General features: G+C 39.2%; 2 protein-coding genes across 2 annotated transcripts; one reads left to right on the top strand and one right to left on the bottom strand.

The window, feature by feature from the left end:
* The first annotated feature begins 9,288 nt into the window (after nucleotides 1-9,288).
* PGM5 (phosphoglucomutase 5) lies at nucleotides 9,289-80,279 on the top strand. The gene is made up of 11 exons (XM_081941098.1): nucleotides 9,289-10,025; nucleotides 26,574-26,736; nucleotides 27,835-27,981; nucleotides 29,420-29,545; nucleotides 32,263-32,453; nucleotides 33,780-33,934; nucleotides 48,525-48,640; nucleotides 54,268-54,403; nucleotides 56,170-56,353; nucleotides 56,847-56,981; nucleotides 78,581-80,279. The coding sequence occupies exons 1-11, from the start codon at nucleotides 9,765-9,767 to the stop codon at nucleotides 78,668-78,670; spliced, it is 1,704 nt and encodes a 567-aa protein (XP_081797224.1). The 5' UTR covers nucleotides 9,289-9,764; the 3' UTR covers nucleotides 78,671-80,279.
* An 8,954-nt stretch (nucleotides 80,280-89,233) lies between these two features.
* Nucleotides 89,234-93,008, bottom strand: TMEM252 (transmembrane protein 252; the record flags this gene model as incomplete). The annotated part of the gene is made up of 2 exons (XM_081943834.1): nucleotides 89,234-89,492; nucleotides 92,710-93,008. 2 exons carry the CDS (start codon nucleotides 93,006-93,008, stop codon nucleotides 89,234-89,236), a joined length of 558 nt encoding a protein of 185 aa, XP_081799960.1.
* Between the last annotated feature and the right edge of the window lie 21,887 nt (nucleotides 93,009-114,895).

Here is a 114,895-nt window from a genome sequence, read left to right as displayed (position 1 = left end):
CAAGGTAATTATTATTCTGTCAATGGAAGTGGCTGGTTGACCTTGAGTGATCTTTAAAATCAGACATGTTCTTAAAGTGAAATTCTAAACATTTAGTAAAGAGTAAGATCCACTGATATATCGGTATTTGCAATAAGATGGCATAAGATCAAGTGCCCAGTTCTTCTAATCCAGGGATTTGAAATAGTTCAAAACAAGGATATTATTTTCTATTTTTTAACATGATAGGAAAATAATGAATTTTGGTGAATTTGATAAGTAGATTATTTCTTCAGTTTGACTATTTTTTAAAAAAATATTGGATAACTGCTTTAACATGTTCTGATATTTTAGAAAGCTTTAAATAATCTTGGTGAATTTTGTAATTCAATTATAGATGAACAAGATATGGTTTGAAATTAATCATTTAACAGTATATCTCAATAAGCAATAGCTCAACATCAGAAAGATTATTCTGAAATTTAAATATATCCGACCAGAAATATGTGAGTCTACTCTAAGTGGATGTTACAAGACAGTACATGTCTTATTGCCTGATTTACTAATGGGGTAAAAAGCACTAAAAAGAATTCATTACTTTTATAGTGTAGTGCAGTGATGTCTTATAAATAAACTTGTTTCATTTAGTTTAAGGCTGATTAATGTGCACATAAAAATATAAAATAAGAATTTTGTAAATGTTACCATCCACTTCAGGCTTTGTAGTCAATGCATTGTAATCAATGCAGAGTAACTTAATTCTAAATAGGATAGGATGAATGTTCTCATTTATTTTTTAAACACGAATATATTAGAAACACATGGCAGAATTTACAAGGGTTGGGTTGGATCAGTTCCGGAGTACTGTTAGAAGATTAGCTGAGCAAGCGACTCTTGAATTTTCTGCACCAAGTTTTCTCTTTCTCACCCTTTTATTATTTTGTACTCTGGGAAGGAAACATGGATAATTACTATGTTTTTCCTGGTACAAATAAATTGTGCTTTCCTGGATTTCTCTGTATCATACCACATACCTATTATAGCATTTTAATATATTTCTATGTCTTCATTTACTGCATAGGCAATTTGACAAGAATTTTAATTTTTGTGCTTTTTTTTGCCTACGGAAAAGGTTTTTTTCCCTCTATTAAAAAAAAATTAAAAAGATTCTTTATCTGTATTTGTAAAGTACTGTCCCATGATTTGAAAAGAAAGAAACAAACCTCTACTACTGTAAACATAGCATGTTTGTTTCTTCATCTATCGTTTTGTCTCAACCTCCACTCCACACCTTGTATATAACCTAGAATACCTCTCCAGTTCATTTTTCCCATTTCAAGAATAAACCGTGCCTTCTTTCTATGAGTGTCCACTTTGCCTTGCTTTCCAAATAATCCCATTGCCTAGAGGCTCTTTTCCAGAAGCTCTCTGATTTCTGGACTGTAAGCCATCAGAAAGTAGGATAGGCTTTCAAGAAGACATGCATCGTTTAACCAACATTAATTTACCAAAAAATGAAACAAAACACTTATCAGAATTTTGAGCCCAATAATTAGTTTTAACAGTTCCTACTTCTTCCATATAAATATTCCAGTTCCCTTTATTTCAGCCCTCTAGGAGGCTGATTGGACCATCACCTGTCACTATTAGCCATGATATCAACGGTTGATGGACTACAACTTATCATTTGGCAAGCCATGCCATGCCCCCCTTTAAAACCCCATTCACACGGGACACCTGGATAGGATTTCTGAGTTCACCTTCCTATGTGACACTCCTGTCAGTCAGAGGGAAAGGGAGGGGGGTCCCCTCCGATGCGCTCCCCCCTTCCCTAGGGAGTAGAGCATGCCAATGGAAAAGGAGACCCTCCTCTTCAGATGACAGGGAGGGTAGAAACGGGGCAATAAAAGACCCCACAGCTTCGAAGCTGGGTCATTCGGTCGCCCCGCTTGAAGGTCTTCGTGGCCGCGTGGATCTTCCCTTCCTATGAGCCCATCCGGCGAGGAAGCCTTTGAGGACCATCTCCGAGGAGGTCGGAGTTCAGATGGGGAAGAAAGTCCCGGCGTCTTGGGCGAAAGGCCCCGTCCCAAGCAGACCCGGAGCGGCGGTGGCGGGAATAACCAGCCCGCCAGAGCAACGGTGGCTGCGGCGGCGGCGGCGACGCCCGAGGGGATGGCCAAGCCCCCTTACTCCTACATCGCGCTGATCACCATGGCTATCCTGCAGAGCCCGCAGCAGCAGCTGCCTCTGAGCGACATCTGCGCCTTCATCCGCGGGCGCTTCGCCTACTACGGCCGGCGCTTCCCCGCCTGGCAGAACTCCATCCGCCACAACCTCTCGCTCAACGACTGCTTCGTCAAAGTGCCCCGGCAGCCCGGCAGCCCCGGCAAAGGCCACTTGTGGCGCCTCCACCCGGCCTCGCAGGGAATGTTTCACAACGGCAGCTTCCTCAGGCGCCGGCAGCGTTTCAAGCGGCCTCCGGGACCCGCCGCCGCCGCCGGGATCCTGCTCTTCCCGCCTCCCCCTGGGCCTTTGCTGCCTCCGGCGGCCGGGCTTCTGCCCGCCTGCGCCTCGCCGCCGTCGACGGAAAGAAGAGCGGGAGAGGTCCGAGGCTCCGTTCAAGCGGGGAAGGGGCGCCGGGGACCCGGGAAGGAAGAAAAGAGACCCCCGGAGGGAATCGGCCTGCAGGGCGGCGATAGCAGCAGCAGGTGCTCCTTCAGCATCGAGAGCATCATGAAGACGGCGCCCGCCCTGGTGCAGCTGAGCGCTTGGATCCCCTCCTCTCCCGCCGCCACCTGCAACCGCAGCCCGGCTCTGCTCTCCCGCCCGGAGCGCCTCGTGGCCTCGTGGAGGACCTTGTTGGCTCCCGGCACCGGTCAGGGTCCCGCAGCGCTGTTCGCGGGTCACTCAGAGTTGACCATCAGTCCGTCTCCTGCCTTTTAGACCCGCGCTCCCTTTCTTTTACCGGACTTTGCAAATTGCTTGCAAGCGGCAGTTTCAAGGACGCGTCGAGTCTTTAATCTGACTTCCGATCACTCTGCTTTAGCACGCCCCCCCCCCCCCAAAAAAAACCCTGAAGAAGTGGCTCCTTAAATTGTGAAAGTCACTTCCCCGGTTTCCCCCTTTCGCACCACGCCGATGAGGGTGTCCGACTCCCTTCCTGGGGTGAAGCACAGCATCCTACATAAGGAAAACTCATCCTTCTTCAGGCAGCGACTGATCAAAGTTTACATGTGCCCCACATCTAAAGATCCACTTTAAAACAGTGAAGTGTGACTGAACCAAAAAGAAGAAGAAAGAAAGCAACTTGACAGACTCCTTGTTTTCTAATCAGAATTGGATTGAGCTGCTTAATTGGTTGTCAACATTTCAAATAAATAAAAAAACAGAAATAGATGACTTTCATGAAAGGGCTAAATTGATAAAAGATGTTCCATTTTATGAACAGCATGAGGCACTTTGAATCCCACGTTTTGCATTTATCTCCTTATAGCAACTTGTGTTTGTGTTTCCTTCCAGTTCAGAATATTCGATCTTTTTTCTTCCCCAAATATTGTGGGTTATTCTGGATTATTAGTATTAGTCTGGTCCTTTTCATCTGTCCTCCCATGCCTACCTATATAATGCTGTATTCATCATTAATGATTGTAATCACTCACATTAAAGCTATATATATATCCTAAAATCCAAGAAATTAACCAAGTTTGAAACTGATCCAAAGAGAGACTGACTCCATGCAGAGATCAGATGTCCAAGAATCTTTCATTAGATTTGTTTGGCAAACATCAACAGGTTGTTTAGAGCAACTAAAAATTATAACTCTTTGTTATTCCTTATTTTCTACTTTCCACTACTTGGTTCAACATATCTCCTAATTAATTCCCTGCCACTATAATTAGTTTTGAACTGAAAAGATCTATGTTTGCATTTCTACTTTATACACATATCCCATTCCTTAGTTTATTCTTTTCATAAAGCATCAAAACGTATTTTGAACTACGGGCAAATTATTATAGTAGTTTGAGTTAGAGTGTCTTTGACACCAAAGTCAAATATAGGTATTTCTCATGTGAACAGATTGCCCTTCTTGGAGAATAGATCAGTATGTATTATGCTATTTGTTCTAGGCCTCAAAAAGTATCCTATTTAGTTCAGTAATATGTCCCACAGCAAAATTTCAAGGGTCAGCTATAAATGCAATCAACTTCTATTCCTGGAACGGAGGGAACCTCATTTTATTATTTGCTTCAGACAACAAAATAGTTTTGGATGAATTTTTTTTCAATTCAATAAAAAAAGTTCACGGAGAGCAGACTGCAGGGAAGTTAAGATAAAGATTGCCTGTAACCCAGCTTATCTGGATGGAGAATTAAGCATCCTATTCATCTTGCTTTTTAATATCTAATTTATTTCCATTCTATGTTTTGTACATGATCCTGGGAGATCTGGATTTTATCAAAACACATTGTTATCACCTCTGTGAGACTTATGTAAAGGCAAATGTATTAGACAAAATCAAACAATAAATTAAGATAGTAAAAAACATTTTTGTGAAATTTAGGAGGTTATCTTTTTAATGTTCTACACATATAAAAATTCTGTTTGCAATAAAGTAGATCAGAGAAGGAGCCATGCTAATTTTTTGTGGTTCTTTGTGTGTGTGCTATATATAGGATTTTTTTCCCCAATGCGGAAATGATTTTTAAAAATAGTATAGTACTACATCAGTGAGTAAAATTTGCTCTCACTTTTAGTTGTGTGTGTGTTTAGGCTAAACATAATCTCATAGCCCCAGATTGGGGAATCAAAAAACATCTATCTAATAGCCCACACTGGACCAGTAAGTCAAAATACAGTCCAAAACCTTCAATGAAGATGCTTTCACTCTGCAGTGGAATGATTTCAATTGATAAACAAGCACATCTTTTCCTGTCAGATTGCATTATATTAAGCATTTGTAGGTCCATGCTTCTTTATGCAACTTTCAATTTCTGCATGGCTTTTGCATTCAACATCAGGCTTATAACCATACATCAACACAGGTTGTTACTTATACAATGTGTTAACTATAAATGGGAAAACATGTCAAAGCAATTGGAAAGTAGCTGAAGATGGCATTTCATCCTGCAGTGGATTGACTTGGGCTAATAATGAAATATATGCATCTGTCTGTCTACCGACACCCATCTAAACATATACACATGCATACACACATATACCTATGATTTTACTTTATTTGGAAATTTGTCTTGATGGCATACATAGATATTACAAATGCAACCAATTAAAGGATATAAGATATGTTTTATTAACAAGAAAGAAAACTGCTCCTGAATTTATGTTAATAGTGGTTAACAAACACCTTTTTTTCAAGGTTACCAAAACTTGTATTTTTATACAGCTGAACTCGATTGTTCTGATTAAGGTTATGTGTATCTTGAAAAAAAAAAAGTATACAATGTAGATTTTTCACTCCAGGTGGCGCTATTTAACCACTTTCTCCGGTATTTGAAAAAGTTTAAAATACAGGCACCAAGCTGCTATTTTGGATTTCTATTGTGGGAATAAATACTTTTCTTGCTTGCTTTTCAAATTATTAAATCTTATTTTGGTTTTTTTAGTACTATATTATAGGATTGGTGGCATTATTGTGGATGCTTTATTTAAGGTTTTCTCCAAGAAGAAAAGCAGCACTGAATAAATTTCTGAACCTGCTACCCAGTTGCTGGTAATCAGTATAGTGTTTCCAGGGAGGAAGAGAAAGAAAGTATGCAATATAAGTGAGATTAACATTATGCGTTTTATCTGGAATATTTGCTACAATTTTTGCAGATTTTGCCAGAAAGACATCTTGGGCTGAAAAGCTTTGCATTTCTACAGTACCCTTAATTAATCACCGTCCCTTTCAAATCTATTAACTCTAAAACAATAATACTTACCCTGAATATTAAGACAAGCTTAGAATTATACATATTTAATAATGTCTAATTAATGCAATCTCATATCAATATCGTGAGATTAATATATATATATATATATATATATATATATATATATATATATATATATATATATATATATATATATATATATATATATATATGCATGTCTAAGCATTTGTGAATGTTTTTAAAGTAATTACAAGCATCGAGCTGCATAAAAATAGTATTTTTCTGATAATTCACAAAAATTATTTTACTTTTTCCATAACTTTAATTCCCAGAGTGTTTATGGTTACATTTCACAAAGATTATTGGCAGTTATTCAACACTTAGCCTTTCTAAGTACCCAATATAGCAGTGAAATAAACAGAAAATAACAGTGAAGTATATTGTATACCAGGAAAGTATAATGTAACAGAGAAGTATATTGCAATTGTTTTATTTTTCATTATGTGTACATATTAAACATTTTTAATACAGCTCAGGACAAGAGATAAGTGTTCATATTAAAAATATAGTAATAGAATTAGTAGAGCTTTTCACTGAAAAATGGAGGATGGATGAAGTACGAAAATCCAGCAGATGCTAAATAAGTTTATCTATTAATACTTTTTTCGTCCACAGGAATAGTGCTATTTACCTTTGGTTTAAATAGAAAACTGGAAGCAGGTAAATGTGCATTCTGAATTTACAAACAAGTCTTTTCTTCTTACATAGCAAAATGGGGGGGGGGGGGAGAGAAGCATTATTCCAGACTTTTTTTGCCACTTTGTAAATCCCAAATAGTTTTCCAAAGCTTGCTTCAGAATAATTAGGTTTGGCAACAACCTTGTAAAGGAACAAAATGCACAGCAATCTTTTGCTGTGTATCCCCACTTGCATAAATATAGTGGAAAGTAAGCTTAAACTAAAAGCATTTGGTAATCCTGCCAAGAGTATAAATTGAGCAATCTGATACCTTAGTTTTCAAACATGATTTATGCATTGTGGCTGTTCCAATGCTCCATATGAACTGACTAAACATCCTAGAATTTGTTTCAGTGTTTTTCAATGTGCAAGACTTATATTACAAACATGGTACCATGGTACAATTTAGTGTTGGTGCTTAAAGCATTTCATCATTTATCTGAAAGTGATGAATTGCTGGTTTCCAGAAGACAATGTATTTTTTCATATTTCGTCCTCACACTTATAGCATATACTTACTTGTAATTTCCATTCGGTGTTTTTCTCTAAATATTGGTGGTCCTCATTAACTGAACTGCCTCGTTTAGTGACTGTTTGCAGTTACAACTGTGATGAAAAAGTAATGTTACTATCATTTACTACTTTGACAGATCTGTAAAGCAAAGGAAAGCTGAAATAACATCATAAGCACAGTTGCAGTTTCACTTAGTGGCTGCTTCACTTAACTCTGACTTACTGATCTAATTGTGGTCACTTAATGAGGATTTCCTAAGCATAGTCTTGTAGATAAGTTTAAGATCAAGTATTTCAACTAAACAAAGCTGTTAAGAAAGCTGAAATCAAAATTTCCTATTTCTTGACTAACAATTAAAAATTTCAAACTGGTCTTTATACACAGATTTTTAAGGTCCTTTATCCCTTCCCCTTCCTGTAATCAATGCTAACAATTGAGTCCAGAGAGGTTACATCAGTGATTGAATGTATATCACAAGGTACATAAAGTTCATTTACATAGTTGCATACAAAACATGAGATACATACAAAAGGAGTAGTTTGTGTAGGGAGATTACAACATTTCCATTATTTTCTTCCTTTGGGTACACCCATGTCCTAGTAGACACCTTCCCAATGACATACTTCATAATGACAGTGTCCATCCTACTCCCTGTTCCATAAACTAGCATGTAATGTGAAACTGGCGTAGACTAAACTATGGGTAAGCATGGTGTGCAAATATCACCCAGCCTGTGACTTTGTATGGAGTAAGCCTGGTGAATTCCTTCTTCAGCTACAATCAATAGCTGCCTAACCAAAACTTGTTGGTTGGAATTCCTGAGATATAAGTTTATCCCATTTAAACATTCAGGAGATATACAGTATTTAGGAACATATATAGAATATGCTTATCTTCCCTTAACATGATGAGAAACTGAATTGTTTTATGTCAGTCAATGTGTTCTTATTGTGACATATTTTTTCTTCCATAGTCTCTTCCAGCCAGTCTTGTACCAAACTATCTCTGGCATCATCAGAGTAATGGATCCAAAATAGCACAGTGAGGAAACAGTATATTATTTATTGGGTAACTTTAGATTCTGGACTTAATGGTCTTTGGATGGTAAATTGTATTAAGATTAAAATATGTTCTAGTTTAGCTAGGGCTATCCCAATTTGGGGCTATAGACTGCTGGCATAAAATAAAAAGTCCTTATTAAAAGGCTTGAAAATATGATAATAATGTAGTACAATCCTGTTAATCTGGTGGATGGAGACCTAGGATTTAATCTCAAAGGAGAAAGAGGAAAAAGTGATTCCTTTTTCTGAAATAAGCCATTATGGAATGGTTTCCATTTAACCACCAATTGTGTTTCTTTCTTTTTTTTTTTCGGGCTGGATTTCCGACCCAGGGGAGAAAGAAGAAATTCATTTTTTAAAAAAGCAAAAAGGACAGAAAGAACAATAAGAATGGGGACGCGTGGGGGACAGAACAGGAAAAACATAAAAACAAGAGATGCAGCACAACCCTGAATAAAATTATGTGAAAATTAAGTATATTTTGCATCACCGCTATCAATCTTTTTTTTCCCCTTCCAACATCCTCTCCTTTCCTTGTGTCTTACAGTGAAAATCTGAGGGTGGGGCCTGTAAAATTACTGATTTTAAAGTTGTAGCAACCTTATTTAGCTGAAGAACTAAGCAGATAATGTTTAATTAATTGCCATTTGAAGGAGACTTTTTTGTTTTCTAACGCATACCAGCTGCTTCCAGTATGAGAAAACCTTGTTTTTATAGCATTTTCAAAAATGCTGACTTGAAAACTCACCTGATACCAAGGCCCAAAGTAACAGAAGGGGAGGGGGAAGGTTACTAAACCAAATCTAAGTTATAAAAGGAACCCAACTGTACTGTCAATGCTGGTGTGTCATGCAGATTGCTTGGAAATACATAACCTTTCATCCTGGTTGATCCCATTGTCCTAACAGAACATTACCCTAATGCTGTTAGCATTGTGGGTTTTACACCCTTATGGGCTGCGATTCCAGCCCAGAGCTCTCTTTTTAGCGGATCCAAAAGAGCATTCTCAACCAGCAAGTCGAGCCAGGCTGATCTATAAAGGGGCTGGGCGGCTTTGTGCAAAATAGAAAGCTGGAGGACTGACAGGATGTGATCCTCTGGAACAAATGTCTTTCCCAGAGAGAGAGAGACGCCCCAGCTTCTAGTTATATCTCTGGCACCGGACAACAATCCTCAGCTTCGCTTACCAGGGTTATTACTGGCCGAGGCTGCCGCCTGCAAAAGAGGCTTTGGCAGCCCCCTCGTGTCCTTCTTCGAAAAGGGCAGCTGGCTCGTCCCGGAGGACATTGCAGAGAGGGAGAGCGCGGGCAAAGCGGCTGCGAGCGCCCCGGGCGGGAAGAAACCACTTGCTCTTTGCTTTCCTGAAGCGAACTTGCCTTCGGCATCATGCATAGCCAAGGGACGCCGAGGCAGAACGAGGATTAAGGCGGGAAAAGAGGCGCGGTGGAGTGGCTGGGCAGGGCGGGGCGGCGCTGGGAGCTCATCCTTCTCCTAACGGGAGCGCCCCAGGCAAGAGGCATCGCCGCGCCGACCGAAAGAAGCTCCTCGCCGGGATCCCGTGCAGGCTAGAAGCCGAGCGCCATGGAGGGGAGCCCGATCCCGGTGCTGACCGTGCAAACGGTCCCGTACGAGGACCAGAAGCCGACGGGCGGCGGAGGGCTGAGGAGGCCCACCGCGGTCTTCGAGGGCCAGCGCAATTACTTGCCCAACTTCATCCAGAGCCTGCTCTCCTCCATCGACCTGCGCGACCGCCAGGGCTGCACCATGGTGGTGGGCAGCGATGGCAGGTACTTCAGCAGGACGGCCACCGAGGTGGTGGTGCAGATGGCGGCAGCTAACGGGGTAAGGGCGGCGCCTCCTCCCTTGGCTCCGCCGGAGCTTCGTTGAAGGCGGACGTTCTCCAGCGGGATATTAGGGGATTTCCCTCACCCCCCCCCCCCAGCACTTCTAACCAAGAATGTGGATGAGGCTATTAGGGCAATTTGTCCTTATCCATTTTGGGGGATTCTGGATTCCAAAAAAGTTTGGATCCAGTTGATCTTGTAAAACCAATTTATAAGGTCAATTGGATCCGTTCTCCTTTTGAATCTTCAAGTTGTCATTATTCTAGTGGATAATGGATTGGATCCATAGGGTAATGGATCTGCAGCCCATGATTTATTTATCACATCTTATTACAAATGTGTAGGATATATATTCTGTCATGCACCATCTGTCTTTCTGTTATCTATGGCTTCCATCCAATTCATTTATATCTATAACGGCTCATGCTTTCCTTTGTAGATCTGCCCTTCATTGCCCCATCTGTGTAAGTTCCTAACTGTTGTAATGATCAAAGTGTGCTACAGGACTTGGTGTACTGATAGGTTTGTTGTGAGTGTTAGAGAACAGCTATTGATAGTTTACAGTTTACTGGGGTCTATTTCGGAAGCTCCCTAAATTTCTCTGTGTTTGACATACTGAGTTTGAGTTTGACATATTTACTCCAATAGTGTATGGAAAAAAATGAAGTGGTTTTGCACCGTGTTGTCTTGTCTTCCACCATATCTATCAAATTGTTCCAAAGTCTTTGTCTAATTCCGCCCCCCTTCAGTATAGTGTCCCGTTCTTTTTGTTAATCACTCAATCTGCCTGATCATATAGTTTGCATATGGCATGCTTTCAGCTGTTCCTGCCTTTTCATGACCTAATAGAACTACAATATAAGACCATCAAAAATGTAGCCTAGCATATAATGCAAACTCAGTCTGTATGGTTAGTTCAGGGTGCTGTATGAAACCAGGAAGTTGTGTTAACTAAGCAGAGTTTATGGTGAAATGCGTGTAAGTGTATTGTGTGAATTCAGTCGGTAATCAGTCTTGTAATCTATTTATATTTCTATAATTTCATAGAATAAGATAGATTTGAAATCTGTGAGGTGAAAGGTTACAGTTTCTCAAGCATGGTTATCTATATTAATTTAGTTTAAAAGTAGTTCCATCACGCCAGTAAATCTATTTAGGAAGAAAAATGTGCACTTAGACATAATTTAGGCTGATTTACAAATTTAAAACCCATAATAGTTTCAATATAACAAGGATATGTTTAATACCCAAGCTATACGTATCACATTTTTGTACTTTTGAATGCCTGACCTTTTTCTTGGCTTGCAGAGAATAAGGAATCTCCCTCTGAAGAGACAATAGTAGATTTGCTGTAGGAAAGTATTGGAGACAAATCTGCCTTGGAAGGAAATTCAAACATTCAGCCAAATCCTCTGCAAATGTCTTTCATACTTTTACTGAAGAATTTTGACATGATCCTTGTTATGATCTTAACAAAGAGAGAGATAATCTAAAAAGGAGTGCCCACCATTTTTTTCTACTAATATTAAGAAACTGGATTTGATGGCGCACCTCTTGCCACCTCGGTGGATTGTTCACTTCCAAAATTACACACAAAAAAGTTTATGAATAGCCTATATAAACCAGATATAAACTTGAATAGACGTAATCTGAAGCTAGGATTGTAAAGTGCAAAGCACAAATTGGAGATAAAGGAGATTAAAAGCTAGAATAAGAAAGACCAAACAGGCTGCTAATTAGCATGATTTCCAAGGTTAAATTGATCTTCCCTGTAGGATTTTATCAGATGAGTTGGAAATGTCTCTTCCTCTTTTGCTCCTGATTAAGGCATAAACATGACCCAGTAATGTTTTTTTCTATCATGTTAGTTTTTCACCACCAGCCTCCTTCCCAGCTCCAGTCTCTAACAGGGATCCTTTCCTTTTTCAGGTCTAAATTTTATATTTTGATTTTTGTTCTGATATAATTTGTTTTGTTGTTCAAATTTTTATTGGTTTTTAAAAAAAATTCAAGAAAAAGGGGTTATAGGGTTATAAAACATTTTGACAGCTACATCGTGCGGAGGGGGGAAGCCCCCCCAGGTCTTGCAACTTTTACAAACCATGATAGAAAAATAACAACATTTACCTAAGCAGTTTTAAATTTAACACAAAATCATCAGTATGTTTCAATCATTTGTTTTGTGTCACTTCCATGAAAGTACATTGTAGCAACAATTGCAATAGTGTTCCAAGTCACTTTTGTGATCTGAGTCTTCTAGCTGTTGCATCCCCTCTCCCATCCACCAGCTGAGCCTCAGCCCCTCCCTCCTTTGTTTCTTGTGTAACATCCCCCATTTCACCTAAAAGAGCACTGTGTTTTTTAGCGAAAGCCTCTGCTTCCACTGGTGTGTGAATTCTAATTCTGCTGCCCTCCCAAAAAATCAGCATGCCTTCTGGAAATAGCATCTAAACCAGACCCCATTATTATATAATTTTTTTGCTAAGAAGGAATATTTCCTTCTATTATCTCTTACTTTCTTTGGGATCTGTTTAAGAATGGTTATTTCTTTATCTTTATATTTTAGTGGTCCTCCCCTTTGAGCTCCTAGAACCTCATCTCTTGTAGTTTTTCTAAGAAATTTAACATGAACTTCCCTTGGAACATTGTGTGTTCTTGCATAGGCTGAATTAACCCTATAAATCAAATCAATGTCCCACCAGAGCTGTTGTTTATCTCTATTAATATACTCTGCTAGTATTGTGGTCATAATCTCCTTGAGATCTTCATTCTCAACTTCTGGCAAATTTTGGAACCTAAGAAAAAAAGACATCCTTTCAAATTCCATTTTTAACATCTGATTCCCAAATTCTACATTCCCCCTCTGAATTGTCTTCACCTCGTCTCTAATCCCAACCACCCCCTCCTCCAGCACACCAATCCTCTGTTCATTTTGTGTGGTTTGCTGGTTCGTCTCTCTGAGCTGTTCATTTAAGTCCTGCAGTTGTTTTTTAATTTCGTCCTGTTCCTTTAAGATGTTTTGAAGCGTCTGCTGAGTAGACAGGTCTTTTGCACTCTCTTCAGAGGCTTTAGGTTGTAGAAAAGATCCCATTTGTGACTGGTGTGCAGGGCTGGATGTGGAAGATGTTGGGGACGACGAGGCCTTACCAGGTGACAATTTCTTTGGACCCATCATGAGGCTCAGAGATAATTGTTATTCTGTACAAAGAGATGGCATCTGTGGGAGAGCACAGCTGGCAGGGATCACCAGACAAGCAGGTCCAAAGGAGAACAAGTCCTCTAGCAGAAAAATTAAAGCAGATAGGCGGGTCAAAATATTCCAAATCCAGGGAATAACGTGTTTGAAGAGGCTCCTGGAAGTCTCTGGGGTGGAAGTTAGTTGAAAGCCATAAAGTTTTCCAAGGGAAAACTTTATGGCTCATTCATAAAGACAAAGAAGAAAGTTTAAGCTTACTTTCCACTATGGCAGGGCGCCCCTCCTAGGCACCCTGTGCTCCCCCTAGACTTCAGGGGAGCCCACCGGAGCAGCGAGAAGGCAGACGCGGACATCCGTCTCCTTCGGCTGCTGGAAGTCGTCCGTTCTGATATAATTTTAATGGCTAAAGTTTGTTACACTTCACTGACATTTGGTTGCTGGTGTGGTCAAGGTTTAGGATTTCCCCAGTTATTATTTTGCCACTTTAGATTGCTGTAGTTATGTTCCTTTCTGGCTGGTTGCTGGGTTTGGTCCAATTTGGCATGGACTTGAGAGACATCTGCTTGATAATGCCTGATTGGTGCTTTGCATAGGACTTTTCAGGTCTTGCATGGATCCCTCAGGCAGTAAATGGAGAACAAATCCTTGTTGCACAGAAGAGTTAAAGCCCATTGGTCTAAGTTACTGTCTATACTCACTTTGCCCACTTAGAGTGATTGATGGCCCACAGGTAACACCTGGAGCAGTGGTGGGTTCCTAACCGGTTTGCTACTGGTTTGCTGAGAGGGTGTTTTGCACATGCACGCAGCACATTGCTGCACATGCGCAGTTGACTGAAAACGGTGACGGCAGAAGAGATCAGGGAACTGGTTCGGCGGTGTGGCAGGCCTGGGTCGCTGCTGGTTCCAGCGATCTAGGTCGCCATACCACTACCGGTTCAGCCGAACTGGTAGGAACCCACCACCGACCTAGAGGAAGGAGAAATCATCAGTCCCTTGCCTTAACCTGGTACACAATAAGTAAGGATAATGCAATCCGGTGACATTGTTTTATGGTAGAATGGGGATCTGAATGGGGCCAGTCAACATTGTGCTGACATATTGTTTTGCTGACTAAGTAGCTGCTGGAGAGCATATTAAATCAGCAGTGAGGAAGAGCCCTGTGAGTTCTGATTGGAATAGTTCCTGGAAAACATTTTAGCTAGCGTGGATATAATTGATCACCCACACAGTATATACTTGTTCCAGTAGATTCTTTCTTTATCCCCTCCCATTACTTGGATATTTTGTTCATACTGTACAGTATCAGCACTTTATTTCCCCCCCTCCTATGCTGTGCATTTGGGAGCCCCCTGATTAAATATTCCAAATTGTTGACATTAAAAAAAAACATCTAACCCTTTTCTCTATTATATCACATCAGACTTGACCTTCCCCACAAGATATGTCAGGAGGACAGATCAGACGACTATATTACAATAATAATTTCTTTCTGATTATTTTCTCATAACTGCAGGCGATAGTGCTGCTATTTTGATATTTAGTGACTTGGCTTCGCAACCATTTCCTTCTCAAATGCCATCATAATTTAGAATTAGTTTAGCATTAGTTAAATGTTCATTATATTCTTGAAAAATCTGTCTTGTCATGAACGCTAAGACTTTCTTCTTTTAATCTAATCTTGTTAAATTTGTTGAGGAAAAAATATGAGGGAAACAATCTGTTCTTCGGTATGGAATGTGGGAAAGAGCCGAAGAACATGCTTTGTATGGGGAAAAAATTCCATGTTTGATCCAGAATCTTAAAAACATGCCTCTTATTTGACTGTTTGCCAGCAATGACAGTTATGAGCCAGAAGCATTAAAAAGCAGTATTACTTTCTATAAGACAGCTTACTTTCAGTTTCAGTGCACTACAACGTCTGATTAAAATGGGAAAACATTAACTGGTTCATACAGTGCATTAAGCAGTGTTTTTATTAATTATGGTTTATTGACTAAATTACAGTCGGCCAGTATCACACAGTAAGTTAAGCCATGAAAACTGGTTGAGAAACCAAAATGGACAGTATGGAGATTCTCAGTCATCCAGATCATGGTGGTCCTAAATGGCTTTTCTGAAAGGCAACTGGACTTTCTTGGGGTTTTTTTCCTCTGAAAACATTTTGCTTCTCATCCAGGAAGCTTCTTCAAACAAGTTACTTTAAGTGATGTGAACTTGGCCGTTATAAAGAACATATAAAGAATACAAAAACAAAAACTTGGCAGCATCTGAGATATAATCCTTGTCTATGCATATTTCAAAGTTAATTTATTGCTTTAAATGTATGACAATTATGAAAGAGTTTGGTCGAAGTAGCAATTCTTATGACTTTTCCTTAACAAGTCACTCAAATAGAATTTTATGTGACCAAGTGTTCTATATTTTTCAAACTATATATGGGACATTAGAATTCTGATAATAGTGCCTTGACTGAATACTGATAGACAAATAGTTTTACATGCCACTGAAATGTATTAAAAGTCCAGGCATTTTAAGAGTTAGCTTTTTTAAATAGACTATGTCATTTTAATTTTAAGGCAAGGCGCAGATAATTTAGAACAATCCATTATTTGAATGTATAGGATTTGTGGGCTCAAACATTCTAGACTAGTGATGGCGAACCTATGGCACGCGTGCCACAGGTGGCACGCAGAGCCATTTGTCAGGGCATGTGAGGCACTGCCCTGTCAGCTGGCCAGCGCACATGTGCGTGCTGGCCAGCTGTGTTCACCCTTTTTTAAAGCCATTTTTCACCCTCCCCAGGCTCCAGAGGCTCTATAGGAGCCTGGGGAGGGTGAAAAAAGCCTCCCCCGCCCCCTCCGGAGGCTTCATGAACTTCCCTGAAGCCCCCGGAGAGCAAAAAACCGGCCCTACGGGCAAACCGGAACTTTGGGAATGGACTTCCTGTTTGCTCGGAGGGTTGTTTGGACTGCCCTGGGGGCTTCAGGGGAGCCTCTTGAAGGTCCGTGAAGCCTTCGGAGCACTTAAGATGACCCTCCGAGCTCCGGTTTGCTCGGAGGGTCATTTTGACTTCTTCGGAGGTTTCAGGGAAGCCTCTGGAGGGCTTCCAGGGGGGCAGGGGAGGCTGTTTTCACCCACCCCATGCTCTTATAAAGCCTCTGGAGCCTGGGGAGGGCGATTAAAGCATGCAAAAATGGGGTCGTGCCTGTAGTGCGTGCATGCGCACTGGGGGGGTGTCACACATTGCATTATGGGTGCGGCACGCCTGCACACGACCCCCCTGCGCTCCCCCCCACTTATGGCACACGAGCCAAAAAAGGTTCGCCATCGCTGTTCTAGACACTCTGGTCAAGTATGCTTTAAACAATTTCACCCATGTGTCCCAGTTTCTTCAGCTCGTTTTATTTTTGTTAAAAGAAAAAAAACATAGCCTTTTGAGAAATATTCTTCTACTGTTTACTAAAAGGAGTTGCATGATTAAGAGCTCCTTCGCACACAATGCCTCCCCCCACAACTAGACTGTAAATGTCTGTTCACCAGTATGTTTCAAACAGTGGTGGGATTCAAATTTTTCTATTACCTGTTCTGTGTGCGTGGCTTGGTGGGCATGGCGGGGGAAGGATACTGTATATTCTTCATTCCCTCTACACTCCAGGGGAAGGATACTGTAAAATCTCCATTCCCACCCCACTCCAGGGGAAGGTTACTGCAAAATCCCCATTCTCTCCTGATCAGCTGGGACTCGGAGGCAGAGAATAGATGGGGGCAGGTCCAGTCAGAGGTGGTATTTACCTGTTCTCCAAGCTACTCAAAATTTATGCTACCGGTTCTCAAGAACTGTTCAGAACCTGCTGAATACCACCTCTGATTTCAAATCTATACATTTTTGTTTTAAGAATTTTTCAAATTTTGAAACTAGTAGAACAACATCTAAGAAGAGGTTGTGCTTCATGATATTCTACAGAATTGTCCAAGCCAAATGTATACACTTCTCAGGTCTTTCAACAGATGGCTAGTCTGTCTATATCGATTCTGTCTATGTTCAAAGCCCATAAACCAGCAATTTTTTTAAAATTGAGAATACCGTCCAGATCATACAGTACATAAAGTAAGGCATAGTTATTTTAATAGCCAAAGGGATCCATGCGAAGAAAAATGGAACACGTTCATGGCTGCCACTTAAATGCTTCTAATACTTGGAAGTACGAAACATTTGAGTAGTCACATTCTCAAGGGATAAACTCTTACAGTTTTTTTTAGAATAAAACAACTGATTATATAGCAGTTGTAAAGTTAACAGTACAGTATGATAGAACAGTTAATTAACTTCTACTGCATGCTAAGCAGAGATGGTATTCTATTTTCTTCACTACTGGTTTGGTAGCGGGAGTGAACACGTCCGGGCATGCGCAGAAGGTCCTTGATGACATCTGGGTGGGTGGGCACAGCCTTGCGCCGCCGCCACTACCAGTTCATCTGAACCGGTAGCATACCACCTCTGATGTTATGCCGTCAAGGTTTGGCCAATTTTTTTCCTGCATCTATTAGTATACGGATAGTTAATTGTCTTTTGGATGCAATGCTGTATTCTTAGAAGCTCTTAGTGTGGATAGAAATGATCAGCAATCTGATTGTGGAATTGTCTCCCTTTGGTTTTAAATTATGTTTTCATTTTGTGACTTCAGTCAGTGCCTCCACTCTTACCTCGGTTTGCCAGGTGGCAAGGCATAGTTTGAAAATTCTCATTCTATATATTAATACATATCCGAAATACATACATGAAATACAAGAACTTTCTTGATTCTAGCCAAAAGTCAGAGTTCTCCATTCATTCTTTAAGTGTCTGACCTATTTGATTTTCCCGTAGTCTCCTTACCTCCAAACATTCTTCCCACACATGTATGCATGGCTGTGCTCTCCACTGCATTTCTTCCTTCCTTCCTTCCAGCGCTTAATTCACTTCTGCTGCATTTCCCACATCCTTTGCTTCTCCTACCTGCCAACCTCTCTACTCCTCATTGCCTTTCCAGGCTTGTGCTTAAGTCTACTATGTTTTGGGCTGTGATGTTGCAAAAAGAGTCTTCTATTTGCATTTATTAAATTTATTTGCCACCCATCTCACGTTCAAGGTAACTCAAGTCTTGGTCTCATAATATTCTATTAGCTAAAATTTTAGTAGTGTAGTGTTGGTATTCCAAACTCACCACTACAAAAACGAAACAAAAACAAAATTATTAGCTTAATTTAAAATAAAAGTATTAACTATGGCTCCATGCACGTTGGATGTTGACTCTATTCTCTTTTGGATTATAACTTTTGATTTGCTGCACAAGGCTTGAAACAGCACTAATATTCTGTTGATACATTCTTATATTCAAGGATACATTTTCTATGGTTTTGTCATTCTCACCCAGGCATTTTATATATTTATTTATTACACACACACACACACACACGCACACGCTGGGTTCTGCATCCCGTTGCAACCGGTACAGTGCAAAGGGCCGGCGACCACCACATGAATGTGCGTACACACGAGCAGTGCACGCATGCGTCCTTACCTCCTGCAATGCTCTGTGACGCCTCTGCAGGTGCCGTACGCTCTGTGCATGTGCACAGAAACCCGAAGAGCTCAAATACAGGTAAGGACGAAGGTGGGCCTTCCAGAGCACCGTACCAGAACAGTACCCGGTGCTCCCGGCAGGCATCGGTACACCCATACCGGAGCGTACCTCCTGAAACCCACCACTGACACACACACACACACACACACACTTACAGATACAGTATATACTGCCTTTATTATTTTAACAGATAACTCAATATCCAACATACCTTTCTCCTCCTATTTTGCCCACAATTCTGTGACAGGTGCTGAGATAAAGTGATTGTGCAAAGAATATCCAGATGGCTTTCATGGCTAAGGCAGGACTAGAATTCACGTTTGCCCATTTTGTACCTAGTGCCTTAACCTTAGACAAAACTGGCTGATTGTTACTCATTTGTTATGCATAGATTATCAGTAGTGTATTTGAAAAGTGGTATAAGAACAAACCACATAAAATCTGTACAAAATGCTGATGTATTTGAGGTGCATACAGTCTTGTGAAGGTAAGTGTAGTCCATTACATGATTTCTGTCCCTGTCATTTGGCAACATCTCTACAGTGTGAATTTTAACAATCTGCATTGCTTCCTAGTTACTTAGGTCTGAGCTGGATTGTTGACGGTGATTATGTGTAGATTAGAACATGTCACACAATGCCATGTTATGATTTTCTGTGCTTTGTATAAATGCCAAAAGCTATGCCACAGTGTATTTTAAATAACAAATCTAACTTACAAATGCATTTGCAATTCTCAGTAAAAAATATGTGATAGCGACTGATTCGAATGGTTATTCAATATTTATTTTATATTTTTATTCCACCCTTCCTTAACAAAATTGAAGCCAAGATGATTGACTTTCTCTGATTCTCTATTCTTTTCAAGTCTTACTTTTTTATTAACTTAACAAAAATATATGACCTGTCGTTTTAGGAATTGCTTGAATGTTTTTAAGCAGATTGGATCAAAAGTTGACTTTGTAAACATGTGCAATGTAAATATGCATTGTTTTACAAGACATGTATATAAACAAAAAACTGGAAAGATTACCCCAGAGTTTGCAATAATCTGTTCCCATTTTTTTAGAGCTGAGGTGGTGCAGTGGTTAGAGTGCAGCACTGCAGGCTACTTCAGCTGACTGCTAGCTGCAGTTCGACAGTTCAAATCCCATCAGGCTCAAGATGGGTAAAATGAGGACCCAGATTGTTGGGAGCAATATGCTGACTCTGTAAATCACTTAGAGAAGGCTGTAAAAGTACTATGAAGTGGTATATAAGTCTAAATGCTATTGCTATTTTTCTAGCATTGGTACCTCCCCTTGACAGCTGAGTGAAGACAAGTCTACAGTATGATATAGAAATAAGGGGCACGCTTTCAAAACCAGCTTCACAAACAGAAATAAGTCTTTAAAAGGATGAAAAATACTCCAAAATGATTCTGGATATTATTTTATTCTAGGTCAAATATGAAAAGACTTAGAATTGCCTGAAAAGTTTTACTTTTAAAAGTTCTACTAATCTGGCCTTCTCGTGCAGACTTCTAGAGATTTGAAAAAGTTTGCAACTGAGAAAGAGTTTTTTCCCTGTTCTCTGATTAGTGTTAGAATCTCGGCCAAAGTAGAAGAATGTTCTGTTAATCATCCCAATCCATTTCCTTATCCATTTCAATTCCATTTAAACAGTAGCAGAGGTGATGGCAGCCTCATTAAGACAAGAAATACAATTTCCTTCCTTCCTTGAATTGCTAGTAATGGAAGCCCCAATGGAATTTTGCCTCTCGGTTCCATCAAATTGGAATAGTTCCACATTGTCTACTAAGTAAATTCTAAAAAGGGGGAATTTGGAAGAACAAGGTAACTTAAAGGGAATTTGGAAAACCTCAACTGTTTCCAATGAGGTAGAAATAACAAATCTTATTTGCGAAGCTCGCTGCTAAGTCATAAGGGGCTTATCCCTCACTAAAACCTATAAATATTTACTGTTACATTAATACCATCTTTTAAAAAAGAAATATGGTGGTTTTTAGTTTAGCTCTTTCACAAGGAGATGAATGGTTTTCATTTTATGCATGACCATTTAAGCAAGGGTGGTGGTGGGAATGAACACACTTTACAGAGAAAAGAATCTGGAGCCGTGCTTGCTTTGTATTTTATTTCAAAATATTCATACGGTTTATTATGGTTTCGCAGCACTTCCTTAACCCATTTCAGCTTGATTATGGCAGTCTTCCTCAATCTGGTGTCCCCACCGTAGTCCTATATATACTACAGATGATACTCAACTTACGACCACTAGTAGAATCAGAGTTTCCATTGCTAATCAAGGTTAAAGGGGAGTTGTATACAATTTTGCAACGTTTGTGCACAGCTGTTAAGTGAATCACGGTAATTAAGTGAATCCAGATTTTTCCATTGACTGCTTGTCAGAAGCCAGCTGGGAAGGCCACAAATGGTGATCACATGACCTCATGGCGCTGCAGCAGTCGCAAATACATGCTGTCAAGTACCAAATTCTGATCACATGACCATGAGGATGCTAGGATGGTCATAAGCAAGTGTGAAATTCAGCAGGTTCTGACAGGTTCTGGAGAACCAGTAGCAGAAATTTTGAGTAATTCGGAGAACCGGCAAATACCACCTCTGGCTGTCCCCAGAGTGGGGAGGGATTGGAGATTTTGCAGTATCCTTCCACCAAGCCACGCCCACAGAACCAATAGTAAAAAATATTGAATTTCACCACTGGCCATAAGTGCAAGGACTGGTCATAACTCATGTTTTCCAGTGTTGTTGTAACTTTGAACGTTTGCTAAACAAATGTTTGAAAGTCAAAGACTAACTGTGAAAATCTAAAAAAACAAATATATATAAACACACACACACACACACACACATATATTGTATTTGTGTTTTCTGCCTGGATGGTTTTCTGTAATGAGCCGAAGGACAGAAAGAGGGAGGAGTGAGCTCCCTCCCATATTTGGGCATACCAGGGGTTGTAACACAAATACATACCTATTTACCTGGCTTAGCTGATAAAGGAGGAGAGCCTGTGGTGTAGTGGCTAACAAATCTGCCTAATATGTAACACATCCCAGGTTCAAATCCCAGTAAGGGTATGGCTAGCTGATGAGAGCTAAATAGCTTGAAATGGATCCATACTAGTCTCCCTTTATTTATTTATCAGCACAAATACAACATATATATGTATGTATGTATGTATGTATGTATATATACGCACGCGCGCGTGCGCGCCCCCCCCCCCCACACTATTCGTATCCTCAACCATCCCTCCTTGTATTTGAAACTGTGCTTCAACACATTTGAGAGGATCGGGCTTTGAGGAACAATCTACCCAATAAGTGATACATTTATTATCAATTAAATATAAATGTTTCTACCTAATTATTTTTCCTTCTTTTATATTTATGTTTCTTATCACTTGAAAACCTCCTGTTCTTATCCAGTGTATTAAGACTGTTTGACTGGTCCTTTTTTCTGAGTGAGCTTAGAAAATAATCTATTTACGTTGCATTCTGGTAATTTTTTAAAAGAAGGAAAGAGAGAGGGAGTGCGGGAAAAATTGCCCTTTTGCTTTTGGAGTTTCTGCCGTTGGTGATGACCTTACTTTCCTTAATATTTTTGGCCTAATATTTTCCAAAGAATTTTGAAGCCCTTTTTCATCTAACAATTTTGTGAGGTACAGTAGATTAATATTCATGCAAAATCACTCAATGAGTTTAACGTCTAAATGAAAGTTTTTATAGCCTGGATTTATGGATGAATTTTAGGTGATCGTAGTTCAGTGTTTTGTCATGCTACATCAAGGAAATGCACCACAATTTCTCTCATAAACCTCTTTTGAATTTCTAATTGATGAGAGGCTCCTTTCTATATTTTTTTGGTGGATAAAATATTACACGAGCACAGAGATGAGCATCACCTATCTTCCTTCAACAAAAACGTATTCAGTTTGTGCCCAACTAACGTCAATTTAAAATTAATTATAGGCGCCCCATCCTCATACACATTTGGATATGCAGAGGGAATAAAGTTCACTCTTCTTTTTCAGCTGTGGCCCTGGGAGGAAGCCTCAGGCTCACGTCACTCATCAAAATCTGCTAAGTTCTCACTATGTTAAGGGCACTAAGCCACATTCTTGAATTCCATATACGGCAATGCTGTTGTTTTGCATACCATACGAAGACTGGTATCATGACAAAATTATTATCTCTGAAGACTTGATTACATACCAACTAGGGGCAAAAAGAATCCAGGAGCTGGCTTTGGAAATCAGGGAAAGTTGTAAGCCGAATTTCTTAGCTGGTTTGATATTCAATACAGTAGATTACTTGGATTTTAGTAATTGAAAAAGAAAAACCATGGTGGTCTCTTCAATATGAAAACATGCTCTATTCTTCAATAATCTCCCAATAATATGCTTTCCTCTTTCAAAAAATAAATGATTTAAATTTAAGTTTCTCCATTTTCAGACTGGTAGGCAGTTCTGTTTTAAAGTTGATCCTTGGAATGGATCAAATCAGAAAATATTTTGGTTGAAGAACAAACAGGCTTTACAGGTGGACGTTCAGTAGTAGATCACTTTCTTATTTTGCAACATCTACAATAAATGAAAATATACTTTTAAGTCCAGATCCACACAATATGCAATTTCATCAATTTCAGAATCACTTTTGTACTTATTGCTTACACTTAGTGCAAACTTAAAAAATAAAGGATGCCTGACTTTTCTTGTAAAACACTTTATGAGAACTCTAGTTTAAAAATTAGGTGGATGATGTGCTATTATCTTAAATTCCAGTTGGTCTAAAGCAAACTTTATATACTTTAGCTGCATATTGCAAGATAGACGCACGCAACATTAATTATGAAAACCTAAGATAGTGGTGTGTGCATATACAGAATATAATATAATAGTAATAAAAAATAACAATTATGTTTTATATAGTTACACACACATATATTTGCTAAGCGCCCTAAAATTCATGCTTACCCAATTTAAGAAGTTTAGATCTTCACATATATGGAATAATATTTCATGCATGGCACACTTCAAGTATATTGTCTCTAGCAATAAAAATCAGCAATAATTCTGCAATCCTTGTATTACTCCAGCAGTGCATTATTCACCCCTATTTTCAGGTAGTATGCAACACTACCACTTTTGTTCTGAGCCCAATTGGGACCATATAGGTCCTTCACTCCCTTTAGAGAGGTTGAAAAATAAAACTTCAAATATATTACAGATCCTTTGATGGGTTTGTGTTCCCAACATGGACTTAAATCAGGAGGCTGTTGTGAGCAAAATTGAAACTAATATTTGGCCATGTATCTTTTTTACTGGTTGAAATTACATTTTTTTCACATTTTACATCAGGGAATTGATGCCTCTGATTTTCGACTTTGACTTTAAGTTATTGCTTGGTTTCATCTACGAAAGTGCACATGAAACTAAAGTGCTGTGGTTTCTCCCTTAAAGCAATCCTGAGATATGGAGTGACGGCCTTTAAACAGTGTGCCAAGGAACTGGCTCTCAAAGATGTTTTCCGTTTTCAAGCCAACTAAATACTTAAGTCAAATATGGTTCCTAAAGTCAGAAGAGCTGACAAGACTTATTGCTCTTCCAACAGTTGTTGTCCAGCGGAAAATTTGGAGTAACCTATTTGAACAAAAACTTTGTCCCTATGATGAAAGAGACCTTGACCTATTAACCCACATTTTATTATATTTATAATTATTATTGCTCTTATGGTAAAGATGCCTAGCTGAAGCTAATAATACCACATTCAAACAGACTTCCAATTCACCTAGCTCTATTTTATTTACAATTGTTATTATCTCGTCACTGTAATTTTATTTCTTTTAACAAGGTTTTACTATTTATTAAGTTAGCACACTTCAACCAATTTCAATATAATTATTGGGTTTTACTGCATTTTTATTTCCTGTCTCACAATTCTTTTTTCTTCTGCTTTTGAGCTGGTCTTTAATTGTAATAAAGTACTTCTACTAACCTCTGCTCTTATCAATTTATATTATAGTTCCAAATGGGAAATAGGTTATTTGCCTCTGAAGTTACTCCTATATTAAACTCAAATAATATTAGAATAACACTATGGAAGTACAGAAAGCCAGTTTCATGTATTCAATAAGGCATCAGGCTAAAAATAGGGAGACTGTGAGTTCTAGTCCTACCTTAGGCATAAAGCTGGCTGGATGACTACGGGCCAGTCAGCCTCTGTCAGCTCTAGGAAGGAGGCAATGGGAAACCATTTCTGAAAAATCTTGCCAAGAAAGCTGCAGTGTCTTGTCCAGGGGGTCTCTGAAAATTGGACACAATTGAAAGGGGAAAAAATATAGTTCAATTAATGGCTGCTTGCTATGTTAAAGAGAGTGAACAAATTATTAGTAACTGCATATCCAAAATTATGTCATTGTGTAAGAATGGAATGGGCTTACTGTACTTCTTGATTCACACTAATTTTGGCAAGTACGACACGGCAAGCCAAAGTGTTCGGAAATGCACTGTATTCTTGGCCTTTATTTTTAACACAGAAATCTGACTCTGGGGAAAGCTACAGGTCCTAACTATCAATCATTCTTTGATCCTGCTAAAGGCTCCCATGAATGACAGTTGCTGTCTTTTCTCATGCCTATTAAAGGTCTAAGCCTACAGTTGAACCCACATGTTTCAGATTCCTGCATATTGATGAAGCCTAGTTGATTTCTAATGACTTCCATTGATAAAATTACAGCTTTGATTCTCAAGTGAGACTGATTCTTTTCCCCCCAAACTTTCGTGAAGTTATACCACTGTCTTTATTAAGATAACTTCTTTTTAGTAGAGACAAATTCTTAGACGTCAATCTAGATTTTATAATATTTCTGTATTCTGTGTGACATATCAATGAATATGCATTATGGATATAGGTTATAATGAAAGGTTTCTCATATTGCTATGTTAATTTTATTTATTAGATTTTCATTTATGGCACCATTTGATGGCATGTAGAGTTTTCGCCACTGGCTGTAATCTTGCTGTAGACTAAGATATAATGGTGCAAGAAGGCAGGTGAACACTATGAAATAGAAGCAGATGTACACAAGAGTGGGCTTCAAAAATTTCAGCAACGGGTTCCCTGCCAGTTGCTGGGTGGGAGTGGCCATGTTTGGCCTAGTTGGCCTCCTGCACCATGGCGGAAGGTGTGTTTTCATCTTCCCCAGGCTCTAGAGGCTTTCCTCAAGCCTCTGGGAGGGTGAAAACTGCCTCCCCGGGCTCCGGAGGCCAGAAGCGGGGCCAATTTCCCCTCCTCCCTGAGCCTCCGGCAGGCCCTGCACTTAGCTTGCATCCAAAAAGGGCCACGTGGAGACTCCTGGGAGGGGAGGAGTGGGTGGGGCCAGCCAGGGGTGGGATTTGGAGGTTCTCTGAACCAGCCATAACATTAGCTACTGGTGAACCTGTAGCAACCCACCCTGGATGTACATCAGGAATTCATGGATAAAACCTACTTATATGTCTTCTTTATTCATCAGTACAATCAGAGTTGAAAATCCTTGCTATTTTATTGTGATCAATGGCTCAAAATATTGGCTGGGCAGCTTGGATGTCAACCAGTATGATTATGTTTGGAACTAAGCTCTCCCTTTTTAATAATAGAGATCATCTTAAAATCAATGCATCACGTACCATCAACCATATCTGACATTGTTTTTTTCTGGCATTTAGATTGGAAGATTGATTATTGGGCAGAATGGCATTTTATCCACCCCTGCTGTGTCCTGCATTATCAGAAAGGTCAAAGCTGCTGGCGGGATTATTCTCACAGCTAGTCACTGTCCTGGAGGACCTGGAGGAGAATTTGGAGTAAAGTTTAACATTGCCAATGGAGGTAAGAGTTGTTGTGATGCAACTTATTACAAACTCTGATTTGTTTTTGTTTTTAGAGAAAACCTAAGGTCCGAAAAGAAATTTGCCTATTACATTCACCATCTATAATCATATAAAAAATTAAAAATAACTATATCTGTCTAGCCAGCCAACCAGCCAGCTATCTATCTTAAGACGTCTTAGATTTAAATACATCATATTTAAATATTGAAAAGGCTTGTAGACTTGTTTTTATATATAAAAACTATTTGTTTTTTTGGGGAACTGAAATCTTTGAATAAACATGTTTTCATCTCTCTTGGTTCCTGGCATAAGATCAGTGACAAGAAGTCTGATGTAGTAGCCACAGACACCTCTGCTGACATCGCCACATCATCCTGTCCAATTAGATTTCTGAAATATTATTTAGAATATCTAAAATATTATTTTAATTATAAATAAATAGGAATCTGATATATTACTGCAGCCCCATTTGGAAATGTACCCATCTTCTCTAAAAGTTAATAGAAGATAACTGGCAGAATGCATCCTGTATGGGGAAAAAACAGAGTGACAAGGAATATTCTCACCAGTTTTTCCTATGGTAAACTAAATATGCTATTCTCCACATAGAACCGTGTAGCAATTTTGTGAGAACATTGCAAGCTCTCAAAATTCTAATATCCCATTGGTTACAAAATTGTGTACATAATGCCAATAGAACTTAGACTTATACATCGTTTCACAGTGCTTTAGAGACCTTTCTAAGCAGTTTACAAAGTTACCCCCAACAATTTGGATCCAATAAATAAAAATAAATAATTGAACTAGATTGAAAAAAAAATCCTACTAATTAATATTTGCTGAGACATTAAACCAAATAAGTTTAATTTGATTTTTCAGACGATTCAACCTCAGACATGCAGCTCAGTTTTAATCTGAAGATTTCAGAGACCATAAAAGTTCTAATAAAAATGCATGCACTGCTAAAATACTATGTTAAACTATTGTGTATCTCGTAATAATAATAAAAAAATATTTTGTATTTAAGAGCATTTAATCTCTTTTTTGTGGTGATATTCAAGAATTGATACAGCTTATGTTTGTCTTATATTTTCAGGTCCAGCTCCAGATGTTGTTTCTGATAAAATTTATCAGATCAGCAAAACCCTTGAAGAATATGCCATTTGCCCTGATTTGAGAATTGATTTGTCTCGGTTGGGAAGACAGGAGTTTGATCTGGAGAATAAATTCAAGCCTTTCCGGGGTATTGAATTCTTTTCCATAGTGTGGAAATTTGCAATTAAAACTAAAAAGTTAGTCCTTTAAAAAGCTATTGGCATGGTAGTATCTTAGAACTGAAATAGGAAATCCACAATGGGAATGTAGTTTTTCCCTTGTCCCCACTGTTTAAGTTTCACATAAATTTTAGTACTATAAAGGCAATATCATATTGATAATAATCTTATTCTGGCTGTGACTGAAATTCAAACCAATATCTAATTTTCTGTTCCCCTGATTCTTGTTAGCTTAGCATTCCCATTCTAGATATTTTTCTTCAGGCATTTTACTTCTAAACTTAAAGCACAAGTTGAAATTTCAGTTTCTCATTCTACAGCCTTTGTTTTACATTACTAAATTGATTATGGATTTTTGTGGTCATTGTGTTACTAAGCCACATAGTCATTTTATAGACTTTTTTTAATACAGGGTTTTATTCTAGACTTTTTGATAACTTGTTGATATTCTGTTTTATTCCATTGCATGCCAACAATTCTGGAAGCAATATAGTAAGTTTTAGAACTTACAACCCTATCTTTGCTTCTGCCTTTATCAGTCTGACATGATTAGAGCCCATGTCTGAGGGAGCCCATTTCTGAGAGGGCCCATGTCTGAGGGAGATAGGCAGTTAAGAAATAAGAAATATAAATAAATAAAGTAAGCATGTCTTAAGTTATTCTCTTGCTTATTCATAGAATATCCAAAAAACTAACAGTAGTAGAATATTCAGAGTTGACAGAATCAGGTAGAAATTATTGCTGAGCAAAAACATTCAGTGGATATTTTGTGAAGTAGCCCTTTAAGTTAAAAAAAAAGGTAACCATCTGAGGTACAGTAAAGCATTGAGGGCAGAGATGGTATTCAGCCGGTTCTCTCCGGTTCGTGCGAACCGGTAGCGGTGGCTGCGGGAGGCTCCGCCCACCCACCCCGATGTAATGCACGAGCACTGTGCATGCACAGAAGGTGGTGTGCGTGCACAGAAGCAGCATGTGTGAGTGAAGCAAGCATGCACATGCGCTCACATTTACGAAGCAGTAGGGAAGGTAAGTGAATCCCACCGCTGATTGAGGGACTGTATTCTTGAAAGTGAAACACTCCAAGGATCTTCCTAGATTGTCTGAACATGCATGTACATGTACATGAACAGAATATGCTTCTGCCAATTCTGCTGCTGAAATGTTAAGCAACTTGCCCTTACAAATGGTTCAGGCAACCTGACAAGAATTCTACTATGGACTTTGAATTGCCAAATTGAGAGGTGATCTTTGATAAAGGTGGTGGCTTAATTCCCAAAGCATTTAGGGTGTAGATTTTCACTTAACTCGGTGATAAAAGTTTTTGTAGTAATAATTTTCATTTGGTGTGTACTTACAACTTAGCACGCTGTCCTGACTTAGATCCTTTGTTTGATCTTTTGTGCACAGTTGAGATAATCGACTCTGTGGAGGTTTACCTTAATCTTCTGAGGACCATCTTTGATTTCAGTTCTATTAGAGGCTTGCTAACAGGGCCAAATCAACTTAAGATCAGAATTGATGCCATGAATGGAGGTAAAGAGCACCATTTTTAATGCAGTATGTAAACTACTGATTTTTTAAAATGCTGAAAATAAGATTTAAAACTCATACAATAATTATTATCGCTTGATACCAGGCTATCATTCTAAATACATTTGCTAGCGAGTCATCCTTAATGAATGCAGAGAAATGCACATGATTTTGCTGTTAAGTATAATATTATATATATATATATATATATATATATATATATATATATATATATATATATATATATATATATATATATATATATATATATATATATGTGTGTGTGTGTGTGTGTGTGTGTGTGTGTGTGTGTGTGTGTGTGTTGTATTTGTACTGATAAATAAATAAAGGGAGACTAGGATGCATGGTCTTCTGTGATGAAGCCGAAGGACAGAAAGAGGGAGTGTGACCTTCCTCCCATATTTAGGCATACCAGGGGTTGTAACACAAATATATATATATATATATATATATATATATATATATATATATATATATATATATATATATGTGTGTGTGTGTGTGTGTGTGTGTGTGTGTGTGTGTGTGTGTGTGTGTGTGTGTGTGTGTGTGTGTGTGTGTGTTATATTTGTACTTATAAATAAATAAAGGGCCCTTTATAATATATATATTGTATTTGTACTGATAAATAATCATACCAGGTCATACCAAATAGTCATACCAGGGGTTGTAACACAAATACATACATACATACATACATACATACATACATACATACATACATACATATGGATTATATGTTGAAGAATTCGTACAAACCGAAGTTCTTCAAATGTGGCAAAAATAACTGGGACAAAGGTGACAGATTAAAAAAATACATGATTATATTTTTGTAAGTGTATACATTTTTGCCCACAAACGGGTTTCTTCAGTTTATTAAAACATTCAATAATAGGTTTTAAAATAATTAATTACTATCATCTTTAGAAAAGTTAAATATGACAAGCGTGTTTATACTACAAATAAATGGTTGAAATGCATCTTTCTATGACATTCCTATACGCAAAGTGATATCGCATTTCAACCACTGCCTGTTTTCCATTTGTATTCTTTTAAAAATGCTATTCAATTTTTCTTCTCCCACAAAAACGCAGATACTATAATTGAGTTTAGATATATGACCTCATACCAGCTATTTCCCTCAACAATTGGCTAAGCAGATATTTTCAAAGAGCCACAAAATTCTTTGCAGAACTGAAGAAAATCTGTCTCTTCCTTTAATTATGTCTGATGTTGATGTTTAAGTAGAACAGCATTCTTTTTTAAAAATCAGTTTCCTGTCATTTCCTGAGGCCATTCTTTCTACTGCTCATATATAAAACTCTTTCAGTGTCCAAAATGTCCACTAATAGAATATTTAACTTGTATCTGGTATTATACAGCTATTTCTTAAGCACTCTCATGGGTCGTCCCCCCCAAATAAAGTTTGTTATTTATTAATATATACCAGGTGATATATGTCGCTGCCCTGTGTTCTCACTCCTTTTATAAAATAGCTGGACTTTCACTTGGGAATTTCCAGAGTACAAATTAATCCAGAATCAAACTGCCTTTAAATTAATCACCACACTAATATGTTTGGTTTTCATACCAGCTTTTTATTGTACAAATGACATAAGCAGCTGAACTGCCAATTTAGATATTCTACAGGTAGTCCTCAACTTATACAACCGAGTCCAAAAATTTTTGCTAAGCAAGGCAATTGTTAAGTGACTTTTGCCCCATTTTACAACTTTTTTGTCAGGATTGTGAAGCAGTTGCACAATGAATCTTGATGTCGTTAAATGAAACTGGCTTTCTCCATTGACTCAGCTGAGAAAGTTACAAATGATGATCACATGAATTCCAGGACAGTGTAACTGTCATAAATAAATACTTGCCAAGTGCCCAAATTTTGATCATGTGCAACAGTTGTAAATGTGACAACTGGTCCTAAGTCACTTTTTTCAGTACCATTGTAACTGTGAACAGTCACTAAATGAACGATTGTACGTTGACGACTACCTGTACTTCTATAGCAGCATAAAGAACAAAATAAGTGCAATAAATGACTGAAACATCATACATTTGTTTCACGTTCCCAAAGTGCCCTAAAACTGAACCAGACACTCGGTGAAATCTCTGCATTCCTTCTGCAGTAGTTGTAGAACAAAAAAAACAAATAAAGAGGTGCTTATTCCATGTGCTTAATGCTGAACCTCTTCTATTTTAATTTATTTATTGATTATAGTTTGGATTTACTATTGTTTTTACTGTCATTTGTTCCCTAAATTATTTGGTAATAAACAGATCTTTCATAGCCTTCATCTTTTTAAAGGAGATTACTTTGGTCACATGTAGATGACCCAACATGCATATAAACACAGAGGCAATTTTTGTAGAGAATTGCAGGCTACCTTGTTTAACAGCGAGTGATGTAATACCCTGTTTAATGTCTACGGAGATTCTCAGTCATCCAGGTTATAGTTGTCCCAAAGGTGCTTTTTCCAAGAGGCAACTGGACTTTCTGGTTTCTTGCATGAGAAGCGAAATATCTTCCACCCCCCCCCCCCCAAGAAAGTCCAGTTGCCTCTAGAAAAAGCACCTCTGGGACCCTCTTTAATGCAAATCGATTCCATTTTTTTAAAATGCATGAAGGTGTTCATTCTGAATATTTATTTGAAAATGGTCTTTAAATTGATGGCAAATCCCTTTTGCAGTGATGGGTCCCTATGTCCGGAGAATCCTGTGTGAGGAATTGGGAGCTCCTGCTAATTCTGCAGTTGATTGTGTCCCTCTGGAAGATTTTGGTGGCCAGTACCCTGATCCAAACTTAACATATGCCACTTCCTTGTTGGAAGCAATGAAAGGAGGAGAATATGGATTTGGAGCTGCATTTGATGCTGATGGGGTAGGTTTGGGGAAACTAACTTCATAGCTGAAAGTGGCCTAACAACAAAGTGAACCAACAACAAAAAGATTTCTATCTTTCACATAGTTATTAGGCTTTCACTTAAGCACAGAAGAAATTAACAATTTAGTTCATCAGTTATGCACTTCCCTCACTATTATGAACAATTCGGTAGCTCAACATTGTTCAGTGCTAAAATATTTAAAGTTCCAAAATATATCGTTTAGTTTCTTACATGGGATCAATTGTAGGTTTTTCAAGTTCATAACATGTATTGGAATATATATTTCAAGTTCATAATGTATCTCATGGATTTTCCAGACAAATGCATGCATCTTTTTGATAGTGTAAGAAATGCTTGGCAGTTAGAATTGGAAAACTTTGAAGTGTCAGGTAAACAAATTGTGAATACAGTTGAACCTAGCCATGGGACCTCCATCCCACCTCACATCTGTTCTTTTTTTTTCATTTTGCATTATTCATAGTTACTACCAAAATAATCTCCAGTTCTTGGTAAAACAATGAAAGGGTTTTTTTCTGATTTAATCAGTAGGCCACAGATGAAGAAACCAGTGTAAATGATACTTTGAAGTCACATTTTTAACTCCTTTGTTTAGGACATGAAGAACTTTCTACCAAGTATTGTGTGACCATTTTAGGAAATGTAATGCTGGACTTGGTATTTCCAGTTAAATTCAATTCTTTATCTCAGTCTAACTTATAGTTGTTTATCCTTCATTTGCTGAAAAGATTGTTGAAGAACAATTCCTGCCTAGTAATGAAAGATTTATAGAGCATAATTATTGGAAATCTTCACAGTTCAATTAAAGAAAACAGTTGATAACATTATGCTTTGTTATAAGATACAAATAAGAATTAAAAGTTCAAAATTGATTTTGCAGTTCCCAATGAAGGAAGAATGATAAAAGATATCTCCTTCCTCCTCCTGTCCTCCCTCCTCCTATTCTTCCTTCCTTCCTTCTTTGCTTTTTAATCAAGCTTAATGGGGAAATGTTACTATTCTTCAAGAGAGTGTATTTCCAGGAAAAAAGAATATGAAACTTTGGAGTCACAAGCTATTATATATTTTTTCATAGTTTATTCAACCAAATTAAACTTCTCCATGAGCTTTAGATCAAGCCATGTAGCTGAGTACTACCGTATGAAACAGACTAAAGCCAAATAGCAATTTTGGGTCTCCCTCTTGCTAGAGTGCAAATTGAAAAAAGGGAGAACCCAGCTCTTTTTGCACAAGCACTGCAGATGTTCTTCTTTACTGATTCATTTCCCCTTTCCCTACTCAATATATTTTATTTTCTCTTTCAGGACCGTTACATGATTCTGGGTCAAAATGGATTTTTTGTTAACCCTTCTGATTCCCTGGCCATTATTGCAGCAAATCTCCATTGCATTCCATATTTTCATCAGATGGCTTTGCGAGGGTTTGGTAGGAGTATGCCTACCAGCACTGCCTTGGATAGGTAGGAGACAAATTTCACTGGTATCATTATATAACTGGACCTGGATAAGGAATTTACTGCTGTATTCAACTCCCAATCCCTTGGTTGCAGTTCAGAAATTCTGTAACTAAATGTCATCAACTAACCACCAAGAGATGGTTTTTCTCCTGTTTTATTTTCACCTAGTTTAGGACACTCATAAAACAGTTGTCTAAACGCAATCAAAATATAGCAAAATATTTTTTCCAATCTATGGTATGTCTCAAAATAGCCCCATTCATTTGGGGTGGGATGTTACTGTCCTGGCTTGCCAGATATTTTTATTTTTCCAGATATGTATCTCTGAAATTCAGCTTCAGCTTCTCACACTATTAAGCTTTCTGATCAGGACTGCTAGGAGTTATATTTCATTATGATATGTGGAGGACCACAAATTGACCATTTCTGAGTTAAGTATATAATGTGTACTGTTAATTGCAGAGACACTGACTTCATGAACCAGAATAATCTCTATTAAACCCTTGTGTATTTCAGAAAATATTTTCCAGAGGAGTTATACAATTGAAAGCTATTGTTGTTGTGTAGTGCATGTGTGTGCACTTCCACATAATAGAAAGTAGAAGCTATGAGCAAAACACCTTTGTTTCAGGAAAATTGCTACCAAATTACAAATCTTTGTTTAAATGCTTGAATTTTCTAGCTGTTTTCCCACATCACTCACTCTTCCTGATTTGAAGAAGCCATGGGAATGATGTTTCAAATACCGATTACTGCTTTTGATATCTTTATTTTTTAAAAAAAATATTAATACCGGTAATTAAAATTTTAATATAAATGATATAAAATTGAATTTAGTGTGTGACTTTGAATTATTGACTACAGATAGCCCTTGACCTACAACCACATTTGAGCCCAAAATTTCTGTTATTAAGCAAGACATTTGTTAACTGAGTTTTGCCCCATTTTACGACCATTCTTGTCACAGTTGTTCAGCGAATCACTGCAGTTGTTAAGTTAGTAATACTGTTTTTAAGTGAAATTGGCTTCCCCGTTGACTTTGCTTGCCCGAAGGTCGCAGAAGGGGATCCCATGACCCTGGGACACTGCAACCGTCGTAAATGTGAGTTAGTTGCCAAATATCTTAATTTTAATCATGTGATCATGGGGATGTTGCAATAGTCATGTGAAAAATGGTGGTAGGTCACTTTTTCACTTTGTAACTTTGAACGTTCACTAAATGAACTGCTGTAAGTTGAGGACTACCTGTACCTTTTTGGAATGCAGTCCTTGACAGATCATTCAAAGGCCAAGCATAGCTCTCAGCTGGAAAAAAATTGTCACTCCCAGCCAAGCATGTAGTGTGAGCCAGTATAAGCTTTCACTGTTTGCTTAACCTATTACATTAAACCAACCAATTTTGACTAGTAGGCAACAATAGCAATAGTACTTAGACTTATATCCGTTTCATGGTGCTTTGCAGCCCTCTCTAAGTGGTTTACAAAGTCAGCATATTGCCTGCAACAACCCGGGTCCTCATTTTACTGACCTCGGAAGGGTGGAAGGCTGAATCAACTTTGAGCCAGTCAGGATCGAAATCCTGGGAACGAGCAGTGAGTTAGCCCTGCAATATAGGTAGTCCTCAACTGACGATCACAATTGAGCCCAAAATTTAGGTTGCTAAGCGAGACATTTGTGAAATGAGTCTTGCCCCATTTAATGAACATTTTTTGCCACAGTTGTTCAGTGAACCACTGCAGTTCTTAAGTTAATAACATGGTTGTTAAATGAATCTGGTTTCCTCACTGGCTTTGCTAGTCAGAAAGTCACAAAAGGTTTTCACATTACCCTGGGACACTGTAACCTTCATAAATATGAGTTAGTTGCCAAGCATTTTAATTTTGATCTCATGACCATGGGGATGCTGCAACATGTGAAAAAGGGTCATGTCACTTTTTTCAGTGCCTTTGTAACTTTGAACGGTCACTAAATGAACTGTTGTAAGTCAAGGACTATCTGTACTGCATTCTAACCACTGCTCCACCAGGCCTCTTGTAAGCAAAGCAGACTTAAACCAAATCATAACTACATGATGCGTGAACTCAAGTCTAAATAGACACAAACATCTGATCTGCTGATAAACATGAGTGTTTAAAGAATCCTCTTTGTTATATACAGGTGGTATTTGACTTACGACCAAATCAGAACACCATTTTATGACTTTTTTTTTGCCCTGATTGTAAAATGAATCACTGCGGTTGTTGTGGGAATCATGCTGTCATTAAATGGATCTAGCTTCCCCACTGACTTGTCGGAAGCCATTTAGGAAGGTTACGAAAGGTAAAAATAAAAAAAGAGGAATAGAAAACAGGCATTCGTGGACGATATAGTATTTATATTAGAGGAACCATTAAAATCAGAAATTAAATTAATCCAAAAAATAGAGGAAATTGGTAGGGTAGCAGGACTTAAAATTAGCAAGAACAAAACAAAGATCATTACGAAGAATTTCACCAAAAAACAAGAGCAAGAATTAGAGGAAAACATGGGAATGCAGATAGTAAAAAAGGTAAAATATTTAGGAATTTGGCTGACAGGGAAATGCTCAACAATTAAGGAAGACAATTATGATATAATGATTCAGAAATTAAGAAAGATTTGGAAAATTGGAGGAAACTACAAGTATCATTAATGGAAAGAAATGCCATTGTTAAAATGAATATCCTACCAAAAAGTTTATTTTTATTTCAAGTGGCACCGATTAGCTTAGGGAAAAACTTTTTCATAGATTTAAGCAAATTAATTGCACAATTTATTTGGTCAGGAAAAAAACCACAAATTAAATTGAAATTGTTACAGGACACTTGAGAAAAAGGAGGATTTGGACTTCCTGATTGGGAGCTTTATTATCAAGCAGCAGCTCTCATCTGGATAAGGGACTGGATCAGAAGATTACTAACAATAGAAGGTTACAATTTGGAACTCAGTTGGCATGCCTTTATCTGGGATGGGAAAGACAAAACCCATAGCTATTTCCAAAAACATTTAATTAGAAAAGCTCTACTTCAAATATGGTTAAAAATCAAAACAAAACATTACAACAAAATCCCAATCTGGCTATCCATCATGGAAGCTCTGCTATACCTGAACATATTAGACATAAACAAGATAATAAGATATGAAGACATATTAGATAACCAAGAAAGAGTAAAAACAAGGCAAGAATTGAAAGACGAGGGAATAGACATAGGCTGGTGGCTGTATTTACAAATACAGACAAGATGTAAAAAAGATAGAGAAAGGGAAGGATTTTATAAGGAGCCACAAGAATTGGATAAAATTCTACAGGGAACCGAATAAAAATTGATTTAAAAAATATATCATTATTTATTAAAATTTAAAATGAAAGAAGAAACGATGAAAGAAACGATGATAACATGGGCGACAAATTTTGAGTATACTATAGAATTGGCAGAATGGGAAAAAAATTGGGGAAAAAAATATAAATTAATGATGACAATGGCATATAGAGAGAACATGTACAAGATGTTCTACAGATGGCATCTCCAACCAGTGAGAATTGCGAAAATGTTTCCAGAGTGCTCACCTATCTGTTGGAAATGCAACAAACAACATAGAACATACTACCATATGTGGTGGACATGTGCATCTGCGAAAAAATATTGGAAAAAAATAAAAGATTAGCTGGAGGACATTACCGCACAACAAATTGAACTAAAACAAGAATTATTTCTGTTAAGAATTATAAAAGGAAATTATGAAAAAAATATTAGATACTTAATTCTACACATAATCACGGCAGTGAGAATTACATTTGCACAAAACTGGAAAAAAAATTCCACGCCTACAGAAGAAAATGTAATAAAAAAAATATTGGAATGTGCAGAGATCGATAGGCTCATGAAAGAATTAAAAGAGAAAGAAGAATCTGAATATTACTCTGAATGGGATTTATGGTATAATTGGCTAGAGCAAGGGTCAGCAAACTGCGGCTCTGGAGCCGCATGTGGCTCTTTCCTCCCTCTGCTGCGGCTCTGTCACCGGTAGGCGCCACAATTTTGAGAGGAACTTCCGGTGGTGGGCGGAGAGAGGCACAGTGCGCCAGGAGAAGACTCTATGGCAAGGGGATGGTTTTCCAGTTATCTCTGCAATTGATAGGGCTTTCGATTATGACAGCTAGAGGAAAAGGTACGCCATACTAGGAGGAGGAGGTGGGGGAACTGAACTTCCGATTAGCTCCAGAATTGAACAGGGGGCTTCCGGTTAGGACCTTTGTGGCTCCCGGTGTTTTCTTTTCTGTGGGAAACGGGTCCAAATGGCTCTTTGAGTGTTTAAGCCGACCCCTGGGCTAGAGGAAAGAGGGAGAAAAGAGGAAAGCAAAAAAGAAAGGAAGAAAGATCAACAAATTAAAAAACAACTACAAAACCAGAAAATGATTAAAAGATAGAAATACGAAATACACTGTAGCAAATAAATAATAGGAAATGGGATACAGAACGAGTCAAATGTAATGAAGGCTGTTATACATAGAATATATAGAACGTTGTATTTAGAATGAAGAAAAAAGATGTATGAAATAATATACATGTACATATATATAAAGTTATAGTTATACAAGACTTACATGTACAGATAAAAGAATCACAACAAATGTGTAAAAGAAGTGTAATGTGTTGCAAAGATGTGAAGTTTGCATAAACCAAATAAAAAGTTTTTTTTTTAAAAAGGAAGGTTACAAATGGTGATTACATGACCCCTAGGACACTGCAACTGTCATAAACAGGTTGCCAAGCCCCCAATTTTTGATAACGTGGGCATGGGAATGCTGCAAAGGTCATAAGTCTAAAAAACGATCCTAAGTCACTTTTTTCAATGCAGTTGTCACTTTGCATGGTCATTAAATGAACAGTTGTAAGTCGAGGGTCACCTGTAGTCTATTCAACCCTTTCTTCAGTGCCTGATGCTTTTAGCTTGTTTGACTTTATGGCAGGGATGGGCTCTCCCTGGCTAGTGATCTCTGTGCAACCTCCATTTTTCAAGACTTAGAATAAGCTCAGAACAATATTTGGTGACCAAACTTTTGATTCTCAGTGAGGCACGGATTTTGCATTTTTCCTTAAAGAACATGCACAGTGGGGCTATTTATTCCCTATGGGGCTTGATGGGCTTAGTTTGTATTTTAAACTAGTGGGTCTCAACCTTCCTAATGCTGCGACCCTTTAATACAGTTCCTCAAGTTGTGGTGACCCCCATCCTTAAAACTATTTTATGTTTTCTGTATTTTTTTGAAAATATGTGTTTTCCGATGGTCTTAGGCGACCCCTGTGAAAGGTTTGTTCGACCCCCAAAGGGGTCCCGACCCACAGGTTGAGAACCACTGTTTTAAACCTATCCAGAAATCAAACACTAACTTCAATTATATAATTGTGTCACTAACTGGGACTTTTGCATGCCAGAGGGGAAACATTCAAAATGGCCCTCCACTTTTGTTTTGAGATGACTAGCTCTGCTGAAGTGACTTTGGGAAAACTCATTTTCAAATTGTACTATTGAGCTCAGTCGTCAGAATTTCTGAGGAACTCAAAATTATTTTTCTCCTTTCTTCTAAGGGTAAAATATTTTCCTTCCACCACCACCGAACAGAAAGTTTCCATGTTATCATTATTTGCACAGACATGTCTAACTTGGCACTGCTTTTTTCCTCCCAGTATCCTTTCTTTCTGTTTGGATATGACAAGACTGTTTTGAAATGAATATTTTTAATGACTTTTCTCAAAAACTAATCAAATGGCTTTGTAAACAGCGGGGTCCATTTTGTTATTAATTCCAGGGAATTTAGAGCAGTTTTAATTCAGTAGCCTTCCTCTGAGACCTGGGCCTCTTTTCATTTCCTTCATGTCCTAGACTGAACCTTTGATACTGAAAAGCAGAGGGAGGGAGGGAGGGAGGAAGGAAGGAAGGCAGGAAGGAAGGAAGGAAGGAAGGAAGGAAAATATTTATTTAACCCACTTCCCATGGTAGGAATTCTAATGAAGGGCCATAATCTGAAAATACTGTTTTTAATCTCCTAAAGATACACAGTTCAAATATTATAAAGCATAATAGCTTAATTTTAGTTTAATGATTATACAAACCTGGCCACTATATTAAGCCTAAGTTTATAATTTTTTAGTATGGTTTATGCAACAAACTAAATTAGGCCAAGTATAGGGCGGGTTGGATAAATTGTGTGTGTTCAGCAGGTTGGAAGAATGTATTGATTGTGTGGTTTGTGAATCAGATAATTACATTAAATCAGTGGTGGATTGCTCTTACCGTCGCTACTTGTACACTGATCATGGTCTGCGCTGCGCACATATGGGTATGAGTGATGTCAATGAGCAAAATTTGGAAAGTACTGTGCAACTTTATGCTTTGCAGAGAGTGTGCAGATCTGGTTTTTTGAACTTCAGCAAGTCATTGAAAAGCGTTTAAATGTGAAGAATAGTTCTCTTTTTTTTAAGAGAAAGTGTTTGAAAAGGTGATAGTCTTGAATTATGGAATGTTGCACACAAATATAGAATTGAAGGTGGGTATTGAATGTGGTAAGAGCAATATATGATGAAAGTAAAGCACTCAAAAGGCTAAACAAAATGTTTAATGAACAGTCTTGAGCAGTGAGTAGTTATATAACATCCCTTGGTTATTAAAATATTTATGGAAAATATATAAGAATGGTTGTGAGATTTCAGATATATCTGCTGGGAATGTGAATGTGTTTATATATATTTTAGGCATTATAAATATCTACCATCTTGTAGGGTTAAAACTTCAGTGTTTTTCAGCAAATATTACATTGTAAGTTATGCCAAAAACTAATCCTTTGAAAAATAATATATCGAAGACCAAGGAAGTTACATTTGATAGGAAAAATGGTATGAAGGATTGTGAGTTATACTGTACATAAGTGGCAAAAAACTAAACCTAACTGTTAGATACTTGTACTAACTGCAGTGCTTTCCACCAAGGTCCTCTGTTCTGGCGGGAACTGAGGTTTAATCCTATTGGTCGAAGGGTCTGACAGCTCCTGGCAAGAGCTGCTGTCAGACTCAACCTTCGCTGGATTGTTCTCACTTGCTGTTGTTAATAAAGAGCTGTTGTTACCGTTAAGCCTGCGTGTGCCTATCCATTACCCAATCTAACACTAACCTTGTTAGAATGTCCACTATCAAAGATGAAAAAGTGAATAAATAATGTTTAATATATGCAAATGTGGGTAGAACGAATATATGGAGAGGTATAATAACTATGTTGGCATAACTAGATCCAGCAATGCATTTTTTTGTATTTGCATGCCTTTAGTTTCTTTTGCTTATTATTTTGTACTCCATTACTTTACTTTGCATGTTATTTATTCCAAAAGAAAGTCATGTGATGGGTACATGTTTTTGCTTAAACATTTAATGTGCAAAAACAATCTGACTTGAATTAGAGAGAATACACTGTATGAATGCTGCCTTGGCACAATTGTAATTTTCTGTGACTTCAGGGACTAAATTGAAGAAAAATATGTCTGAAAATATTCCAGGAACTAGCCAAATGAATTATTCTGAAAATACACTATTAGCAAGCAATAAATACTTCAGGGAATCCCTAGGAAAGCTGGTATAAATTATAATAGTTCATTGTCAACACAGATTTAATTGGCTAGAAAAAAGAACCACAAGGGTGTATGAATTCAGTTTGAAAAGTAGAGGGGCCTAGGAAGAGGCAATAGACTTCCTTGCAGTCTCTTCCCCCCAAATGCTTTTCTTTCATTTCTGCTGTTGGAAATTTCCTACAACTGGGGAAAAATACCTGGAAAGAGGGAGGTGCATCATTTCTTTCTAAAAGATCTGTTCGTTTTTTTCTGCATAGCACTGGGAGAGAGAAGTGATTTATTAATTTCCAGGAGTAAGGAGCTTTTCATTCTTCTCATCTTCCATGACTGATGACATCTCAGGATGTGGGACACTGCTTGTATGTTCCATCTTGCATTCTTGGTTGGTCATCTAGAAAGTGAAAGAATCAATGTGCTCATGAAATTCCCTTGTGACCACTAGATTTACAAGCAATCAACAAAACTCAGGTGTGAGCAAAGATCTGCAGGTAGCAAAATTGTAATATAGATTGGTTTCAAACTGCTTGTGAATGGTTACATTTTTTTTTACTATGCAGGGGGTTCACTTTATTCAACCATAATGGGTTTGTGTTGAAACAAACAAAAGGCACTGGTGGTTACCTATAAAGGCATGGGGCCAAGATACTTGAAGGACTGTCTCTGTCCAATTGCCATTATCTGCCTTATTATATCTGGCAGCAGTGGTGTGCTTCAGTTCCCTCAATTAAATTAAACGACGTATTGCGGGATATAGGAAGTGTTTCTTTTCTGTTATGACATCTGCCCTCTGGAACACCTTTCCACCCAAGATCAGAACGGCCCCTTATCTGCTGGCCTTCAGAAAGCTTTCAGGACTTGGCAGTGCTCTGGTATGGAGGTTGGAAAGTAAGTGCAGCCCCTGGGATTTGTTATTATTCTGAGGTTTTAGTTTTGATTATGTGATGCATGTTCTTATAATTATTGATGTCACTGTTTTAAAATTTGAAATATTTTGCTACCCAGAGTTGCTTTGGTGAGACAGATGGATCATATGCATGAAATAAAATAGAGAAATGCTTATTGAAATATACTAGAACAGTGGCCCCCAAACTTTTGGACACCTGGGACTGGTTCTGTGGAGAGATCTTTTTCCACGGACTGGAGGGGACCTAGTTTTGTGTGCAACTTGCATTCTGTGGCTGGGGCTTCGCTTGTTTGCGTGGCCCAGTTTCTGGCATGCCCCGGACTTGTAGCCAGTCCACGGATCGGAGGATGAGGACCCCTGCATTAGAAGTCAGGGAATCTTTCAAAGTAGTGAATATTTTAACTGAACAAATAGATTTATTTGCAGTGTCGTGGATGCAATTTATAAAATAAAGTAAGATTTCTTTAATCGAAGTAATGGATATGCTGCATTAAAAATGTGCAGGTTATTTGGTCTGGGCTCTGAAAATCCAGCCAACTATTAAATGGCAACAAAAAATATAGAGAAAGAAACGAGCCCTCCCTTGCCTTCTAACAATCATTCAGATTTCTGCAGCCTATATCTGGTTCTCCTAAACAACTAGGATTCTACAGACAGCATGTGGCTTTGTTTACAAGTAAGTCTGAATTAGCTGAGCCATCAGTAGACATGTAAGAAAGATATTGGAAAAGCACTGTTTTACTGAACTCTCTTCCAGTTCTGTAATAATTTATCCAAGAAGGCCATTTAGTCATTTTGTTCCTTATCTTTCTGAAGCATCCTTTTTATCTGTTGGCTGGGTCAAAGCTGCAGTTCCAGAGTTTTATTTATCTTATTTTTTTGCACATAAATCCAAAATAATGGGAGTAGCAGCTGCAGTGCTTACCATATATGGGATATTGGCAGTTGCTTGGTTCTACTCTTGGTATATACACTTGATGCCTTTTAAGGGAAGTCAGTGCCTGCAGAGTGAAAATATCCAGAAACCAAACATGTATTTCATAGACCTGCCACTTTTTTACTGTTAGGATCATATGAAAAGTACAAGGTCCGGGGATTAACGCTTCAAGTAGAAAGGAAAAGAGTTGGTGTTTCTTTTTAAAAAAAATGAGAAATCTTAGATAAGATCTCCAGAACAACAGAGAAAATTACCATCCGATTTCTCCATACAAGATAGCATTTTTGTGGTTTGTGTCTTGGCTTACACATTATTGCAAAGTTTGACAAAATAAGCTGCTGTCTTTGCATATACTTTGAGGTAAAACCTCCACTGAATTCTATAGTAACGTCAGTAACTTTTGGAGTACTTTCTATTTTAAAAATATGCAGGCTGCAAAAATTGTCAAATGCCTTATCATGGTCCAGTACCGTTCTCATAGATGTTCTTGGCTATACTCCCATTCCGTTCATGGAACACATCACATAAAACTCTCTTAAATCTTCTGTATTACACTCCTTTTGACCGAAGATGAAACAGTTGAAACTTTGAGGGTTAAGTACATTTGAAGATAAGTACATTTCTTTGACTAAACTGTTTTTAACATTTTCCATTTCTTGGCCCAGTAAAATTAGCTGGCTTTTTCTTTCAAATCATTTTTTTAATTTCACAGGTCTCCTTACACATTTATCTCAGAGGTGGGTGGCTCTTGGTTCGGCCCGGATCAGGAGAACCGGCAGTAGCGGTGGCGGGAGGCCCCGCCCAGACGCTTCTGCGCATGCTTCTTGCACGAGTGAGCACGCCCAAACCCGGTAGTAAAAAAATTAGCAACCCACACTGATTTATCTGTATACTACTAAAACTCTCATTGCCATGTCATTTAACAGGGCAAAATAATGTATCATAGGGGAACAAGGTAGTTCAAATGGGCTAATGTACAGAATAGGAAGGGAGGAAAAGGGAAAGAGAGGAAGAAATTAAAAAAGGAAAGGAAGAATAGGGAAGGAAAGAGAAACGGGGAGAAAGGAACCCATTGTACCTTTTCTGGCCTATAACAGCCCTGTACATTTCCCCAATTCATATTCCTCCCGCCCCCGGCACCTTCCTCAACCATGTGGTACATCCTGTACATCCTTGTATATCCTCCCTGACCCTCACCACTCCTTATATAGTGCCATGTACAATTGCTGGATCACACCCCAACGCACCTCCTTTCTCCCTTCCCCACAAAGCAGCAGCGACTTACCTGACTGCTGGCCTTCAGCCTGCAACATTTTGCTGATTTTCCCATTTATTTTCTCCCTAGAAGCTTACCATAGACAAAGTAAATGGAAAAGATGGCAGGAATTCTAAGGAGGAAGAGAAAGAGAGTGAGAGGGAGGGAGGAAGATAAGAGGGATAAGGAAGGGAGAGAAGAAGATTGCTAATCTTCTAAAGAAGGATTTCTAAGAACCATGAAGGTTCAAAAGAGCATCAGAAATGGAAGCAATGCCCAACTTCTTGCAGGCTTCTCACTGAGTTTCCTTTTGGAACCCTCAGTGGGGAAACCTTCAAGAAGTTGGACATTGTTTCCATGCCCACTGCTTTTTTTGCGCTCTCATTTTATTTCTCTGTTAAGGAAATAACTCTGAAAGGATGACCTAACAGGCCATAGGTTGCCTAATATACCATAAAAGAGGATAATATTATCCTCTAACAATTTTAATTTGATATTTTATACTGTAACAGCAACTTATCAGGGGTGAGTAGTTTAACAAATCATAGTTAATTTGATGAACCATCACATTCTAACCATGAAAAAACTCAGACAATATATTTCTCTCTGTAGTTCCAGAGATCTTATCTATTAAAAATGTATTCCCATCTGTTCAGAAGGATAATCTATGATATTGTAAGGAATGGGAATGTTGGATGTTTTCTGTCACAATTTTTGAATGCCACACTGGCTTGGTTCCCTAGAACATAATGTATAGGTAGTCCTCGACTTACAACAGTTCATTTAGTGACTGTTTGAAGTTACAAAGGCACTGAAAAAGTGCTTATGACCGTTTTTCACAGTTACAACCATTGCAGCATCCCCATTGTCACCTGAACAAAATTCATATCTTGGCAACTGAGTCATATTTATGACCATTGCAGGTCATGTGATCAACTTTTTCAGGCTTCCAACAAGCAAAGGCAATGGGGAAGCCAGATTCACTTAACAACCATGTTACTAACTTAACCACTGTGGCAAAAAGAGTCAAAAATGGGCAAAATTCATTTAACAAATTTCGCACTTAGCAACATAAATTTTGGGCTCAGTTGTGGTCGTAAGTTGAGGATTACCTGAAGCAGTGGTGGGTTCCGGATTCTGTTCCAACCGCTATGGTTGGAATGGCTCCGGTGTCACTCACATGCACATGTGCGGCTTGCGTGCACACACACGCGGCGTGCGCATGCATCGTACTTGCCTGCGACACTTCTGCAAGCCTCCGTGATGCTCCAGCTACTCGGCGGAGCATCACACAGGTGCCGTATGCACCATGCGCGCAAGCGCCAAAAGCTTAAAGCACAGGTAAGGAGCGAGGGTGGGCAGACGGGCGCTCCGGAGCATCATACCGGAACGGTATCCGGTGCTCCGGGCTGGCTCCAGTACACCTGTACCGGGGCGTACCGCTCCAACCCACCACTGATCTGAAGTTAATTTTGTTTGTTAATGTGTTAACCATATTGCTATAGTAATACTCAACAAACAAGAGATTTGAAAGTGGCAAGGCATTGTAAGTCAAGTTTATAATATTTATTTTGAATAGATACTACTTTCATGTTTCACTCCTAATGTCTTTTGTACTGACTTTGTGAATTTGTTTTTGTGGGGGGCGGAGGATATTTATTTTAGCTGGTTTGCTTGGGGATTCTCTGTGACTGCCTTCTCCATTTCAGATTTAGAGAATTAAATGCCAAAACTGCAGAAAGCTGCAACAGTTTGAAAATTTATGTCTGTGGGAAGAAAATAAAGCAAATTCATTCTACAATATTTTCCTTATTACTGTAGGGTTATGATGGGCGTATGACTTCCTTATTACTGTAGGACTGCAAATCTTTAACAATCATCATTAAGGCAGCAAAGTTATTGTAAACTGGTTTGGCGCTATTTAGCGGTCATCTGGATTATTGCAACCCAGAGATGGTAGCACTTGTGAAATTTATGCTAATGTTTTTGTTTTTTATTGTAAACACACTGTGAAAATAACAAAATAAATAAAATAAAATTTTCTAAAGATACAACAAGCTATTTGCCTTATTCATCAAGATCAAAATATATTCTTCTGGAAATATGTGAGTTTTTCTGTACATATGTAACAAGCAATTATAGCTATTTTGGTGTATGAAAAACATCTGAAAGTTGCAATTATTGGGTATTATTGGCATTATAAATGGTACAAAAAGGACTGCACACTTCATCTTAGATTAATTTGAAGACAAGCTTCCTGGATGGAAATAGCTAGCTAACATTTTGAATTTCAAGTTGCACTAAATCAATGATCATAATTTTCTCTCACAATACAGATCTTGTACCAGAGCTAATTACACGTAAATTAAATTATCTTATTTAAAGTTAAAATATTTGTACTTATTCCAAATAATTCCTCAGCTAATATATATGCATTATGGACATAATTTATTATATCCTGATTTCAAGGGCATAGAGCGGAGTTTTTCAATTACTTTCCATTAAAATAAAACCTTGCTCTTTGAAATGCTAGTACTGACAGTGTCACAACCTGGTTTGCTGATGTTGTAAACATTGTAAATCATAAATTGTGTAAGTTAGAAATGAATTGTATAGTCAAGCAATATGTAGAGTTTCACGACAGCTGAAATTATTTCAAGGATTCTTCCAGTGAAAGAATGAGGAAAATATACTAGAGATATTGATTATAACAAAAAGGCACATGAGAATGGCTGGCATTTCAGTTCATCTGTGTATCTGTATGTTAAAGTTGTGTGTGTGAGAGAGAGAAAGAGAGGGAGGGAGGGAGAGAGAGGGGAGGAATAACTAAGTAAAATTTAACTGTATTTGATTATTCTCATTTAATGCAATTGAAAGCCTGGAAATAACCAACACACACAGAGAGACATTATAAAGAAAATAATTAGATAAAGAAAATGTAATAAGGATTAAAATACCTGAAATAGAAAAAAAGAAGGAACAGAAAATTTAAAAAAGGGAATTACTGAAAATCTGACTTGTCCCTTTTTACAACATCTGCTACTTTACAATATTTGTAAACATCAAATTATTTGGGAAAAATGTTTGAAGGGAAAAAATTTCAGGGGAATATAGCATTTTGTTCTTCTAAGAAATAATACAATACAATACAATAGTAGAGTTGGAAGGGACCTTGGAGGTCTTCTAGTCCAACCCCCTGCCTAGGCAGGAAACCCTATACCGTTTCAGACAAATGGCTATCCAACATCTTCTTAAAGATTTCCAGTGTTGGGGCATTCACAACTTCTGGAGGCAAGCTTTTCCACTGATTAATTGTTCTAACTGACAGGAAATTTCTCCTCAGTTCTAAGTTGCTTCTCTCCTTGATTAGTTTCCACCCATTGCTTCTTGTTCTACCCTCAGGTGCCTTGGAGAATAGTTTGACTCCCTCTTCTTTGTGGCAACCCCTGAGATATTGGAACACTGCTATCATGTCTCCCCTAGTCCTTCTTTCTCTTAAGCTAAACATACCCAGTTCCTGCAACCGTTCTTCATATGTTTTAGTCTCCAGTCCCCTAATCTTCTTTGTTGCTCTTCTCTGCACTCTTTCTAGAGTCTCCACATCTTTTTTACATCGTGGTGACCAGAACTGAATGCAGTATTCCAAGTGTGGCCTTACCAAGGCCTTATAAAGTGGTATAAATACTTCTTTTAAACAACTGTACTAAGTGGCACTTGATTGGTTGTTGTGGCCAGAACTTGAATCCAGTTTTTAATCCATGGCTTTACTTAAAATGAGTGCATTTAAATAATTCTATATCCATATATTCAAAAAACTATAGTATATCAATAAAATATGTTGTGTAATGCTTTTTTTAGGGTTGCAAAATCAATGAAAGTACCTGTATATGAAACACCGGCAGGTTGGAGGTTCTTCTCAAATCTGATGGATTCTGGTCGATGCTCTCTCTGTGGAGAAGAAAGTTTTGGCACTGGTAAGATTAATAGTCTGAAAGCATTTCTGAATGCAGGTAGTCCTTGACTTACGACCACATTTGAGCCCAAAATTTCTATTGCCAATTTAGATATTTGTTAAGTGAACTTTGCCCCATTTTACAACTTTTCTTGCCACGGTTGTTAAGTGAATCACTACAATGGATAAGTTAGTAACCCATTTGTTAAGTGAATCTGGCTTCCCCATTGAGTTTGCTGGTCAGAAGGTCGCAAAAGAGGATCACGTGACCTTGAGACACAGCAATGGTCATAAATATGAACCAGTTGTCAAGATTCTGAATTTTGATCATATGATCAAGGGGATGCTACAAAGTTGTAACTGTGAAAAGGGGTCATGTCACTTTTTTCAGTGCCGTTTTAACCGACCACTAAATGAACTGTTGTAAGTTGAGGACTTCCTGTATTGTTAAACTACAACACCTACTCCATTTCACAACTCTAAAAACACTATCAAATAAATTTCTGTTGAATGTATTAAACATAGAGTCAGGTCTCATATTTGCAATAGTGGCGACTATCTACCCACCCTTATCAGGTCTCATATGTTAATTAAATCTCTGTACATCAGTTTAGGTAAAGGTAAAGGTTCCCTTCACACATATGTGCTAGTTGTTCCCGACTCTAGGAGGCGGTGATCATCTCCGTTTCAAAGCCGAAGGGCCAGCGCTGTCCAAAATCCCTCAGTGTTCATGTGGGCATGACTAAATGCCGAAGGTGCACAGAACACTGTTAACTTCCCACCAAAGATGGTTCCTATTTTTCTACTTGCATTTTTTACATGTTTTTGAACTGCTAGGTTGGCAGAAGCTGGGACAAGTAATGGGAGCTCACTCCGTTATGCAGCACTAGGGATTCGAACCGCCAAACTGCTGACCTTTATCAGCATCTGAGCCACTGAGCCATCACATCCACGTCAGATTAGCCTTTGTTAATTCTGAACTTTTTGAGCAAAAGCAAATACAGCAAGTCTAGAAGATTTTTTTGATACAATAGAAAAAGATTTTGTTCCTATATTAGCAATATATCGGCATTTACCCCAAACAATAAAAACATGCTAAATTCTATATGAAACATTTTGGAGGTTGTATGCATACAAATACATACAAAAACAGCAAATAAAGTGGTTAGCTCACCTGGGGAGGATGTCGGGGGATTCCATACCATATGAGATATATACAAAAAGAGGAGAAATTCGAAGGACATGAGGCAGACCCAGAAAAAGATGGAGACACAACATCAAAGATACACTACAACAACATCAATTAACAGTGGTTGAGGGTGCCAGAAGAGCAAGAGTCAGAACTATGTACCCCCCTCAACACCCAAAGTGGTAAAAAGAAGTAAGAAGAAGAGAAGAACAATAGTGCATAAGTAAGTACTTAATAGGTGTCTTAGTGGCTAAGACGCTGAGCTTGTTGATCAGAAAGGTTGGCAGTTCGGCGGTTTGAATCCCTAGCGCTGTGTAACGGAATGAGCTCCCAATACTTGTCCCAGCTTCTGCCAACCTAGCAGTTCAAAAGCATGTAAAAATGCAAGTAGAAAAATAGGAACCATCTTTGGTGGGAAAGTAACAGCGTTCTGTGCGCCTTTGGCATTTAGTCATGCCAGCCACATGACCACGGAGACGTCTTCAGACAGCGCTGGCTCTTCAGCTTTGAAACGAGATGAGCACCGCCTCCTGGAATCATGAACAACTAGCACATACCGTATTTTTTGGAGTATAAGACGTACCACAGTATAAGACACACCAAGGTTTTGAAGAGGCAAATTTTAAAAAAAGTAGGTAGGTAGATGGAGGGAGGGAGGGAGGGAGGGAGGGAGGGAGAGAGAGAGAGAGAGAGAGAGAGAGAGAGAGAGAGAGAGAGAGAGAAATACAGTAGGGAGGGAGGGAGAGAGAGAGTGTGTGTAGGTAGGTAGGTAGGTAGGTAGGTAGGTAGGTAGGTAGGTAGGTAGAGGGATAGAGAGAGAGAAATAGAAAGAGAGATACAGTAGATAGGTAGGAAGAGAGAGAGAGAGTAGATAGGTAGGTAGATAGAGGGATAGAGAGAGGGAGAAATACAGATAGAGGGAGAGGGAGAGAGAGAAATACAGTAGGTAGGTATGGAGAGAGAGAGTAGGTAGGTAGAGGTTTAGAGAGAGAAATAGAAAGAGAGAGAGAAATACAGTAAATAGGTAGGGAGAGAAAGAGAGTAGGTAGGTAGGTAGGTAGGTAGAGGGACAGAGAGAAATACAGTAGGAAGGTATGGAGAGAGATAGAGTAGGTAGGTAGAGGGATAGAGAGAGAGAAATATATATAGAGAGAGAAATACAGTAAATAGGGAGAGAAAGAGTAGGGAGGTAGGGAGGGAGGGAGGGAAATACAATAGATAGGGAGGGAGGGAGAGAAAGAGATTAGGTAGGTAAGTAGATAGAGGGATACGGAGAGAGAGGGAGAAATATGGTAGGGAGGGAGAGAGAGAGAAATACAGTAGATAGGTAGGGAGAAATATAGTAGGTAGGTAGGGAGAGAGGGGGTAGGTAGGGAGAGGGAGAGAGAGCAATACAGTATGGAGAGAGAGAGAGTAGGTAGGTAGAGAGATATAGAGAGAGAAATAGAAAGAGAGAGAAAGAGAAATACAGTAGATAGGTAGGGAGAGAAAGAGAGTAGGTAGGTAGGTACATAGAGGGATACAGAGAGAGAGGGGGAGAAATATGGTAGGGAGGGAGGGAGAGAGAGAGAGTAAGTAGGTAGGTAGGTAGATGTTTCCAGGTATACTTATCCATGTGCTGGAGAAGGAAATCGCTGACAATCTGCAGCACCTAACTTTGTTCCTGCTGGCACAGCATTTGATCCACGTAATTCTCATCAATCAGTTAAAGAGCTTTCCAAAAGGAAAAAAAAAAGTTTTTGCACTTTGCAAACCTCCCCAAAACGACCCATTTTTGCTAAAACGGGCCCGTTTTTTTTTTCAAATAAAAGGCATAAATAGCCTTGGGGGGACTTGCAGAGTGCTCCGGGGGGGGGGCAAAAACGAGCAAAAAACCAGTCCGTTTTTCGCGAAAACGGGCCCGTTTTTTGTTTAATTTTTTTTGCATGCATAGCCTTATGGAGGCTTATAGAGTGCTGCTGGGGACTGGGAGGGCAAAAAACGGCCCATTTGTTGCTCATTTCTGCCCTCCCCAGCCCCCAGGAGGTCTCTGAAAGCCTCCATAAGGGTATGCACGGCCATTTTGGTGAAGGGGGCGGGGCTTCGGGAGGCAAAAAATGCTGTATTCAATGTATAAGATGCACCCAGATTTTCAGCCTCTTTTTTGAGGAAAAAAGGTGCGTCTTATACTCCAAAAAATACGGTATGTGCAAAGGGAATCTTTACCTTCAAGCACTTAATGATCTCCAAACCATTATAACGCCAAAGTGAAGATACATGGATGATGCCATCAGTGGCCAAACTGCCATTGCATACTTGCCTCTCAACATCTGTTGCAAGTATATAAGTTGCAGCTTTTGTGTGATGAGGTTATACATGCGTCATCGTTTTGCCCTCCACTGAATAAGTCAATGCCAATCACTATGCGCCATGAAAAACTCTATAAATAAAAATAGCTAATTTAATTTTGAGTTGGACTGCAGAATTTCTAAGTGATTTCTCTCTTGCACTCTCAGTCTACTCAAAATATGAATCAGAACAGCAACTTAACCTTATATGAACATGAAATTTCAATGTGTACTTTCTGCAAGAAATGTATGTTTTTGTTCAGTGAATTGGAGTCGGTAGAAATTTAATGATGAACCCTTCTGAAGTATATTGGCATCATCAGTATTTATCCATAAAACATTCTACTTTATATTTCATCCATTATACTTAGTACCTTTGGTATGTGTGCTTTATCTTTTTTTTTAAAGCATTTAAAAAATAGAGTAAATAGCTACATGAAAGGGAAAAAGTGGAAAAAGGTCTAGTCAATAATTATTTACAATTATCATAAAATTCATTATTTCATTCATTAAATGCATAGACCTAGATTCATACTATCGCCTTAAGAAATTACTAAAAATCTATATAAAATTCAAAATAGTACTGTTGGCATTGGTATTAATGATACCACTTGCCATGGTGCACCAAATAAATGCAGATAATCATGTACCTTGCTCAACAGTAGTAACTGTGATAAGGGATCTTGGAGTCCTAGTGAACAACCATTTAAATATGAGCCAGCAGTGTGCAGCAGCTGCCAAAAACAGCCAACACAGTTCTAGGCTGCATAAACAGAGGGATAGAATCAAGTTCGCATTAAAAGTTAATACCATTTTATAATGCCTTGATAAGGCCACACTTGGAATATTGCATCCAGTTTTGGCTGCCATGATGTAAAAAAAATATTTAGACTCTAGAAAGAGTGCAGACAAGATCAACAAAGATTATTAGGTTAGGGGACTGGAGACTAAAACATATGAAGAACGGTTGCAGGGACTGGGTATGTCTAGTTTAATAGAAAGAAGGACTAGGGGAGACATGATAACAGTGTTCCAATATCTCAGGGGTTGCCACAAAGAAGAGGGAGTCAAACTATTCTCCAAGGCACATGAGGGTAGAACAAGATGCAATGGGTGGAAACTAATCAAGGAGAGAAGCAACTTAGAACTGAGGAGAAACTTCTTGACAGTTAGAAATATTGATCAGTGGAACAGCTTGCCTCCAGAAGTTGTGAATGCCCCAACACTGGAAGTGTTTAAGAAGATGTTGGATAGCCATTTGTCTGAAACGGTATAGGGTTTCCTGCCTAGGCAGGGGGTTGGACTAGAAGACCTCCAAGGTCCCTTCCAACTCTGCTATTGTATATATTGTATGTTAAGTAAAAAAAGAAAAGAAAAAAAACATAAAAGTGGAAAAAGTAGAAAAATCAGTAAAAACACAAAATTCCAAATTTCTTCCCAACCTGACTTATAATTGCATCAAGATACTTATAAACAGTGCAATTACTTCTCTTTGTATGTTAATTATTTCCCTTTACCATATTCTTAATGTCTGAGGTTGCCTTGTTGTATGATATAGGATATATAGGGGAACCATTCTTGCTTATATTTAGTAAAACTCTTTTTTTCTTTTTTTGTGCTTCTAATTAGTGTTGATTTCTGACAACTGCCTGGATTAGGCCCTGTCTTTTCTTGAAAGCTTTCTAGAGATTATTTGCTCTTTCTTCTTCCTAAGATTAAGATAAAATGTCTGGCCCCAAAGTCCCCCAGCTAGTTTTGTTCTTAAGGCAGGACTAGAACTCCCAGTCTCATTGCCTTTAACCATTTTACCAAATTGTCTCTCTCTGGTTGTATACTAATTAATTGATAAACTTTTCTTTTTTAAAAAAAAATGCATAGAATTTTAAAAATGCAATCAATAAGTGCAATAAAGAACTAGGAAAGGGACCAGTCTGGAGAAGTTGAAGTTTGTTGTTTTATGTATGCTGTATAAGAAAAAACTCAAATTTTCCAAATCCTACCGTACTTTTAATATAGTAAAAATATTCTCACATATTTGGGAAGTAGAGCAATTCACTGAATAGCAGCATCTCTGTTTCCAATCCAAATGAGATTATCTCTTATCATATAATATGTTTACTCTTTTTTCCATAGGATCTGACCACATCCGAGAGAAAGATGGACTTTGGGCTGTTTTAATTTGGCTCTCAATTATGGCAGCTCGAAAGCAGGGCGTGGAGGAAATTGTTAGAGATCACTGGACAAAATTTGGCCGTCACTATTATTGCAGGTGAAGAGTTATCAGCAGAATAATAGCTATTTTAATTCAAGTTTTTACAACGTCTGTTTTATACCTTTAGAAATAATGATAAAAGTAATTGCAATTATGAGTGTGGGTGTGTCGAACCACAAACCATCATTTCAATTTTTGCAAAAACTACAATATTGGTTTCTACTGCAGCATGGAAAATTGGCAATCATTGTAAAGTGAACTCCTGCATTCAGATAGAATTTGTGGGCTATTAATTTATAGCCCAGATATGGAGTTTTACTTTCAGACATTTTAAAAATGAATAACAGCATATTCCAAAAAAATCAAACCCAGACAACATTGGTATTCTAAAGCTAAAAAAATATTGAGAATGTTGAAGGTGTTTTTTCCATGTATTATTTAATGTCATTGAACTTTTTTTTGCATTTTATTATAAAAGGAAAATCATGAAATAGATAAACATTGTCCCATAATTATGACATTAAAGTTGTAGTAGTGTCATTTATACCAAGGTGTCCAATTTTGTCAACTTTAAAACTGTGGATTCAACTCTCAGAATTGTATGGCTGGCTGAAGAATTCTGGGAGATGAAGTCCACAAGTCTTAAACTTGCTAAGATTGGACATCCCTGGTTTATGCCATCATACCTGGAACCATAGGTCTGGTAAAATCGGTGGGATGCATCAGCTGGCAATATAAAAATAATATATGTGTGAAGTTTCCAAGAGTTGCCCTAATTAATTTATGAGCCCCAAGACAAGGTTAAAAAAAAAAAGTTCATTTATTAGGACTAACATCTTGGCACGGACTTCTGTGTAGCCGAAACTAAATTCCACTTAATGGCGTCTGAACTTTACCCCGTCTCCCCTCCCCTCTGGCTGAGGTCATCAATCACATTCTCCAACAGGACATTATGGCAGGGTTCTGGACATGCACATTCACATCCCAGTACAGAAATATGAGACTTTTACTCTGGCCAAAAGTATGCATGACATTCCCCCCCCCCCCCCGCTTCTCAAGTTGATAGTAGTCATGGAAACGCTTTAGACGGTGACAATATGGCTATGGATTTCCCACTCTTTTCCAAACTAGCAAAACTTTTATTCCTCTGCTCCTAGCTAGATAAGCAGGGGTGGGTTTCTACCAGTTTGCCCCGGATCGGACGAACCAGTAATGGCAGCAGTGGGAGGCTCCGGCCACCCGCCTGGGCGCTTTTGCAAATGCACAGAAACGTCTCACGAGCGTGCACCAACCGGTAGTAAAATAAATTGAAACCCACCACTGTAGATAAGGACTACAGCAGGTGTTCCACAGAACCAGATTCATACCCAAGTGTTTGGCTAGATATAAAATTGACCTGTTTGTATTACACTTCTAATTTTCTGACATGGCATCCACTCTTCAGAACATCTTTCCACCTCCTCAAGATTTCTCCAAACCTCTGGCTGTCCACAAAATACTAAAATTTAGCTTTGCCACCAAAATTTAACAGATTTAGCAGAGTTGGAAGGGACCTTGTAGGCCATCTAGTCCAACCCCCACACCCATCAAATTGGAGCCTTGATAGTGTGGGTAAACTGTTTCTCAGCTAAATTATTGTGGAAAACTTGGTTGCTAGCTACTTCTTATGTTTTCATGTTTAATTATTGGTTTTGTTTTTATTCTGTTTCTATCCCATTTTAACTGACAGCTGCCGAGTCATATAAATGCAGCTGTAATAGAGTTCATAAATAAATAATACATATGACCTTTTCACACATTTCTTCTCTTTTTTGCAATGCAAGATTTGATTATGAAGCACTGGATCCTAGAATGGCATACTACATAATGAGAGACCTGGAATCCTTGATCACTGACAAATCTTTCACTAATCAACAGTTTGCTGTTGGAAACAATGTTTATACTGTGCAGAAAGCAACTAACTTTGAATATGTGGATCCCGTAGATGGCACTGTGTCCAAAAGACAGGTACGTCCGGAAGATTTTTTTTTTCACATAACATGACATCATTGAAAGAGAAATAATTGGTAAGAACCAGGACAAGACTAAGGAAGATAATTGAATATTTGCATAATCTTTTGCTTTATCCTTCACTGCCAGCAGCAACAACTACGTAGATTTGAGTGAATTCCAAACATAGCAGTTGGGAAGGAAAATAGAAATTATTTTTAACTTTTGCTATTATAAATGTGACAATTTTATTAATGGAAAATATCTCCAAGACCCAAATAGTAAGCATAACACGAATCATTTCTATTTTAATTAGCAGAGAAGCCAAACAATTCCAATTGTACAGATATATAGAATAAGGATGAAAATTATATCCTTCTGTTGAATAATAAAATTAGTTATTGTTACAAATCAATTCTTAAATGCTACAGTATAGTAACATTTACATTAGCAAATTATAGTTCTCAAGAATTCTGTGTCCATGCTTTTACAATATTTATTTGCTCTACAGGGGTTGAGGATTATATTCACTGATGCTTCCAGACTCATCTTTAGATTAAGTGCTTCAAGCCATGTGCGAGCCACCCTCAGAATCTATGCGGAGAGCTATGAAAAAGATCCCAGCAAACATGAGAAGGAGCCACAGGTAAACAGAGATAAATTACGTTTACACTTCCAAGAAAAAGATATTCTGTATAGCAGTGGTCCCCAACCTTTGTGGCTTCGCAGCCCTGCTTGAGGGGTGGGGGGAGAGCTGAAGACTTCCCTCGCTGGTTGGCCTTCATTTATATCTGGAGACCACTTCTGTTCTTGGGAAGGGGGGCAGGAAGGGGGGTACAGCTAGTTCTGACCAGAGATATCATGCCTTTCAACTCTTACATGTATTAACTGAAATCACTTCAAACTGGTGGCAAACCCTGAATATTTACACTTTTGTAAGCCGATAGTAGATTGGCACAGTTTCACTCTTAACTATATAGTGAGGGTTCACATGGCCAGATATTGTAATGATACAAACTGTACAATGTATATACCCTTGGCAATTGTGTTTTAAGTAATAGACTGCTTTACAGGGTGTATAAATTTGGAATTAATCATAGGTAGCAAAGCAGAATCGATAAAGGTGGGGGAAGTTTTTCAAATGTTTTTTTTTAAACTCTAAAAATGCTGTCCCCCCCCCCTTAAAAAATTCTCATTGGAAAGAGAGATTCCAGGAAGATCACAAAGAGGACCCTGTTGAGAATTCTACATTTTGTTGCTGCTCCCACTTTTACCTCTGTCTCTTGTTCTTTCTTATTTCAAAATGCCCTGTTTACTACAATCACATCTCACATGACATCTCTCCTTGGCTGAGATCACCAGTGCTATGCCAAGGTTTTAAACCATGAATTTAAACCATAAATCTAGTAAGTTATTTATTTCTTTATTTTATTTTGTCATATTGTTATGACCACCCACCCCCACAAACAAGTGACTCCAAACTTTCTTAGGGCTTCATTTTGAGTCTTTATATATTTATAGGCTCTGTAACTCTTATTTTGCTCTCTCATGGTTCAAGGATAAGCATTGGCAAGTACAGAGTTTTCCATGGTTGAAATTCAGTAATCCATGCATTTCTTTACATTACCTAAATAAGATTGCAGGTCTAAACACATTTATTTGAAGCGCAAGAGTTGCATTTCCAAATAAATAAATCAGGCTAGGAAACCCTGATTTAAAAAGAATAGATTTCATCTGCTTTTCCTGTTCCTTAAAGCAGAAATTAAGAAAGCTTGTCTTGCCATGCCTAAAAAGACTGCCACTCAAAAGGCAAGATCAAATTGTTTGTAATGAGAGTGTATCTTGTATGTGTCTGTATGTGCCTGTTTTTTTCTATAAAACTACTTTTATGTGCACCATACATGGCTATGGGATATTAACATGAAATTTCCTCACAGAAGAAAAAAAGGAAACATAAATCAATTAAGATTTATGAACAGAGATCTTATTTTTCCCTTTCTCTTTTACTTTACTGTCATGCATCTAAATTAAAATTCAACATTTTTAACATAGCTTGCTGTTAAGCTAATTTGTCTGGAGAATTACTTTCTTAATGTATTCCAGTAATTTGCTGCAGTAATACTGCAGTTGGGAAATACATCGAAGCAACTTTTAGATTCCTTGTAAGGAAGAAATGCGAAGCTGCTGGAGAGTTCTTTTCTGTATTTATAAACAAAAACTGTTCTGTACTAAAGAGGAGTTAAAGGCTAAAGGAGTGCTTCAGCAGAATGCAGCCAACATCTCCAGATTCATACTTGCTGTCAATTTTGCCTGATTGGAAATGTTCGCTAGATGGGCTTTCCCAAGGGAGAAGAATGAAGTGCAGTATCTTAATTATCAGGGGGATGAGACTAACATGTGAAATTAAAAATTGCGTTCAGGATGGCTATCACAGTTGCAGAATAACCTTGCCTCTCAGTAGAAAAAGTATTTGAGATTGTCAAAATTATCAGGTTATCCAATCCAGCCTTTTATCGTAGGGAAAATGAATCTGGGAGAATATTTAGGATGGGCTATTTTGCTAGAGATCCATTAAGAGCAAAGTGCCAATAGTTTTCTTTCTTTTTTCCTCTCTTTTCGATTTGGGAAAGAAAAAAAAACTTTACTGCTGTTTTTATCGATAGGAACAATAAATTGGGGAAACAGCGAATGCATAAAAACCAGAAAAGAAGAACATATTTCAAAATCAGGAATACTGTTAGGATGCTTAGTTATCAGGAGATAACTTAGGAAGTGGGTCCTTTCTAAGTTCTTTTCTCTGACAGTTAAGCCATTGGGGGCTCCCCACTCTCTTGTCCCATAGTTTCCTAGCTGGCATCTCTTTCCCTTGACCCCCAAGGTCATTCTCATTTACTATTACATGTTGTAGCATCTTGAAACAGAGATTTAAAAAAAAAACAAGTAACAACATCTTCCCATAGAGGTTGTGGATCTCTGTTCCAACTTTTGGTCCATAACTAGGAATAGTGAGATTGGGAATCTTTCCCAAGTAATGTTTTGCTGCAGTTGCTAGAATAACCAGGTATTTCCCTTTGTGTGTGAAATGGAATGACTTGGGTTATTTTGTGCCCAGCCAGTGCAATAATGGATATACTCTTTGGAGAAAAATTAATCTCCAGCTGATACCCAGATAATCTACTAGAATAGGCAGTGCAATCGGACTACAAGTGATTCTTAAACGTTGCATTAGTTCATAATGGGATTTATTGGTTTTTGCTTTATCCAAATTCACCAATCGTTGCCGAAACAAGCTATCAGTGAGTCATAAGTGATCTGCAGACCATTTTTCGGGGCATCCAGGATCCCCCAACATTGAGTTCGCAGAAACCTGCCAATTGCAGCAGCAACATTTTTCATAGATAAGAAGGAAAGAAAGAAAGAAAGAAAGAAAGAAAGAAAGAAAGAAAGAAAGAAAGAAAGAAAGAAAGAGAAAGACTAAGTAAATAAGTAAGTAAATAAGTAAGTAAAGTAAATACAGGAGTTGTGTTAGCCTCCAGTAGAAAGTCCTGATTTCCTCATCACAAGCTCTACAACCCTTAAAAGCGGAGAAGGTGTTTTACAATGTGTATCTCCTAGCCACAAAATGGTTGCTCATCCCTGAACTGTGTAAGTTAGGTTTCCCACCACCACCACCACCAAGCAATCTGTAGTTACAAATCTTTGCTTACCGTTATGTGTGAATTTAGACTGTATATGAAATTTATTACTTTGTTTCATTTATTATTAATCTCCTTTACTCCTTCACTTCCCTGTCATTCAATATTTCTGTAAATTTACCATTCATTACCATACCTTGTACTTGAACATTGTGATATTAAAGAGAGTTATTTTTCAGTGTGGGCAGGGTATACGTCAGTTGGAGATGCATCATGGAAGAAGTAAGACTTTATGTAGTGATTTCCTTTCCGGACACATCTGAGGGAACCTGCAGTGCATTTCTAATAGCCTTTTCAGCCTCTGAAACACATGCAGGAGTCATACTTCCTGTCCATTGGCAACTGAGACTATATATTTTACAAGTTTTATTTTTCTAAGTATTTTGAGATAACCTGGAAAACAATAGGGAATGTTCTGCCAATAAAATACCTAATTATTTGAGGAATTTTGACCACCCTATTCAGACTAAGCCCTTATGCAAAAAAGATTGGATACTTGCAATCATTCAAACCAGAATAAATAGAAGTTATGAGGTAAAAAGTGGGGAGCACCGTGATTTTACCGTGTCCAAAAACACTGTGCCATTAAAGCTGTCAACTTTGTCAAATAACTGTGTCTAGGATTCTGGCAGCATCCCCTATGCAGGAACTTTTAAAAAAATGTTTTTTCCCCTATCATTTCCTCTTTGATAGCAAATGATTCATCTATGACAGTTTTGAATTAGCTTCTGTCAAATATGAAGAGTAAGAGCAGGTATTGTTAGTAGTAACTCTGTCATAGAGATTACTGAGCAATAATCGTGTTTCAGTTGCCATTTTCAATGAATAATTTGAAATTAATGTACAGAATATTTGCTTTCCATAAAATATGGTGTATAATGAGGTAATATGGTATATAATTTACTCAGCAGAGCACTTTTGATAAAGGTAGATCTTATAGAATCATTTTGAGGGGGGGGGGACTCAAAGAAAGACTACATAGGTCCCTATATGTTGTAACTTTGAGGTACACCTATGTACATACTTATAGATTCAAAATTAAATTACAATGGAGAGTTTTTAAAAACAATAACAGTGTTTTTTGAAATATTTGTTTCAAAAGGAAGGACAAGAAACAATGGATGGAAACTAATCAAGGAGAGAAAACCAACCTAGAATTAAGGAGACATTTTCTGACAGTTAGAACAATTTATCAGTGGAATGACTTGCTTCCAGAAGTTGTGGGTGCTCCAACCGTGGAAGTTTTAAAGAAGAGATTAGACAAGCATTTGTCTGAAATGATATAGGGCTTCCTGCCTGAGCAGGGGGTTGAACTAGAAGACCTCCAAGGCCCCTTCCAACTCTTGTGTCCTGTTAAAAAATAGAATTATACAACAAAATCTCAGTGACATTTGAAAGCATTGTAGCATAATAATTACAATTATTAATCGATTTCCCTTTGTTCTGTAATATAGATTTTTTGCTTCCTCTTTATTTTCCATTGCCCTCTTAGTTGCTTAAGCAGCATTTAAAAACAAGACAAATTGCACTGTTTTATCAATGGCAGCAAGAACAGTGATCCATTCCAGCATAGTAAAAAAGTTATTAGGTATATTTTATTATAGATGCAGTCCACACGACTACAGTTATATCAAGAGTGGGGAAATATTCAATGAGATAAACAAAACCTGATCAAAATGCAAAGGTAATTTATATTACCTACATAGAGAACAGTCTCTGAAATTAGTTTTGAATTACACTCAGAAACGCAATGCATCTACATGAGGAACCTTAAGCATCATGAATGCAACATGTACAAAACAAATATTTCAAATGTTTGATGTTTATTCTCTGGATTCACTACTACCTGAATACAAATAATTCAACCATCCCAAATAATACATTTCCCCCCAGAAATCTCTTTTACAACTACCAGTATTAATTGTCATGGATAAACCAAGCTGATATATTACTTCTTCTTTTTAATTTAAAACATATTTTTCCCAAAAATAACTTTCACGTGACTAATTATAATAGTGTAAAAAAAATCTGATTGATTTGCATTGTGAAGAAATTTTGGACAGGGGATTAACTAAAAGAAGAAGAAGAAGAAGAAGAAGAAGCACCAAATTCTGATTCTCAACTTCGGTTAGAGCCATTGTGCTTTATTCCTTCCAATTTTTGAAAGCTGAGGACAATCAGTGCTTTCGTTCAAAAAGCCATTGGTTAGCCAGTACCTTGTCTAAGGTGTTATTCTTCCTGGAGCTAAAAATCTTTCCCCGCAAAAAGGAAGTAAAATCTAGTGACATGCGATGAGGTTTATGGCTGGTGAGGCACTGACACAGTGGTGAGTTTCAAATTTTTTTAGACTTGTGGACTTCAACTCCCAGAATTCCACAGCCAGGCTTGCTCAGTTCCAATTTAAAGCGACAGCATTTGTTTTTCTCCTTTGTGAAAGAAGTTTCCTTCTTTCTTTTTCTTTTTCTTCTCCCTTCCCCTCCTTCCTCCCGCTCTCCCTCCCTCCCCCCTCTCTCAAACACACACACACACACACACACACACACAAGTTGGATTGGACTATCTCTCCTACCCCCTTCCCTCTCACTCACTCTCTCTCAAACAAACAAACCCACACATACACACACAAAGTTGGATTGGAGGGAAGAGCACCAGCGAGGAGACCACAGATGCCGAGTCCTAGGAGGCAGAAAGCCAGTCAAAGATCCATACTGGAACATGCACACTTTCCCCCAGCCCCAGAAGGATCCAGCCCAGCTTCACTTATTACAGGTTTGAAAAGGCAACATGGCTCTGCCTGCAATCAAACTACACTTGGGGAGCGAGCCAGGGTCCTTCCCTCCAGCCTTTTCCCAAAGCCCCACACCAGGAGGATGAAGTTTGAATTCTTCCCGCTCCCTCTGACCCACACGTACCTTTTCCAGCTATTTCAGAGAGGATTTCAACTCTGCTCTTGCCTCGGGTCCTCTGAAGAAGCCCCGCCCAAACGAGCGCCCTCTACTATGAGGCAGGAAAACTGCGTGTCTCACCTACGTCAGGAATTTTTAGGCTTTTAACCCTTGCTTAACTCTGCTCGAGTGATCATAAAACGCCTAAAGTCAGACTAGATGAGGCATGCAGTTCTCCTGCCTCATAGTAGAGGGCGCTTTTTAGAGGCTTTTTAAAACAGTTAAGCAGAGTCATCCACAGTGAGGCAGCAATTAGCTCAACCTGACCTCAGCTCTCACCTTTTTCCTTTACATTTTTTTTCTTTTCATGATGACAGTGGTGAGGCTGTGCCTCCCCTGCCTCCCCTGACTGCACGTCACTGGTAAAATCAATTAGTAAAGAAGAAAATAAAATAAAATGTATAAACTTCAAGAAACTGTTCATCTCCTACACTTAGAAGAGAAGGTGAAACTGAGAGGCCAAATGAATTTGGCCGTAACTATGCCAGTTTTTTAAAGATGCAATGAAAAGGGTAAGGCTGATTTAGTGTCCTGCAAAAAAAAATGCCATGGCATTTTTTATTCTGTGGATCTGAAGTTGAAAAAGGCTGAGCTGAAAATGCTTGAAAATCCTGCCTTAAAAGTTCTGCGTTTAACATTCAGAAGTCTGGAAGAAAAACGAGGCGGGCGTTCTTTCCAGTGGGGAAACAGATGGTTCTCAACCTCAGCCGAGTTTCACTACTACAAAATGAAATTCTGCCCTCCCCACCAAAAGCATTTGGATAACATCGCAGTTGAGTCATAAATAAATGAGTTTAGCTGCCAAATTCATCTGACTTCATGGGATGGTTGGTGTCTGCAGCTGCTTTTGAACTAACACGATTTATAGTGACCGTAGTTAAGTTTATGGTGAACATACAGGATCGTTATGTAAATTACAAGATGATTTTGCAGTGTGAAAGATCAAACAATTTAATCAGAAAAGCAAATCACTTCTCAAATTTGAACATGGTTAAAAGGAAAAGCATCAATATACAGAATATATTATTCTAACAAGGTTTTATTTTCCCTTTAATCCACGGCCTTCGTGAAATTCACAGTCACTGTACAGGAGTGTCAAACTGGCGGCCCTTAGGCCGTGTGCGTGTAGGCACTCCCACCCCAGCTCCGCGAAGGGGGAAAACGTCGTGAAACGTCATGTGATGCCGCAAGTTTGAAACACGTGATTTAAAAGTGCCTTATATCACAAAAGCAAAAGATACATTTTACTTTTTGGAAATTTTTGCTCAGTTGTCAATTACAGATTTGGTAGAAGTAACTGTTTGACGCAGTAGACAAGGCAACTGTTTTACCACAGAAATGTTATGGTGAATAAGCTAAAGCCTTAACTCTAGATGACTTTAAGGTATTTGGTGATATATTGGATGACAATCCTATGGCCATTGGTAGTGCTCTCCTGGATGCTAGGAGTTGTAGTCCTCCTTAACTGGCAGACTTCAAGTTGTAAAAGTCTTCCCTTATCACCCATGGAGATTGGTCTTCTGATGTTGTTGAACTATAACTCTTAGATGTTCATGTCATGCAGTAGCCCTTGCTTAATGATAGGTCGCTTAGCGACCATTCAAAGTTACAGGCCTCCCCCCCCCCAAAAATACTTACAATCTGATTTTGAAGTTCCAATGGCTTACAAACCCACCCACCGCTGGATCATATGATTACATTTTGGGTGCTTGGTAGCTGTTGCATTTACAACCACTTGCAGTATCTCAGGGTCAAATGACCATGATTTTAATGGGTTTCTTTTTAACCAGTTTCCAGTGTTTACTTCTAGTTTTGGCCCCCCCAAAATTCTTCTGAATAGAAGGAATTTACCTAACAACCATTGGACTCACTTAACAACCAATGCAAAAAAAGGTTGCAAAATTAGACACAATCTCATGATGAGCATTTTAATGATTGCAAGAACTTATGACTATCATTCCAGACTCAATTACAATTGTACACTGAGGACTATCTATATAATACAATTGTTACTGAACATCATTTCAAAGGCTTCAAGCTCCCAATCTATCATGGCCTACATGCTTGAGTTTACATAAGCCAATTGAACTTGGGGCTTTTATGTCTCTCCAATTACATGCTAAATTAGGGTGGAGATAGAAATATATATATTTATCTCCATGCTTATTATATAACTAGTAATATTAATAGATTATTAATGTGCCATCTGAAGGAAGAACATAGTCCAAAGCACTTAAGGCAAAATGCTTTGCGCATAGTTCTTCCCCAAGGTTAGATGTAAGTTAATTTACTTATTTCATCCGGTCTTGTTAATATCTGTCTCTAGATATATAAGTTGCCTTGTAATTATACTTCTTCCGGCCTTTTTACACAAACTCACGAATCTTAAGTGGAACCCAGATAGGCTGATCCCCTGGGTATTTTTGATCCTGAGAGGCAGAAAATGTGATCCAAAATGAGATGGGTGGAACAAAGGTTTCTTCAAATCAGGCCATCGTTTAGCATATCAATGAAACAAAGCAAAATATTGGCTACTCAGGAAGTTGCTTTATTTCACTTTATAACTGGAATAACAAGCAGTTTGAGTACTACAGAACAGGAAGTCATGTGCATTATTTTCCTGTGCGCTGCTGGGAAAGTCCAAGCAAGGGTTAAATTCTGTCCTTCTGCTCAATGGACTGGATTGAAATTTCTGACCATGCCTCCTGGTCTCCCGGTATCTCCAGTTTTTCAATTCAGATCATTGCCCATTAGGACGTCTTTTCTAGACTCTCCAGAGACTTTCTTCATTTTATTACCTGTATCCTTTTAAAAACATTAGGCTCCCTTCCTATCTTTATTTTCCTTTGTCTAGATTTTTTTCTTTCTAGTCAGCATTAATTAATTCAGTCACCTCTCTGCATTATGACAGAGGTTCGGCTCTCCAGGCGTCCCAGGATTAACCAGGCACTGGGAGCCACTAGCCGGCTGGCTCTCTACCGCCGGGGTTAGTCCGTCAGGCAACCCGCACAGCGAGACGCCAAAGTCTTCAGCGGAGGTGAGCTTTCGAACCGGAGTGACAGCCGGCTATTCCCTTCGTAGCGAAGGCAATGTGGTGCTTCCCTGGGCGCCGCCATCTTGTACTACCCCCTTATGGAGGCAGGACAGCGATCGGAGTGCTCTCTCAAGGCGGCGAGAATATAGTCTATTTTGGAGGTTTCTCTGGCCGTGGCCACCCTCCACATCAAGCCTTTCAATCTCTGGAACATTTCTTCACAATCCTCTCCCCCGGCAGTGTTTATTTGTGTCCTTTTGGCACACGCTTGCCCTACTTCCCAGCGGATTGCTCTACTTGCCAGACCATTGCCCGATGAACGCAGGAGCCAATTTACCAACATGGCGAATGAGATCTCTGTGGATCCCCTTCCGGCAGGCTAGTCTTCTAATCTGACAGGGCCCTATTTTAGGAAGGCGGGCAGGACTGCTAGGGAAGTCATTGAGGGGATCAGGGGCAGCAGGCCTTATTCCAAGAAGCCCTCTAAGGCGCAGGAAAAGGATGCAGCAAGGTGCCAGAAAGCCCTGGAGAAGGAATTCGCAAAGACCCAAAGGCAGATAGTGATACAAGTCCACCAGCCAGATCAGCCAGGAAGTCCTATTGGTCAGGATCCAGTTGGTGCCCCCCTCCTCCTCCTTCTATATCTGAGAGTGAAGGGTTTTCCAGAGAGGTTTCCCTCTTCAGGGGGGTCCAGGTCCCCTTCCCCCTCCTTGGGGGAGGGTGCTGACCTATTTGACTGTGACCTGGTTTCTGATAGGGAGGGTTCCCCATCTCCTGTTCTCTTGACCAGGGATTCTAATCTCAGGCCTATTGTGGCGGGGACCCACTCAGTAGAAGACCTGGGCCTAGGGCTCTCAGCAGAAATGAAGGAGGTCATTGCTACAGCAATCTCTCAAGGGATAGCTGAGGGCCTCCAAAGGCACGAGGCGCAACCACATATTCCACAGCCAGCACCTCCCATTCCTCAGACATCTCCAGCTCCTCAGGTCCCTCTAGCTCCACAGCCCCCTCAGGGCCCTGGCGAGCACCAGCGCCCCCACAGGCCTTCATCTTCGCCCCCATTGGTGGCCAGTGCTGAATCGGTGTGGGACGATGAGGATGTTGGGGGTCATGACTTATCGGATGATGAGAACCCCATTCCAGATAAACCAGCCTTTGCTGGATTGTTTCAACCATCCTTATTCAAGTCAATCCTGTTCAAGGCCAAAGTGTCCACTCACATGGAGGTGGCGGTGCCTCCGGATCAGGCAGCTGCGGATCCTACGGATCACAGTAAAGGTCTGTTCGATGAGAAGGTTCCCGTCCAGGAAATTGTTCCTTCTCCAAACTCTTTAAGGACATGGTCCAATGCCAGTGGGTCCAGCCTGCACCCTTGCCACCCCTGGGAGTAATGACCTTTATTCAGTGGATCCTTCCATGGAAGAGGTTCTTAAGCTCCCTTCCATTGATCCTCCAGTTCAGGCTCTCACTTCCTCTTCAGTGCTCCCACCGGACCTTCTAGAGGTACTTAAGACGGAGGACAAAAGAGCTGAACGGGCTTGCCACAAGACCCATCAAGCCGCAGCTTGGGCCCTTAAGGCGGCCACCTCCGCCTCATTCTTTAATAGGGCCATGATTGCCTGGCTTCGCCAGTTACTCACTAGGCTCCCAGCAGGGGACGCCAGACTGTGGCACGATGTAAACAAAATTGTAGCCGCGGTGGAATATTCTGCAGATGCCACCCTTAACGCTGCAAAGTTTGCTTCATGTCCCATGGCCTCTAATGTCACTTCTCGTAGGCTCCTGTGGCCACGCCACTGGAACGCAGATATGCATTCGAAGTGGAAGATTGCTTCCACCCCCTTTAAAGGGGGCAAGTTATTTGGGGAGGCCCTTGACTCAGTTTTGGTTGAGAACAAGGATAAGTGGAAGGTGATGCCCTCGGTTTCCAGGAAACTGGACCGCAGGTCGTCCTCCTTCTCCCACAGGCAGACTTCCCGCCCAACTGATCCTCCGAACAGCAATTCCTCCTTTCAGCGTTCCTATGCTCAGGGGATGAATCGCAATCAGGATCTACAGCCATTTCGGGACAGGGACTGTCAGCAGCCCTACTCCCGTCATCCTTTTCGGGGAGGGTCTGGAAACAAACCCTTCCGTCGGAACAAGTGACCACCATCCCAATCCTCCCATAGGGGCGCGGCTCCAACTCTTTGCCACCCTGTGGGAGGAGATTACCTCGGATACGTGGGTGCTCCAAATGATTCGGATAGGCCTCACTCTGGAATTCCTCTCCCTCCCCGCTCCACTTCATTCGTTGCCCAACTCCCAGGTGTCCCACCAAGAGGGGCCTCATGGAGGCCGAGATCCATCACCTCAAGGAGATCAGGGCCATAGAAGTGGTTCCCCCGGGGCAAGAACGCAGGAGGTTCTATTCCATTCTATTCCTAGTGCCCAAACGCTCGGGGGGGGGGGGGGAGAGCGATACTAGATTTGAAGAAGTTGAACCAATATGTGACCTACAAAAAGTTCAAAATGCAGTCCCTACAATTCATCTTGGGCTGCATTCATCAAGGGGAATTCCTAACATCAATAGACTTGAAGGAGGCGTACCTTCACGTCCCCTATCAGACCCGAGCACAGGCGCTACCTAAGATTCTTCTATGCCGGGTCCCATTTTCAGTACATGGCTCTCCCATTCGGCCTGTCATCAGCCCCAAGGACGTTTATGAAGATCCTGTCTGCAGTCGCCGCCCACCTAAGATTGCAACCGATCCGCCTACAGTGTTACCTAGATGACATTTTGATTCAGTCGCCGGCGCAAGCAATGCGAATTCTAGGCATCACCATGCGGACATTGCAGAACTACGGCTTTACCATCAACCTCAAAAAGAGTCACCTGGCTCCAGTCACCAGGATTCTACACCTGGGGACAGTGATACACACTTCATCTTGCCAAGTCTTCCTGTCACCAGACTGCATCATAGTTCTGAGAACTGGTCCAAAAAGTCCACCTCTCCCCCAGCACTCGCATTGTCACCCTGTCACAATTGCTGGGGAAGATGATCTTGTGTCTCTCGATTGTTCTTTGGGCGAGACTCCATACGAGAGATCTGCAATGGTTTCTCCTGCCAATGAAGAGAGCGAAGACCAGCAATTCACCGGTCAAGGTACGTCTACCCACCAAAGGCATTCGGTGGTGGTGGCTTTCACCAGCCCTCCTGAAAGGGACTTACTTCAAGGAACCATCCAGGCTGACCATCACAACCAATGCCAGCCTCTTCGGCTGGGGAGCTCACTTGCGCACCCTAGTGGCTCAAGGACAGTGGTCAGCTCACAACCTCTTGCACAACATCAATTGGTTGGAGCTAAGAGCGGTCAGGCTAGCGCTTCGTAAGTTCCTACACAACATCCAGCATCACCATGTCCTGGTCCTCACCGACAATGTGGCAACGAAGGCGCACATAAATCACCAAGGGGGTACCAGGTCCTGGTCCCTCATGACGGAGGCGGAGGCGATTGGCCGGTGGGCAGAACGTCACCTACAATCCATTCAGGCGGAGCACATCTCCAGGGTGAACAACGTCTAGGTGGACTGCCTGAGCCGCACCATGCTAGACAACTCAGAGTGGCACCTCCAGCCGCGCCTCTTTCACCAATTATCTCAGAAGTTCGGTCATCCCCTGGTCGACCTGTTTGCAATTCCAGAGAACGCTCAGCTCCCCCGATTTTTCACCAGGCTCCAGTGTCCCCAGGTGGAAGGGGTCTACACCCTCCGATGCCCCTGGCCCCCGGGGCTACTTTATGCCTTCCCGCCACTGGCGCTCATTCCCAGACTGATCAGGAAGATTCTGAAGGAACAGGCAGAGGTTCTTGTGGTGGCTCCATACTAGCCCCAGGGGACTTGGTTTGCTGATCTGACTTGCCATCCATCGCACATCTCTGGAGGATTCCTCATGAGTCGATCTCTCTCAGCCAGGGAGTGGTTACGCATCCAGAGCTCCAGTGGCTCAAGCTAACTGTATGGCACATGAGAGGGACCTCCTGAGGAGAGCCAACTATTCTACCAAGGTAATCAACACCATCAAAGCCTCCAGACGAGCCTCTACCATCAGCTGCTTCCCTTCCTCAAATTCTAGAGTTTCTACAGGAGGGCCTTGATAGAGGGCTAGCCACTAATAGCTTACGACGCCAAGTAGCAGCTTTGTCCACAGTGCTCTCATATGGCAACCATCATCCGCTCAGCAGGCACCCGGAAGTACGCAGCTTCCTGCATGGAGCCTCCAACCTGAGTCCCCAGGTCGCCCATCGTTATACTTCCTGGGTTCTTGCCACTGTGTTCAGGGTGCTTACTGACCCCCCCTTTGAGCTGCTACGTCATGCATCTTTACAACACTTGACTCTTAAAACTGCCTTTCTTGTTGCCATTACTTCAGCCCGCAGGGTTTTGGAAATTGCGGCCCTATCGGTCCGAGACGATTTGTGTACCATCCACTCAGACAGGGTTGTCCTCCATCTCGATCTGTCTTTCGTACCGAAGGTTAATTCATATTTTCACCGTGCCCAGGAAGTTGTCCTTCCAGACTTTGGTCCATGGCCGAATCACCCAAGAGAGCGTCGTTGTCACTACCTCGATGTTCGGAGGGCAGTGAAGAGGTACATCAGACACACGCCCCCCCCTTCACCGGTCGAAGGCCTTGTTTATCACTTTTCAACCGACCTCGTTGGGTTGAAAGATCACCTCATCTACCATTGGGAGATGGATCAAGGCTTGCATCTCCCTTGCTTACGAACAGCATGGCAGGCCCATTCCTTCTCAAGTGACTGCACATTCCACACGCAGTGCGGCCACGACAGTGGCCTGGGCGACTCAGGCGTCGGTCGAGGAGATCTGCAAAGCAGCTACTTGGGTGTCCCCATCGTTATTTGTCAGACACTACAAATTGGATAAATTTGCATCTGCAGATGCTGCCTTTGGCAGGAGAGTGTTGCAGGCCGTTGTTTCTGAGACGCATTAGGGTTGGGTTGTTACTCAGTTGTTCCCGCCCTTGGACATTTTTTTGCTTGGTATGTTCCTTGCTTGGACTGTCCAAGCAGGGCACAGGAAAATGACCATTGGCTTACCTGAAGGGTCCTTTTCTGTGCGCTGTGGGAGAGTCCAATCCCACCCTGAGGTTATCTCACTTCCATCGGATTTGTTCTTACTTTTCGTCTGTGGACGTTGTTGGGCAGGATGTAACATTGACAATGACTTACCTTTCGGGACCATGCCTTCATTGAAAAACTGAAGATACCGGGAGACCAGGATGCATGGTCAGAAATTTTAATCCGGTCCATTGGGCAGAAGGACAGAATTTAACCCTTGCTTGGACTCTCTGCAGCGCACAGAAAAGGACCCTTCAGGTAAGCCCATGGTCATTCTTGATAATTAGTTGAAAAAGTGCCCTGCTTGTCATAGTATTATTCACCAGCCATAACCTTTGCATGGCTTTTATTAGATAGTTATAATAAATTGAACCTTGAACTTCTATGTACTCTTATAATTTGATTTTATTTCTTTATCAAGTGGAACTGTGACTGTGCTAAATTCATTTGTATCCTGTGGTTCCCAACTAGCTGCAGATGGAAAGGTGAACAGAATAATAAAATAATTATTGCACATTTTGAACCAATATCTGAACTATTTTTAGATATCATTTATTGTACTTGACTGGATTATATATTTACAAACTGTACCATATATTTCCGTCCTTTATTTATAGATAAGATGAGATATGGCAAGAAGCGGTAATGTGTTGTACTTTAAGAGAGGGTGATAAGTTAACAAATTGTTTATACTTGTTCCAAGGAAGGTAGAAGTCATTTCTTTATATATTTCTTTTCTTTTTTTACTGTGTTCTTATTATTTCTTTTTTACTTTTGTTTCTTTGCATTTGCTATCTTTTTCTTTTCATTGTTTTAAAAGGTTTTTTTAGTTCCAATTAGTTTTATCTTTCTAATTGTAATGTTTAATAAAATTACTATAAAAATGTGTTCTTACTTTATGCAGTAAGTCAGATAACAGCATTTAAAACTGTGTTAGCAGAACGTTCCTGAATAATATTTCCCCAGCAACAGCAATTTTGCTATGGAAAAGTTGGTGGCTTATGAAAAATGTTATTTGGTTCTGGAAGGACAATAACAAGAGGGGTGTTGGCAGCAAATGGAAAAAAAAGTTAAGATGGCAGCTGGGGTAGTGCAATCAAAGCCCAATACCCAGTTTGGTATGTGCACTATGTATGATCATGGCTGCCATGTTGATTTTCTTAACGCTCCTTAGCAACCAGGAAGCATTTCCATTTTGTTAAGTCTTGGAACTGAGGAGACGGAGTCGGTTGTTACTTTAACGCATTTATTAAGCTCAACAGAACTGACAGGAACCAGGGAACGAAAGCCGTCTGACAGCTATTTATACATGCAGCTGTCAGACGGCGAACCAATAGGAACAGGGTATTTGTCCCGCCGGCCGGCAGGCGCGCCTGGACCAATCAGAGGGCTTCTCCGAACGAACGCCCTCTGCTGGCCAGGCTCTCCAATACACAACACATTTCCTCTTACACAGGACAGTGTCACTCAGTTATCGGTGTTTGCTGCAGTGTAACTGTGTTCACAATCTGAAACAAAGTATTTCCTTTAAAAAAAATACTGTAAAAATCAGCTCTAGTTAGTGATGAATTTGGAGAACCCAGGTAGGAAAATACTGTTTTAGAAGAAACAGGCCCAAACTTCTTCTTTTTTATTATTTAGTCCAATAGAAGTGATATAATTTGCATGATTAATAAAATAAGATTGTTGATAAATAGTAACAGCACCATTGGTTATATTCTTTGGAATATCCCATAAGCTACTCAAACATTAACGAAACACATAGACCCGGGCTATTTTGCCCCTCAACAAGGAGGCAGGGGCAATCGTGTACTTCGAAGTAAAGTCACCTTGCCTTAAGTCAGGGGTGTCCAAACTTGGGAATTTTAAGACTTGTGGACTTCAACTCCCAGAATTCCCCAGCCAGCCATGCTCCCAGCCATTCTGGGAGTAGAAGTCCACAAGTCTTAAAGTTCCCAAGTTTGGACACCCCTGGCTTAAGTGGATCCTTGTGATCTGCTGAGCAAGAATCCTCTCAGTTCACAAGTAGTGCCATTTCACATACAGAATCCAGCAAGTGTTTTTGTTTTACATTTTACATCCTGTGAATTTTCAGAACGGTGCGTAGAAAATGCCTTGTTTGAGAATGCGTGCTGCAAAGTGCAAGTGGCTGTGAGGTGAAACACAGCATAAATCCAGTGGCCCCCTGAAATAAAAAGAGAAAAAAAGTATGGTTCTTTTTAATGAAATGTTCTCTGGCAGTGGCTGTCCTCCTGCCGCAACTTAGCTAGAAACCTCCATGAATGCAGGAGAAACCACTATTTTACATTACATTAACTAATGATTGATGATGTAATGCATTCAGTGTTGTCCAGCACTTCTGTGGGCCTGGTCTCTCCACATCTACAGGTCTTGCATTACTTCTTTGAGTTTTCCTATGCTCTGGCTGCTGTCAGCTTTGATGGCACACTAATTGAGCATTGTTCAGACCTGAAGCAGCCAGAGGAAGATGTAAAATTGGATGACAATTTTGTTTTTCTAAAGTGCTGAGTAAATTATTGAAGAGAGAAAGAAGATTGGGGTGACTGGAGAGAGCAGGTGAAACATGAATGAAATGGCTGGCATAATGACTGGAGAGGTAGCCCTGGGTTAATGGGTAGAAATTAGGGAACGAGATGATTAGCAGAAGAGAAATTAGCGAACTGAACAGAAATACACTGAGGGCAGGATCTTTTACAGGTGATTCAGTTGAAGAACAGTAATTTTAGAGAAAATTAACTGACTCAGTTAAACAAGTACTTTATTGAAGCAAAAAACAGAGTTTGCATTTTGGGCTATGGTCATCATTTTGCATTGTACATAGTTCTGTCTGTCCTCTATCTTATCTATCATCTACTTATCTATTATCAGTTTCCCCTTCTTTCTTGCATGAAGATGATGCTTAGAGACTAAGCAGTCATTTTAAGATAGAATCCTCAATAATTTCTCAAAAGTTGAAAGACCAACCCCATTCATGCTCAGCATTATTTTTTCCCCTAATGAATATATAATTAACTACTCTACTCTACTCTATTTTTAAGGACTAAATTCCCATTTCATCCCTTATAAGAAATATTACCTGTCCTGAGGTTCTGAGATATCTTAGAAAGCCCATTGAATTTGTAACATTAAGTTACAGGTATAAGAGTACTGGAAAAAAAGCAAGTTATAAAGAAAGAAAGATAAATAGATATATAGCTATTAAACAGATATATGATGGGCTGGAAAGAAATATCTAGTTAACTTTCTCTCTAGCCCATCACATGTCTGTTTTTTAGAAGATGGTTTTCATTTTTCAGAAAAAGGTATGCAGAGCTTTGCTGGAAACAGAAGACAATAACGTTTCAGATATATATTAAAATGACGTGTCTTCCACCCTTAAAATGATGTCACTGTTTTGTGAAACAGATCTTGGAATTACTTGAATCGCATACTATTAAAAATGCAATAAATTAAACAAGTTCCTATTTTCATAATGTACTATATTACAGAGCAGTGTTTAGACTAATATAAGTGGTTCCTGTCTTATTTATGATAAGCTGATGTGATTTCAGCCAGAAATCTTTCTGGGTTTTCAGTTTAAGGGGGACATTTCTAAATCCATCATGTGATTTTCTCCCACATAAAAAGTTCAGCTAATTAGTACAGGAACATTAAAATCATATCAAAGTTGTGATATAGAATTTGTGGGATTTGTTTGTTGGGTTAGACTTGGTGTTAGTACAGTATTGATTTTTTTAAAATTAATGGATAAGAGTGAAATATTACCTTTGACATTAGACATTAAGTAAACACTTCCTCTGTTATATCATTTCCCCATCCACATTAAGGTTCACAAAGTCATAAAAGTAGAAGTTTCCAAGATAATATTTCATTTAAGTAATTTATAGAAGCAAAAGGCACTGTATTTGAGTTGTCTGATGGAATGCTGAAAATTTGTATTCTATATTTTTAAGTCATTCTCTCTGGTTAACAAAACTTTTTAAATTAGGTATTCATGGGAGAGTTTGACCCTTTGGACACTTCAGTTTTCTTTAACATCTACATCTACAACCCTGGGTTTGAGGTGATCAAATACAGAGAGTAAATTTGTTGTAGTGGTTAAGGATCAGGGTAGTAACCAGAATGCCAGGAATTGTAGTCCTGCCTTAAGTATGAACCCAACTTTGAGCCAATCATTCTCTTTTTCTCAATTCTTAAAAGGAGGCAATGGCAAATCACACCTCAAATCTTGCAAAAAAATTGTAGGAGTTGTCTATGCAGTTGCCAAGAGTCAACACTGACTCCAAGGCACCCCCAAAAAATTAATACACTGATGATAACCAGTGACATATCTTTCATCTGAGGTCAGTGGAGATGTAGTGGAAGTCTTGACAATGCCTGGATCTATGAAAGGGTGGGGATAGAACAGATTGTATCCTAGCAAGACAGAATTATTTTTCTACATAGGCTTTCAGGTGCCAAGATAGCACCTGAAGTTGCTCTTGATTCCTGTGTTTCTTTGAAGGAGTAAATGGAGCATATACAAATATTTACTCCTTTAAAGGAGTAAATATAAATATGGAGTCTCTCTTGGATCAGTAGGTGGAGGCAGTGGTGGGATTCAACTGGTGTAACAACCGGTTTGCTCAGCACACACTTTGCACGTGTGCAGTACATTTGAAAACAGCTCTAAAACTTACCTTCTATTGCGGCCCCGGTGAATAAAACAGCTGAGGCGTGGTAATCCGCTCTGCCGCGCCTATCATCTGGGCTTCAAACAAAGGAAATATAGGACAGACTAGCACAGGGGCAGGCGCTAGAACTACTGGTTCACCCGAACCGGCTGAATCCCACCCCTGGGTGGAGGCTGTGGCAAAGAGAACTTCTGAACAGCTTCATCTGGTCTGACTGTTCTGATCTTTTCTTGACCAGCAGTTGCTGAACACATCAACTCATAAATAAATGAACAAAATGATTTCCAATCTGTAAATAAGGCTAAATGTTTAAATTAGTTCAAATTTCTACCCTTACTCTTCAAAATATCAATTTTTCCTCACTGAAAAAAAAATTAAAGTATCCTATATTTACACAAATAAAGACTTACTGCTAACTTGAGATCCCAAGTAAATGCAAATTACTATTATTATTATTATAGTTGGTCACACAGTCAGCCAGCTGTTTGGATTTGGCATTTTTGTTCCCCTGTCAAGTCTTTCCTAAAGATCTAGTTTAATTAAATACTTAATTTAAATTATTATTATTATTATTATTATTATTATTATTATTATTATTATTATTATTATTATTATTATTATTATTATTATTATTATTATCAGAAGTGTATCACAGCGGCCAGTTGTTTCGCCGGATTTGGCAGTAATTACTAGTCGGGCCCCACCCAGGGGCCTAGGACGTCGTAACGTATTTTCGTAATATACGTGCAGATCCAAGCAGTGCAGCCTTTTGCATTTGACTGATGGTGATTTTGTCAATTTTTAACTGTTTTAAATGTAATTCCAGTGCTTTTGGAATAGCACCCAGTGTGCCGATTACCACTGGAATTACCACTGCTGGTTTGTGCCATAATCGTTGGATTTCGATTTTTAAGTCCTGGTATTTTGTGATTTTTTCATATTCCTTCTCGGCGACCCTGCTATCACCTGGTATTGCGATGTCTATGATTGTAACCTTATTTTTCTCAACCAGTGTGATGTCTGGTGTATTATGCGCCAGTATTTTATCCGTTTGTATGCGAAAATCCCACAAGATTTTGACCATCTGACTCTCGATGACTTTTTCAGGCTTATGTTCCCACCAGTTTGTTGCTGTTTTAATATTATAATTTTTGCACAAATTCCAGTGGATCATTTGTGCCACTGAATTGTGCCGCATTTTATAGTCAGTCTGCGCGATTTTTTTACAGCAGCTGAGTATGTGGTCAACAGTTTCATCAACTTCTTTGCAGAGTCTGCATTTGGCATCATCAGAGGATTTTTCGATTTTGGCCTTAATGGCATTTGTTCGGATAGCTTGTTCTTGCGCAGCCAGGATTAGTGACTCTGTTTCTTTCTTTAATGTACCTGTTGTTAACCATAACCAAGTTTTTTTACTGTCCACTTTATCTTTTATTTTTTCCAGAAATTGACCATGTAATGCTTTGTTCTGCCAACTCTCCATTCTTGATTTTATCACATCTTTTCTGTATTCTTGTTTAGTCTGTTGGGCCTTCAATAGATTTTTGTTCTTTACTTCGATTAATAGATGTTCTTGACTTTCTTTTAAATAGTCAGCCAGTGCATGATTTTCTTCTTCAACTATTTGCTTCACTTGTAATAATCCTCTGCCACCTGATTTTCGGGGCAGGTATAGTCTATCAGTGTCACCACGTGGATGTAAACTGTAGTGCATTGTCATTAGTTTTCTGGTTTTTCGGTCCAAAATGTCCAAATCAGTTTGTGTCCAGTTAACTATACCAGCTGTGTATCTTATAACTGGTATTGCCCAGGTATTTATGGCCTTGATTGTATTTCCACCATTTAATTTGGATTTCAAAATTTTCCTAACTCTGTTGGTGTACTCTCTCCTGACAATAGTTTTTACTTCTCCATGTTTGATGTTATCCAACTGCAAAATGCCTAAGTATTTGTAGGCTTCATTTTCATTGCATTTAATTAGTTGGCCATTGGGCATTTCAATTCCCTCACATGTAGTGATTTTGCCCCTTTTTATGGATACAGTGGCGCATTTTTCCATGCCAAACTGCATTGAAATATCGGTGCTGAATACTCGGACTGTGTTTGTCAGTGATTGGATTTCTATTATTATTATTATTATTATTATTATTATTATTATTATTATTATTATTATTATTATTATTATTATTATTTATTAGACTTATATAGCCTCCCATCCGACTTAGATGTCTCTGGAAGACTTACAATAAAATACACAAGACAAATAAAATACATAATATATATAAAAAACAGGAGTCAAGCATCATAAAGCCAAGCTGTATCCTACATCTAGTCTCCCACCTTGCTAGCTTAATTAACATAATATTTTTCGTATCAAACATACACGCACACCCTTTGTTGTCAAACTGGCATTTTGAAATGTTGTCCAAAGCTTTGTGTTATCTTCCATCTGAAGCCTGGGAGACAAAATATTCAACGGGAACAAATCATTTGGCTACCTTCTTTCCAATTAATGTCATGCATGTTTTAGTCATACACTATTTTTTTTTGCATTTTTAATAGCCAATTCCTTTTCTACTTTAAACATGAATTTTGAAACATGTTACTTTATGGAAACATATTGGTGGAGTTGTCAGACTGAACATAGCATATATTGATGGACCTTAAGTAACTTCTTCCTTTTTGATACATAAACCACTGATTTAGATATTTAAATTTATTTTCTTGAAAGCATCTTTTCTTTCTCTTTTCTCTAGGCGGTTTTGAGTCCACTCATTGCCATTGCACTGAAAATATCTCAGATTCATGAGAGGACGGGTCGTAAGGGTCCTACTGTCATCACCTGAAGGATAATTGCTGGCTCAGGGGCCAAACTCGGGAGGACAAGGAAGAATGAAGACATTGCTCAAACACACCAGTTCTTTGTGCCTTATATTAGTTTAAGGGCTTGGGGTCAGTTGGGAGGAAGGTGAATGGACAAAATTGATTTTGAGTTTCATTATTAAGAAAAATGCGCACTTGTCTCTTATAGCTTCAGCATCTTCTTGTGTTGCAAATAATCAAAACCAGGGCTCTCTCTGAATAATACCAAGATTTATTTATAAGAGATTTTTTTAAAAAAAGATCCCTGTGTTTTGCATTTGCAAGATAAAAATAGGCTACATGTTTCCTTAGCTAGAGCTGGCTGCAAAACATAGATTTTTGATGATAGTGTTTTATGAATCTCTCATCATAATTTTTAAAAAAAGCACTCTTACAATAGTCAAGAACATTTTTAAGAGCTCAAAAACAAAATATTATTCTTTGGTTGCCTTATTTTCTAAACCCATCTGGGAGTTATGATGGATTGATTTTGAATTAAAGTATAACAGGTCTCTTATTTTAGATAGTTGAAGTCCCAGAGGGTGGAACAACCTAGAAAAGGAGTGTCAAACTTGCGGTTCACGGGCCAGATACGTCAAGCACAGGCCACGTCCACCTCAGCTCCGCTGAGAAAAATGTCACGTGGGATGGCAACATGCCGCTGTGAGTTTGACATCCGTGAACTAGAATATCAGCTACTTTGTCCTTTCTTTGTAATACAATGAACCACAAACTAGCCAATCACAATTTAGCCTAGTGGCGTTATGACCCTTGTCTGTGGTTAATTCAGTTATTTCTACAAATTTGGATTTATTAAGTAAACTATGAGTTAATGATGAGTAGGTTCATGTTGTGTGACCATTGCCATTGAATCCAAGGGGTGCAGCTCATGAGCAGAATCTGCAAGTGGGGCTATTTTAATCAATGAGGTTACAAATATGTAGCCCAGCAGGTATATTTGGAAATAGGTCCCCTGAGTACCCCCAAAAATGTAATTTTCCTTAAATATGCCTAATTCTGCAGCTTTATCCTGAGATTTTAGTTAGCTGATTATCTTTTTCAAGCATATTGGCAACTGCCACTCCTAATTTCGCAGCTCAAATTTTAAGACTAATGACTACATTTGTATGCACCAGCTGCTACGTTTATACACACTTTATGTAACTAAATCCTATGTATTTAAATGGAAAAACAAGAAGTTACTTTGCAGCAATCTGTTTGGCAAACAGCTTTCATGTTTTGTTCATGTCCCCTGTTACTCATAAATACCATCACCAGCATAACTGGTTTGTGTGTATGTTCTCTCTGTTTGTATCTTAAATATGGGACTCCTACTTATTTCGTCAACCACCTTCTATTCAGATTCAGCTCTATGCAGCTTCAGTTTAAGGAAAATACCTTTTTGCTGTTAGATTTGTATTTTGGATTTATCTCCTGCTGTGGGACTCTCTTAACAATGACCTCTCTCCTTTTGCTATCAGTTTCTTTTTTTAGAAGTAAATTTATTTCCCTCTCACTCTGTGCATTTTCACTATCGCTCTCTCCTACACAAACACTTAATTAAAATTAATTTAATTCAAAATCTTTTAAAAATACTTTTCAAGATATATTTATGTTCCACTTTTGAAAAGAACTAATTACACAGCAGAATTGTAACTTATACAGATGGATCAGCTGATTTTTAAAAAACAAACACCAAACACTAGAGACAGTAAAAGAGACAGTAAAAAAGCTAAAAAGGAGACCATTCCTTTCCCACAACCAGTACCCAGATAAGCAGGCATTAACACCAGACAAACAATCCAACAGAAAACAATATCCTAATCAAGTAAATACCAAGCAGAAAACCACATCCCCACCAGAGGTGGGTTGTTCTCAGTTCGGGCCAGATTGGGAGAAGCGGTAGTAGCGGCAGCAGGAGGCTCCGTCCACCCACATGGAAGCTTCTGTGCAGAAGCATCGCATGCGATCGTGCCCGAACCGGTATTAAAAAAATTGGCAACCCACCATTGATCCCCACCAACCCTGGCAGGACAAGTTACTATGTATGAACAGGCAGAAAACCCACTCACTAATGATGATGGTGATGATAATGTTATCTATTTGGGTAATGAAATGTCTTCAAGTAAACAGAGATGACCAAGAACTCCACAAATGTATGAATTTGGATAAGGTGAAGGAAATGGGTCTATGTGGTGTGTTCCATTGTCATGCACCGATTTATAATCATAATTCAGAAAGTTGGAAGAGCTGTTTGGTTATTGCAAATGTGTGACACATTTAGTGACATAGGCGACATAATCTGTCTTTTAAGGACTGTATAATGCCCTTACATACCGTAGTTGGAGATCCGTAGTGGAGTTTAATTCTTTTGTTTGAGAATATGACTCGACAACTAGGATTCTGCTACTCAATCCATCCTCGCATAGCATCAAAATATTTAAATGTTGTGCTATGTCGGAAGTTTAAGATTCCTGCTTCTATATACTTCTTATCAATATATCTGAAACATTACATCAGAAACAATTTTTAAAGAACCATCACTCCTTTACAGCAGGTAATTTCCTCAACTTTGAAAATGGTATTTTGGATCTTTTAAAGCTAAAGCAGAAGAAAATCTGGGTTGTTGTTGTTTTAAATCTAAAACAAGGGTGCCCAACTGTGACAACTTTAAGCCTCGTAGACTTGAATTCCCAGAATTTCCCATGCTGGCTAGGGAATTCTATGAGTTGAAGTCCACACATCTTGAAGTAGCCAAAGTTGGGGCACCCCTGCTCTAAAACCTCAAATGGTAGAAGAGAGCTAAAAAAGGAAAGCAGGAAGACAGTGGAAATATTAGAATTAAAATGTACTGTTTTGCATAACTCTGGACAAAGGAATTACAATTCCATTTTCTAAGTAATTTAACCAAGAGACAAGGCTTCGGGGTGCATGAAAGTGTATGGAGCTGAAGAGAGAAAATTTCCCAACTAAAACGCCATCTAGATTGTTAGCAGAGCTGTAATAGAAGTTTTAGAAATATTTGCCTAATTCGTTTAATGAAAGCTTGCTTTCATGTCTTACTGAAAGCTTTCATGTCTTACTGAAAGAGGGGAATATGGCAGAGGAAGGAGGCTTGCTCAGTGGATGCTGGGATATGGAAAATGTTTTTGAGTTTGTAAAATAAGGGTGTCCAACTTTAAGATTTGTGGACTTCAACTCCCTCAACGCTGACTGAGGAATTCTGGGAGTTGAAGTCCAAACGTCTTTAAAGTTGCCAAGTTTGAATAACCAAGCTATAAAATATGAACATGGCTCCATCCATTGAACAAAACTTCTAAATGTCACTAATTCAAATATTAGTGGGAAGCAGAGGTGTGACTGTCATTACAACGGCTTTTGTGAAATCTGAAACGTTTATAGCCTGGTAATACTGCAGTGGCAAGCCTTCATTTCTAATGCAATCTTGAATGCTGCTGTGTTTTAAGTAGCTGACTTGGATTCTTTTGATATTTGTCAAAACTTACTATGACATTTAATCAACTGCTATGTCCTATTTGCCTTGCATGAAATCGCTGATGGAACACAGCTTGCTCCAATGCAAAAGGTGTTTTTTTTTTAAGCTGTGCCTAGATAAATGAGGCACTGATTTATCTTTGCACAGTGTTTTATTGCAATATCATTAAACAGATTTTTTTTTGTAAGTCAAATACTTTTGTTATGTTTTATATAACATTGCACAGTATATACTCCTTTGGCTACAGCAACAAGTCACTAGTTTGGTTTATTTCGTGCTGGCCTTTCATAAGAGATTTGTTGGAGGATTATACAATACAATACAATACAATACAATACAATAGTAGAGTTGGAAGGGACCTTGGAGGTCTTCTAGTCCAACCTCCTGCCTAGGCAGGAAACCCTATACTGTTTCAGACAAATGGCTATCCAACATCTTCTTAAAGACTTCCAGTGTTGGGGCATTCACAACTTCTGGAGGCAAGCTGTATTTACTGTGAGCAAGATTTACTGTATATGGAGCGAGCTAAAAGCTGAGCACAATTTAAGAGATCTTCGTAAATTGAAATACAACTTCTGAATTAAAATGCATACATATTGTCTTGGGTTTTGAAGTAGTTGATACCAATTTGAGCCAATCCATGGAAAAGGATTGGAGATGTGTTAACTTTTATTTTTATTTTGTTACAAATACATGGTCTCCATATCAGCAGATGGCAGCAGTTTCTTAGATTCAGGGAAATCGCAAGGCTGTAGACTAGATTGTGAAATTGCAAAACATCTGGAAGACAGAAGAAAACTGCTTCTGATTTGCTGCCAAGAAAGCTACAAAGACTTGTCCATGAGTCAGGTTTGGTTCCTATGATATAAATAAGATGTTGAGACTCTAGAAAGAGTGCAGAAGAGAGAACAATGATGATTAGGAGCGGCTACAGTGGTTGCAGGAATTGGGAATGTCTAGTTTCATGAAAAGAAGGATTGGGATGACATGATAGCATCATTTCAATATTTGAGGGGCTACCAAAAAGAAGGCGAAAGGGGTCAACCTATTCTCCAAAGCACCTGAAGACAGGGCAAGGAGCAAAGGATGAAAACTAGTAAAGATGTTCTACAAATGAGACATTTCGCGACAGTGACAACAGTTAATCAGTGAAACAGCTTGCCTTCAGAAGTTGTGGGTACTCCATCACTCTTTTTTTGGAAAAAGAGATTAGACAGGCCATTTGTCCAGAATGTTATAGGGTCTCCTGCTTGAGCAGGAAGTTGGATTAGAAGACCTCCAAGGTCCCTTCCAACTCTGTTGTTATGTTAAGCTCAATTCAGGTTTTTTTTTTCCCATTCTGAAGTTAACCATATCCAGTTTCCTTAGTTTCTCTCCCCACTACATCATTTCCAGCTCCCTGATTATATTTGTTGTCCTCTGAATTAGTTCCAAACTGATAGTTTAGATCAGTGGTTCTTAACCAGGGCGATATCATCCCCCAGGGGGCGATTTCATTTTTCAGGGGGGCGATGGAACTAAAAGAGGCGATGCGGAGGTGAAGGAACGGAAGGGGGGTGATATGGGGGCAATGGAGCGAGAAGTTTTGGGGACACTTTTGAGACTTTTTTCGTACAGTGAACTGCTGTATATCTGTTGTACAAAAACATCAGATCACTTGCTATTAGTGGATTGAACTGTGTTTTAAAATGTTCCTCCAACTAGCTTCAGTACAGAACGCCATACATATGTGAATACGGATCGCTCATCTTCATGCACGTTGTGCAGCAGCCTCTATCACTCTACCCATACAGTGGCGCGCCATTGGCCAGAATGGGCAGTGATGGAGGGGTGAACGCTTCTTTCGAAACATTGCATGCTGAGTGGCTGTCCACTATGATGTCAGCTGTAATGTCAACGTAACTGTTGAAACTAGGTTTATCGACGCCCACGTGTGTTTTCCAGTGCAGTCGAAAATTTAATTTGCAGTTAGTGCCTTTCATTTCGAAGACCTCTCAACATGGCTGAGAAGAGGAAGTGTCGCCAATATTCGATGGAATACCTAAAATTGGGATTCATTCCATCTCCTGATGTACAGCTTCCGTTTTGTCTTCTTTGTGAGAAAACATTTTCAAATGAAGCGATGAAGCCTTCCCAACTGAAAGACCATTTGGTAAGCATTCATTCGGATAAAGCCGACAAACCGTTATCATTTTTCCAATCCTTAGAGGCCAAGTTTGAGGGTCACAGCACATTTGAGAAGTTATTTGGAAAATCGTCACTCAATGTTGACAAGAGGCTCGTTTGTTCCTATGAAGTATCTTTGTTGATAGCAAAATGTGGCAAATCTCACACTATCGGAGAAACGCTGATCTTACCAGCAGTGAAACAGATTGTTGCCACCATGTTGGGGCCCAGCAAAAGCACTGTCACACAATCGATTTCTTTAAGCAATGACACCATATCAAAAAGAACTGATGAAATGGCTGCTGAAGTGGAAGAAAGGCTTATTGACACCTTGAAAAGTACAGAATTCGTGATACAGATTGATTAACGATTCGTAAAAATGAAGCCTTGTTATTGGCTTATGTCCGTTTTATCAACGGAAATGAAGAGATCAGGGAAGAACTGTTATTTGCTCAAAATTTAGCCGTCGACACAAAAGGTTCTTCGATCTTTAAAAAGGTTGAAGAGTTTTTTAATGAGAAAAACTTATCTTTGACAAACGTTGTGGCATGTGTAACCGACGGAGCTGCATCCATGGTTGGACGATATCGCGGATTTCAAGCTCATCTAAAATGGGTTGTACCTGGAGTTATGACTGTCCATTGTGTCGTTCATAGACAGCACCTTGTCTCAAAAAATTGAGTGGCCGTTTGCACGAGTCTGTACGTTACGTCATTAATGGTGTGAATAAAATTAAGTTGAATGCCTTGAACAACCGACTTTTTCACATGCTTTGTGAAGAAAATGATGAGGAGTTTGAACGTCTCTTTTTGCACACCGAAGTAAAGTGGCTTTCAAAAGGAAAGTGTTTGTGGCGATTCCACAAACTTTTTGACACAGTTGTCAAATTTCTTGAATCCATTGATCCAAGTCTTAAACTTCGACGTCTGGATGTAGCTTATGTTTTTGACAAGCTGAATGAAGTGAACGTAAAGCTGCAAGGAGATAAAATCAATTTTTTTAAGGCCAAAGGAGTAATCTGCTCATTTATTTCCAAATTGGACCTTCTTGCAAGCAATATGAGTCGCCAGGAGCTGTATCAGTTCCCAAGCCTTGGTATGAATGTCAACTCCAGGCAGAAGATTTGGACGTTTTCTGTTGCCACTTGAAGCAACTAAAAGAAGATATGGAAACCAGATTCTATGATCTGATAAATCTGGAAGTGACCACTTGGGTGTTAAATCCTTTCACAGCAAACTTTGCACAATTTCATCCCAAACTGCAAGAGCCACTGACAGATCTGAAATACGACTGTGAAGCCCAATCACATTTTCAGAGTTACGGCTGCGAAGCTTTTTGGGTGAAAATGAGGAACACTTACCCAATATTGTGGGAGGAAGTTAAATTGCTTCTTTAAGCCTTTCCTCCCACTTACTTAGTGGAGAGGGGCTTCAGAGCCATCCAGCAGATCCTTTCTAAGTCAAGGAACACGTTGAAGATCACTGAGTGTGGCAATTTAAGAATGAGATTAACAAAAATGGTTCCAGACATCAAGAAACTGGCATCAGCTCACCAAGTACAGGGCAGCCATTGATGTTCTTTTTTTGCTTTTTGTGTACATACATTTTCTTCGTTAATAATTGTCTCAGCTCTTATCATTGTATTTGCTTGCATTGGATTTCACGTTCCAGTTTGAGTTTTCGGCTTTGTTTTCAAATTCTTGTTGTGCTCTGTAAAACATTTTGTGTGTCTCTTTGTATTGTACTTTTTTAGTGTGCACTCCAGTTCGTTATTATATTTTCTCGGTTTTATGGTGTCAGTTTTTGTTGTTGTGCTCTTCGTGTAAACTTTGTGTGTGTGTGTGTGTGTGTATGTATGTATGTATGTGTGTGACTCATATATGTGTGTGTGTGTGTGTTGTAATTGTAATAAAGGGAGACTAGGATAGATCTATTTCGAGCTAATTAGCTCTCATCAGCTAGCCATACCCTTACTGGGATTAGAACCCGGGCTGTATATATCTTAGGCAGGAGTCTTAACCACTAAGCCACGGGTAGTGGTTAAGACTCCTGCCTAAGATATATACAGCCCGGGTTCTAATCCCAGTAAGGGTATGGCTAGCTGATGAGAGCTAATTAGCTCGAAATAGATCTATCCTAGCCTCCCTTTATTTATCAGTACAATTACAACACAAATATAAAAAGGCAACAGTAAAAATAAAAATATGGTTTTCTGCCTGCATGGTCTTCTATGATAAGCCGAAGGACAGAAAGAGGGAGTAGTGACCTTCCTCCCATATTTAGTCATACCAGGGGTTGTAACATATATATATATGTTATATATATATATATATATATATATATATATATATATATATATATATATATATATATATATATATATATATATATATATATCTTCAGTTTTGTTGGAGGAGGGGGGCGATGATAACTTCCTCAATGGCTCAAGGGGGTGATTCTTTCAAAAAGGTTAAGAACCGCTGGTTTAGATCAGAGAACAAAATTTCAATTGGAAGTGAGTTCTTTTCACTATTGCAGAAATAATATTTGATTACTATCCTTCACATGTGATAAATCACTTAATTAAAAGAAGTACTGTAGCATCTTAAACTTGCCATGAAAATAGGAGCTAAATTAATATTGAATACGGATTCACAAAATTTCTTTGCTCATGTAGATTACCTTAAACATAAGACAGTGCCCTAGGGTATTAGGTTTTTCTTTTACATCTTGATAGGCAGATACTTTTGTATTTACCATGAAATGAGAATTTGGATTTTGTTTTCTGACCTACAGAAATGGGGGGGAAATGTCCCCATTTTGGAATTCAGTACAGAATAGTGGGTGCACTTTGTCATAAAACAAGCTGAAGACCTGATTGTTGTACACTACAAAGGAGCAATGGGGCCCGTTTTCTTTTTTTAAAAAGGCATGAATAGCCTTGGGGGGGGGGCTTGCAGAGTGCTCCTGGGGAGTGGGGGGGGCAAAAACGAACAAAAACGGCCCGTTTTTCACGAAACGGGTTTTGTCAAAAAAAAGTTTCATGCATAGCCTTAAGAAGGCTTATAGAGTGTTGCTGGGGGGGGGCAAAAAAGGCCCATTTTTAAATCATTTCTGCCCTCCCCAGCCCCCAGGAGCTCTCTGAATGCCTCCATAAGGGTATGCATGTCCATTTTGGTGAAGGGGCAGGGCTTCGGAAGGCAAAAAATGCTGTATTTGGTGTATAAGACGCACCCAGATTTTCAGCCTCTTTTTTTGAGGAAAAAGGTGCTACGAAAAATACAGTAGGAGAAAAGGTTACCAAGAGCCTTCCTTGTTTTGTATGATGGAAACAAATGCACATTTATTCTTCCCACCAATAATTGCTAATTGTTTCTCAAAATGTATTTCATTACAAAACTTTATTACAAGAAAACTATAATGCAGCATTGAACAATGTAAACTGGTTAGCCCCATAACACAATAAAAAAGTTACTATAACCAAGAAATGTCAACTGTCAAGTAATTCATTAGATTTCAACCTGTAATGCTAATGGATAACAAAAAGAACTGATGCTAAGATTCCAAGATATTTTTTTAAAAATATATATGTATGGAAGACATTCCAATGCTAATTATCTTACTGCAATTGTCTAAAGCTCCTAACATTGAGTTGGCTATTTTTTCAATGGGCTATCTGTATTGTACTAAGAGACTCCCTCCCCTCAAGAGTAATGAGAGGAAGTGAAGTTGATTAAATACATAATGAAAAATAATTAATTGCAATATTGATACAATTACTCTTTTTAGAAAGAATAAATATTGAATTAAGAACACAATCTATTTTATCCAGGGTATGCTTTGTCTTCATGTGTTGGTGTGACTGCGGGCTCCATTGTAACTTAGTTTCCTGTATCCCAGATACTGCACAATAGTACCACAATAATTCCAACATGGAAAAAAAACAAAGCAAGGCCAAATTACAACTCAGATAAGTTGTTTAAATCCAGTTCCAATGAAATGGTAAAAGTTTAAATCAAAGGAGTTTTTTTTTTTAAAAAAAAACCAAACTGTAGCATAGGAGCTGGTAAATCAACTCCTAGTCTTTGGTTGTCTTAGCTGGACCCGTTCAACTCTTGCTACAGAGGAAAGCTTGCATAACACTAAAAGAGCTTAGGAGTTTAATTTTGGAAAGTGCCTTTCATCTCCCTTATGAATGCCAAGAATAGGATATTTACAGTAACATAACCTTCTCCAGTCTGGTGCTCTTCTGATGTGTTGAACTTCAGTTCCCAAAAGACTCTGCACGTCTGACAGAGTATGGAAATTGAAGTCAAACACACCTGAAACGCATTGAGTTGACGAAAGGTAATGTAAATGACCTTGCTTTGCTTTATCTATATTTCCCACGTTCATCACTCAGTTGAAGCTTGAAATTTCTTCATTTACTGATGGCCTCTTGCCATGCCTGCTGCTATTTAGAAGATAGTCCGGGCTATTGCAAGCATTGCTTAATAGAGGCAAAATACAACTACCATAAGATCTTCAAAAAGACCCAGCTGTTTCCATCCATCAACCAACAATGTTGGGCTGAAATCATCATCATTCCTAAAACCAGCAACACTATGGCTTATTCCTGGTCACAAAGACCATGTTATTTCTGATACAACCTTTCTGAATGCCACTGAATGCTCCCTTATCTGTGCCCAGTGCCCAGTGGTTGCCAGCCACTGAATGGTCCCTCATCAGTGCCCAGTGCCCAGTGATGGAACCGCACTGTTCTTTTCGCACCTCCTCACCAAGGCTTTACATACTATGGCTAAACATTGTCTGTGTCCCAGAAGAACAGATATCTGTTCAGCTTATCTCCTCCAGTCCTTGGACAGCCCATCTTCTTAGCAGTTGCTCTATGGTTGAGGTGCATGAGAAGCCTCTCCAAATGTTGGGTCGTTCCCTGTGGCTCGTTGCTGCACAGAGACTTCATAGGAAGGTGGTTGCTGTTCCTGATCACCAGTTTCTTCAATGAATTCGAAACGGCTTTCTGTGTACAAAGGTGGAGGTATGTTGTAAGCATAGCTCTTTGGCTCCAGTGAGCAGTCTGGCAATGAAAAAGTCTGCTTTCCCGGAGCAGTGCTGTCATCGTATGAGGGCGGGTAGAAATCAGGCCTGCAAAAGACAGCCAAGACAAGAAACACACATTAGTTAGGGCAATGTTAAAAATGATCCTATATTGGTTTATAAGTTATACAATCCTGGGCTTTTTTTTTTTTAAAAAAAAACCTCTTTACAATGACCCTTCTCTTTCTACTTCAGGGGGAGAAATTGACCCTCTGAATCATTTTGTTACCTCAAGAACAAAAAAAGCTTTGAGATACTGACGTTCTGAGAAAATTGGGAGAAGAGAGATGGATGCTTATTTTGTCTTACAAGCATCACAGCTCATTTATTTATTTATTTGTTTGCTTGTTTGTTTGTTTATTATTTGCCAGCCATCTTGTAGTCAGTGGCTTAAAGATGGCTTAAAGAAAAAAAATTAAAACAAAACATTAAAATCAACAATCATAGAGACACACAAATAAAATAATTAAAAATAAAAGCATTAACGCCAGATGGGAAAGGAGGGAGCCAGACACACTGGGTTGGGAGGGGGGAGCGTGGAGACGTTGGGTTGTTTTAATTGGTCAACCACTTCCAGTAAGAAGCTCCCCCATTGGGTCCCCAAGAGCCAGGTCTTAAGGCTCTTATGAAAAGTAAGGAATTGGCGACACACCTCAGAGGATAAGCTCTTCCTTTTTAACAACATTTTTCCTCTCAGGATGCTGGTGCAGTCCTCGACTTACAACAATTCATTTAAGTCAGGGGTGTCCAAACTTGGGAACTTTAAGACTTGTGGACTTCAACTCCCAGAATTCCCCAACCAGCCATGCTGGCTGGGGAATTCTGGGAGTTGAAGTCCACAAGTCTTAAAGTTCCCAAGTTTGGACACCCCTGATTTAAGTGACTGTTCAAAGTTACAACAGCACTTCAAAAAGTGACATATGACCATTTTTCACACTTATGACCGTTGCAGCATCCTCATGGTCACCTGATCAAAATCCATGTGCTTGGCAACTGACTCGTATTTATGACTGTTACATTGTGCCCGTGTCCCAGAGCCCCTTTCTGACAAGCAAAATTAATGGGGGATCGTGGATTCACTTAACAACCATGTCACTAACTTAGCAACTGCAGTGATGCACTTAACAATTGTGGCAAGAAAGGTTGTAAAATGGAGCAAAACTCCTTAATTGTTTCATTTCGTCACACAGATTTTGGGTTCAATTGTGGTCGTAAGTCAAGAACTACCATACCTGTATTCTGTAATGGCAATATTATGAGGCACTTCCAGGGAAAAGTGAACTTGATTAATACCGAATAGTTTATGTGCCAGTCTTCCATTAATTCTGTATTCTGTCTAAAAGTGTTCCTAAATTTAGTTCCTAATGAGGCTATGGTGTCTTCAAAAGTGGGACATTTTTCTGGTTATCTAAGTAAGGTTCGCACTCTGTCATATTTATAGAGCTGTTGCTTTGCCGATTGTGAGTGTTTATGGCACTGTTACCATAACAGAATAAGAACTGACTTTTGTATCTGTAGCCCTTTAACAAGGCTTGCCAGTCTGAAGGCCAGCTTGACTTTAAGAGAAACGTATTGTGAATGTCTCCACCTTGTTGCAGAATGGCCCAGAATATGACTGTGAGGATTTTAAACTAAAATAAGCAGGCAACTGCATACCACTTCAACACGTACTGAGTGTAGTTGAAACTATCAGTTGATTTTAAAAAAGAATGGGTTCTTGACTTTGGGGGAAAATATTGTAGAGCCATAAATACCTTTAGGACTGAGGGATGCTCTGTATTCTTAAAGGCTCTGATTTGAATTCAGAATGTATAATGTCCAAGATTTGTTATGAGTCCTCAGGATAAGTGATCAATTCATGACAGTGCATGTTTCTTACATGATTTCAAGTGACCCCCACAGAAATTTGGACAAATATACACATTGCCTGCTTTAGAAGTATTGTTATGCTGCTCTTCCCTAAAAGTTTATAACTGAGCATGCTCAAAACCACTGGAAGGAATACCCTATGCCAATGTTTCTCAACCTTGGCAACTTTAGGATGTGTGAACTTCAACTCCCAGAATTCTGACTCGGGAATTCTGGGAGTTGAAGTCCACACCTCCTAAAGTTGCCGAGGTTGAGAAACACTGGTCTAGGTTGTGAACAGATGATTCAATCGAGGCCCTCTAGTGGTTGAGCAGAAAAGTGAATCTAGTTTTGTGACATCCATGACTAGCACTAAAAAGGATTTTTGCATGATAGACCACTGCATGTGATCTAGAATGGTCAATAAAGTCTAGTAAGCAGTTCATTAAGGATCAAATTAGTTTTAGGAAATATAAAGAAAGCAGAATAAATCACCCATTCTTCATCTAGTTCTCTCTAGATGGGTTGGATCATGGCACTGACAAATTTAGAGAATTTAAGGCTGAGGAAAAGTTGAGTATGATAGCTGTACACTACTACCATCTGCTTTCACATATAGAAGGAAGAGTAGAGAATTAAAATATGAATTATAATATAGAAAAAGGAAGAGATAATGAGGGAACCAAGGGAATGAAAATGCTATTGACAGACAGGAAAAAAGTTGTGGAACCTATTTGGTTAGATTCAGACTAAGTCATCTATCCTTAGTACCTACTAAGTCAATGGGATTTAAGTTTAAAATGGCTTAGTTTATTTCAGTAGGACTTAACAAAAACTAATTTAATCCGAGTCTCCTTTAGAGGAAGGGGGGTAGTTTTCCCAGATTGCTATGGGCCCCGGTACTTAGGGAGAACAAAGTGCAAACCTTAAATGTTAGGTAGGAAACCAACAATTTACGTATATATGTATTCTACTCCAACTCATGGTCTCTACATTTATAGCCTGGTGCCTTAATACTACCCACAACTGGAAGTATGGTTATAAAATTTGATAAGCTTTTTTTTACTAGATTATGAGATAAAAGTAAATGAATGAAAATTGAGGGTATTTAAAATACGATGTTGGACAACTATATGTAAAGAGAATTCCTTTTACAGCTGGCTGGGGAAAAATAATAAACAATTACTGGATGTTATCAAAAAGCAGCTAGAATTGAAGCAACACATATCTTGAGACAATTAACTTGACGGGGTACCATTTAAGAAATAACTGTGTTTATAGCATGTATAATTAGTGAGTCATTACCAGGAAGAAAAAAAATGAAGAACTTAAATGAAGCAAATACAGAGCATGGAATTAAAATGGAAGAGGAGTATACACCAGGGCCAGCTGATGGCCTGATATAGTCAACACATACCTGTCGATGGTGGTGATGTGACTTTCTTGAAGTCTAGGAATCCCATGTATAATGCTGTGGAGCAAGCTGTTGTGCTTGCTGGCTTCATGATAGGTGCTCCAGAAGATCCCAGCAATGAGAAGACAGAATCCTAATGGTAGAAGAAAATACGCAAGCGGCAAACTGTTGCACTTACACCCAGAGGCGCTTGTAGAGATGCAAAAGGCTCCTAAACAAATAGTTACAAAGCCAAGTAACAGCACAAAAAAGCGGACAAACGAGAAGAGGTTTGTGGACATCCTTGCTCTTAGTCTCAGCATGCTCTGGTTGAACAATTTCGTCTCTCTGCATAGATTTTATATGATCAGAGACTGATTGTCCTTTGGACACGTGTTAAGGTACCCATTAACCATTGTAAGCAGTCATAGTATCTCAGGAGATTAATTTATAATCAAAACACTGCCAAAGAAGAGACAAAAATACTTCCTGTATTGTTTAATTGCCAACATAAACTCAGCAAACCCTTGCTGCCCAATCTACTCAGGCTTCCTTCCACCAATTTGCTCCAAAGGTATAAAGTGGTTCTTGACTTATTAAAAATAAGTTTTTTTAAAACAACAACAACAACATGTGAGCCTTAATGCTCTGTTCAAATGGACAAGAAAGATTAACTGTTTGTCTTTGGTTATATGTATTGATTTGCAAGTGGGAGTTATTTAGACTGTCCTTGATTAGTCCTTTCTTAATTTAACATATTCAGCATCAGTCCCATGGCTGATAAGCAGTTCCACCATTATGCAAGCTACATCTTGATGTTTTTGTAGTGCAGCTTAAATGCAGGGCCAGTTTGCTGCAGAGGGAGATCTTCCCATTAATTCCCACAGCACCTTTTAGGGTACCAAGCATAAATGAAATTTGGCTAAAAATCATGGCAAAGGACAAAGAGAAGAAGAAGAAATATTTCTGCAAGTGTTCTCAGGTGATCGTTTCTACAATTATCAAGCAAAAGGCATTGCACAACCATTGAATCTAATAATAATAATAATAATAATAATAATAATAATAATAATAATAATAATAATAATAATAATAATAATAATAATAATTAGATTCCGCATGAAATCACCATTTTTATAATATCCCAAAATGGAAACAGGACAGGAGCATCGCATAATCTTATCTGAAAGCACCCTTCTGTAACAAGAAGATCTTGTCCTTGCAATGAATTATCTCATTTCTGCTATCGTTGCACATGCAATGTAACCAACACCTTGTATGCTTTCCATCGTAATTTGTAGCTGGGGTTGCCTTTATAGATCCTTGAACTGGAATCACGTCCAAGGGAGATATTTTACTATGTAGTCCTCCTTGTGTAAACCACCCGGAAAGCATATATTATCTGCTTTATGAGACACTTCGGGAGGAATCAAGGACAATGAATGACAAGAATAAATACCACCCAACCGCCAGTGACGTCATGACCTGTAATACATCAACTATTTCCTAGTTCTGCCTGGACTGACTTCACCACTGTCGTCCATCTCTCTCTCCCTCTCCCTCCCCTCTCTCTCCCTCCTTCCCCCCTCTCTTTACTAAAACAGTGACAGAATACCATGCTGTCACATTGTTGAGGACCCTAGAAAATGCTAAGTTCCCAAGAGCAATAAGCCTACCGAAGGAAGAAACCTTTTAGTGATGACAGTGGAGAAATGCCTTATTCCAGTCTGCAGTCTGTAGGATTAAGCATCTATTTCTCCCGCAGTGGGAATGTCAGTTAAAAGAAGGTATAACGTAATAGCTGAGTTGTAAAGATAAAGCAAAAGTGCTTTTTTTTTTAAAAAAAAAGCTTGAACATGAACTCACTTAGTGTTCAGACTCTTTGATTAGCAAACCTTTTAAGGACAGAACTTCATACTCAAACACAAGCCTAGAATTCTTAACCCTTCAAATTCTGCTGTTTGATAGAGATAGAAAAATGATCATCAGCAGGACATGCTTAACGTTCCTTGGCTTTCTATTTTTCCCCTTTCTTCCCCTGTCCTATAGAAACACTTTCCAACAATTTTCTCCTAGATCAACACTCATGCTGAAAACAAGGCTTAGGTAGCTGGATCTTTTTGGGCTGCAAAAGCAGGGATACAGAAATATATTATAAAAGCAATCATTTTAAAATCAGGTTTGTTGAGGAAGCCATAATACGCTGACCCTGACAAAGCCATAATGGATAGGTTCACACAATTTAAAAAAGCCTATATGTCAGCTTAATAAGATGTAAACTAGGAACAGTCTGTCAGATGGTGGAAAAGGAAAGGAAAATAAATGCAGAAGGAAGAAATAAGCCTAATATTTCATAGGGCAGAAACTGGCTTATAGATAAACTTTGCATATCAAAATAGTTGCTTTGCAAGGGGAATATTGTCAGTGCAGAATAAAAGGTGATGAAACTGAGCAGCTGGTGACTCCAAGTCAATGCATCATCCATAGAGAAAAGTGAGATATCAAAAGGAACTGGGGAAATCCCAACATTTTAGAAATGCCAAGTATTTATCTGTCAGAATTTGAAAGGTGTTTACTAGTCCTGGCTCTATTTACTGCTTATTAAATGCTGATTGGCTGGTAGGGGGAAAAGGAGGAATAAAATGGTCTATTATTTTTATAGGTTCCTCTTTATCTCTCTGTGTGTATATGTGTCAGGCCTGCAGCCATCTTTCTTTTGGATATTTGGCCTGCCACATTTTCTATTATTCTACTATGCATTTTCTATCGTGGGAAAATGGGAGGGGGGATTGTAAGGAGTGAGATGCTATGTAGCCATAACAAAATTATTTCTAGAAAGCCAAGGTCATCCTTTGTCTTCGCACCTCTGCACCTGACTGGAACTGGGTGGGTGGAACTGCCAGCATGGCAGTGAAAGATTGGACCATGCGACGGACTTGTGGGTGTGGGGGCAAAATCTTGAACTTTCAACTAAGCACTGTGACTTAACTCCACTTTTCCTTACTGGCTACAAGATAACTTTTGCAACAAGAGAAGTATTGGAGCTTTGGAACTATTTTTGCATTGAGTTGGTTGATAGGATGATCGAAGTTTCAAGAAGTTTGAGTTAGATCACCTTAAATAAAACTTTCAAGGGTCTGCAGACAGACAACATAGATTGTTTTCCATCAATAGGGCACTCAGTTATTCAGTAAGGGAATGGAGTACTTGTATATAAGTTGAAATAAAGATGCCCCTTTAATTACTCCATTCATGCCAGGGGGAATCCAAGCCTTCCTTCCTTTCACCACTGAACTTAGAGATAAAGTTGTCTGGATATTTGTAATGGAATTTCATTTATCAAAAGAGCATGATGTATTTTTTTCCAATTCAGATTCCTGATAAGTGTGGACTCGGTGAGCTTGCTGATTCATTTTTACCCGTCACTCGAAATGCTCATTAAAAAAAAACTGTTCTAGGTTTCATTGCGGATTTCTCAAGTTATTGACTTAGCAGTGTAAATTGTACTCAAGATTGTTTCATGAATATAACAGCTGACATGGCAGCTAGCCTATCCCATTCAGTATCTATGTGGTTTTCCATACTGTCAAAGATCTTAAGTGGACAATGTTCTCCATGGATTTGTTTTCTGGCATTACTAAAAGACAATTTATAGCCAATGTGGTCTCATACATCAAGAAATCAACTGACCCTCTTTCCACCTTCTTCTTGGCAATAGCTGTTCCAACTTGTGGCCAACTTGCCACAGCCAACTTGTTGTGGCCAACTCACTATGGCCAACTCACAATGGAACAACTTGCTGGGGGACAAGAGTTACACTAATGTTAAAGAAATAGTGTTGTTAAAGAAAGGATGCTGAAGGAGGGATAAAATAAAATGTGAATGACAAAAAATAAAATATTTTAAAAATTATTATAAGTAATTGAATTGTTGAATTGTCCTACAGTGATCTGCTGCATGGCAACTTGGTTATGGTAGGTTGTCCCACAGTGAGTGGGCCATGGAGAATTGACTATGGTAAATTGACCATGGCAAGTTGTCCCATTCCACTGAGATAGGGTGAGTTCAGTTTGGTTATGGTGGTAGGTTATTGGATTTTAATACTTTTATTCTACATGGCTGTGATTTTACCTATTGGTTACAACCTGCCCTGGGTTGCACATAAGATGGTTGGCCATATAAATATTTTAAATAATTAAATAAAAACTGTTCTGGAAGCAGTACTTTCTTAAACCATCAATCCATCTATGCTAGTTTTGGTGATTCTCAAGGGCTTATTGCTTCTCAGCTTCAGAATAATACTTTTCCAGTCCTTGTGCACAAGATAAACATAAATAAATTAGGGGCTGCACTGTAGACAGTCATTAAGCAAAGCAAAATAGATCTAACAAACAATGGTGGAGCCCTCCGTAAAACCTCTTAAAATATTCACTATTTCATCCTCGCCTGATTAATCACTGTCAACCTCGGGTTCAAATCTCCAACAAATTGTTATTCACTAATCTACTGTTTATATTTCAAGCACTCGGAATATGACAGTGGTTCAACGCTATAAACCAAAGCTAATTCAGCCTATGTTGCAACTTGGTGGGGCAATGTATGTGACTAAGCACATTTAAAAAAATATTTGTGTAAGACTGGTGTTTATGCCCTTTTCATAAACCTGTTTTTTTCACAACTCAGTACTGCTAAGAAAGTCTCATGACGGGCTGCAGCATGCCAGTCGTGGGAAATATTATAGGGAGTGATTTTTGCAAAGCACTGATTGATTGATTTCTTTGTCCTCTATGGAATTCAAGGATTATATATAGCTTTTAACCCCATTTGGATCTCAAAACATTCGCACCTGGATTGGCTGCATTTAAATCATTGTGCAGTTGGTTTGGTTGAGTTTAGGTTACTGGGCAATTACAATTTTGTGCTTTATTCAGTAAACCATGATTGAAACCGCTGCTTCTCAGAATGTCATTCTTTTGAACAGAAGTATCAAACATATCTTTTGTTCAAGGAAGGGTTTTGATCTTTTAATGTTGAAGCCTGTAGGCTTTATCCTGCATTTCAGTCAGCACAATGTATAACACCATCAACAAGGGAGTGATGGCCAATGCTTTCAGCTTTACCATATGCAGTCAAACAGCATTGATTCCTCTCACGATGTATTTGGCGGTTCATGCGAGAATTTGATTTTCCTAAGGAGGACATTGAACTTTTGCCAGGGACTGGCTGTTCTTCCATCAAGTAATGAAATTACTTGGAGATTATGTTTATGAGTGTTGCCTGACCAATGGAAATACTTTGACAGTACCTTTCCCCTTATTAAACAACTGGAACTAATACTGGTGGCACCTGTTTTTTATTTTTTTAAACATACCTGAATGCAGTGTTTTTCTCAATCTTGGCAATTTAAAGATGTATGGGCATCAGCTCCCAATTCTGGGAGTTGAAGTCCATATCAGAGGTAGTATTCAACAGGTTCTGACCAGTTCCGGAACTGGTAGTGGAAATTTTGAGTAGTTTGGAGAACCGGTAAATATCACCTCTGACTGGCCACGCCCCATCTATTCTCTGCCTCCCAAGTCCTAGCTGATCAGGAGGAAATGGGGATTTTGGAGACTTCACCGTATCGTTCCCCTGCCATGCCCACCATGCCACGCCCACCAAACCATGCCACGCCCACCAAGCTATGCCCATAGAACCGTTAGTAAAAAAAATTGAATCCCACCACTGGTCCATATGTCTTAAAGCTTCCAAGATTGAGAAGCACAGTATCAATCCAAGCCTATGGTAACCACCAGGGTTATATATTCTTGAGATATGATTCCGAAAAAGTGCTTTGAACCTCATTACATGTCTCATTTTCGTGAAAGCAGCCTACTCTACAAGACTGACTAAAAGAAGCTTACATTCAGGCCTTGAAATTGGCGTGTCTACAGAGAGCTATAATTTCTGTTACTCCACGCAAACCACTTCTCCTCATAAGATTTTTAACATGCATTTCAGTCATTTGTCTCTTCCAATCCACTTATCACACCTACTGTGTTGCTTCAGCAAGCAATCTATGTGGAAGTCTCAAACCTATAAACTGAATAGATAGACATAAATGAAATAGTTGCTAAAAGCTCATTTAGACCGAAATAAAGAATTCAGCTTTATCTGAATTTAAGCATTGTAGAAAATTGAGGTCTTTGTTCTGGGTATAATAGCAGCAATCAAAGAATTTTATGTGTGGACATTAAAAGTCAAAGCGATTGCCATAATGAATACAATTCCGTTGTTAAAAAGTTGCTAAAAGCACACAACCCCATTGGTCATAAGTTAATTCCTGCCTGTAAAAGGGTGGTTTTACATGAGCACTTATACCCCTTCTAGAAGCTATTATTGTTCAGAAAAAAATCTTGTAGGTATATATTTAGACATTTTTGTACTAGAATTTCTGATGGCAGTAATGCCTATGAGAAACAGAGACAGAGAGAGGTACACAGAGACCGAGACAGAGGGAACAGGTACATATATAAATGACTAAAGGTAAAGATTCCCTCGCACGTACATACTATTTGTTCCCGACTCTAGAGGGCAGTGCTCATCTCGGTTTCAAAGCTAAAGAGCCAGGGCTGTCCGAAGACATCTCCGTGGTCATGTGGCTGGCATGACTAAATGCCGAAGGCGCACAGAATGCTGTTACCTTCCCACCAAAAGTGGTTTCTATTTTTCTACTTGTATTTTTATATGCTTTCAAACTGCTAGGTTGGCAGAAGCTGGGACAAGTAACAGGGGTTCTCTCTATTATGTGGCGCTAAGGATTTGAACCACCGAACTGCTGACCTTTCTTATCAACAAGCTCAGCATCTTAGCCACTGAGCCACTATCTCCCTATATAAATGATATATAAATGACTAGATTTCTTTTAAAGTTTGCAGCAAATAAAAAAGGCCGCAACAGCTTGTCCGCAGAGTTCCTTTCTATAACAACTAATGTCTTTAAAATGCAATCCTACAATTTTGTTCCCTAATTTAATAAAGCTGACTGCAACCAAGAGGCCATGCCAGCTGATCTCCTGCACTGGTGTCACTTAAAGTTCTACCTGTTGCAAATAAGGGCTGTACTTCCAATCCATGCCCATCCCAAACAGCAAATTCATAAACACTGGTGTTTCTCCCTGCAGTTGTGTAATAAATATTGCCATCTTAAACTTTCCCTTTCCTTTATTTTGTCTTCCCCTGTTCGTTTGGCCCTTCCCAGCCTTTTACAGCCCTCACATTTGCTGATAAGATCCCTGGCTAAATGCGGACATCCGAGGCCTCAATTGAACAGGATGACTGCAATAAAGATTACTGCCAAATTATCTGCAGAGTTTATCGACCTCTACACACAAGGCCTACAGCAATCATGGAGGTGCAAAGCACACCTTGCACTCATTGACACTTGGGAAAATATTGCCATTACATTTAGTGACATCTTTTATTTGCCAGCCATTAGGTCGTGCAGAACACACAGCCCAATGGGCCGCGTGATTAGATAGAACTATAATCTGGTGACATAGGAGGCATCCAGGGTTGCCTAGCAACCTGCTGAGCTCCATGGGAGTGTGATGGGTGTGTGATCTTTGAAGGGCAAGGCGCCATCCTTCCTTGTAGTGAATCATCTTGTTAAAATAGATTGCCAACATTGAATACTATTAATAGCTTTGTAGGAAATGTCTGCCTAGCATCCTACTATGACCCTATTTCGATAGGGATGGTGGTGGGAAGAAGTTGGCCCTATTAAAGCATAATCTAATAGTTCCAAAGCCCAGACATAATCAAACAAGACGTTTGGTCATTATGCTAATTAAAATGCAAATTAATCAGCGTCTCCATTCTCTCCCCAACTCTGTCACTCGGATCATACTGAATATATGTCATTTGTTTGCATCTTAGCCTTGTAGTACACAACTTTCCCTTCCCTGGTGCCCTTCCAGTGACTTCTGTTGTTATATTTAAGAAACTTCCAAATAATATTATTATGTCACTGAGTATAAAATTAGATTGCAGAAATGGGTGGGAAAAATTTATATTAGCGGGTGCTTTTAGACTCAATTATGGAAATCTCGCTGCTCCCTGTGGTTCGCTATTTGGTTGCAGATATTTCTTTACTTGAATTTTCACTATGTCTACTGATTGCTAGTTGTCATTCATGGATGTACCCTGTTACCCAATTTCAACTGGGAAACTGTTAATATTCAGAAATGGTAGAGAATTCCTGGAAGCTTGGCATTCAAGCCATCAATTGACATATAGAGATAAAACATGTCTATACGCCATTCAAGAGATAATAAAAAAGCTAAGAAGGAAACAAAAAGACCAGAACAATTTCTCTTCAGCAATCAATATTCAGATAAGCAGAGGCAAATAATCAGGCAGAAAAACAACATCTTAAATGAAAGAAGTACCAAGAATAAAACCACACTCAACAATGGCAGTCATTGTATATAAACAAGGAGCAAACCCCATACTCACTAGCAATGATTAATTTACCACATCAGATTACAAGTACATGTACAATTATAAATACCCAAGCTCAGAGAGCATCAAGGTTTTTGGGAATAATAAGGAAGTTACTATGTGATTCCCTTGTCACATTTCGAACACGTTAAGATGCATGCATAATTTTGATTCTTATTCTCATGATAATCTTACCTGCTAGGATAATCCCAGCATGGAAGTATTTATGAATGAAATCATGAAAGTTAGATCATGTTATGCCAATTCTATTGCTAATCACATTTTTAAGACTTTTCAGTTTTATATGAAGTGGTTTGATGTTCAATTGAAACATCTTTTGATATTTCAGTTTAGTCCCGAAATATTAGCAGCCTTGAAAATTCTTAAATTTTTATCAGAATCAGTGATGCCTAACCAATCAGTGATCAGACCAGTGATGACTAACCTTTTTCTCCCCACGTGCCGAAATCGCACATGCATGCAAGATAGCAATACAATACAATACAATACAATAGCAGAGTTGGAAGGGATCTTGGAGGTCTTCTAGTCCAACCCCCTTCCTAGGCAGGAAACCCTATACCATTCCAGACAAATGGCTATCCAACATCTTCTTAAAGGCTTCCAGTGTTGGGGCATTCACAACTTCTAGAGGCAAATCATTCCACTGATTAATTGTTCTATCTGTCAGGAAATGTCTCCTCAGTTCTAAGTTGCTTCTCTCCTTGATTAGTTTCCACCCATTGCTTCTTGTTCTACCCTCAGGTGCCTTGGAATATAGTTTGACTCCCTCTTCTTTATGGCAACCCCAGAGATATTGGAATACTGCTGTCATGTCTCCCCTAGTCCTTCTTTTCATTAAACTAGACATATCCAGTTCCTGCAACCGTTCTTCACATGTTTTAGTCTCCAGTCCCCTAATCATCTTTGTTGCTCTTCTCTGCACTCTTTCTAGAGTCTCCACATCTTTTCTACATCGTGGCGACCAAAACTGAATGCAGTATTCCAAGTGTGGCCTTACCAAGGCATTATAAAGTGGTATTAACACTTCACGTGATCTTGATTCTATCCCTCTTTTTATGCAGCCTAGAACTGTGTTGGCTTTTTTGGCAGCTGCTGCACACTGCTGGCTCATATTTAAATGGTTGTCCACTAGAACTCCAAGATCCCTCTCACAGTTACTACTATTGAGCAAGGTACCACCTATACTGTACCTGTGCTTTTCGTTTTTTTGCCTAAATGTAGAACCTTACTCTTTTCACCATTGAATTTCATTTTATTAGATAGTGCCCAATGTTCAAGTTTGTCAAGATCCTTCTGTATCTTAAGCCTATCTTCTGGAGTATTGGCTATTCCTGCCAGCTTGGTGTCATCTGCAAATTTGATGATTTCCCCATTTATTCCCTCATCCAAATCATTGATGAAGATGTTGAAGAGTACTGGGCCTAAAACAGAGCACATGCAAGCATGCCCACACCCATAATGCAATGCACCCTGCCTGCACCTTGTGCCCTGCGCATGCGTGCCTGACCTCTCATGCTCCCCCGTGCATGCTCACGACCCCCCCGCACCCCATTTTGGGCCTAGCAGGCCTCCCTGAAGCCTCCTGGGACCAAAAACAGGCTGCGGGGGGCGGGGATTGCCACACAGTGCCATGCTCCCCCTACTCCCTGTGTGTGCATGTGCAACTCCCCGCCTCTGCACATACATGTGTGACCCCCTCGTGCCCTGCGCATGCATGTGCGCCTCCCGCATGAGCGGCAGAGAAAATCAGCTGGCCAGTGGGAGGCACGCACATGCACAGTGGAGCTGAGCTGGGCAACAGCTTGCGTGCCCATAGGGAGGACTCGGGGTGCTACCTGTGGCACACATGGCATAGACTCGCCATCACAGAAATAGATAAACAGTACTGTGATTTTTGGAGTATAAAATGAACCTTTTTCCCTCAAAAAAGAGGCTGAAAATCTGGGTGCTTCTTATATACTGAATACAGCATTTTTGCCTCCCAAATTCCCGCCCCCTTCACCAAAATGGCTGTTCATAGCCTTTAGGAGGCTTCCAGAGGGCTCCTGGGTGCTCCTGGGGAGGGCAGAAATGAGCAAAAAATGAGCTGTTTTTTGCTCAATTTTGCCCCCCAACCCGCAGGAGCACTCTACAAGCCTCTAAAGGCTATTCATGATCTTTTTTTGAAAAAAAACTGGGCCTGTTTCCGCAAAAAGCAGGTGATTTTTGGGAGGTCTGTGGAGTGCAATTTTTTTTAAAAAAAATCTTGGTGTGTCTTATACTTCAGTGCGTCTTATACTCCGAAAATACGGTATTTTTATAGAAGCAATGGAACAATGTGGTTTTAAAATACCAGCTGCCCAGAGTTATTAGATGTACCACCATATAAATCTCACAAATTAATAAAATAAACCACCACACCGAAATGGCTCTCAATAATATCCCACACTAAAAAAAATCAATGGCTAGGATCTTTGAAAGTATATTGTATGTTTCTTATTTTTTAAAGAGAAGAGTAATACTAGAAACTAGATTAATTTTTTCTCAGTCATTCAGATCATGATAGTCCCAAAGGTGCTATTTCAAAAAGCAACTGGACTTTCTTTGATTTGCTTGAAGACATTTTGCTTCTCATCCAAGAAGCTTCCTCAGTTCTTCTTCAGGGATGAGAAGCAAAACGTCTTCAAGCTAAACAAAGTCCAGCTGTTTTTTGTAAAAGCACCTTTGGGATTCTTTTCCATCTTTATTGGACATACCAAAAGTCGACTCTTACATCATGAAATTAAAAATGTAAAATGAGGGAAGGGACAGTTGCACATATGATATGGTCTCCTCCCCTCTTCTTCGTTCATATTTGCTATTAATAATCAATATTATTAAAGCTGCTATTAACATTTGATGTATTAAGCCCTCCAGGATAAAGCAGTGCCTTCAAGTCTCCTGTTTACATCTGGTTTGAATTCCAGAACAAGCTCAGCAAGACCAGTGAGTTCCCTTTATGGAAGTTTTAATAAATGAAGGACTAACTTTGCTGAAAGATAATCATTTAGATGTTCTACCTTTCCTCCCCAGCTGCTTTCTGGACAGCTGGTACACTTCAGCCACTTTGCCAGAAAAAATGATTTGTTTCAGACAATGCTTACATGAAGAGGGGAAAATATCAGGCCTGCATAATATTCTTTCCAAATTACAGAAAGGAAGTTCAAAGAAAAATCCCAAAAGAGGAAATGCTTTTCTGAAGCAAGCAACCTGGGTCAGAGAGGAAACTTCAAAGATTTCCTCCTGTTTTCCTTATCAAGCAAATTGATGATATTCTCCATACATACCTGTAGTGGAAATGTATCTCCCTTCTCTTGAGGTTTACCATTAAAGAGCCTCTGAATATTTGACAATCTTTCATATTTGGTGGCTACAGTTCCTTTTATCTCCAACATTTTTCTTTCCAGAGCCTACGGTAATTAAACATCTGTTTGTTTTAGCCTTTTGGCCTTGAAATTATATTTTGAAATGGCTGTGATCTGTAGTCCACTTTGTGGTTGCAGCTTTTTGTATTTTGTTTTATTTTCACCCAGTTTCCTCAGAAACATTTGCTTATAAAAGAGTTGGCCAATGTTTATGAAAATGTTGCTTACACACTCTGGGGATTTCTTATAACGCTGTGTAAATCAGGTTCTGAAAGTAATCTAGCGGCCTATTTTTAAAACACAGGCTTAGCATGCTTCTGCATGAGCAATGTGTTTTTGAAATGCAACTCTGAGAAGAGTACTTGTCGTGGGCTGCATGGAGATAATTAAAATAATAAAAGAACCATGCTCCACCAGTTGCATGTTGTTGGTTCTGTCCTAATAAATGCATTATAGGTTTTCCATTGCTGCTAATAGAAAGAGATGTCACATAGTTGTACTTTTGCTTTGCTTTTATTACTTTGGGGAGATGGCATCATTTTGCCCACTTTATGGGCTACCTTTGATGCTGCTCTCCATTGCCACTCATAGCCAGCACTGCTATTCCCTTGCAACACTTATCCATTACTCTCTCCAATTTTACCCACTGTCCTTCCATTAGGCCTGTTGCCACCTGACAGTTGCATGTCCTGAGGAAGGTTAGGAGGTGGCCCAAGAAGGAGCTTCCCCAATACTCTTCACAACCTTTCCCTGAGCCTATGAGTTGTCATAGGCTTGGGGAAAGGTGGGCTATATCTGAACACAAGTCTAGCACTTTTCTGGAAGGCAACTAAAGCTGTAAAATAGCTTTGATAACAGGTTACACACAGGGCATATTGGAAGCATTCTGCTTATGTGAGAATGTACCTGGAATGCAACCTGAGCAAAGGTTAATGAAACAGAAGGGGGATGATCATCAGATTGCATGGATGATGTTATTTTCCAAAGCACCAGAAGGCAGAACAAGAAAAAAATGGATGGAAACTAATCAAGGAGAGAAGCAACCTGGAATTAAGAAGAAACTTCCTGACAGTGAGAACATTTAACCAGAAGAACAGCTTGCTGTCAGAAGCTGTGGGTGTGCCATCACTAGAGGTTTTTAAGAAGAGGCTGGACAGTCACTTGTCTGAAATTGTATATGGTCTCCTGCTTGAACAGGGGGTTGGACTAGAAGACCTCGAAGGTCCCTTCCACCTCTATTGTGATTGATTGATTGATTGATTGATTGATTGATTGACTTGATTGATCAAATTGGTTGGATAATGAAATATCAGCAAACAAACCCAACCAAGCTCAGAGAGCACTAAGGACTCCAGAGAACACCAAGAATTACATAGTTTTTTCCTTTTGTCCTTGGTAGAGAAGTAGATCAATCTCCCAAGATAATCATAGAATCAAATGTTATTAAAAAGAAAACAAAAAAAATAGAGAATGTAAACATTCCTTTTCAGCTTTGTCATATGTACAACCTCTAGTGGCAAAACAAAAAAATTAAAATATAGAGGTGTTCACGATGCAAATAGCATCAAAAAAGGAACTCAGTAGAAAAATATTCAGGCTAATGGAAGGCTTTCAGCAGATAAAAATATGTGACAGATCTGCTATTGTTAGCCCTTCAAGCTAGCCAGCTGAGAAAACAGATGCCGCAAGAATTGTAGCGGTGCTAATTTTTTGCTCTTGGGTATAATAAACTTCTTGAAAAGTTCTCAACGTTTCTTTCTGTCCCATTTTATATCAATTAGATTTGGTGTGACATTACTTGGAATTTCTTTCTCATGCACTTGGAAGTTTATTCAACTCATCAGGAATAATTTACTTGGCTTTTGATTTATGCCTTAGAAGCATTAACTACAGTTACTAAGCCAATACTCTGTTTTTATAAGAAACGGAAATGAGTAGGTGACACTTAACGTTAACTATTTATGTGGTCTTTGGAATAATTAATTTGAATGTCCTCTCCTTGCAAATCAGTAGGAAGCTACTCTAAAAATGTGAAATTAGGTTTTTTAAAAAAATTTAAAACGATGGTAATGAAACAGGAATGATTGTTTCATGTTTAGTGGACATCTCAGAAAACATTTAATGAGAGTTGGTTGCAATTCTGTAGTTGCTGATGGTGCAACATAGACACAGGAATATTAACTCATCTGGGTACTACTCAGGGATGGGCTTCAAAAAATTTAGCAAGGGGTTCTTTGCCCACTTGCTGGGTGGGTGTGGCCATAGTGGGCGTGTCCTAGTTGACCTCCTGCACCATGGCGGGGGGGGGGTCATTTTTGCCCTCCCCGGGCTCCGGAGTCTTTCCTCCGGAGAGTGAAAACTGCCTCCCCAGGCTCCAGAGGTCCTCTGGAGGCTGGAAACGGGCCCATTTCTGGCCTTCCTGAACTTTTGGTAGGCCCGTTTTTTGCCCTCCCCAAGCCTCCACACATGCCCTGCACTCACCTGCATCCAAAACGGACCACGTGAGGACTCCTGGGAGGGGAGGGGTGGAAGTGGGCAGGGCCAGCCAGGAGTGGGATCTGGGGGTTTTCTGAACTGCCCAGAATCTTAGCTAGAGCTTCTCCCAAATCTCTGCGAACCCCTAGCAGCCTACTCCTGGTACTACTAACGCCAAATCATTGGTACAGCTTTTGAATAACCATTGCTCTTTAGGGATGTATATGCTTTTCTTGGGTATATATGGAGCACTTAGAATCTATCAAGGAGGAATAAAAATTTGTATTTGGGAGATGTCCACAATATTTTTTCATAAAGAAATGTTAGTGCCCAAGTAATACTCATAAAAGAAATCTTACATGGAAACTCCACCTCCTCAACCAGTCTAACTTAACCAAAAAAAAGTTATCTGCTCACCAACAACCCAAATCTGAAAACATAGAGTATTCAACATTTTCCAAAATTCCAAGAATTGGAAGCAGGGATATCGGAGGAGATGTCCCAAAACTTCAGATGGTAGATGTGACCATGTGAGCAAAGTTATCATCTTGAGTCTTTAAAAACACTTACTACAACCAACCTCTGATTAGAAGGTCACATCTACTCCTCATTTACAGAAGTAGGTTTTTATTATATTAAATATCAAAAATGGAATGAGATTTGAGAGGAAGGAAAGATGAGCGATTCAAGAAAATTGTGGGGTTCTTTTTTAATTATTTTGTGTCCAAGATTGAAGTCTTTTCCCATTTTAGTTTTCTATGGATGTCACTCTCTGATGTAAATTCTAAAGGCTCTGAACTTCTTATGGCTAATCAAAGTGTGAACACTAGCTGCAAACACGTAAAAGGGCTAATTTACTTATAATATTTATAGCCTTTCTCTTAACTGGAAAGCTAATAAAGCAGCGTGGTGCCTCTTAAGTGCATAAAGATCATATATTTAATTGGGCATTTACACAATTCCATTAAAAGAGGCTCACACATATTTTAAAGGCCTCATTGTGAAGCACCTAAAGCCATTATCTATCTGTACTATGATTCCCCCTCAATTTTCCTCCAATTTGGAGGAAGTTGGGAAGGATAAGCTTATGGAATTTGGCTTTTCCAGACCTTAGATCCACCTTTATCATACTATCTTACACATAATTTTTACAATATTATAATTTTTGTATTGTAATTTACAATTCAAACTATTGTAATTTACAATACTGTAACCGATTTCTCTTTCTATTCTTTTTTTCTCCTCTATAGCCTTATGTCTAAGCCATTCATGTGCTTTCGTTCACTCTCAGAATGGTCAAGGCACTTTTAATATCAACCATAGTTTTGTTAAGTTTAGATCTTGATTGAGAGTTGCAATCCAACATTAGCATTAAGCTTTACAGATGTTTAATGAAGCTCTTAAAGCCAATGATTCTAGATTCAAGACTCAGTACCATAGGTGGGTTGCTGTCAGTTTGGCTCGGTTCGGCCGAAGTCAGACCTGGGTTGCAGAACCGGCAGCGACCCAGGCTTGCCACCTCCCTGAACCGGTTCCCCCGCTGCCGCTGGGCTGCCACCATTTTAGATTTCAGTGACCACGTGTGCGCAGTTCACTGTAAATTATTCTGTGCATGCAGAATTTTAGAAGAAAATGAGGCTATATAGTAGAAATGTTTAAAGGAACCATGAAAAGAAGCAAGAATTATGTGTGATGTATTTTAAGCAGGCAATTATTACATATTAATGTAACAGTGTTCATAATGTGATTTGCTTGACTGTGGTTTAATGCATTGTATAAAACCAATAATAATTTGCAAAACATAGTTTATGGCTTAGTAGTATTATGTGTAAACCTAGCCAACGGTGGCTTATTCAACAAAACATGGTTAAATAAACCATTTGGTATATGAGCTGTGCTGTAGCAAAAGAGAGGCAATGAGAGGATAGGCCCCTGCTTAAAACTGTTGACCACCAGCCCTTCAGACCACATGATTCAAAGACATTTTTCAGCATGAGTGAGCCAGCTGCATTCTCATGTTGAAAACCAGGAAAAGAATTATCCTTAATGAGAATCAAAGGGAGGAAATTGGTTAATTAATAATGAATTACTGCTGCACAATGGCCTTGCCAAGGAGATACAACTATGTAAAAGTTGCTCTAGGAAGGAATTCTTTCTCAGAAACCCAGTTTGGAACAGCCAACAGGTTGTTCCACTCCATTGGGTTTGACGCTCATAATCGTTGTGCAATTGCTGACGTGCTCCAGGTTCAGCGAGTGTGAGGCAGCCCCTTTAAATTCTGTTTGAGCCTTTTTGGGGAGGGGAATGGGAAAACCAACCTTGTTTACTTTGTTGGAAGTTATCACCCAGCCCTCTCCCAGAAAAATGAAATATCCTAGGAAATATTGAAAAGGCAGAATATTATATTTTCCTGGATGTGAAAAAGGGAGAAACACATTTTAAACACAAAGTAAATTCCTGCAGCTTCTGGCCCATCCCCACTTTGTCAATGGGCCATTAAGAAGGCCAAGCTAGTCCACTTTACATAATAAAGAGTTCTCCTCTTCAGCTCCAGAGTGATGGGATTAAGGCAGGATAATATTGCCTTTTACTCAACTGACCACATGGCATCTGAGAACTCAACCAAACCTGGATTCAAAACTCAGCCTAGAGGGTTGCCCTTGCACAGGCCCATGGGAGTCTGGCAACCAATCAGAATACATTTCTTACACAGGAACAGGAAACAGATAGGTGGGGCAGAACAGATTATAAAAAGCCCTGCAAGCCCTTCTTCACTCTCTTCTCTTCCCTTCTCTTCTTCTCCACCAACATTGAAGCATGTGATCACCTTTTCTGTTCAGGACTCAAGCCATGTGGTCCTGTCCACCATTAAAACCATTTTTCCAAGCAGCCTCCATGTCTCCAGTGTCTTTTTCCCCACTTGGAGCCGAACCCAGAAGGACATTTCTTTCAACAACTTCAAAGGAGGGAGCTATCTGCCAGGACATAATTTTTTAAAACTATATTTCTAGCACATCTGGAAATAACACCTCTTATTCCAGATTATGATTCCTTAAAATACATGCTGTTGATGTGCATCTTGTATTTTGGAAAGATACGATTTTCTTTGGCTGCCTTTAATGGCTGCAGTATATTATCTGAGATGCATGCTTTCAGATTCCTTACAATATCACAGGAGATTCTGTCAAAGCCTACCTATTATCATTTACCATAGGTTTTACCACATCACTTGTAACTGTTTCCCATCAATATCAGAAGTGGTATTCAGCCAGTTCTGACCAGTTCTGGAGAACCAATAGCAGATATTTTGGGTAGTTCGGAGAACTGGCAAATAGGCTGGCCCTGCCCCCGCTGCCTCCCAGCCTCCCAGTTGATCTTGTTTTGTTGCCTGAACAGGAGAACAGAGCTGGAAAGCAGGTTAGTGGGGTGGGGAGGAAATGGGGATTTTGCAGTAGCCTTCTGCTGCCATGCCCACAAAGCCACACCCACAAAACCGGTAGCAAAATTTTTTGAATCCCACCACTGATCAATATCATAATTAGGAAAGTGATTCAATTATCATAATTCTTGAATAAATCTTTTCTATTCAGTGACTTCTACAAAGTGTAGAAGAAGCTATTGGTTTTACGTAAGTAGATAGAACATCCAAGCAAATTGCAGACATACATTTCCACGGTAGTCCTTGTGCTCAAATGATATACTGTATACCTTTGGTAAAAGCACTTTGTAACTCAAAAAAGGAAGGGTCCTTTTAGAAGTCATCGGTATTGGGCTGTCAGTGGATGGCCATCCATAAGCAAGGATATTATTACAAGTGCTTCTAATAGAAAAAAATTGTATTTTCTTTTGGGCAATGTTTTGGGGACACTCCCTTCTTTTTTCTGTCACTGACAGCAAAGGGATAAAAATTGTCACAACAACTCTGAATCCGATAAAATTGAATCTTATGTTTGCTCTACTCGTTACCTATCTTGATCTACTGTAACATTTGTCCCAGTGGATCAGAGGTGGTATACAGCAGGTTCTGAATGGTTCTGGAGAACCAGTAGCAGAAATTTTGAGTAGTTCGGAGAACCAGTAAATACTACCTCTGACTGGCCGCGCCCCCATCTATTCTCTGCCTCCCAATCGGTAGGGAATGGGGATTTTGCAGTATCCTTCCCCTGCCACATCCACCAAGCCACACCATGCCCACCAAACTATGCCATGTCCACCAAGCCATGCCCACAGAACCGGTAGTAAAAAAAAATGAATCCCACCACTGCAGTGGATCTAATACTGATGTTACCAAGTTGGGCAATGAAACATTGCAAGAAAACAATCAAGCTCAGAGACATCAAGGACCCCATAAAACTACTTTTTAAAGCTCTTTCCAGCAGAATCAGAATCCAGACTAGACTATAAGCAACTATCAGCAATTTCCACCTTATCTTATGTTTTGATGGAGTAATTTTATTCTTGGGACATATTCTTGGGACATTATAACTTGGGAAAACCAACACACATAGTTTGTGTGACTATGGGGCCAGCAAAGAAGCAACTAGAAAGTTATGATCCTAATTTTTTAACAGTTAAAGAAACAAGATGCTGAGGTTAGGTGAGCTTCAAATTAGCATCAAGTTTTGCCCAGGATTTTAGCCTATGTATCTATTGGCAAACATACCTAGATAGCACAAAAATGTTCTGAGAAGTTCAGGAATTCTTGTTAAATATTATAGACTGGTTAATCTATTAAACCAGTCTTTTATATATCCTCATTCTCCCCCAGGCAGGTCTGTTATGAATAGCGATCACAGCTGATTAATTGAAACAGAGAAGCAGTGACACTTTTAGCTTCTGAAAATATTGTAATTAACAGTGAAATGCTCAAACAATTACAATACTTTGTCATCTCAAATCTATCATGTGGCAAATGAAAATCAAAGCTGCTTACTGTGTTAACAGGACATACAGAGCCCAACAGCCCAATTTAAGCCTAGCATGTTGTAAAATTCAAGATTACACAAAGCTCTTTTTGGAGGGAGGGTTAACATGTTAGCCACCTAGAGTCACTTGGTGAGTGGGCAGGCATATAAATAGAATCAGTAGTAATTACATTTACAATGCATTGTGCTGTGGATACCCAGAAATGGACTCTGGGATTTGGTATGTTGTTAGAACCTAACCAATTATGGTTTATTAAACAAACTATGATTAAATAATTAATGGCTGAAGATGGTGTGCAAAACATGTTTGTATATGCTTAGTTAATTCTTTTTGATTATGTATATATAAATCACACTATTTGACAACCAGTGGCATTTATAGATACAGATAGTTCACAACTTACAATTGTTCAATTAGTGGCTGTTTAAAGTTACACTGAAAAAAAGTGACTTATGACTGCTTTTCACACTGTTGCAGCATCCCCAGGGTCAAGTGATCAAAATTCAGACGCTTGGCAACTGGCTCATATTTATGACCGTTGCTTTTCCCCCGGGTCACGTGATCCCCTTTTGCGACCTTCTGACAAGCAAACTCAATGGGAAAGCCAGATTCACTTACCAACCATGTTACTAATTTAATAATTGCAGTGATTCACTTAACAACTGTGGCAAGAAAGGTTGTAACATGGGGCAAAACTCACTTAACCACTGTCTCATTTAGCAACAAAAATCTGGAGCTCGATTGTGGTTGTAAGTTGAGGAATACCAGTACTGGGTTTAGAGCTGAGCACAGCTGAGCTCCCTTAAGACTCCAGAAAGTTAAGTCTTGTCGGCATCAGCTAAATTTTATTTCTCTTAATAGGCTAGCCAGAGGGATTCTACTATATTTAGTACTTTTGCCTCCTGAATTGATAAATATACCTCATTATATAGCAAAGTGGCAAGATGTGGAAGCATACATAATTCATTTCATTACTGCTAGAGATGCCCAAATGCTGTTTCTTATATTGAGAAATTTGTCATGAAAAAGAAGGAGCTCTTGGTGTGCACTTCTAATTTTGCGTCTGAAATGTTCAAACTCCCTGTGCCAGGTAAATAGCAACTCACAAGTAATATGGAATTATTGATTTGGAAAGGTTGAAGGCTGTCAAGAAAAATGTAAACTAAATGATGTGGAGGAGTACTGTTAAAATAAAGACAAATAAACTGTGTAGACACCTTACCCTGAGGATTTTGATCCTTTTATTGTGACTTTTCTGCAGCAACCAGTATCCATACAGCAATAATACCATCTAGTGGCGGTTACGAGCCATACAAATGTTCCTGTATCTACATACTTTTGAGTCAGTAAATTCTCCAACTCAGTTTGAAGTTACTAGGAACACAATGGATTTTGCAAACATTACAATGGCTAATTAACAAGACACTCGTAATCTGTTTCACATGTAAACCAATTGGCACAATCAGTTTTCCTCTTTCTCTCCACGTCTTCCCAATCTTAAACCTACCTCACATTAATCCTTCCATTGCTTTTGATTGTAGTGGACTGTACTCGCAAAAGGTTATATGCCTTTAATAAAATATGTGGATCCAGATTGGGTCCTCCCTCCCAAATATATCAAGATAATCGCTTAGGACCACGATGGCGAACTTATGCCATGTGTACCGGAAGTGGCACACAGAGCCATCTCTCCAGGCATGTGAGCTGTTGCCAGTTGCTCTTCCGGGTTCCAGTTGTTAAGTAATTAAGCTCCCCGTTAGAAGAGCGAGTATGCAGAGAAGCGTAATGAGAGTGATATGGAATAACACGCACAAACCAGCACACAGAGACACTGAATAGTATTAAAAAATATAGTAGTTCACTATGTAGAAATATAGAAGTATTCAGAGTCCGGTTATCAGTCCACGTCATACACGGTTCAGTAATTCAGTTATCAATATTCTCAGTTTAACACACAAAATATAGCTAAACAGTAGCAAACCACAATACCTCAAAATACACCAACCAGCTTCTAACAAAAACAGAGAGCTAACAGCCATTCTGGCTCCCTCTTATGGCTGCTTGAGGTAACAAACCAATTACATCTCTGAATCATTTAAAGTAACAGTAAAGTAATCATAGCTTATATACATTGCCAAGCCAAGCCTAGGGTTACATCCCTAACACTGGTGCACTGGCCAGCTGGTCTTCACATGCGCAGGAGTGCTGGAAACCAGACGAGCAGCTGCCCGGTACACATGTGTGTGCCGGGAAGATGATCATCTGGTTTCTGGCACGTGCATGCATGCTGGCCACCTGATCTTCCAGTTTCTGGTGTTCCTATGTGCGCGAAGACTAGCTGGCCAGTGCGCATGTGCACACCGAGCAGCTGGTCTTCCAGTTCAGTTTGCAGCATGCGCACGCACACCAGCCAGCTTTGTGCACATGCCCTCCCATTTCAGCACTCAGTGCCAAAAAGGTTCACCAAAACTGCTTTAGGAAATGTTAATTTTAAAACTAACAGTTCAAAAGACAGAATAGCAATCTCCATTCTTCTAAAGGTTTTGGATCAAAATATAGCCATTAAACAAGAAGCTGTTCCTGCATGATTCTCTTTGCTCCCTAAGCTTGCATGGCTTTTTATCTCTGCTACAAGTCCTTAAACTGTGATAGACGGAATAATAATGGTGTAAAACAGTGGTGGGTTGCAAATCCCTCAAAGCGCGCGCATGCGTTCAAGCTCCTGTGACACTCCGCGACGCTCCAGCTGCTCCACGGAGCATCGTGCAGGTGCTGTACGCGCCATACGCCTGCGCAGAAGCACAAAAGTCTTTAAACTCCAGTAAGGAGCTCAGGTGGGCTGTACTGAGCACCGTACCGGAACGGTATCCGGTGCTCTGGGCTGGCTCTGGTATGCGCGTACCGGGGCGTACCGCCTGCAACCTA

The sequence above is a fragment of the Natrix helvetica genome (genome assembly GCF_964273705.1).
Source record: "Natrix helvetica genome assembly, chromosome: 2".
NCBI lineage: Eukaryota > Metazoa > Chordata > Lepidosauria > Squamata > Natricidae > Natrix > Natrix helvetica.
This window is presented reverse-complemented; position numbering and strand designations above follow the sequence as displayed.

What these genes read in the sequence shown, in the direction of transcription:
- PGM5 (XM_081941098.1), top strand. Translation starts at nt 9,765, where the DNA reads ATGGAGGGGAGCCCGATCCCGGTGCTGACCGTGCAAACGGTCCCGTAC. An exon ending in AATTGATGCCATGAATGGAG is followed by an intron (nt 29,546 to 32,262) that starts GTAAAGAGCACC and finishes TCCCTTTTGCAG; the next exon opens with TGATGGGTCCCTATGTCCGG. An exon ending in AACATGAGAAGGAGCCACAG is followed by an intron (nt 56,982 to 78,580) that starts GTAAACAGAGAT and finishes TCTTTTCTCTAG; the next exon opens with GCGGTTTTGAGTCCACTCAT.